At 42.3% G+C, this 144,179-nt stretch overlaps 3 long non-coding RNA genes across 4 annotated transcripts in view; 2 read left to right on the forward strand and 1 right to left on the reverse strand.

Annotated features, from left to right (window-relative positions):
- Positions 1 to 4,181: 4,181 nt before the first annotated feature.
- On the reverse strand, positions 4,182 to 91,628 carry LOC138739086 (uncharacterized). Its single transcript, XR_011341990.1, has 6 exons — positions 91,512 to 91,628; positions 51,659 to 51,704; positions 32,662 to 32,933; positions 25,622 to 25,736; positions 8,650 to 8,797; positions 4,182 to 5,033 (listed from the first exon to the last, which is right to left on the reverse strand). It is a non-coding gene; the product is annotated as an uncharacterized lncRNA (long non-coding RNA).
- LOC138739085 (uncharacterized) lies at positions 88,526 to 116,580 on the forward strand. The gene is made up of 2 exons (XR_011341989.1): positions 88,526 to 88,645; positions 116,421 to 116,580. It is a non-coding gene; the product is annotated as an uncharacterized lncRNA (long non-coding RNA).
- A 19,652-nt stretch (positions 116,581 to 136,232) lies between these two features.
- LOC138739890 (uncharacterized) overlaps positions 136,233 to 144,179 on the forward strand; it is a 17,022-nt gene continuing 9,075 nt past the window's right edge. For both annotated transcript variants that reach the window (XR_011342524.1, XR_011342523.1), the window contains exons 1-2: positions 136,233 to 136,446; positions 138,434 to 140,259. This is a non-coding gene — a long non-coding RNA (uncharacterized lncRNA). The remainder of the gene's footprint in view (positions 136,447 to 138,433; positions 140,260 to 144,179) is intronic.

A 144,179-nucleotide genomic window follows, 5' to 3' on the forward strand; every position in this document is an offset into this window, starting at 1 on the left:
TAAGATTCTGAATAGCAATGTGATCATCCTTATTAGATAGGATGAGGAAAAAGTCTGATGTCTCAAGGAAAAAGTAAATCATGCACAGTGAAAAGTAAACAAAAGAAACACTTGGTTGCAGAAATTAGAATTTTGTCAGTAATGGGTGGCATGGTTAGCGCAATGCTGTTACAGTGCCAGTGATCGGGACCAGGGTTCAAATCTCGCTGTTTCTGTGAGAAGTTTGTACATTCTCCCCATGTCTGCATGGGTATTCCCTGGGGACTCCAGTTTTCTCCCCCCCTTCAAAATATTTTGGGGGTTGTAGTGTCATGGTTGTGTACTTACCTGCATTGGGAGTGGTGCTGGTCGATGTATCCAAGGTGATGCACTGAAGTAATCGAGTACATGGGCATGTTTGTTAAGAAGGTTGCTTATGTGGGATGGATCTTGGACTTCATCTTACAATTGGACATACTGCACATCCTGCGACATTGATGCCTTACATACAACTACTGTCATCGATTTCACTGACATGGCTCGTGCACAGCACACCGATCCCGATCTCACTGAATCAACTCTGGTCTTCATCTACAACATGTCCCTGGATGAATTGGGTGAATAGTCTGTGATTTTTCTCCACAGGAAGACCTAGGACTTTTGTGCCGGAGGCAATGAGGCAGGAGATTTTTGAGTCTCTTCATAATCTATCTGATCCTGGTAAAAGAGCATCAATCAAACTAGTTATGGAATGCTTTCCCTGGCCTCCTATTAAATGGGATGTTGGATTATGGGCAAGACTCGCTTGCTTTGTCAACACTCTAAAATCTTTAGATGCATGAAACCCAAGCTGGGAGATTTTGTTGTTCTCGATTCCTGACTCGATCACGTGCACCTGGGCTTGATAGGCCCACTTCCGCTATCCTGGGGATATAGTTATCTGCTCACTTGTGAGGACTGGACTAGCAGGTGGCAGAAGGCCATTTCTGTCACTGACCTCTGCGGAGACAATCGCTCAGTCTTTTGTGGATCGATGGATTCCATCTTTTGGTGCTCTGGGCACTATTACAACTGACCGAGGGTGTCTGTTCAAGTTGGCATTGATCTGAGCTCTCACTGAATTTTTGGGCACTACATGTATTTTGGATTATAGCTGACCATCTGCAGGCCAGTAGCCTCGTTGAACATTTCTACCACCATTTGAAAGTAGCATTGACAGCAAGTGGTGATGCATCTAGGTAGAGTGAACTTTTGCCCATTGTTCTCCTTGGCATGCGTATTGCTATAAAGGCAGATCTTGGATGTCCAATGTCAGAGATGGTATATGGCATCATGCTGTCTTTGCCCAGAAAATTTGTGAATCTGAGTCCAGGGGCAGCACTCTATGATCCAGCAAGTGTTGGCAATCGTCTTCAGGAAGACGTGAGATTAGTCCGACCTACCCCTACGTGACATGCATCCCCTGCAGGGTATATGCCAGATGATTTACAATGCTATATGCATGTGTTCCTTCACATTGATGCTGTTCACAACCACTTCAGCCCATCTTCAGTGGTCCTTTTGAGGCCTTACATTGCCACCCGAAGACTTCTGTGATTGGCAGGTTGAAGCCAGCATATATTTATGATCCATGTTCTGTTTCGGGGCCAGAGTCATAGGACCAGTCATACCCCTGCCATTTGGAGCGCACATTGGCTGGCTTGCAATATCATACCCTCCAGACTGTTATACAGTGGGACAGATCCATTCAGTCACCTCCTTGATTGGCTCGGCGGGGGGGGGGGTGTCCGTCACAGTCATGTACTTACCTGCATCGGGAGCAGCGTCTGTCACCACTCACGATGTATCCGAGTCAATGCGTGGGAATAATAGCGTGTATGTGCGGGTTAGTTCAGAAGGCTGCAAACGTGTGATGGATCTCGGAGACAGGAGGAGGAGAGCGTGAGCATCAAGATCACCCATGGGGCAGTGAGCCAATGAAAATGTCAATGGGATTTGGCTGGGTGGGTGGTGTTTAGGGAGATGAAGAACTCAGTGTTGTGTTTCAAGGGAATAAAGAGAGTTGGCTCGATTTTGTGCTGGAAGAAACAAATTAATATATTCTTTAATTGTGTGCAAACCGGGTAAATTATTGCTGGTACAGTAGGTCAATTGGGTTTAATTGTACCGTGGTGTATAACTAAATTTAATACAAATAATAAAAAGGCTATAATGCCGGAAAAGGTTTTGATTGCAAAGTTTGGTAAATGGAAAAGGTAGGGATGAAATGCATTTCAGTGAAGAATATTCCTGCAAATGATACGTGGTGTTTCACTTGTTATCATGAAAATTGGCTTTGAAAAGACACATTTCCCAAAGAATCAATTGTGTTGCAAAAATCTGTAAGTCAATTATTCATAAATTGAGGAAACACTGAAAAAACATTGGCATCATCAACATTTTTTAGGGGAATATTAAGCAAAAAGTAAGGAATCCTCTGCCTCTATACATTTCATTTTTTTTCCATCATTGGATCTATTCTCTCTGTAGTTATTCTTGCAGTTCATGTATTTGTATGTTCGAAGCTACACGTTAAGAAACTTCACAGCGTACAAATATAAAAGCCAAGTAGGGTATTCAAACACCATCCCTGAAAGTATTAATGTTGAAGCTGGTTTTCATTTACTGCTCATTGATTCCAAACTCTCATGCCAAGTTTCACTGGATTTCATGCATTCCTCGACTTCAAGCATACAGCCAAGCTACAAGTCACACTGACCCTCACAGCTCCTTCTTGTACATTGAACAAAAGTAGCATAAAGATGAGAACTTGCTAACAGCTATGTTGATGTAATTTTGTCCCATTTTGGGAAAAGCTGTATAACATTTTGAGATTTTTCCATTCTCCACTTTTCACGAGACATGATGTGTGTACACTGACAATAATCCTGAAATCTGAAAAAGAATACCAGCTCTCTCAAGGTGCTAACAAATAATGCATATGCTTCAAATGATGATGAAGGGCAAAGTGGAAACATTTTGTTTTGTTTCTAAGTAAGTTAATACCCCACTTCAAAGATTCAGTATTTTCTGAGTAGATTGGGGTTGTGATTTACTGTGGAAACTTTGCCTTCTGGCTGATTGTTTAACCAAAACTCTACCTACCCACCCAGGAAGATTCAAACGATCTCACATGACCATTCAAGATAGTCCTACCAGTGTATCAACCAATATATATCACTCTACTATCACCATTAAAACAGATGTTATCATCATTTATCTAACTACCATTCCTAATTTTAACTTTGGACCAATTAGATGTTTTTTCTCCATCCACTACCATAGCACTTCATTATGATGTGCTTTGCAACACACTTAAGATGTGAGTGGTATTTTATAATTGCAAATTCTTTCTTCCTGTCAAGTCTTCCTCTATCTTGATTGGATGAAGTAAAAAGGGCTGTCAATCAAGTGTCCCATTAATTTGTGCTTACTCACTTCATAATGAAGCAATTCGACCACAATATATGGACAAAATCAGATTAACTTTGCACTGCATATTGCAGAAACAGTCATGGATCATCCTGATCAGTAGGCACTGCAAGTTAACTGAATACAGCAATGAACTGCATTCAATAATGGTTTTACTCAATTCAGGTAGATAAACTAAAAAAAAATTGGAAAATTACCAGGAATAATAATCTAAATTTTAAATTAAATTTAAACATACAGCACGGTAACAGGCCATTTTGTCCCACGAGCCATGCTACCCAATTAACTTACAACTTTCGCTACGTTTCGAATAGCAGGAGGAAATTGGAGCCCCCAAGAAAAACCCACGGAGACATAGGGAAGAACGGACAAACTCCTGACAGACAGTGTGGAATTCGAACCCAAATCCCAAACCACTACAGCTTAGGCACAATTCTGGAAAGTCATTTTAAACTGTAGTCTTAGAAATCTACTGTCAAAATGCATACTTTTAAAACTAATACACAGAAGTAATCACAAAGGAGGTGGGAGAGACTGAGTGACTAGACTACTGAAGACTCACAACTCCTCGTCGAGTTTCTTCCAGAGAAATATCCATTCGCATGAACGTTTGTCACAACTCACCTTTCCCTTGTGTAGGGGAAATGAAACAGTGACTTCCATGATGCTTCCAAAACCCAGGTATGGGTTGTGGTGTGCTGTTAGACAGAATCAGACACACACAAGGTAAAGACTGTACAACAGGCTTTAATCCACAAAAACCTCCACAGAGCCAGGCTGGCTGTGGCTGCAGCAACTCAGTGTGAGGCCTCAGGAGGCCAGCGCAGGCTTATATCTCGGAGGGTGATTGACACCCGACCGAGTGGGGCTTGATCCATTTAAGGTGACGGATTGGCAGCTGGCCAGGTGTTGTCCTGTCCCCTTACACTCCTGCAGGTACAAAGGTTGCCCCCTGCAGTAGGCCGATGGTGTACCACCACATTCACCCCTTTCTTTAAAATTGTCCCGGGGGGGCAGTAACAAGGAATTACACCCACTATGTACATACAATATTTACAGGTTGAGACAATTCGGTGGCTTCCGGGGTCTCTGTGACCGTCATAGGAATGGCTCCTGGTCACTGGTCAGAGGGGAAGTGGGGGGAGCTGGCGGCAGGGGTGTGTGTGGCTGGTGTGGTGCCACGTGTAGGGGTGGCCAGGGGGGCTCGGGTCGACACATGCGGGTCGTACTGGATGGGTGGGGGGGGCGGGTTAGTCTCCTAAGGCTGAAGCGGGCCTCTGGTGGTCAAGGAAGCCCTACGTGCCTCATAGCTGCGTGGGGACGGGGATGTATGCCCGGTTAGCGTCGTCCTGGGTTGGAGAGTGGCGTGGTGTGATAGGTGTTCCTGCTGGTGCCTAGTCCCTAGTTGAGATGGTGTCCTCCCTGACACTGCCGAACCTAACATAAGCGTAGATATGGTTTGCATGAAGGAGGAAAACCTGCTCCACCAGGGCTTCGCCTTGTGTGTCCTTGTATGCTTATGCAGAAGCATTGGTCCCGGGGACGTGAGCCATGCTGGGAGTGACATTCCAGTCACCGAGCTCCTGGGGAATAAGAACAGACATTCGTGAGGGGTCTCGTTGGTAGCCGTGCACAGCAATGACCGAATGACATGGAGCGCCTCGGGCAGGGCATCCTGTCAGAACTCAACGGCCCACCCTTTTGATCTGAGAGTCAGGAGGATTGCCTACCAAACCACCCCATTCTCGCGTTCCACTTGCCCATTGCCTCTTGGGTTATAGCTTGTCGAGCTACTGGTCGTGATACCCCTCGCCTTCAGGTACTGGCACAGCTCGTCACTCATGAAACTAGACTCCTGGTCACTGTGGATGAAGGCGGGGTAGCCAAACATAGAGAAAATCTGCCCCAAGGCCCTGATGACGGTGGCCGTGGAGGTGTCTGGACAAGGGATGGCAAAGGGGAAGCGTGAGTGCTCGTCCACTACCGTGAGGAAGTAGACATTTTGGTCGTGGAAGGCAGGGGCCCTTTGAAGTCCACGCTGAGATGCTCGAAAGGCCGAGTAGCCTTCACAACGTGGGCCAGTGGGGGGGGGGGGGGGCGCAGAAGAAACAGGGTTTACACTCCGCACAGACCTGGCAGGCCTTGTTCATGTCCCTGACGTCCCTGATGGTGTACGGCATATTTCAGGACTTAATGAAATGGTCCAACCTGGTGACGCCCGGATGGCAGAAGGACTCATGCAATGCCTGCAACCTGTCGTCATGCGTAGACGTGCAAGTATGAGACAGGGCATCAGGGGAGTTGTTAAACTTCCTGGGGCGGTACTGGATGTCGTAGCTGTAGGTTGCCAGCTCGACTCTCCAGCGCAGGATCTTGTCATTCTTTATCTTGCTCTTGTGGGTAGTGTTAAAAATGAACACAACAGCCCGCTGGTCCATGAGGAGCGTGAATCTCCTGCTGGTCAGGTAGTGGCGCCAGTGGCGGACCACTTTCACAATCGCCTGGGCCTCCTTTTCAATGGTGGAGTGCCCTAGCTCAGAGCCATGGAGGGAACTGGAGAAGGTGACAGGGTGCCCCCCCTTGGTTGAGGGTAGCAGCGAGGACCACCTTGGAGGCATCGCTCTCCACCTGGAAGGGGGAGTCCTCATCTACAGCCTGCATCATGGAGTCTGCGATGTTTTGCCTGATGCGGGTGAAGGCTGCCTGCACCTCAGATGGGAGGGGAAAAGTTGTGGCTTGGGCCAGTGGGCGGACCTTGTCCGAGAAGTGAGGGACCCACTGCGAGTAATAAGAGAACAGGCCCAGGCACCGGCAGAGGGCCTTTAGCGTGGGGGGGAGGGGTAACTCCATTAATGGGCTCATCCTTTCTGGATCTGGGCCGACTATGCCATGGGCCACGATGTACCCCAGGATGGTGAGGCGGGTGGTGCTGAACACACACTTCTCCTTGCAAGTGAGGTTCAGCTCCGCAGCCATCTGGAGGAATTTTTCCAGGTTAGCATCGTGGTCCTGCTGGTCATGGCTGCAGAAGTGATGTTATTCAGATATGGGAACGTCGCCTTCAGCTTGTGCCAGTCTACCATGTGATCCATCTCCCGCTGGAAGACGGACACCCAGTTTGTGACCCCAAAGGGAACCCGGTGGAACTGGTACAGGCACCCCTCTGCCTCAAAGGCGGTGTAGGGCTTGTCCTTTTGGTGGATAGGGATTTAGTGATACGCCAAATTCAGGTCAATCGTGGAGAAAACCTGGTAGTGGGCAATCTCATTGACCATGTTAGCGATTCTCAGCAGGAGGTAGACATCCAGCTGGTTGTACCAATTAATAGTCTGGATGTAATCCACAACCATCCTCAGCTTACTTCCTTCTTTGACCACCAGGACTTGGGCTCTCCAAGGGCTGTTACTAGGCTCTATAACGCCTTCTGCCAGGAGTCGCTGCACCTCCGCCTTGACTTCTGGTGGCGATCGGCTTCCAGCCTAGCGCAAGATGTGGAAAGAGCGCCAGCGAAGTGATGCGCAGTGTGGAGAGGCCGCAGGTTGGCCGGGGCTGGTAGGTTGGGATGCTGTGCAATGTGAGTGGAGGTTGGGACCCCCCCCCTCCCCAAGGCAAGGGTGACACTCTGCAGGTGGCACTGGAAATCCAGGCCCAGGCGGAGTGGCGCGCAGAGTTTGGGCATGACCGGGAGCCTGAATCCTGTGTGTCTCCCCTCCCACCGTTCTATCCACCGAGCAGTGCCCGAGGGTACAAACAGTCTTATCCTTGGTGGCGAGGATGATTGAGCAGGTGGTGGGGTGGACCTTCAACCTTAGGGAGTGGGACACGCTTGGGTGAATGAAGCTCTCGGTGTTGCCACTGTTCAACAGGCACTTTGTTACCTGCCCGTTGACTCGCACGTCCATCATCAAGCGCCCGAGATCGTGGGGAATGTCCCTGGTCAGCGTGGTGGCGGCCAGGACCATCTCAGAGTCGTCGCTATCCAGAGGGATGGGGAGCGTCGATAAGGCAGGATCCTGTTATTCTTTATCTTGCTCTTGTGGGTAGTGTTAAAAATGAACGCCATGGTCATCGCCCATGTTGACCACATTGACATCAGTCATGAGGTGCAGCATGTGGTAGCCGATGGTCTCCGGAGGCATGGGTAGTGTCGGTAGGACAGCCTGGTCATCGCCCATGTTGACCACGTCGTTCTCAACGTCGTCGGGGGTGTCAGGCACTGCCTGGCCCAAGATGGTGGCGGCACGTGGTGAGCCGCTGCATGGCTGACCTCCTCCCCCAGCCGTGTCTGCTGTGCTGGGGGAAGTGACATCATCACGTCCGGTGGCAGTGAAGTCGTTACGTCAGCCGGAAGTGGCGTCATGCCATGAGCCGGAAGTGACATCACTGTAGCTCTCAGCGAGCGGTGAGGGCTGGTGCAGATGCTCGGAGCACACGCTGCGACGGTTGCTGGCGGGGCTGGATGTTGAGCGGTCAAAGTTAGGGAAGGCGGAAGTCGTCACGGGGACAATGGTGCGTCCCGGCACGTCCATGTGTGGGGATCTGTGGGGGAGGTAGGGAGGTCATAGAGGGCCGCTGAGCTGGCAGCAGGTTTAGAGAGGCACACTTTTGCAAAGTGGCCTTTCTTGCCGCATCAGGAACAATACTGGTTCCTAGCCGGGCAGTTTTGGCGCGATCATCGATCTGACCCACACCAGGACCCACAGTATAGGGGTGCCGGCCGCAGTGACGTTCACCTCCCCAGCTCAGCCTGGGGCTGCAGATGCAGTGTAAGAGGGCCATGAGGGAGCCTGGGGGAACCTGGAATCGAAGGCTTCGATGTGCAGGGCTCCTGCTTCCAGGGTTTGGACCACTTCCACAGTCCTGGTTAGGGCATAGATGTTGTCTTCCAGCAGCTTCTGCTGGATGGCCCTTGAACTTAGCCCTCAGATGAAGGCATCCCCAATCAGCCTCTTGACCTCCTCTACACCTACCCCGGATTCAGCCAGACACAGTCGGGCCAACTCTCGCAAGTGTCCCAGGTAAGACTCAGCTGTCTCCCCAGGTTGCTGGGTTCGGGTGTTGAGGAGGTACCTTGTATAGACCACATTCATGGGGGGCTTGTACAAGTTCTCGAGAGTGTCCATTGCGCTCTTGTACATGGAGCAGCCTATGGTTATCTGGAAGATGCGGGGACCCAGCTTTGACCAGAGTAAGACAAACCTCGTCCGATCGGAGTCCAGGATGTCACCCTCGTGTGCCTCGATGATTGCCTCGACTGCGTGCTGCCAGATCTCGAAGCGTGTCTGGGCTTCCGGGTGGCATGGGTCAACCTCAAGGCTCCCTGCTCACAGGAGTTTTTCCATGGCAGCTGTGGGAAAATTTTGTGAATTAAATTGTGGTGCGCTGTTAGACAGAATCAGGTACACACAAGGTAAAGACTGTTCAACAGGCATTAATCCACAAAGACTTCCACAGAGCTAGGCTGGTTGTGGCTGCAGCAACTCAGTGTGAAGCCTCGGGAGGCTGGCGCAGGCTTATATTCCGGAGGGTGATTGACACCCAACCTGGTGGGGCTTGATCCATTCAGGCCAACTGATTGGCAGCCGGCTGGGTGTTGTCCTGTGTCCTTATACTCCTGCAGGTACAGAGGTTTCCCCCTGCAGTAGGCCTGTGGTGTACCACCACACGGGTCAATCAAAGTAGCCTTTCCTTTGGTCACAGTGGGGATTCAATAATTCCCCTGACAGGGAGAATCAGCCGAATTTTCCATTATCACACTCCTGCTCAGTTCAATGAAATGGCCACTGGTCATAAAAGTGCAATTCCTTCAATGTGCCACACACAGGATTCTCTCACCATTTGTGTCCCTGGAAAGAAGCACCCAATGTCCTTTCTCCTCTCCAAAGTAGCAAATTTGGGTACAGCCTGTACTAGCTGATGCCACCCAGTCTCTCCAAAGCTGTGAGTGGTTGCACCATGTACCAGCCCTTAAAGTGATACTCACACTAAATGAAACAGGAGCTCATAATAGAAGTAAATTGGTTCCCAATTATAAAGTGATTGAAAGCAGAATACAGCAAGTTTGGGTTGTGAACACCAGGAAGGTGACACAAAGACAGCAGATGCCGACCAAAATGCTGGAAGTACTCAATGGGTAAGGCAGCATCAGTGGGGGAAAAGGAATTGTTGAAGATTCACGTCAGCATCATGACTGGGAGTGGAATGGTAAGATAGCCAGCTTAAAGAGGAGAGGGTTGAGACTTGGGTGGATAGGTGGATTGAGGAACGTTGAAGGATTACTTTTTTTTGGCTTCCACCTATTGTGCCCCTCCCTGTCTCCTAACTCCACCCCTTCCACTGCGGCACCTGGCTCCATCTGTCTGTCATCTTTGGCCCTCCTGTCATCTACTGGCCCATCTCACCTTTACCCCTCTCCTCTTTATGCACATTATCTTCCCCCTCCACCCTCAGTCCTGTTGTATGGTCTCCACCTGAAATGCTGGCAACTCATTTCTTTCCATAGATGCTGCTGAGTTCCTCCAACCATTTGATTTTTTTGACCTGGATGGTCACCCACATATATGTGTCCCGCTCTCATCCAGACAGGCTCATTCAGACAATTTACAGGAAATGATGCTTTACAATGAATTTATCAGTTCACATTGACATTTTAATGATGATCCTCAGACAAGTAAAAGCAACATTGGTGTTTAATGATATTATTTGATGACAATTTATTGAAACATCACTGAACATTTGATAACAAGAATGCTGTAGTCTAGCGGGACCAATAAATCTTGAATGGAAGTTACAACGCAGATCATCAGTCATTTCACAGAGCAACACTTGTTGATGTTCTCAGGATACATGGGCACCAGATCTTATTCATGTATCCAAGGTCTCATGACCAACATCAGTAAATTCTTCAAATCTGTAAGGCTTTGAATATCGTCAAATAGGCCAAAATAATTGAAAAGCAAAAAAAGAAAATGTCAATGCTGTAAATCAGACATGAAACAGAAAATGGTGCAAAATCAACAGCAGGTCAATTAGCTTCTGTGGAGACAGAAACAAACCTTTCATTGTGGAATGAATAGTCACGAGTGAAATGACCTACACCATTTCACAATTGCATGTAACATGAAAAAGGAATTTCTGTTTCATCATCTCCAAAGGAGTTATTAGCTTTCAGCGTGAATGAACCACACTTTTCATTATTAAAACCACAGAAAGTCACTTTATGCCACAAAAAAAGGTAAAAAGAACTTTGAAAATATTTTACAATCTTCCATCGAAAGCTCTTTCATCCAAAATATTTTCTGCTGCAGGGCTAGAAAACTGCATTTCAGATTTAAAATTAAATACTTCTGTAGCAGGCAGAAACTCTGCAATAACATAATCTTCTCATGAGCTTTAAAAGGTCAAAATATGTCTGAGCATTTGACTTCATTGCTGTCTGTCTGGAGAATGCAATGAGAAAAATGTAGGTACTTTCTCCACCCATTTGGAGCCAGTACATACTGATCAAACAGCTCAAGTCCCTTCCCTGCTGCTCTTTTAGTCATTACTCAGCGTTTCATACAAATACTACCTCCTCATAAAGTTGCATTTGGCTCAGATGATGCTCTTCTGACGAGGCTAACAATCTTCCAAAAGATTCAAAAGTTTGTATTCTGGATATCGGGGAATCAGAAATGACTTTCTCAGTCACCTAAGATGTGATGGCTCGGACACATTTTTATCTCCCAGCCACTTGAAAAAAGAAATAAAATTCCATAAATGCCAAAACTCTTACCTCGCTAAGTTTCAATACTTTTAATCAGAAACCCCTGGTATCTGGAATTCAAGCAACTGGCAAAAAAAATTGAGGAAAGTAAATTTTAAAATGTATAAAAATAAAATAATGGGTAAAAAAATACATTGTTTGAAATTGTAACAGTAAATTCTCTCTGAAGTAACACATAAACCTTTGGTGAAGATGGGATCAAATTTTCAGTCAGCGGAGTGCTTGCTCATGATTTGCTCATAGCAGCTGACTGAATAAAGTTGTGTTTGAATAAAATGGTGTTGCCCAAGTTGAAGGGCTGGTTTGTTGCCACTGACCATTGGGGTAACTCTCTAGAGCACACATGTCAAACTCTGGTCCACAGGCCAAATTTGGCCCGCGATATAATTATATTTGGCCCGCAAGATCATATCAAAAATGTATTAGAGGTGGCCCGCTGGTCGCTGCGCCAGTATAGCGCATGCACAGTAACCGCTGTATCCCAGGGTGAGAGAGAGAGAGAGAGAGAGAAAAATACTGGTCCTTGAAAAGTAGTGGTGGGTGATTTTATAAACACGCTGTCGTGTCCCCCCGCCCACCCCCACCACTGCAGCGCGGCCTGGCTGGTGTCAGGGGAAGCCAAGGCCGCTTCCCAGTGCCCGTAACCCCAGTGGCACAGCGTTTCTTGGAGCTGCAGATGGAGTCGGGATGCCGGAGGGAAGATTGGGGCTCCCCGCCGGGCGATGGGGGCACCGGCCGCCGACCGCCCTGCGCCTTCCCACCGGACCAGCGGCGGGTGCCCAGAGTACACGTGGAGAGCGAGGCTGGTCGGGCAGGCAGGGTGGAACCCCCCGCCAATCTCGGGAGTGGCGTGGGCTGGATCGGGATTAGCCGTGCTCACCTGCTCCTCCACCGCTGACTGGGATCCCAGCGCGGTCCTGAGCGCGGAGACTGCCCTGGAAAGGTCCTGGGACACCGGCATGGAAAGAAGAGCAGGGTCCATAGAACATTACAGATCAGAAACAGGCCCTTCGGCCCTTTGACTCTACCTCGTGAAAACCCAACACTGGAGAAACTCAGCGGGTTAAACCGTATCCTTTATCCAGCAGAGAGGTACCTGACAATGTTTGGCCCTTGATCCCCCTCATCAATGTATGAGCGAAAGTCTGTGGTTTTCGTAAAAACACCAGAAGGGAGAAACTCAGCAGGTCAAAGGGGGTCCAGGAGAAACTCAGCAGGTCAAGGGGGGTCCAGCAGAAACTCAGCAGGTCAAGGGGGGTCTGGAAGAAACTCAGCAGGTCAAGGGGGGTCCGGCAGAAACTCAGGGGGGGCCTGACCTCGCCAGGACCATTGCCCACTCCCCCTCCCTGCTGCAGGCTGACCCGCAACTCACGGTGACGGGGCCGCTGATCCGCCGAGATGCCGCCCTGCAGCGAGAGCCAATCCCCCCGCACTGTCGTTGTCCAACCCGATCGCCCGAAAACCCTGCCTTCCCACAAACCCTGCCTTCCCGCACACAGGCCTGAGTAAGTATTATGAACTTTAATCTCAGGATAAAATGATCTTCCAATAGTTTCATGTCACAGTGATAAATATATTCCTGGTTAAAAATGGTCCTGCACCTGGATACAAGCTCATTAGGCATAAAACTTGAAAAGTGTGTAAATCAAAGGATATCTGTACCAATGGAAAAAGGGCATGGCAAATAACCCTGCTAGAGTTCATGCCCACAGTCAGTCACCCATTTGATTGTTTCAGGAATCATGTTATTCTCCCACATTCTCAATAGCCCTCAGATTTTACTATTCGACAGCACACTAGCAACATTTGACAAATCCTCTATAGAGAAATATTATTTATTGAATATTTTATTTCTCATTTGTTAATGCTTCTGGAAAGAGTTTATCCAAAACTATTATTAAACATTTATTTTAATAAGAAAAAGTTTAACATTACATATGTTGAAAGAAGAGAAAACATGCAGATGTTGTTGAAAATTTTCAATAAATATTTAGTTCGGCCCTCGACTTAGTCCAAGTTTTTAATTTTGGCCTCCGTGAATTTGAGTTTGACACCCCTGCTCTAGAGGTTTTATCTGTAAACTTGGAGGAGGTTGGCGGGGGGGTGTTACTTATCTATAATGTTGTTGGTGGTTCCATGGAGGGGGAGGAACCTGCAGATGCAGCAATGGTTAAATGTTTTCAAAGAAAGTGACTGAAAGTAAACTTAAATGCTTTAATGTTTATATATTCATCCAAGTGAAGTTTGTTCAGTGTGAGTACAGTATAGTATAGACAGTATAGTACAGGCAGTATAGTATTTTTGTCTTTTAAACTGTGTATTCTTAATGCAGGTGCATTAGCAAGACATTGTAAGAGTAAGTCTCAAGCAACCGGAAAACACACTTATCCAGCATCTACCAATCCTCATAGATGCCAGATATTATGGAAAATATATCTTATCTGTATGCTATTCAGTATGTAACCTTATTTTGTATTCCTAAACACTTTTTACATTTACTTTGTATTATTTTATACCGTTAAACGTTTTGTATCTTTAAAACATTTACTCTTTATTTACTATTTATCCATATGTATTCAATCAGTATATCCAGTTTGTGTTGTTTGCAAATTAAATGTTATAATGAAGGATGAGCAAAAGATAAGAGTTGTGAGATGAAGCAAGATGAGATGAGGATGTAGGTAAAAAGGGGAGTAAAAGATAATGGCGGCAGGAAGGAAGGGAGCACATGGTTTAAGATCAGATCAGATGAACAACTAACAATAATGGTAACAAGTGAAAAACATAGCTTAAGATAAGGAGAATGGTAGACTGCCAAGAACCGACACACAGCTGAGATAAGGGACCGAAACGAGGTTGAAATTTAACATAAAAAGAGAGTGCCTGTTGTGTCTAGCAGAAAGTTAGGGATTTATTCTCTGACTGTCTCAGCCTTTACTTGCAAATAAAGGTTCTACTTCTTGAAGTATTCTCCGTGTTGCCTGACTCATTAATGAACATCGAAAAACCACACCAATCCCAGCGATTTTACCGTACATCCATGCCTTTAACCATTTAACCATTTAACATTGGTCAGCATGCATTCATCTGTCCGGACTCAGATAACCACGCATCTCTCCTCAACTCTTCAAAAGCAAGCAGCTGACCCAACTTCTTAAACACCTGTGCAAATTTCTCCTTTTGTAGTGTACTTAATGCTTGCACAAATAAGTTCCTATGAAGCTCCTTGGGTAATTTCACTGCACTGAAGTTTTCTATAATCTGCTTCAGCCCCAGCAACCTGAGGATTCTGCCACCTTGTAATTTAAACATCTTTGTTCGTTGTAAAAGTTACCCTTTGATAGGCAGCCAAAACTCAAAGCTTTGGACTTTTGTTATCTCTCTTTTTTTCTCTAGAATACTTTGAAAAGGAAGTCAATAAATTTTAAAAATGCAGATAATGGAACTGTGAAATAAAAACGGAAAATGGAAAAAACACAGCAGTTCAGGCAGCATCTGTGGAAAGAGAAACAATCAGACCTTGGTCACTCATTGCTCTTTGCACACACCTTAGAATTTAATTCAATGTGAAAAGGAGTTTTATGCTTCGTGAAAATGCCCTTCACCATGCAATGCTGGAGGAGTTTAGATTGCAATGATTATTGCAATGGAAGAGCAATGATTCGTGAGTGTAAGGTACCATTGTGAAGAAGTAGATTGAAATTGGGATGGATCCACTGTTCTAGCCTGTTAGTAGCAACTTCCAATCATATTAGAGGGGGGGGGGGGTCAACGTTGCACATCATTGGGAGACTTAGTAGAGGGGTCATCCTGAGAATTCCCAAGACGATATACATTGTTGAATGTAATGGCTCATCAGTGAGTTTGGTGAATTCTGCCGATTTCAGAAGCGCCCTGATGCAGAGTACAAGAAGGCAAATGGAGTAATTTTTCATGATGAGATTCTTGCTTCCCAAATGTAGCAATGGCCTAGTCTATTTGAACAACAGATGGTGTCTTTTACAACTTGACAATGGTAGGGAAATGTGTTGCGGTTCATTAAATGGAGATTAATATTAAGGGTGACATAAAATGCATGTTGTTTGTTAGAGGAAACTTTCCAGAGTCTTCTTTTCCCAGCTAACTAAATTCTAATCAATGTGGATAAAGCAGTGAGTTACCAAGAAAATGACATGCAAATGTTAAAGGAGGTCCTCGGGTCTGGCGGAGCACAGGAAATGGTTTCAAGGAGAAAGCAAGTGAAAACAGCTGGGAATATTCTGTAGTGGTTCAGTGCTCCTGAACACATTAAATGTTTTCACTGCTCCTTTTAGGCAACTACCATATGCTGATTTGAACTGATGTGGTAATCTGCCAAGGAACTTCATTCAAATTGTTCTCGTAATGCAATGTCCGTCAGAATGGTGCCAGCCAGATACATTTTGCAGCTTGAAGATTCTCATTAGAATGAAAATAACAAAATGTTGAAGAGCACAGATTTAAAGTAATTGGTCAATGGGAGAGGAAGTGGAGAATTGATTGTGGGTGAGTTACTAATGACTTGAAAAGCACTGGATAAATGGTGTTGGCTTGTAAGACAGCACATTTTATTGCAGCTTTTAAATAAAAATTTGAAATGAAACGAAAGGGAAAAGTTTCCACGATTGTGAGTAAAGGCCATGGACGGGCTATCTGATTATTTCAAAGGGCAGGCACATGCACTGGTCTGAATGGCCACAATGGGATTCTATGGGATTCTACATGTAACCTTTCATAAGGTAATGAGGAACTTTCTTTTCATATTGACACAGAGCATGGGCCTCACTGATAAACCATTTATTGATCATCATTATTGGTACTTGAGCTAAGAGCCATTCATTTCAAAGTGCAGGTTGCAGTGGAACTGAAATCACATACAGCAAGGCAAACGCTTTCCTGAAAAATCACTAGCGTATCAAGTTTGCAACAATGTAATCATTTCATGCACTCCAATACAATTTGGTTCCAGATTTCACTTTCAATCAATTGAATTTAAATGCACAACTTCTATCATGAGATTTGAACTCTTGTCTTTGAACTATTATTTAAGACCATTTGGTTTCAAGACCATGGCTGTAACATTATCACATCTTCAGTCAAAACTGTACTTCTATTTCAATAAATATATTCTGTTTGCTGGGATCCATCTGCCTGGTATGAGCATCTAAGTGGAGATGATACCTACCCCATTCCATAACTTTTACTCTTGGTATCCAACAACTCAAAACTGCCAAGTTGCATCAGGCAAGTCGTTTTAGTCTTGTCAAAGTTATAACACCACACATTAGCAGAATTATTTTCATGTATTCTTGTGAACTGGGCTATATAGTTTGGTGATTGGGATCCTCCTGACCATTAGAGGGCAACGGAGATTAATGTTCTTCCTTGGGTTAGATGCAAAATAGATGCCCTACAAGCTCGTGAATTGTTAATAAAATATAATTAATACAAAATAACTCAAATTTCTTTATTATAATAAAGGAAACATCAGATGGTACCATAAATATGTATCAGAAGGAGACATGGAAAGTGTGAAGCCTCCTGACACTGAATTGCACTGGGAATGTTGACCATGAGTGGTGGTTGTTCAAACAATGATTCATGCAGTATCTACAAGCCATTGTACTCTATAGCAAACCAGATGTACAGAGATTGCACCGCTACTTATTATGGCATGACCTCAAGCACTAGAGGTTTTCAACACATTTGTTTTTGACGAGACAGATGACCAGGGTAGTTTGACAAGGCTATCAAGATATTTGATGAACACTGCTCACCAAAGAAAAATGAAATGTTCAAGAGGTAGGTGTTCCACTTGTTCATGCAGCTGCAGGGAGAGAGCTTTGATACTTTTTTAATGGACTTGAAATTGAAAGCAAGAACATGCAATTTTGGATTGCTGTAAATTTCAATGATCCGCGATCAAATTGTGTTTAGAATTATTGACAAGAAAGTGAGAGAGAGGTTGCTATGAGAAATGGAGTTTACCTTAGCTGGAGTTGTAAATGATGTGACACTCAACATGCATCAAAACAATATCCAGCCCATGGAAAAGTCTTTAAAAAGCGCAAAGGGCAGAATCACTAGGGAAAGCAATGTTTTTCCAAAGGGAAACAAAACCGAAGTAAAAGTCTGCACACTGTAGAAGAAACTGCACTCAGTGATATATATTTTTCATGGGCATGTTGCGCAGGAAGGTTTCAAACCAACAGGCACTAAACAGCCAATCGTGAACAGAATTGGGCAGAACAAGTGGACAGTGCCATGGCATGCAAATGGAGCAGATATTCCTTTCAAACTGGACACAGGGGCAAAGGCCAAATTTGATCTGGGTGCCTGACATCAGGGCAACGAAGATAAAGACACACATCCATCCAAATTCTGTTCATCTCAAGGCCTACAATTGACACAAAAGATACATGTAGACTCAAGGTGAAAGTTAAAGGGAAAGAGCATCAGTTTATGTTTGCAGTAGTCCCAGATGGACATGACTCACTTGGTGACAAAGCATGTAAAAACTTAAGTCTAGTCAAGAGGGTGTACCACATTAACAACACCAATGCACAGAACAGCATAGAGGAAATACTGGATCAATTTCCAGACATCTTCAAGGGGTTTGGAGTTCTACCATTCACCTATAAGATACAGCTAACAGGGAATGCACAGCCAGTAGTGCATGCTCCAATTCCGATTCTAGTGCCACTAAAAGAAAAGCTCAAGGAGGAACTCAATCGAATGACATCACAAGGGGTCATAAATAAAGTGGAAGAGCCCACAGAATGGGTGAATTCAATGGTGTGTGTCATAAAGAAGAACGGTGACAAATGCATATGAAAACTTGAATGCCAATATGAAGAGAGAAGATTATCAGATTCCAACCAGGGATGAAATTACAAGCGAGATGGCCAGTGCAAAGTTTTTCACTAAATTGGATGAATCCCAGGGTTTCTGGCAAATAACACTTCATGATGATAGCACAGAATACTGTACTTTTAATACACCATTTGGCTGATACTCATGTTTAAGGATGCCTTTTCAAATTTCCTCAGCTCCTGAATTGTTCCATAGGACAACAGAGCACATCATAGAAGGTATAAATGGGGTATATGTGTACATAGGTGACATGATCCTACGGGAATCCACACTGGAGCAACACAACGCCAGGCTCATCCAAGTGCTATACTGCATCCAAAAGTATGGAGAAAAGCTAAAGAGAGGAAAATGTCAGTTTGGTGTGAGGGAAATCACCTTTCTGGGAGAAAAACTGTCAGAGGCAGGTGTGGAGCCAGAAAAGAGCAAGGTGAAAGCAATTCTAGAGATGCCCCAGACGCACTGTCAAAAAAGCTGTATTGAGAGTGCTGGGAATGATCAATTTCAAAGGTAAATTCATACCTGTCTTCCAAAACAACGTACCTAAGAAAGTTGTTCAGAACAAATGTGAATTCAAGTGGACAGACCACCATGAGGAAGAGTGGGGATGACTGAAGACCATTCTAACTACAGAACCGGTGCTTTTGACTTTCTTAGACGCATCCAGAAGGACAACGATATTTACAGATGCTTCAAAAGATGGGATAGGTGCTGTAGTACTTTAGACTGTGGGAGAAGGTGGGAGGTCAGTTGTGTACGCAAGTGGGAAGCACTGAACAGGGGACATTCCAAGCCAATGCTGCGAAGTTGTGGAGAATCCGCCTGCAGAAGAATGGAGCTTCAGCCATGGCCTAGAGCAGGAGGTCAAGTCACTTGTGCTGATTTGGCCTGGCGGCTTTTCAGACGCTTTGGGTCAACATCAGGAGTGTCCATTGCCAGAGGTCAGGAGGAGATAGTGGAATCCAGTTGTGATGAGAGCTGTAGAGTTGGGCCAGGTGCAGAGGCCTAGAGATGTGTTGCTTTGGGTCTCGAGTGAGTTTGGAGGTCCAGAAGATGCAATGTCCTGGGCCTCATGGCAGGTGGTGCGTGAGCTATTGGGAGCTCCATGAACAATGACTGTGATGTTGTTTGTTTCCCTAATGCTGGTGGACCTTTAACAACTTGTCCTCGAGAGGACTGCATGAGTAGGATTGAGGAAAGTTCTTCACTTGAACTGGTGGACACTTTTAACGTCTAGTTTGCAACCAGTCTTTACTTGTGCCATCGTCTAATCTCTGATTAATTAAATGTATGTAGTACTGTTTTAGTGAAGCAATTTTTGTAAAATCACTGTGGTCTCGAGTATGTTGTGTGGCACTTGGTGTTAAAGCAACAATAATGGCTAAATTACTGACTAATCAAGGTCGATGACCAGATCTGAATGTTGATATGCCAAGATAGAGAAAGAGTGCCTAGGTCTGGTCCATGGACTTGAGAAATTCCACAGCTATGTTTATGGTCTACTAACATTTGTGGCAGAGACAGACCACAAGCCATTAATAGCCATAATCAAGAAAAATCTCAGTGAGATGTCTCACGAATCCAAAGACTGATGATGAAGCTACAACATTATGAATTTGAATTGGGAAACTTATTGTTCTGGCTGATGCATTGTCCAGGGCAACGACATGGAATGAAGCATACAATGAGAGTTCCACAGACAGATGTGAATCGCCACTTGAACTTGATCACTGAATCTCTTCCTGTATCTGACTTGAAATCCAAGCAGATCACAGATGAAACAGAAAAGGACACAGTTCTACAGAAGGTCATCAAGAATCTGAATGAAGGGTGGCCCAGTAGTGAATGTCAGCCATATTACAACATCAGAGTTGAGCTGAGTGTTGTCAATGGGCTTCTACTCAGACTGAGCAGGATTATTGTTCCTCAATCACTGTTACAAAGATGCTGAAAAGGCTGCATGAGGGATACCTTGCGATGGAAAAATGCAAGAGGATGGCCAGAACTGCTGTTTATTCGCCAGGGATAAATGTTGAAATTGACAGGATGGTCTCGAGCTGTGAGACATGTCTGAAACATCACACAAAGCAGCCAAAGGAACTCATGACCATAACTAACTTACCAGAAGAGCCACGGCAGAAAGTTGGGATGATCTGTTCCACATAGATGGAAAGGATTACCTGATAGTTATTGACTATTTATCAAACTATCCGGAGATGCTGATGTTTCCCAACATGTCTGCTGCCTACATGATCAAATACATGGAGTCGATTTTTGCAAGACATGGAATTCCTCAAATCGTCTACAGTGACAATGGACCATGCTGCAGTTGCAGAGAATTCCAGAACTTTGCAGAAGAGTATGATGTGACTTCAAGTCCTCTGCACCCCTAGTCAAGTGGTGAAGCAGAGAAAGGAGTTCACATAGTTAAACAGCTGCTCAACAAAGCACAAGACAGTGGCTCAGATCCTTATCTAGCTCTGTTGAGTTAACGAGCTTCACCACTCGAACATGACATGAAACCTACTGAGCTTCTGATGGGACATAGACTATCACCACACTTCCCTACTCTGCGGGTCCAAACAAGAACAGAGATGTCAAACAGAAACCAGAGCATTTGCAAAGAAGACAAAAACAAACAAACTATGACAAGTCAGCAAGAAGTTTAGGGCCACTGGCGCCACTTGACACGGTGAAACTCAGAGATTCCAACACCTGGGACAAGAAGGCCACTGTTCTGGTGGAAGTAAATCCAAGATCCTACACTGTCAAAAGAGAGAATGGTCAAATACAAAGGAGCAATCAAAGGAACCCTCTGAAAACACAAGTGACGCTGCAAGAACTGACACATGCAGCCTGTACAGTAACAGAGGAAACACCACCAGTCCTAGTGGACTGCAGAGCTCGAGTTGAGAAGCATCATGCATGTTATTCAAGAACCCGACAGACTGAATCTCTAAAAGAAAAAGAACTGCGCACTTAAAAAGTCTGTGCTGCTGATGTTTGTGTTTACATTTATGCTGCAATTTAAATTGAAATTAATACTGTATTACTGTATAATGTTACTAGATTGAACATCGTAAGGGAAGGGGATATGGTGATTGGGAGTTGATGATCCTCCTGACCACTTTTGGGCATCAGAGATTAATGTTCCACCTTGGGTTAGATACAAAATGGATGCCCCACAAGGTCATGATTTGTTAATAAAATATAATTAAGACAAAAGAACCAAGACTGTTTTGATTTACCTGAGGATCAGATGGAAATCCGTCTTGATCCAGCCTCCAAGTAGTTGATCAGTTTACAGTATAACCCCAGGAATCTGGCATCCATGGGGATTGGTAGATGCCGGATTAGTGAATTTTTCCAGTTGTTTGAGTTTGCTTGGATTAACGAACTAACAGCAAGATGTGCCAATTTTAAACTTTTATATATTTTACCTATTTATTTTCATCAATTTTTGCCAGTTGCTTGAATTGCAAATAACAACGGTTTTAATGTATTTCATTTTTGACCCAACTTGTTATCATCTTGAGGATGTCCTTCTTATACCTGACTCTGGACAACCAGGCTGTGTTATCTGCACTGGTGGCTTGAACCTACTCTCCAGGTCCAACTGATGTGTCGTACATGCGCTGCATCCACGTGGTTGTCCTGACCTTTCACCTTCCTGAAAATCTGCTTGCTCTTTGATGAGCATCTTTCTAAATTTAGAGCACAGATTTTTTTTTTTTGCTAGTTTACTCGCATTTGTCTCTCAGGAGGGTTGTTTGACTGCTTCATCCTGTGGTTTTCTGGTCTCCAAACAATGAGTCCTATGAAATAGAATTTTCAATGTTTGTGTTTTTTCTTAAATCACTTTCTGCCTCATTGATGGTAGGTTATTCCAGAAGTGTTTTGCCTCCTTCTTCCAGCTTTAATTCAGCCACGCATTACGTCTAGCCTGCACAATCCATTTTCCTCAGGTCTTGTACTGCATTATGTCTAAATTCTTAGTATGAGTTCCAGTTGTTCATCTATATAAGGTAGCAGACATTGTTTAACAATTTTTCTTTGTCTTTGTGGTGGATATTAATAAATATTCATTCTTCAGCAAAGGTTGTTGTAGGGATATAGGAGATCCAGCCTTGGAAACCAATGGCTCAGGCAGCATTACAGGGGAAGAAACAGAATAAAAGATTCAAGCTGATGATATAGAGCAGAAGACAGGTAAGAGTGGCAAACTTCCTTCCTTATAAAATACATACTTAATATATTAAATAAATGTCATATAACATTAAAAATATGAAAATATAAATACATTAAATGAATGTTTGGCGGATTCTTATAAATTTTACTAATTTCAAATGTTATACCATTTTTAAACTAAATTCAAATATGCATCATGAGATTTGAACACATGACTAGTCCAAGACACCAATACTAGAAACTGCAATCTATCTAATTACAATTTTTGCCAAATACCAATCAGTACCAATGTTTAAAATCGGCTTTCCCCAACAAAAATTGAAATTGGTTAAAACCCATTTGAATGGCATTTGTGTGGATTACACTCAGAAACAAACACAAAAATGGAACATGTCTAACTTGCAATTGGATCGTGGACATTACCCCTCCGTTAATCTTCGTCCGCGAAGCCAAGCCAAAGGAAAGAAGAGGTTAATGTATTTCCGAGCATTTTGTTGCGCAAAAAGGGTGTAGATAGCCTTTATAAGTGAAGTTTCCATGGTAGCCAGACAACAGCAACACACCATGTGACTGATGTGGATTAAAGGATGTCCACAGTGGAATGGGAGATGAATCAAAGTTCAAGATTCGATTTTTTGTCATTGTAATAAGAGTGTCATATTACATGACATTGCTTTTGCCTGCTGTAACACAGACAGATTCGCCATCGGCAAAAATTGCCTGAAGTGCCACTTACAGTCAGAGTAAGGGAAGCAAAAGAGAGTGGTCCCCCCCCCCCCCACCCACCCCCCAGAGTCACTGAGTGTCAGTAGATTTGCCTCCTGTGCTTCTGCAGCCACACAGAGTCCACCCCAAACCACTGGCAAGCCGAGCTCAAGATATGAACCTCCAACATGGTCAGGTACCCTTCGGAGCCTTAGGCACCCCTTGCATCCCAGTGCCAATATCTGGTTCCCCTTCAGCTAATTTCAAGCCAGCTGTGGGTTCCTCGAATCACCAGCAGCCTGTCACATGTTTTGGCCTTTCAGCCACAGAGCCACCTCACTGGTCCGCCGCCTTGGTCACGCTCCCCGTGATTCATCTCTCTGCTTCTCCTTCTCAGATGGGGGTTGGCCTCCCCATTTTCTGGTGCCCCGCACTAGTCTTCTGCTCCCCTGGAGTCTGCAACCCCTTGTGCTTGCTGCCGATCAGAGGCGCCACCATCTTGGGCACAGACTCCACAGTTATGGGATTTTAAATAAAACTAACGTTGGCTCCTTTAACGGGCCTTTCAAAGCCCGTGCAGAGCTGACACCAGTCGATTGGGCAGTTGGACCCCGCGGGAGTGCTGTATTTCCGCTCCTCGCTCACCACATGTCCACACCAGTGGCAGCACCGTCATTTTTCTACATTCGCTCAAAGGTTTTGCTCAATAAAATGTTTGCTGGTACTTCCTTGTGTGTTAACGGAGATAAGAGATGCAAAAGGCTCACTGTAAGAAAACCCTAGCATGAGATAACTAATTGTCTCTTCCAGGAATGTGAATACCAATACAATGATGCACTGTATGTACGCAACAGAAATGTCAATTATGTGGAGAGAAACCATGCTATTGTTCATTATAATGAGCTTTAATGTTGCAGTCTGTATGTTATTATGGGTTTATATAGTACTCTGGGATGGATTTCCACATTAAAGCTAGAAAAAGGAAACGCATCAAATTATATACAAGTGGTATTTCTGCATCACAGCTCCAAGTACAGTACTTGGGTTTGATCCTGCTGTCTGTATGGAGAATACATTTTCTCCCCTTGCCTTCCTCAAGGTGCAGTGGTGTGTCTCCCATTCCAAAAACATGCAGGGTTGTCTAGGTGGCCAATGCAAATTGCCCTTTAACATGTGTAGTGAAGAATTTGTCTTTTGAGTTGCAAACTACGGAAGGGAATGCTGGAAGGGTTTTAAAGGTGAATTGTAACATTTTTACTGAATCTTGGAATTTGCTTAATGTTTATGCACCTAACGTGGACGATGAGTGTTTTATTTCGGATGCTTTTTTGTTATTAAATCAAGCTAATGAAAATATTTTAGTTGGGGGAGATTTTAATTGTGTCTTGGATCCTTTGTTGGATAGATCCCCAAAAAGTATAAAGAAATCAAAGATGGTGATACAAATTGGGGCCTTGATAAAGGATTTAAATTTGGTGGATATTTGGAGAAGGGTTAATCCTATAGAGAAGGATTTTCCTTTTTACCATTAGATCCCTCTATTTTTTTAATGGGTGATATGATTCCTTTAAGGGGATTAGGGTTGGATAAATTTCAAATTGAATTTATATATTTAGCATTGTCTGTAGCTTGAAAATGTGTAGCAAGTACATGGAAAGATAATATAGTGATTAATATAATGCGATGGCATAATGAACTGAAAGCCTGTATTGTTATGGAAAAAATTACATATAATCTACATGACAATTATTCTTTTTTGTTAATAAGTGGTTACAATATTTTTAATACATGGATTTAGATATATTTTGATTTATTATATGCTTTTACTTTCTGTTTGTATATTCTTAGCTCTCCTTAAGAGAGTTGGCTGATGGGGTGGAAAGGAGGGGTGGGGACATGATTTTCTTTTAAATTTTTATTTATTTATTTTATATATATATATATAATTTTCTTTATGGAATGTATTTTGTATTACTATTAATGATTCTTCAAATAAATAAAGTTTTTTAAAAAACATGTGTAGTGATAGAGTGCTACCACTAGGAGGAGCCGAAGATGATCTGTGGAATTGCGGCATCTTGGGTAGATTCAATATGGATGCCTCCATGTGGTCTTGTCTGAGTGAGTTCTGCTTTAGTTAAGTAGTTGTTTAAAAATAACCCAGGTTTATTTATTGCGATTTTAAAAAATCATATGGTACCAGGAGTGGAAAAAACAGTATCAGGACTGTGCTGTGTGCACAGGAGTGGAAGAAAGAGTACCAGGAGTGAAAAACAAACCCCACAGTCTGAAGATATTAGTTGATAGCAGTAGAGAAATGGAGAATGTAAAGATTCCTGACACTGTAAATTGGTCTGGAAGTGTCAACCATGAGAGGAGGCTGTTTAAACTAAGATTTATGCTGTTCACCAAAGAAAAATGAAACCTTCGAGATACATGTTTCACCCAGACATGCAGCTGCAGGGAGAGAGCTTTGATACTTTTTTTTTAAAAATAACAGACAAAAGTAAAAACAAGAACATGCAATTTCAGTCTGCTGCAAGATTTAATGATCCATGATCAATTTGTGTTCAGAATTAATTATAAGAAAATGAGAGAGAGGTTGCTGTGAGAAATTGAACTTACCTTAGCTGAAGCTGTGAAGATATGCCATGCCAGTGAATTAGCTCTGCAGCAGCAAAAAAGTTCGGTGAGAGTGCACAAGCCAGTGAAAACATAGCCATCATCGTAGCCACAGTGTCTGGACACAAACACAAACAAAATATGAGATAAAGGAAATAACAAAAAGGAGCGACATTCATTTGTAAATGATGTGGCACTCAACAGGCACCAAAACAATGCCCAGCCTATGGAAAAGTCTGTAACAGAGATGCAAAGAGCAGAATTACTATGCAAAGCAATGTTTTTCCAAAGGGGAACTAAGCAGAAATGAAACTATGCACATTATGGAAGAAACTGCCATTAGTGATACACTTTTTGTTGGCATGTTAGTGGCAGACAGATAATAAACCAACAGACACTGAACAGCCAAGCGTGAACAGAGTTGAGCACAACAAATGGACAGTGCCATTGCATACATATAAAACAAATATTTCCTTCAAGCTGGTCACAGGGGCAAAGGTCAATTTGATCTGTGAGTGCAACATCTGGGCAAGGAAGATAAAGCCATATATCCTTGAAAATCCTGTACAGCTCAAAGCCTACAATGGACAGAGCATCAACATGAAAGGTACATGTAAACTCAAAGTTAAAGATAAAGAGCACCACCTCATGTCTGTGTTGTCCCAGATGGGCATAAATCACCACTTGCTGGCAAAGCATGTGAAAACTTAAGCCTAGTCAAGAGGATGTACCACATTAACAGCGCCAATGCACAGAACAGCATAAGGGATATACTCGATCAATTTCTAGACATCTTCAAGGGGTTCGGAATTCTACCATTCATTTATAACACACAGCCAGTAGTGCATGGACTGAGGCGAGTTCCAGCCCCACTAAAAGAAAAGCTCAAGCAGGAACTTTACAGAATTATGTCACTTGGGATCAAAAAGAAAGTGGAGGAGCCCACAGAATGGATGAATTCAATGGAGTGTGTGAAAAAGAAGAACGGTGACAAATGCGTGTGCATGGACCCAAACAACTTGAATACCAATATAAAGAGGGAACATTATCAAATTCCAACCAGGGATGAAAGTACAAGTGAGATAGCCGGTGCAAAGTTTTTCACTAAATTGGATGCATCTCACGGATTCTGGAAAATAAAAACTGCATGAAGATAGCACAAAATACTGTACATTTAATACACCGTTTGGCCGATATTCCTGTCTGAGGATGCCTTTTGGAATTTCCTCAGCTCCAGGAGTGCTCCACAGGACAATAGAGCACATCATAGAAGGCATAAATGGGGTACGTGTGTACATGGATGACATGATTCTATGGGGATCCACACAAGGACAACACAATAACAGGCTCATCAAAGTGCTACAAAGCATCCATAATTATGGATTAAAGTTAAACAGAGAAAAATGTCAGTTTGGTGTGAAGTAAATCACCTTTTTTGGAGGCAGGTGTGGAGCCAGACAAGTGCAAGGTGAAAGCAATTTTAGAGAATCCCAGACCCACTGACAAAAAAGGTGTTCTGAGAGTACTGGGAATCATCAATTTCATTGGTAAATTCAAACCTATCTTCCAAAACAATGTACCTAAGGAAGTTGTTACAGGAGAAATGTGAATTCAAGTGGACAGCCAACCATGAGGAAGAGTGGGGATGACTGAAGACCATTCTAACTACAGAACCGGTGCTTTTGACTTTCTTAGACGCATCCAGAAGGACAACGATATTTACAGATGCTTCAAAAGATGGAGTAGGTGCTGTACTACTTCAGGCTGTGGGAGAAGATGAGAGGGCAGTAGCATCACATCAAGGACGATGACCACATCTGAATGTTGAAGTGCACAGATCGAGAAAGAGTGTCTAGGTCTGCTCTATGGACTCGAGAAATTCCACAATTATGTGTATGGTCTTCCAAGATTCATGGCAGAGCCAGACCACAAGCTATAATCAAGAAAAATCTCAGTGAAACATCACTGAGAATCCAAAGACTGATGATGAAGTTACAGCATTATAACTTTGAATTGGTGTACACACCAGGGAAACTTATTGTTTTAGCTGGTGCGTTATCCAGGGGAACGCCGCAGAGTGAAGCACACAATGAGAGTTCCACAGAGACAGATGTGAATCTCCACATGAATCTGATCACTGAATTTCTTCCTGTATCTGACATGATATCCAAGCAGATCGCAGCTGAAACAGAAAAGGACACAATTCTACAAAGTGTCAACTAAATTCTGAATGAAGGATTGCCTAGAGGTGAATGTCAGTCATACTACAGCATCAGAACTGAGCTGAGTGTTGTCAATGGGCTTCTACTCAGGTAGAGCAGAATTATCATTCCTCAATTACTGTGACAAGAGGTGCTGAAAAGGGTGCATGAGGGGCACCTTGGAATGGGAAAATGCAAGAGACACTACAGGAAAAGACAGATACAGAAGATCCTGCCTGCACAGCAATAGAGGTAACACCACTAGTGCTGAACCACCAAAGCTGACACAAACACCTGTGTTAAGAAGATCCACACGAGTTGTCAAAGCACCCGACAGTCTGAATCTCTAAAAAAAGAACTGCACACTTAAAAGGATTGTGCTGTTAATGTTCATGTTACATTTGTGTTGAACTTTAAATTGAAAAAAAAAAATACTGTATTAGTGTGTTATGTAGATTAAATATCTCAAGGAAAGGGGATGTAGTGATAGAGTACTACCACTAGGAGGTGTCAGAGATGAGTTTGTAGAATTGTGGCATCTTGGGTAGAATGAAAATGGATGCCTCCATGAGGTCTTGTCTGAGTGAATTCTGCTTTAGTTAATAAATATAGTTGTTTAAAAACCCAGGTTTTTTATTGTAATAAAAGAAACATCATAACATGAATGAATGGCAAAAGAATCAAAACAGCCAGTGTGAGAAAGAATGTATTTTAGTGCACAAGGAGAATGAGATAGAGGGCAAAATTAGATGGATGCCATTATTCTGCTGGGAGCTGCCATGAACTCAATATGTCAAATTGAATCTTTCTGAGGCGCAATAAGCAGATCACTAATGATTCAATTGTTTATTGTCATGTGTATAAAGTGAAAAACATCATTTTTGTGCTATCCAGGCAAGTCATCCCATATTTAAACAGGTAGTGTAATAATAAAACTACAAAAAATGCAGAATGCAGTGTTATAGTAAGTTAAAGAGAGCAAGGTATTGAGTTATAGATAAAGTGCAAGGTACAGAAAATAAATACAGTAAAAACAGTTGTAAGATCACCACCTTTTAAGGACCTGATGTGACAGAGTATTGACAGGTGGTTTGGGAAGATTTGTTAGAGCAGCTTGCACACACACATTTTAAAACAGAATATTTGCAGGACTTTTGCAGAATGCTTTTTGCAGGAGGCAACAAAGTATCGGCAACAGTTTGCCTTGGAGAGCATGTGATCTTTGCAGGCAGAGGAGAACTGTTTTGTTCTCAGAGAGGGAGGTTGCGAAACAGAAAGAGAGAGGACATAGAAATCAGTTTCTGAAGGACAAGCTGGCAAACTTTGGAAAACTGCCTGGTCAACGGAGAAGACTGGCAGTCTGAAAGGTGACCTGAAAGAAAAAGGATCATCTGGAGAACCCTGAAGGGGGCACATTTCGTCAACAAGACTGATTGGAAAAGAATCAGTTGCAGATGTCCTGGAAAAGGAATCTCTCTCTGAAAACCAGCAAGAACCCTCCTGAGTGATAACCATTTGCCTGTTAAGCACCAAAGACTGGTGAACTTTGTTAATGCTAACTCTGTGCACAGTACAAGAATTGCCTGCAACCAGTGAGATCTCCAAAGAATTTTTCTAATCTTAAATATACATTACACACCACTGTGCTTCGTATTAGTGGGGGGGGAGGGGGGGATTAAGTAGTTAGGTAGGTTAAGTAATAAGTTAAAGTTTAATTCTGTTTCCTTGTTCAATTATAATTAAAAACTACTTTTGTTTAAGTCATATCTATTGGTTTTTGGGGTCCTCTGGACTCTGTAACACTGACAACAGCAGGAAAGAAGCTGATCTTGAATCTGAAAATTCATGAATCTTCTGCCCAAAGGAAGAAAAATTCATGAATCTTCTGCCCAAAGGGAGAAAAAAATGTATGTAAAGTATGCTTCAATATGTTGACAGCTCTCTGTAGACAGCATGAAGTATAGACAGAGTGATAGTAGCCAGTTAATAATAATTATTGAAACAATCTGAATTGTTGCCATTATTAAGTGTGGTTTTCTATTGACAGTATTTGGAAATGTGTGTATTGCCGAGATAAAAAAACTGATGAAAATTTGTCATCTCCTATAAATAAGACACCTCAGTGTCTCTGAAACTAGGAAAAACAGATAAATAATGTATGTAAAGCAGCCAAAGAATTAGGCCTCTAAAAATCAGGTCACAGCCACATGAATTTCAGGACAACTCATTCAGTCTCGTAAAACTGTTGGCTTCAGAACTAACCTGATTAACATTAACTTGGTGTGGAATCATAAATACCAGCATGAAATGTTTAGGCTAAATGTTTCGGCCATTCAGCTGAGGGCGCAGTGCAAGCGGTGGGTTGCTGGCGACTTGAGGCGAGGAACCCGTGGACTGCTGGAGACAGGCTTGAACTGCCTGGAGAGATACCAGATATCGGAACCAGGATGCGAGGAGGTGCCGAGGGTGCTAAAGTGTTCCTGACCGTGTCGGAGGTTTGGATCTGGAGATCAGGTGGTTTAGATGGGATGTGGGGGCTGCAGAGTGCTGGAGGCAAATCTACAGACACTTGGTGATTCTGGGGGGACTCTCTTTTGCTTCTCTTTTTCTGACTATAAGAGGTGCTTAGGCAATCCCTGCCAGTGGTGAATCTGACTGCCTTGCAGCAGGCAAAAAAGTCATATGATACTGTCTCATTACTATGATAATAAATCACAGATTTGGAGAAAACTCTGCTCAGCATCTCCGCTCCATGCGCAACCACGGCGCATCATCTGCTGGAATTTCTGGCACTTAATACAGGGATCCCACTACCAGACACATTTTTCCCTCTCAGCATTCTGCAGGGACCCACTCCCTCCATGATTCCCTTGTACACTCATCCCTCCCATCCACCCACCGCATCTTCCCCTGTGCCCGCAGGAGGTGTAACACTTGTGCCCACATCCCTTCCCTCACCACAGTCCAGGGCCCCTAATAGGCCTTTCAAGTGAAGCAACACTTCACTTGTATATCCAGAGGACTTATTTACTGCATCTTGTGCACCCTTTGTGGCCTTCTCTACATTGGAGAGACCGGTCACAGATTGAGAGATCGCTTCACTCAGCATCTCTGCTTTGTTCACAACCACAGTGACCTTCCAGTGGCCAACCATTTCAATTCTGGGTCGTGCTTCCATGCTCACATATCTGTCCATGGACTTATGTACTGTCCCATTCTGACCACCCACAGATTGGAGGAACAACACCTTATTTTCCATCTGGGCACCCTCTAGCCACATGGCATGGTCATTGACTTTACTGTTTTCCATTAAACCTGTTCGCCTTTTCTTCCCTGCCCCCCTCTCCTGTCCTTCCAGTTCTTTCACCCTAAAAGCCCTACCATTTCCCCCCTCCCACTCATTACTGCTGCCCCCTCCCTCCTTCCTCCACCTATCATCTCATGCCTTGCCAACCCTCACCCCTATCATTTTGTTCAGATGTTTGCCGACATTTTCTCATACTTTGATGAAAGGCTCAAGCACAAAACATTGGTTCTGTATCTTTACTTTTGCTACATAAAGGACACAGTTTGATCTGCTGAGCTTCTCAGTATTTTATGTTTTTACCTCAACCACATTGTCTGCAGAAATTTATGATTTACTTTTGATAATAAATTGAATCTTGACCTTGTTTTTGGCCTCTACTTCCAATGTCAATTTGTCACAGGAGCGCACAAACAATTTGGGCTTGGAGGGCTTTTTGCAGTTCAGTCCAAATATATGGGCTGAAATTCTTTACGGTTCTCCAGAGTGTGAAGGGCACTGACTATGTGCGATGACATTAAATGTGGTTTTAAGTTTGCATAAAATCATCATTCTTGAGAAAGGATCCCAACCTGAAAAGTTGATTGCTATTTCTCTTCATGGATGCTGTCTAACCCACCGAGTTCCTCTAACTTCTCATTAGTTACTCAAGTTTCCAGCATCTACTCTTTCTTGTGTCTTGAGCAAGGGTTCAGCCTCCTTTGGGTTTGGTTAAAAGGTTCTATCTTACATGGGTTGTTGGCCATGTCTCAAAGTAGATGATTTTTCCATCTTCCATCATTACTGATCACTCACAGGGCACCTCTTGCTGTCAGTCATCAGCCACCTTTTGTAAAGCTGCCCTCCATTCCATGAGCATCATCATGTTTCACAAGACAGGACCTTCCAAACCATCCAATCCAAGTGACCCTCTCTCAAACAATTTGCTCTTTTACTCCATCTCCTCACCACTTCCATCAATTCTTACCTCATTTGTATTGGACCATGTGTGATCCTTTCTGAGTCCTTCCTACCATGCACTGCCCTCTCCTCGAGGCCTCTGCCACCATGGAATCCTCTTTTTGCAATTCCTTTCCCTGTGAAATCTTTTTCAATACTTGATCCAGCTCGGCAAGATCTTAATTACTCTATCGTTAGCCCCCATCCCACAATGTTTAATCCTTTCTCTTATCCCCACTGCCTACCTGATCATCTCCCAGCTCATTTCTTCCATGATATCCACAATGTTGGGATTTCATAAAGAATAAACCTGCCCTGAGGGATATAGTTTGCATGTCCCTGTTTAGGCTCATATAGGAGATTGTGATGTTGTTCATCCACCAGATGGGTTGTCAAATGGCATATTCAGTAACAAAAGTAAGTGACAACTAAAACACTGTGCATGGTTCCTTTCAAACTGCTGTGTAAAATGGGGTTAACCGGGCAATTTGCACAGTTAGCGCCCCAGTTTGAAAGGGTCCAACACGGTAAATCCCGACAAAACCCAACCGGAGCCCTGACCTACCTCAGAAGTAGTCAGGGAACCCAGTAAAACTTACCTAGGCTTCGTCCATGGCCGATTTGAAAATGAAAATGGCCGACACGCTTATTCCAGTGACATCAACGCTTGCATGCATGCTTCACTGGGTAGCAAGCATCTTAACATCGGCAGTACTTCTGGTGAGTGTATGAGGCATCATTCACTGTTTCATTGCGACGGCGGGATCCCCCTTAAGTCACCGGGTTGGCAATTTAATGTGTAGATTCCCCCTGCGATTTGAAAGGTGCTTCCAGCATCTTTGCCCCAGTAATTGCACTCGGGTCCCAGGTGCTGCAATAGAAAACACAAGAACCATTCAGCAGGTCAGCCAGCCGCTGTGGAGGAACAGTTAACACTTTACACCAAGAACTTTACAACAGAACCCTAAAAGACAGTTCTGATGAAAGCTCATCATCTTTAAACACCAATATATGTATTCGATTTCCGGTATCTCGCTACAGATAATGTCTGTTGAGCTGAGTATCTTCAGCATTTTCTTTCTTTAATTCAATTAAAACATTTTCTAACTGTATCCTGGCAAAGGATCCTTCAAGCTTTCTTGTTCAGAATGGGTGAAAATTCATTAGGTACTTTTGAACTGCAGCACCTGGGTAGTCCTCCTGGGACTCATGTGCGATTAGTGGGGCAAAGGTGCTTCCAGCACCTTTTAAGCCGAGGGGGGGGGGGGGAATCAACTCAGTAAATTGCTAAACCTGGCGATTTAAGGGGGAATCCCACCCCCGCAATGATGTGATAAGTGACTTGTCAGGCAAACTAGTCTCCCCATTTCTCCCCCCCCCCACCAGCTGTCAGTCTCCCCCGCACCAGCCATCAGTCTCCCCCCAACCCTTGGCAGCCGACCCCTCTCCTCTCTTCCCAGTGGCAGCCGACCCCTCTTCTCTCTCCCCCGCGGCAGCCGACCCTTCTGCCCTCTCCACAACATCGACCTCTCCCCCCCCCATAGCAGCGACCTTTCACCCCCCCACTTCTCCACCCCGGGCCCTGGCAGCGACCCCTTTCTCCCCCCCGATCACAGCAGACACTTTTCAGCCGGGGCTTCCTTGTGACTTTGGATGATGCTGACTGGGTCAAACCCTTTCAAGCTGCCTTGTGAGTGGGGCACTAACCGGGTAAATTTTACAAGGCAGTTTGAAAGCACCTAATGTTACTCAAATAAGAACAATGAATGTTTGATGTTATGTAACTGTATCTAAACATCTGTATATGAAATGCTCCATTGATTGTTAAGTGTTGATTGTACATCACAAAAAGATGAATGTTCACTTCTGAACAACCAGCATGTAGCTTGCCTTTAAAGAATGGTTGCAATTATCTTCTTCATTCTTATCTTAGCCAACAAAATTAATTGGAGCACTTCCATTTTAGCAGAATTTCAAGTAAAGAATATTTGTCGGGAGGGTAAATTGTGCTTCAAGAGAAAAGATTCGCCTTAGTGTAACAGTTAACTTCCTACTAAATAATTTTAGATAAAAACCACAATTTGTTTTGTGCTCAGATTGTACAAGTTGCCAAACACTGGAAAATTACCTTCAGACTGAAGTAATTGAACACGCAACTTCTAAAATATTTTTTCAAAGCCATCTTTCAGATTTACCAAACAGTTCAATGCACTAGATTAGAACATTGTTTAATATTCCTGGTCCTTATGAGGAGATCGGATTCTGAATATGATCCCGACCCAGTTTCTCAAGGCTAAAAGGTCACAAATGAAGGCATTTCTTGGTTTGAAATTGTCTGTATGTTTACAACACAGATCTAATGAATTTGAAGTATAATTTGCTGCATTTAAAATATGATAGACAGCATAGTGAATTGTAGAGAGCACAGTTATACAAGAAAATGTGCAGATGTTGGAGGTCAATTGGACTACACAAACATGCTGGAGATACTCAGCAGGTCACTCAGCATCCATAGGATGTAAAGAGTAACCAATGTTATGGGCCTGAGCCTTTCATGTTTCTCCAGTATGTTTGTGTACATATTGTAGAGAGCACAGATCACTAATCAATTACCTATTCCCTCAGCCTGTGCTAATGTGACAGAGTATTTAGAGGTGTTTTGGGAAGGAATTGTTAGAGCAGCTTGCACCACAAACATTTTAAAACACAGAATTTTTGCAGGACTTTTGCAGAGTGCTTTTTGCAGAAAGCAACAAGGTATCAACATACTGTTTGCCTTGGAATATGTGATCTTTGCAAGCTGGGAAGAACGGTTTTGCTCTCAGAGAGGGAGGGTGTAAAAAACAGAGAGAGAGGAGACAGAAATCAGTTCCAGAAGGACAAAGCTAGCAAACGTTTGGAAGACTGTCTGGTCAAAGGAGAAGGCTGTCTGTCTGAAAGGTGACCTGAAAGAAAAAGGATCATCTGGAGAACCATGAAGTGGGCAAGTTTCTTCAGCAAGGCTGATTGAAAAAGAATCAGTTGCAGATGTCCTGGAAAAGGAATCTCTCTCTCTGAAGACCAACAAGAACCCCACCCCCCCCCCACCCCTCCTGAGTGGTAACCATTTGCCTGTTGAGCTCCAAAGACTGGTGAACTTTGTTAATGCTAACTTCTGTGCACAGTACAAGAATTCCCTGCAACCAGTGAGATTGGTCTGTGATCCAAAGAACTTTTCTAATCTTAAATATACATTGCACACACCTGCGCTTAGTATTAGAGGGGGGGTTAAGTAGTTAGGTAGGTTAAGTAATAAGTTAAAGTTTAATTCTGTTTTCTTGTTCAAATATAATTAAAAACAACTTTTGTTTAAGTAACCCTGTGTTCTGGACTCCGTAACACTATTAATATAGATTCAAAGATTTGCTGAAGCTTGATTTGGTGATGCCTTAAGTGTAACCAATGTGCTAATGAACAATAGACTGGGTAAATCCAGGGGAACAGGGGCTGCCGGTCTCCCAGAAAGAATAAGCAAGCAGGTGATGGGTGAGCAAGTAGGGTTTCCCTGCTTAGCAGAAAAAAATTCCTTCGTAGAATTACATTGAATTGCACTGAATATACAGCACAAAAAAACAGGTAGTTGGGTCCAAGCCATCTATGCTGGCATTTATGCTTCCTTTAAATAACCATCCATCTGATCAAATAACATCATTTCCCGTCCCTCTTATTTATTTGGATCTCTCCTAAAATCACTTGAAACGGTGTTTCTCGACATGTGGTCTCTGGACTTGTTATTGGTGACTCCTGGGGATGTGGCAAAGAAAAGTATTCCTGAAACAATAAATATGTAATAAGGTTGTAAATTTGACCAAAAAAATAAAAGAAAAATCACAAAAGATGTTCCACCAAAACAATAATCCCTTTGATGATCTTGGAAGAGACTTGAATTTGCCATCGGTCTCAAGGAGATTCATGGGTTTCTTATAGGGGTCCACAGTCAAGAAGGGAAAGCACAAGGCATTCTGCGGGTGAAAGAAGATTGAGACCACTGAGCTAAACCATTTGCCCAGCCCTTCCCTCTGTAGCAAGCTCCTCATTGCTACCATTATCCAAGAAAGGGGCTTCTGGATTATCCAAGAAAGGGGCTTCTGGATTTTCCAATTACAATTTTATAATAGTCATCTCGCTTTGCTATTTCCTAAAATTGTTAACAGTCCCTGTGCCCATTTTAGAGCCTTGTTTAAAAGGTTAAAGATCCCCGCAATGTCACTTTCCATTTTGAAGTGTAAAGAGGCTCAGCACTCGGTGAAAAAAAAATCCCTGCAAAGACAACACTCTTCGTCCTGCTCCTTCTACCTCTGATTTTTATAATGAGGTGACCAAATTTGGATGCAGCTCTCCCTGTGGTGAAAGCGAGATTTGAGACACCCTAGATTAACTTATCTCCTTTTCAAATGTATCCCTCTCAAAAAAAAACACTAAGTGCTTTGTTTGTCCTAATATGGGCATATTATAGTACATTGTTACATTTAGTGATTAATGTATTTGTTCCACAAGATTTTTTTTTAAACACTCTACCATGTTTAGATTTCTAGGTTTGTGACTGCAATTGCTTTACCAGAATTTAATACTACACATTTTTCTGGTGCTATTTTTCCATTTGCTAATAACACACCCATTTATATTCATGTATTGTAATGCCACGCAATTCTTACAGTGTTTACAATGATCTCTAATTCATATTCTTGTCTAATTTAAATAGTGTAGATTTTCCTACAAATTCTAAATTGCTAAACCGTGGGGTTGCGTGGTTAGCGTAGCCGTTAGTGCAATGCTGTTACAGCACCAGCGACCCAGGTTCGAATCTGGCGCTTCTGTAAGGAGCTTGTATGCTCTTCCCATGTCTATGTGGGTTTCTTCTGGGTGCTCTGGCTTCCTCCCACCCTTTAAAATGCACGTGGATTGTAGGTCAATTGGGTGTAATTGGATGGCATGGGCAGGAAGGGCCTGCTACTGTGCTGTAGTTCTAAACTAAATGAAATCTGCTTGATTTCATTTCCTGAATCCACAAGTGAATACTTCCTTGTTGGATTTCAGGGGTTCTGGGCTTGGAAGCAGTCCTATTAATTTTGCAGGAACCCCATTTCTGATCTCTTCTGCCATCCCTTCTCGCCAATTAATTACAAGCCTATGCCATGATTATTATTCTATGCTATTTGTTAATTTCCCAAATTAGTTAATTTCTTTAATCCTCTACTTCATGCTGCTAAATAATCTGTAGATTAGTCTTATTCATATATTTGATGCTTTATTTCCCACAATATAGTTTATGGCTCTATTCTACAGACAGCTCATTTTTTAAAGATATCTTCATGAATAAACATGAAACTCCTCCAACAATTCATTTTCTCTCTCCCTGTTATGTCTAAATATGTCTTATTCAATTCTCAGTCGTGGTCTTTCAGTCGTAACATCTATCTTAATATCTCACAGCATATCTTTTTGTTTGCAGTGTCCTTTTGTCAAATATATAAAGGGATCTTGAAACAAACACTTGTTGGTATATTACGAGCAAAAGGATAGTAAGGGACAAATTGGTCATCTTGAAGATCAGAGTGGTCGGCTTTGTATGGAACCAGTAGAGATGGGGGAGATCTTAAATGTTTTTTTTCCCCAATCAGTATTCACTCAGGAAACAGGCACAGAGTCTTGGAATGTAAAGAAAACATGTAGTGAAGTCATGGAATTTATACAAATTAAAGAGGAGAAAGTGCTTGTTGTCTGAAAGCGAATCAGAGTGGATAAATCCCCTCCCCCCACCCCGGGCCTGACAACATATTACTTCAGGCCTTAGGGCAACTAGTGTAGAAATTACAGGGGCTTCATTTTTCACCCGAAATAGCAGAAATATTTAAAATGTCCTTAGCCACAGGTGTGAAGATTGGAGGGTCACTCACATTGTTTTGTCATTTCAAAAAAAGGAACCAAAAGTAACCCTGGAAATTATAGGGCATTGATCCGACGTCAGCAGTAGGTAAATTATTGGAAGGTATTCCAAGAGATCAAATATAAAATTATTTGAATGGCCAGGAACTGATTAGGGATAGTCAACATGGCTTTGAGAGGCTCTGATGGCTTAGTGATTGGAGTGCTGGTCTTGTAAATGAGATTACCAGGAAAGTTGATGAAGTGGATGTTGTCTACGTAGACTTTAGTAAGGCCTTTGACCACGTCCCACATGGGAGGTTAGTAAGGAAGGTTCAGATACTAGATATTCATGGTGAAGTAATGAACTGGATTCAACAATATCTGTATGGAAAGAAGCCAGAGTAGTGGTTGATGGCTGCTTCTCAGACTGGAGGCCTCTTGCTAGTGGTGTGCCTCAGGGATCAGTGCTGAAATCATTGTTGTTTGTCATCAATATTAATGATCTGGATGATAATGTGGTAAATTGAATTAGCAAGTTTGCAGAGGACACTAAGATTGGAGGCGTGAGAGGTCACTTGACGCAGGGAGAGTAGGAGGAAGTGATATCCTAGCGTTCCCAAGATTGTTAAGAATAAATAGGGTAAAAACCTCAACTGAAAGGCCAAAATAATTTAAAAAAGGATGTGGGAAGAAGCCTACAACAGACAATGACTAAAAAGAGTAAATCTACAAATTAGAATATGAGAGAATCTCCATCGAAGTGAGAGACCCGACCAGAGGTGCCTTGTGGCGGGCAAAATGGTGGGGCCGCCCCAAGGCCTGAGGAGGAAGCTGCATCTTCAACTGCACGTTCCTCCCAGCAGAGAGGACGAGACTTGGGTGAGGACAGTGCTGCCGCCGGCAAGTACTCCAAGAAAGTCCCTCAGAAGCCCCTGGCATTGGGGAGAAGCTGGGGACCTTCTTCCCACAATGAGAATTCCAGGTCATGCACCCTCGCAGTATACACAGGGCTTGCGATGAAGTCGGCATCTGTGGCGGTTGCGGGACAGTGATCCTGAAGAGCACGGGGAGCAGGCTGACCTGAACAGATAAGAGACTGCGGAGAACCGATGTTGACCCAGTATCGAGGGGAAGGTCAGTATTTACCTCGGCTCTAGTGGCTTGTCAGCAGCCAAGCTGCATGGTGCGGCTGGCGGCACGACAGCGAATGGCATTGGGTCAATCGTGGCAACCTGAGGTGGCGGCCTAAAAGCAAGCAGTGTCGGGTTTAACGCAATGCTGCAACCAGTATATCTAGCAATGGACGGGAGGTGGCAGCGAACACCGACAGTAGCAACGGTGGGTCCAGGAGCTCTGAGGACGATGGCAGTAGCGGAGAAAGACTTCGTCAGGCTGGGATACTTAAAAAAGGACACTGTTAAAACAAAGCAAGCAGAGGGGTCAGAGCCATCCCTGCGTGATGTAATGGACATGCTGGGCCAAATGGAAGACAGGCTATTCCAGGGTGTCATAAGGAGAGCCCAAGACATGCGAAGAAAGCTGGATAAGGTCCAGAGTAACCTATCTGTATTGATGGGCAGGGTGGCCGAAGTGGAGGAGATGGCAGGCAAAAATGAAGACACAATACATGGTTATGGGCAATAAATTAGAGATGCTGCTGAATGAGAAGGAGAACATTTGGAGGAAATTAGACAACCTTGAGAACCACAGCAGGCAAAACAATATTAAAGTAGTGGGGCTAAGGGAAGGGATCAAAGGGCAAAACCCAATGAGTTTTTTTCAGACCTGGATCCCCGAGGTGCTGGGCAAGGATATATTGGATGAGAAGATTGAAATAGAAAGAGCTCATGGGTCCCTTCTCCCAAGACTAGGACCCGGCAGAGTCCGCATTCTGACCTGATAAGATTGCTGCGCTATCAGGACAGGGAGAGAATATTAGGAGCAGAGGTAACAGGTGCAAAGAAGAGAGGGTCCCCCTTAGAGGTAAAGAGAAATAAAGTCTTCTTCTACTCGGATATTAGCGCAGCACTCTTGAAAACCAGAAAGGCATATGAACCAGCCAAGAGGCTGCTCAAACAAAAAGGGTGTAAATGTGTACTGAGGCATCCAACCACCCTGAAGGTGGTAATGCTGGAAGGAGAAAGGAAATTTATTGCAGATTCAGATAAGGCAAGGTATTTCGCCAAAGGTTTGCCCACACTGGGGAGTGCAAAGAGGAAGCTAAACCTAACTGAAAATTAACCTTTAAGAGTTCTTACTATATTGTGAATTTAACCCACAGAGATGAACTATGAACAGTAAAATAGTTTGGCATCTGAATTGGAAAAAAAAGGTCTGAAACGAGGTTATGACAAGAGGGCAAGGAATTATGTTTACAGTTTTTCTTGGGGAACTCGAGAGACCGAGAGAGGAGCAGATGGGGTGGTGTCAACCAAAGGAAGTTGCCAGTGGGGTGGGGTGAATGTAGCAAGAAGAAAAGTGTATGTTGGAGGGTAATAGGAGGTTAAGGAATGTATGGCTGTGAATGGCCCTTGCGTCTTCTTTTATTCTCTCTTGGTTAGTAATTTGAGATTTTGTTTCCGTCTTGATTCCCACCCTTGTCCCTTACCTAGTTATTTTAGTTTTAGTTTTTGTTCTTTAGAGTCCAGCATGGTGCATGCAGATGGCTGATGGTGAGAGGCTGGCTGAGGTGGGGCCTTCGAGCCACTGAGATACATAGTCAATTTGGTTATGACAACCTCTGGAGCAATGAATAAGAGTGTAAGGTTTACAAGCTTTAATTTTAATGGTCTGAATGGAACAATTAAGAGAAAAAAATCTTAGCACACATTAAGAAAATGGGAGTGGACCTAGCCTTCCTTCAGGAAACTAACTTAGCTGAGTTTGAATACCAAAAGTTAGGAACGGGTGAGTAGGCCAGGTATTGGCCTCCTCGATTGGTTTGAAAGTAAAGGGAATGGGTTACAATTTTGATCGGAAAGAATGTTTCAGTGAGAGTGCAGAGTGTGTCGATGGATAGATCCGGTAGATTCATAATGGAGCACTCTCAAATATATTCATAATCCTGGACCCGAATCAATTTGTATGCCCCCAAAAATTCATACAAGATACTTTCCTGAGATTGGAAGAAGCAAAAGAGAATGTTCTAATTAAGGGAGATTTCAATTTTTGTCTGGATCCTGTCTTGGCAAGTCAACAAAAAGAATAAGGAGAACAAAGACAGCACATACCACTACTGATGGAATGAAAGAGCTGAATTTGATAGATGTATGGAGACAGAAGCATCTGAGAGAGAGGAACTATTCCTTCTACTCAAGGCAACATGACTCCTACTCTAGAATAGATATTTTTCCTGGCTTCAGCCCATTTAGAGGGTAGAATCATGGAAGCTGAGTACAAGGCGAGGCTACTCTCGGATCATTCACCTTTGGTAGTCAAGATTGAAATGCCGGATAAGCAGGAAACAGTATATAGGTGGTGTCTTAATGTATTGCTGTTAAAGAAGCCAGTTTTGTAACTTTATAAGAGCATAGATAGATCTGTTCTGTGAGGCCAACTGTGCATCCACTCCAGAAAATTTCCTTTTATGGGACATCCTCAATTATCTGAGGGGTCAAATAATTGGATATATGAAAACAATTAAAAAAAATGAGAGGGAGGTGGGCAAATTGGAACAAGAAATTGCTCATTTAGAAAAGGACTTTCAAAAAAAATCTGGGCTCAAAGATAAAAACAGAGTCCTAATGAACAAAAATATGAAGTATAATGCGCTCCAAACATATTGTATTGAAAAGACCATATTGTGGTCTAGGCAAAAATATTATGAATTGGGGAGAGAGTCCATAAGGTCCTGGTATGGCAGCTGAGAACAGAACAAGCCTCAAGAACAATCAATGCAATACAAAGGGGAGATGGCAGGATCTCTTACAATCCAAAAGAAACCAACAAGTCTCCAGGGGAGGATGGGTTTCCATCTGAGTTCTATAGGGAATTTAAAGATTTGTTAATACCTCTCTATATAGAGGTGATAGACCAGGCAATGGAGACTCATAGACTCCTGGACTATTTCTGAACAACAATCATTATGATAATTTTGAAAAAAAGACAAGAGGGCATTAAAGTCACCCTCTTATAGACCTATTTCGCTATTAAACATGGACTACAAGATAATCAGTAAAGCCCTGCCAAATAGATTGGCAGACCATTTGCCAGAACTAATTAACAAAGATCAAGTGGGCTTTGTACCAAAAAGTTAGGCGACAGATAATGTGGGCAGACTACTAAGCATAATACACCTGGTACAAACTAGAAATGAGGAGGGTCTCGCTGTGGCTCTCGATGGAGAAAAGGCTTTTGATAGATTAGAGTGGGACTTTTTATTTAAAGTTCTGGTGAAAATTGGGCTAGGGTCAACTTTAATTAATTGGATAAGAGCGCTATATCATGTGCCCAAGGTGAAAGTTGTGACCAACGGGCAAATTTATTCAGCCTTCCCACTCACAAGATCAAGCAGACAGGATGCCCATTATCTCCAGCTATGTTCATACTGGCAATGGAGTTGCTGACTGAGGTAATTTGTCAGGATTCGGACATTAAAGGATTTAAAGTAGGCCAGGAGGAACATAAGATCAGTTTATTTGGTGATGACGTATTGGTATATTTGATGGATCCAGTAAATTTGTTGCCCAAGCTGACTATGGGGAGGTTTCCAGGTACAAAATAAATTGGGACAAAAGCAAAATTATGCCACTCACAGGAGGGGACTATAGCCAATGCAAAAAAATAGTTATCTAAAGTGGCCCCAAAATGGGATTAAGTACCTAGGAGTCAAAATTGATAATGAGTTGAATAACTTATACAAGTTAAAATATATCCCCTTGCTGGGAAAGATCACGGAAAACTAAACTAGATGGATGTCTCTGCCCATAACACTGGTGGGCAGGGTCAACTGTGTGAAAATTAATGTGCCAAGACTTCAGTATCTCTTTCAGACCTTGCCTATGGCATTGCCCAGGATTTTTTTTCAACCTTTGTCCTCACGATTAAGAAAATTCCTATGGAATGGGAAGGTGGCCAGGGTCTCTATGAAAAAATTGACCTGGGACAATAGTCTGGGCAGATTATGGTTGCCAGACTTTCTAAAAATATTATTGGGCAGCCGAGTCGAGGTACATCTCACCATATTTTGAGGGGGGAGAGGTATCGTTCTGGGTACAAATTGGACTGCGCCTGGTGGGCGAGAGGGTAGCAGAGAGTCGGATGCCAAATTATGCTTTGGAAATACAGACAGCCCTATTTTAAGACAAATTATTCACATTAGAGTGATATTAACCAATATTTAGGAATAAAATTGGGGCTGTCTCCAAAAACATCCCTGACTCTGAACTGTTTAATACCTTTGACTGCAGGTAACAAGATCGTATACACCTGGCACAGGAATGGTATCAGGTCTATAAAGGACAGTTACGAGCAGCGATAACTAATGTCATTCAAGTAGCTCAAACAGAGGTATAATTTGTCAAATAAATCATTCCACTGCTACTTTCAGATAAGATCTTTTCTCCAGGACAAACCAGGTCCAACCATGACTCTGCCAAAGTGCAGTGACACAGAGACCAGGATTTGAAGGCGAACACACAAAAATTCATTTCAGCAATGTATTTCCTGCTCCAAGTGGAAGGACCTAAATGGGACCTAGGCGGGAGTTGGATCTGGGAAAATGATTGATGAGCGGTGCTGGTCCAACTTCTGTCAGATCAGCATGATCACAGTCATCAATGCAAGGCTGGTGCAATACAACTTCCTGCATCAGCTGTATCTAACACTGCAAAGGAGTAACAGGTCCAACTGCCGGACCAGTGTTTAAGATGCGGCATTGAGACAGGAACCTTTGTGCTCATGACCTGGACATGTACTAAGGGAGGCCCTTCTGGGTAGAGCTAGGTGAAGTCCTAGGGAAAATCATAGGTAAAGAATTCCCACAGGATCCTGAGTTCTTCCTGCTGGGTAACATGATGGACGTAAGACTTACAACGAAGCTGTCCAAATTCCGAATTCAATTTGTAATGATCACATTGGCGGTGTCCAGGAAGTGCATAGAGGTTACCTGGAAATCTGACTCTTACCTGAGGATTGCACAATGGAACAAGGAGATCCAAGTCTTTGTTCCCCTGTAGAAGATAACCTATAACCTGAGGGGAAGGTGCGGCACCTTTCAAAATATCTGGCAGCTGTACCTGAACCACATAGAGGTGCGGCTGTGAAAAGTATAATCTTGCCTTGGGGCCCGACTCACCCTAAATGAGGGGCCTGCCTTAGCCCAGCCAGGAAAAGTCAGGGAGCAAAGATAAACTGGCCTGGTTCCTCCCTACTGCACTAGACCTGACCCATAACTCCCCGATATGATTTATCCCTATATTTTGGATGTTTCGTTGTTTAAACATCTTTTTTAGTTACCCACTTCTCTGTGTGTTGAGTGTTTGAGTTTTAGAGAATGGGGTGGAGTGGAGGGGGAAATTGAGGATAAGAGGTATTAGGTTTGGATGTTTGTAAATTTGTATAGATATGACATGGACAAGTGGGAATTGATGTAAACTTGTAATGACTATAGCTGACCAACTATAATTTACCATGTCCAAACCTGAAAAACTATAAACAAAATATTTTTAAAAAGATTGGAGGTGTAAAGGCCAAGGAACAATGTTTTCAAAGCTTGCAGTGGGATCTGGACCAGCTGGAAAAATGGGCTGACAAATGGCAGAAGGAATTTAATGCAGACAAGTGTGAAGTGTTGCACATTGGAAGGACAAACCAAGAAAGGACATACACAGTAAATGGAAGGGCACTGAGGAGTGTGGTAGAAAGAGGTATCTGGGAATACAGAAACATAATTCCCTGAAAGTGGCATCACAGGTGGATAGGGTTGTAAAAAGAGCTTTTGGCATATTGGCCATAAATCAAAGTATTGAGTATTGGAGCTGGGATGTTATGATAAAGTTGTACAAGACATTGGTGAGACCAAATCTGGAGTATTGTGTGAAGTTATGGTCACTCAACTACAGGAAAGGTATCAATAAGATAGAAAGAGTGCAGAGAAGATGTACTAGGCTGTTGACCAATCTTCAGGAACTGAGTTACATAGAAAGGTTAAACGGGTTAGGACTTTATTCCCTGGAGTGTAAAAGAATGAATGGATATTTTATAGAGGCATTTAAAATGATAAGGGTGATAGAGTAAATGTAGATAGGCTTTTTCCACTGAGGGTAGGTGAGATACAAACCAGAGGATATGGATTAAGAGTGAAAGGGGAGAAGTTTAGGGGAACTTCTTCACACAGAGAGTGGTGGGAATGTGGAACGAGCTGCCAGCTGAAGTAGTGAATGTGGGCTCAGTTTTAACATGCAAGAAGAATTTGGATAGGTACATGGATGGGAGAGGTACGGAGGGCAATGGACTGGATGCAGTGGGACTAGACAAAAAAATGGTTCAGCACCATCAAGAAGGACCAAAGGGACCTGTTTCCGTGCTGTACTTTTCTATGCTTCTCGTTCTAACTGTTTATTTCCTAATCTTTGGTTCAATTCACATTTCATTTGTGAGTCTCAACATGGACAAGACAGAGGAGATGATCACAGATTTTAGGAGAATCTGGAATGACCAGCCTCCACTACACATCAATAATTCAGAGGTGGAGAGAGTAGAGAGCCCCAAGTCCCTTGAAGTCTACTTGACAAGCGACCTATCGTGAACACACAAAATTTCCTCACTTGCCCATAAGGTGCAACAGCACTTCTTGAGAAGATGGAAGTGGGCAAGGCCACCGTCATCTCAACCTTCTACAGGATCTCAATTGATAAATGTCCTGGCCAGTTGCATCGCCATATGGTATGGGTTGCTGTTGAGAACTGGATCAAAGGTCAATCGACATGACCATAGGAATGGCAGAGAGGTTCACTAGGTTCTCCCTCCGCCCACCCCCCCCCCCATCAACTTGATCCACTGGGGTCGTTATCTGAAGAGTGGGCGCAAAATCGTTGAGGAACCCTACCACCCTGCACTTTCAACTACTCCTATTAGAAAAGAAATACAGGAGTATTAGAGCCACACCACCAGGCTGAGAAAGAGCTTCTTCCCATGGGTAGTGGGAATGACCAAAAGAACTAACCATCAAGTCTCTAATGATATTTATTTATCAATTTTTATAGATATATACTTGTCCTATCTATGTATTATTTGTATGCACGTTATAACTGGTTTTGTGTCTGCATGTTTTGCATCGAGACCAGTGAATCCTGTTCCTTCAGGTTGTCAGATGAGAATAAACTTGAATTTGTCCATGGCTCTTATTTCTTTGGTTGTGATTTGTATCTACTTCCTCTTTTGTATTTCTCTTCCATTACTCCCTGGTTTAAAACCTTTGCTATTTCAGTTTTATTCTCAAGATTCTCACTGATGAGACTGACATTTATTCCCTTGATACTAACGTGGCAAATCACCTACCCTGTACTCAAAATTTGATTAGTGAAGGTAGATAATTATTTCAAAATATTCATGTATATTAATTTTATATTATGCTTACATGTGATTAATATGTGTTGTGCGCATATGTATGGTCCAGAGGAAGACTGTTTTGTCCGGTTGAATATGTTCAGTCAGATGATGATAAACTTGAAATACTGATAGGTAGTGAATACCACCGCCAGTGGGCTGATCTCGCCTCCAACCGTGCATCTTGGCGCCTCACAGTTCGGCGGGCAGCATCCTCCTTTGAAGAAGACCGCAGAGCCCACCTCACTGACAAAAGACAAAGGAGGAAAAACCCAACACCAACCAACCAATTTTCCCTTGCATCCGCTGCAACCGTGCCTGCCTGACCCTCGCTCTTCAAATTTTACTGTGTGATTTTAAAGTTCACCTGAGAGAGCAGCAAGACCCAATTTCAATATTTCCCTACAATGATCTTACCTCCACCAGTGCCTCGTGATACACTCTATCAATGACTCCAAAGACTGAGTGAGGAACGATAGACTTTAATACACATGAGATTTCAGCTGGTCCAGCTCCATGTGCTTGTATGAATGGAAGGGGGCAGGGAGGTCAACCTTTATGGCCAGGTCACAGGGGGAGGGGTTACATGGGGTTGAGTCATCAGTCGATGGGCCAGCCACTTATGTACAATGCAGCAACAGTATATACATATCATCACATCTTGGTACTGCACAGTAGCATTAACCTAGATTTTCTGGGGATTTGAGCACATAAAATTCTGCCTCAGCCGTGATGATGCTTGCACAAAGCCACAATGACACTTTTGCAGTGCCTGCCTTCACATGTTTTGATGGAAAGGTTTTGGGGAATCAGGAACCGAACCGTGTTTAATCAGAAAACTTGGTCGTTGATCTACTCCAGGAATCAAGACTATTATAATGAAGGTCTATGTCAGGAGTGACGAAACTTGCTTAATGCAAGAGCCACATACAATAAACTTCAGATGTTTGAAAACTGCAATTATGTGATTGCAAGTCAGCCAACTAAAACTACCATTATGAGAACTGACCGGCTCATATGATTCCTGTCTCAGCCAATATATTTCCGTGAGCCACACATTACATGTCAAAGAGCCGCTTGTGGCTCACAAGCCATAGTTTAGCCACACCTGGTCTATGTCAATATCTGATCAAAGCTTGGGTGGAAAGTCATTATTGACTTGTCTAAAAACAAATTATTGGTTATCCATTTCAGTGCAGTTTTCTTTTAAATTCTCAAATGAAGGGATCGGTTTTCCCATTGAGTATTTCTTGATATGGGAGAAAGCATTTGAAGCATTCTTCATGCATTCCAAATTCACCACGGAGCCCTGACCATTACTGAGAAATTTCTGACAGAAACTTGCACGTAGTGGTTATGAAAGCTGGAAGCATGATTGATGCATATTGAAAATTTCTAATGCAGAAAGTCAAGTCTCAATGCATGGAAAATATGATGAATATTTTCATCTGAAATGAATTCCCAGCATTACTAAGCCTTTTTTTATGCTTTGCAAATGGTTATTAACAAAAGTAAAAAATAGCTAAGTTGGATGTACCCATTTGACACAGGTTGGAAATTGGTTCAGAGGTATGAGATAAAGAATATTTAATCTTTCCTTTCTAATTCAAAAAATATGATAAGTAGTAACTACACAGTGTTCCACACTGGAGGTTCAAATTTTTTTCACCATTGCTGCCTAGATTTTGGATGAGAATCAAGGAAGTGCTATAATCTATTATTTGGGATCATTGTAAAATGACATCCATAAAACCGTGATATGACTGGATAGAGTCAATACAAAGTTATGAAGAGAAATCATGGAAAAGAATTTTATTCTTGGCTGCTGCCATTGTATATGTAGCCTGGAAGCCAAGATATATTGTACTTTGCTCTGGAATTCAGTTCCATAGATTCCAATAACACTGAGTTTCAGAAACAGAAATTATTAGTTACAATTAGGGTCCCGAGATTGGATCGTATTATATCAGCATGGAATGAGGATCGGCTAAAGTATGCAAAACAAAACTAGGACAAAATAGTTCAGTTTCTGATCAGCAGTTACTCGGATAATACAAGGCCCAATGCTTGTTCCTCAGCTCTTTAGAACGTACACAACTGACTTGGGGTGGCGGGGGGGAGGGCATTGAGAATAAAGTGTCCTGATGATTCTAAGCTTGATGTTAAAGTGTGGAGTGGGGAGGGCACAAGGCCCCAGCAAAAGAATATATATAGTTTAAGTTATATCAATAACACATGTAATGTAAAAGAAATGCTGTCCATTTAGATAAGAATTTTTTTTAATGTGAGAAATTGTTGAATTAATTGAAATGGTTGAAGTTCAGAGGAGCTTGAGTGTGTCTGAATCACAAAGTTAACACAAGTTCAGTGGGCAATTAGGAAAAGAAATTTATTACAGGCAGAATATCAAGACAGAAATTCATTCTTGGTTATTTGCAGTAAACAGGTGATATGGTAGCACCCTCACATTGACTAACTTCCAGAATTCAGGCTTGTTAAACCGAATTTTAGAAACAGTGAAATGTGCAGATGCTCTTACAGATGGACATGAATAACAGCAAAATTCTTGCTGAGATTGGAGTATTATGGATGACTTCAGACCTTTTATCTAAAGAAGGAGATCAAAGCCTAACAGAGAGTAAAGCAATGATTAAATTGATTGAAGTCACAGAGTGATAGAGGTGCGTGGCACAGAAACTGCATCTCTGTGTCCAAGATGCTTATTGAGATTAATCCCACCAGCCTGAATTAATTCTATGCCTTGGCCTTGCATTTCCTGGATTCTGAAGTTAAAAGGAAGAATTGATAAGACTGAACTACAATTGTCAAGAGTTTGGAAAGAATGAAATATGTAAATAACTTTTAAGAAGCTTAAATTTTAGGCTCTTTCTGGTGGACAGAATCTTTGGCTTGGCTTCGCGGACGAAGATTTATGGAGGGGGTAAAAAGTCCACGTCAGCTGCAGGCTCGTTTGTGGCTGACAAGTCCGATGCGGGACAGGCAGACACGGTTGCAGCGGTTGCAGGGGAAAATTGGTTGGTTGGGGTTGGGTGTTGGGTTTTTCCTCCTTTGCCTTTTGTCAGTGAGGTGGGCTCTGCGGTCTTCTTCAAAGGAGGTTGCTGCCCGCCAAACTGTGAGGCGCCAAGATGCACGGTTTGAGGCGTTATCAGCCCACTGGCAGTGGTCAATGTGGCAGGCACCAAGAGATTTCTTTAGGCAGTCCTTGTACCTTTTCTTTGGTGCACCTCTGTCACGGTGGCCAGTGGAGAGCTCGCCATATAACACGATCTTGGGAAGGCGATGGTCCTCCATTCTGGAGACGTGACCCACCCAGCGCAGCTGGATCTTCAGCAGCGTGGACTCGATGCTGTCGACCTCTGCCATCTCGAGTACTTCGACGTTAGGGATGAAAGCGCTCCAATGGATGTTGAGGATGGAGCGGAGACAACGCTGGTGGAAGTGTTCTAGGAGCCGTAGGTGGTGCCGGTAGAGGACCCATGATTCGGAGCCGAACAGGAGTGTGGGTATGACAACGGCTCTGTATACGCTTATCTTTGTGAGGTTTTTCAGTTGGTTGTTTTTCCAGACTCTTTTGTGTAGTCTTCCAAAGGCGCTATTTGCCTTGGCGAGTCTGTTGTTTATCTCATTGTCGATCCTTGCATCTGATGAAATGGTGCAGCCGAGATAGGTAAACTGGTTGACCGTTTTGAGTTTTGTGTGCCCGATGGAGATGTGGGGGGGCTGGTAGTCATGGTGGGGAGCTGGCTGATGGAGGACCTCAGTTTTCTTCAGGCTGACTTCCAGGCCAAACATTTTGGCAGTTTCCGCAAAGCTGGACGTCAAGCTTATGTAAATAACTTTTAAGAAGCTTAAATTTTAGGCACTTTCTGGTGGACAGAATACCCTCACGTAAAGCTGCATATTCTACCCCTATGCGGCTCTTGGGGTACCCATCTGAAAGAGAAGGAGGCGCCTGTGAGCCGTACTTTATAACCTTCCTCTGGGAGGGATAATCACCGGAGCACTGAAGTCCCCCTAGGCATCTGAATGCAGTGGGAGTTCAGGAGCCAGAATGCCCTCCGAGGTGCGTCCCGTGCAGCGGTCCCTTTCAGATGGACAGCGCAGCGCTTTCAGGGTTGCCACCTGAATGACGACTCCAAAGCTCTGCATCCATTTCTGCAGGCGCATTCTTGGCGGAGAATGCATCTGAAAGCGGCTATTGGGAAGTCTGGAACAACGGGCTGCACATTCTGAAAGGCCTTTCAATAGGATATGAAGTCAGGTAGCAGAGTTGAAGTAATAAATCAGCAATGATCTTCTTGAATAATGAAGCAGCAATTGAAGGGTCAAATGGCCTGCTTCCATTTCTAATCCTGTTCTCTTCAAAGTCTGACGCAGGAATGACATAAAGTAACCAAAAAAATGGATGAAAGAATGGATCATAACATTTTTATTCAAAGAGAGAAAGTCAAAGCGACAGAGAGCTTTAAAAACCATGAGCACAGGTGATCACATACCGAAAACAATCTGTTGAAGCAACTTAAAAGAATTGCTAAATGTTTCCGGTTGAAATCCTTCACCAAGATTATTCAAATAATTTTGTTTTGCTCCAAATTATAACATCCCCTGCCATCCAGATAACATCAAACACTGTTCACAGGAGATCAAATGACTTCACAAAGTTTTCTGAAGAAAATCTGGGCACAGGCACCAATAGGCATCTGCTGTCTCTCTGATGAAGACATGGCAGCTAATAAAGCAATGTTGAAAAATGGGGACATTGAAGAACTGGAGGGGTCCAGAGATCTTGAAGGCTTGTAGAATTGAGAAGGTAATGGAACAAAGGACTGTCACAGAAATTACTCTGCTTTCCTGATCCTGAATAATTATTTACTGAACTTGCTGCTTTTGGATGATAGCAGATACAAGATTGACCAGATATCATTGTGCCTGAAGAACTACTCTTGGACACATCCTGAATAACAATTACTGGAAAGACCCAGGCAGCAAAATACAGTGTTCAAGAGAAAAGATAACATTGGCAAATGCAATAACTAAGGTAAAAAATCAAATGCTCTTCAAGAAAAGCTTTTGTTCTAAAGGGAATTAATTAAAAATCTGCAAGAGCAAAGCACAACTCACCCGGTTCTCATTATATTCCACATCATTCCTGGGGAATCATCGCTATCTGTCAAAGAGAGAAAAAAAAAATCAAAGATTTGTTTTTTCATTCATCAGTCATCAGATGTGTGACTTACTCCATTGTCAAAAACATTATTGACTCACAAATTTCATGCTACAAATCTGAGTTGTAATGAAGCTTCACCAAATCTGCATTATGAATGCCAGATTAGCAGAGATTACATTAATTGACTCGATTGGCTTCATTGCTGCAAGGAGTGGATCAAATCATTCATTATACTCATTAGAGAATGATTCAGGATGCATGTTTGACTTAATATTTTAGAGAAAATTATTTTTTATAACTAGGTACTCAAACATATTTATTATTTATCAAAGTACTTGTTTCCTATATTTTATTCTGAGGTTTATATTTTCTCTCATAAAAATTCAGATTTTCCCTGCAGCACAAATGCAAAAGTGGAACTTCAGGTGCTTTGGCACTAAATTATATTGCCATGGACAGCTAGTTCAGTCTATGGGTTCTTGTCCATTCATCCCTCACCTGCCTGGCCCACTAACCCCACCATAACCTTATCTTGATCAATGCACAATCCCTTCCTGAATCAAACCATCTTCTTTGATTCAGGATAAGGGGATAAATTTGAACACTAACTCCCTACAAACTGAATTATACCAATAAAATATAGTAACTCACTGATGTGCATTTAGTCAAGGCACTGAATGCATCTTGCAAATGGAAAGATAACAAGGAGGGTGGCCCAGAGTAAGAGGAGGGTGACCAGTTCAGTGGCGATGTTTTACAGGCCCTTTCTCTCTCCCCCACACTAATACTGCACAATTCATAAGTCTTGGAGCAGGTGGTGAGGAAGATCAGTGGCTTGATCAGATTGGGAATGTGCAGTAAGTGGAGTGAAGGCTTTGTTGTAGAAAAGGGAAGGGACTGGCCACCCAAAATGGGTTATCTGCAGGGTGATCAACATGCACTTGGTTGGGATGGCCAGTGGTGAAGGGGTGGATGATGAGTTGTATCAGTATAAAGAGAGGGGCTGATAGCCCAATGTTTGGGGCAATGGATGCTGGTCAGAACCTGGGGCAGGAGTTGATCATGGAAGAGTTACTGCAAGAGCAGGATGTAGTTGAGCAAGTTCACTTCAGTGAGACTTGCTGAAGCATGTGGTACTGAATTCCAGTACACTTATCTGGACTTTGTTATGGCACCAGTGCATCAGAGAATAGGGAAGGGTAATTGGTGACCATGTAACTCACACTCAGAGCCCAATTTTCCCTAACAATTAAAGCTTTGTGGAACTTAAGCCACACACCACACAAGAACAGGCCACTGTTGATCCAATTTTTAGGGAAGTGTCTATAAAGAGCTCAAGTTGTATCACAAAAAGTCAACAATTCTGATTTGATTGACAAGATTTGTGCCAATCACAAGGATGGCATTCAATCTATTTTCTCACCTTATCGATGGCGTAGTGATTGACTGGGCCATGCTCACTTCTAATCAATAGTCCTGTGAACTTGCTGGCAACTTTCTCCTCACTAGTCAGCTTGTCTTCAATGGTCATATCCATACATTGAAATCCAAAACTCAAAGGTGAGTGGTCGGATGCGAGTACATCTGGCCCCTGGATTTTGCACCCAGTCCAGTGCCCCAGCTTTATGTCAGCCAAAGGTCATACAAGCCACACAAGCTGCCCCCCCCCCACCCCCATTCATTTAATTGGGGTTGAAGTTCCTAAGTAAAATAGTAAGTATGGGTAGGTGGTTTTATTTCTCTTCGTTTTATTTTATTTTAATGTTGTTGATTAAATTTTCAGAGTTAAAAATTTGTTTTTACTTATTTAAGTTGAGCATGGTAGTTTATGTTTAAATAATTTTATAGAGTTTTTTGAGTAGGTTACCTGAAAAGTTGTTGAAGGAAAAGCCATGGATGTTGTCTACATGGGCATTAGCAAGGCCTTAGGTGAGGTCCTGCACGGGAAGGTAGTTAGGAAGGTTTAGTTGCTCGGTGTTCATGGTGACAAGGATTAGACATTGGCTTTAGAGGAGAAGCCAGAGAATGGTAGTGGATAATTGCCTCTCCACCAGTGACTAGTGGTGTAGCTCAAGGATTTGTGCTGGATCCACTGTTGTTTATCATCTACATCAACGATCTGGATGATAATGTGGTATATTGGATCAACAAGTCTGGAGATGGCACAACCATTAGAGGTGTGGACAGCCAGGAAGGCTTTCAAAACTTGTAGAAGGATCTGGACCAGCTGGAAAAATGGGCTGCAAAATGGCAGATGGAATTTAATGCAGACAAATATGAGGTGATGCACTTTAGAAGGGCAAACTAAGGTAGGACAAACACTGTATGGCATTGAGGAGCGCTGAAGGGCAGCAAGATCTGGGAATATAGATACACAATTCCCTCAAGGTGGCATCACAGGTAGAAAGGATCATAAAGACAGATATTGACAGAATAAAAATAGATAGAGTAAATGCAAGCAGGCTTTTTCCACTGATGTTAGGTGAGTTAATAACTAGAGGACATTGGTTAGGAGTGAAAGGGCAAAAGTTTAAAGTGAACTTTAGGGGGAACTTCTCCATGCAGAGAGTGTGGAATGAGCTGTCAGCAGAATCTGCAGATTCTGTGATTGTAGTAAAAATGCAAAAATACTGGATGTCATCTGCAGGTCACGCAGTGTCCATAATGAGACAAAGATATATAACCAAAGTTTCAGGCCTGAAACCTTCTTCAAGATATGAACAAAAACCAGGCAGACAATTAAATAAAAAGGCTGGGGGAGGAGTGAAGAAAGGGCAGTGGAAGAAGTACAGGTCAACAGGCAAATGGCTGTAAATGGACAGGTGAGAATTGATCAGGGGAGGGGTTGATTCTGAAGGCCCTTTCAAGTGGGCTGAACACCCCATTGTAAAGCCGCATATTCTCCCCCTGGGCGAGGGATAATTGGCGGAGTGCTGAGCACCGCCAAGGCACTGAATGAACAGCTGCTGTAAGCGGCTGCCTTGAGGTGGACTGATGACTCCATCAACTGGCGACCCAACTCCCCGCTGCCTGCCAGCCGTCCCCCCACTCCGCTTCCTGACAGACCCTACCCTACTGTGAAGAGGAGATCGGCGGGGACTGTCAGGGCAGGGGCAGCCAGCAGGGGATGTTGGGGGGGGGGGGGGGTGCGGCCCGTATGGTCTGTCACAGCCCGGCTGGCCACTCCTGCATCGGGGCAGTTCTCTGTAACTCAATATGCAGCAAAGTAATGGCAGTCTTCCCGACCCATAATCCCCCACGCAGCTGGAACTGTGTGGGAAACACAGAGCGGTTCCACTTGTGTGGGGAATTATGGGTAGGAAAGACGGCCATTGCTACGCAGCATATTTATAACGGGTGGTGCTGCAGCACCGGTCGCCCTACCTCCATCAGATCCGGAGGCGAACGAGGCACTTCTGGATATGAATAGGCCTCTTCAGGTGGGCCAGGGAACACTGCAGCAGCCTTTTAGGGCTGCCACCTGAAAGGTGAGTCTGCAAGTTAAGATCTGCTCCTACCGCCACCCTCAAGGCGGAGGATCCACGTGAAAGAGCCTTTAGTGTTTGCGGAGGTGAAGGAAAAGGAGACAGATAAAGGGAAAGAGGGAGTAGTTTCTTTCCAACAGCTGTCAGACTCTTGGATCTCCCCTTTTTACATGAATCACGGACGGCTCCATCACCACAATAGGACTGTCCCCAATGTTGCAAGGTCACTTTTTTCTTGCACTTGGATAACTATGAATAATTATTATCTTTTGCATTATTGACTCTTTTCAATTCTTGTCATTGTTTTAATTGTAAATTTTATGAAGTTCATGCTCAGTTGTAGCAAGCAAGAATTTTCGTACATATGTATATTGTACAATGTATATGACAATAAACTTGTTATTGTTTATCACAAAGAAAGATATGCACCAAGTGTATTGCATTTCTAGCACATATTTTTTTTAGGAATAAAGTACATTTTGGAAATTTTTAAAAATCCTAGTTCAGTTCTGGTCTCCAAATTATAGGAAGGATATAGATAAGGTGGAGAGGGTGTAGTGAAGATTTACAAGGATGTTGCCTGGCTTAAAATACCTAGAGTACAGAGAAAGATTAAAGAGGTTAGGACTTTATTCATTGAAGCATAGACGGTTGAGAGGGGATTTGATAGAAGTGTTTAAAATTATGAAGGGAATAGATAAACTAGATGTAAGTGGACTCTTCCCCCTGAGAGCAGGGGAGGTTGAAACAGGAGGACAGAAGTTGAGGGTAAGGGGGCAAAATTTTAGGAGAAACATTGGAGGATGTTTCTTCACGCAGAGAGTGGTGGCTGAATGGAATAATCTTCCGGAGGAAATAGTTGAGGCAGAGCCAATTCTTTCATTTAAGAGGAGGCTGGATGTATACATGGATAAGAGGGAGTTGGAGGGTTATGGGGGGAGAATAGGTGGGGGGATCTAGTGGAGTTGTTTGAGTGAACTGGCATGGACTTGAAGGGCCGAGATGGCCTGTTTCCATGCCATAAACTGTTATATGCCATGAGATAAATGGGTGTGCAATGCAAGGAACTGTATTCCCTGCCTATTCACAGTTTAAATTAGTCTGGGACATAAACAATACCCAATTATGCAATGGAAATGCGTATCAATTAACGAGAGTAAATCATTTCTTACAAATTGGGCTCCATCTGCCAAAACATTCTGATCTTTACACACTTTTTTTTTACCCTGAGCCTCTTTTTTAAAGAAATGAACAATTAGTAAACGTTTTGCAGCACCAATTTTTCACAACGATGGATAAGCCAAACCATCTGTATCGTTCAGGTCAAAAGTGTCAGATGAAACATATCTTTTTTTTTGTTGTCTTTTGGCAGTAATTTTTAATTCTGAAAGGAAACATTGCCACCACATTCCCAGGGGGTCAAAGTGGCATATTGCTTATGAGAGATCTTCCTGAGAAAACTCAAGTTATAACTCTCCAAATTCCTCTTTCCAAATGGGAGTTTCTTCCAAAGAAACCTAAGTACGAAGTTGTCGCCACACATAATTTTATAACCAATTAAGTTAATTGCTTAGCAATTTTTACTTGTCATGCTGCAATTCTAATGCTGGCTTTTGACAGGAGGAACTCCCTACTGAGAGTGCAATGTCAGATAGCTCATTATCTCACAGAGAAGCTGATGTCTTAAGAACGACAGCATTAAGGGAATGAGTACATGCTGAAAATGCACAGTAGACAGTCAAGGTCAACATGAAAAGATTGGTTAACATTTCAGTTCTACATTCTTTATAAATTAAGGAAATGAAACTACTTCAATGTGATTGGGGTATTTATAGATTTGAGCCACTGATAAATATATATATTCCAGATGGAAATAAGTGGGATTAATGTTATAATTTTGAGGCAGATGATGTAAATGGAATTTCTTACTGTTTTTCTCTCTTTCACTATATAAGATTTGGCCACATATCAAGGATGAAGGTGGCTTTCCTGGTGGTTTTTAGGTCCACTCTTGATAATAGTTCATGAAAAATTTACTGCCTGGACTTCCAACCATCTCCCAGTTTCTGATGTTCATTTTACATCAATGACAATAATGTCCCACACTACAATCCCAATTCTAACCCCACAGCTTCTTGTCACACTCTGCCCTCAAACAGACATCAGCGGCCCCTTCTCCTAATCCCAAACTCCTCACCAGCCCCAACTAATGTTAGGACTCCTATGCTGCTCAGACCAATCTGCCAAGGAGTATTAACAAGCGCTCGGACATATTCACTTGCTGTACCTAAAACGCATTGGTTGGACTAAAATTTCCACATAGCAACATCCTGTAATCAAGATAGGCCTTCCAATCCCATCCACTCCTCTATACAGTCCAACTTCCTAAATTTTAACTTATTTGATGACATAGCACTTGTTCTTTGAGCTGACCTTTTACCATGGTTAAGTTGGCTGGGAAGTTTCCATAGGGTACTTGGTCTTAAATGCCTCTTTAGGGTCTAAACAGGCCCCTCCTAATCCAATACTGAACTCAAATGTCTTTTGAAACATCAAGAGATTTAATTCCCTGCAAGCACCAATGGAGCAATTTCATTTAAAATAAACCAATTAATGAATTACTTAAAATAATCTAGCAAATGGATTCAAACAGTAGCCAAAAATAGAGAGAAAATAAATTAAACCATCATTTCAATAATCCATAACTGCTGTTCCACAGCAGGAGACTGCTACTAACATCACCAATTCCTTGAAGCATGACGGGTTGAGCCTGAATATAGAACTGCATGTCTTCAATAGTCAGTCATGCTGAGTCCAACAAAAATGACCCCAATTGATATGGAACATTTACTGCCACAGAGCATCATTAAATGCATTATCAAATACAAATTGAAGCTGAACAATTTCTATATCCTATTTCTATATTCAGGCAAATTAGAGGAAAGATAGAGGAAGAAAGGGTAAGGGATGGGATGGAGAGTTTTAAGAACTTGGAAACTGAAAGAGATGGAGTGTAGCGGGCTGAGCGACCACGCGGGTGAATAGGACGAATCACCGCAACAAACGGACATTCCAAGATGGCGCGGGCCTCCCTTCACTGCCGAGAAGAAGTCTGTGTTTAGCGCCACATGTGAACTAAGGAGCCTTCCACTTCCGCATAGCGGGGCTACCGACTGAGGAGTGGCACCGCGACGTGATGATGTCACTTCCAGATGCAGGCAGATACGTCATCGGAAGTGGGCATTTCCAACGGGGCAACGTGGCAAATTCAAACCAATAAAGTAATTCTTTAGTTCACCTTTACAGTGTGTGGACATCTCTTTACTCGGTAGCGCTGCTGCAGCAATCGCTACAGTGGTGACCCCAACGGTTTCCCTGTTTTGGAACCAGCATCGATCGCATAAGAATGCAGCAACTGGCTGAATTCACAGTTGCCACGCCTGCAACCAAAGCGGTGGACGTACGTCTCCCACCATTCTGGGCAAGCTAGCCCAGGAACTGGCTACAGCTGGCTGAGTCACAGTTCCATATCAAGGGAATTGTTTCAGAGGATCTCTCCAAGCTAATGCATGAGATTGTGGCCCTGGCAGACAGGCATAGACTGTTTCCTGTTCAAGGCCCTATTCCTTCAAAACTATCAGTGCATGTACCCTTGGTATGGATTTCAGCACCCCGCACATCATAGCCAAGGAGGCAGACAGATTGTTCCGTACGCCACAGCAGAGTTCCCTCCACGTGCAACCAGTCTACGCAATCGGCACTGCCACCCCATTCAGCCCACCAGAAACACCAGCGGTAGCCGTGGCACAGCAGCAACATGAAGGACGTGTGGAGTACTGTTTCTAACACTGTCGATGGGGCAGGAACACCCTGATGGTGCACCCCCTGTGCTCGTACTCCACTGCCAAAACCAACACAGAGGTGGGAAATGGGAAGGCCAGCTGCTGGTAGTGGCCTTGGCGGTTGGCACACAGAAAGGCCTACTCTACCTCAGAGACCAGAGGACCAAGAGGGATTTCGTCATCGACACAGGCACGGAGATTAGCCTTATCCCACCCACATACTTTTGAGGCGAGAAACAAAACCAAAAGCCTCCCCCTGCAAGAGGCAAACAAGTCCTCTATTCCCAGCTACAGGACCTGCCAGGTCACCATCCACTTGTCAGACACTGTTTTCCAGTGGGTGTGCACCATCGCGGGTGTGGGACAGGCACTACTTGGAGCAGATTTCCTCCGGGCTAATGAACTGCTGGTAAACTTGACAAGATGCCAGTTAGTAAACGCCACAACTTTCCAGTCATTTCCCCCTCACCCTACGACGACACTTCTTCCTTCCGTTGGGAATGCATGCCCTAGACTGAGACAATTACGCCTGTCTACAGCCAAATACCCGGCTCTATCGGCACTGAACTTTCATGACTCCAACCCATCACAAGGTGTGGAGCACCACATAGAGACCACCAGCATCTTCTGCCAGACAATCTCCAACAACCCAAGGCCAAGTTTGCCGCCATGGAGGAGTTGGCCATTCCAACAGCCCATGGACATCTCTATTCCACACGGTGCAGAAAAGCTCCAGCGGTTGACGTCTGCGACAACTACCGACGTCTAAACAAAGCGACAGTCCTGGACAGGTATCCCATCCCACACGTACAGGATTTTGCCACGAGGGTACAGGGCTGCAGGGTATTCTCCAAGGTGGACTTCATAAAGGAGTACCACCAAATCCCAGTAAACCCAGCGATATCCAGAAGACGGCCATCATCACACCCTTCGGCCTCTTCGAATGCCTTTCGGACTCAAAAACGCGGCCCAGATATTCCAATGGTTCATGAACGTGTCGGCAGGGACCTCAACTTCATCTTCATTTATCTAGACAACATCCTCTTTGCCAACCCTGATGTCAGTACCCACAGAACGCACCTCACCCCCCTGTTCGACAGGCTGCAGCAGTTTGGGCTCACAGTGAACCCGACCAAGTGCCAGTTCAGCCTGCAAACAATAGACTTCCTGGGGCATCACATCACCCCACAAGGCACCACACCACTACCCAACAAGGTGAAGGCCATTCAGAATTTCCTTAAGCCGTGAACAACCAAAGGACTACGGGTGTTCCTGGAGGTGTCAACTTTTGTTATCGCTTCCTCCCAGGAGCAGCCACCCTCATGCAGCCCGTGTTCAGCCTCGTCAAACTCAGTGACAAGTCACTGCAATGGACACTGGAGGCCATAGAGGCTTTCCAAACCCCCAAGTCAGCACTGGCAAGGGCCATGGTACTGGTACACCCAGATCCCACCAGCCCCCCTGGCCCTCATAACGGATGCTTCCGACAAAGTGGTGGGGATACTAGAGCAATGGGTCGACAAGCACCTCTTACCTCTGATCACCAGAGCTCAAATACAGTGTGTTTGACCACGAACTGCTGGCCCTTTACCTGGCGATACGGTACTTCCACTACATACTAGATGGGAGAGTGTTCACCACCAACACAGACCACAAACCATTGACTTAAGCTCTGAGCAAGATTTCAGACCCGTGGTTGGCAAGACAACAATGGCACCTCTCCTACATATCAGAGTATACCACGGATATCCGCCATGTCGCCGGTAAGGCCAACATGCTGTCCAAGCCCACGATCGCCACAACCTCCGGAGAACTCGACTTCGCCCAGCTTGCCAAGGACCAGAGGGAGACCGCAGATGTCCAGGCGTATCATACAATCATCACCAGCCTGAAGGTCAGATATTTCCGTCCTGCACCAGGAGAACTGACCCTGCTGTGCAACATTTCCATCAGGTCCCCAAAGCTGATCCTACCCATGACTTGGCAATGGCAGGTTTTCAACCAGATCCACTATTTGTCCCATCCCTCCATAAGGTCCACAGTCCGCCTGCTCTCGGGCAAGTTCATGTCGCATGGGCTCCACCGAGACATTATCCTGGGGCTCGAATCTGCAAGGTACATCAACGCACCAAAGCACCCCCAACAGACTTTCAAGCTGGCGCAATGCAGGTTTGAACATATCCACGTCAACATCATCGGCCCCCTCCCAGTGAGCCAAAGCATAAGATATCTGTTCACAACCATCGACAGATTCACCCGCTGGCCAGAGGCGATACCTATGGCTGTGTGCAACACAGAGACGTGCGCTTGGGCTTTCCTCACCACCTGGGTCGTGCGTTTCGGAGACCCTACCCACATCACATCGGACCAAGGAGCACAATTCACCTCCTGCCTCTGGCCCAACCTGGCAAAATTCTGTGGCAGCCAGGTCCACCATATGACGGCCTACTATCCCCAAGCAAACAGAATGGTTCCACCACCACCTGAAGGCCACATTGAAAGCCCGACTGACTGGGCCGAACTGGATGGATGAGCTCCCGTGGATACTGCTCGGAATCCACCTCTCTTCCACCTCTCCCGGCGCGACCGCATGGTCAACATGCGGGCTGCCATCTTACTGAAACAGCTCCCCCTCTGACAGTGATGGCAACCCAGCACTGAAAGCTTTATCCACCCAGACACTGTTCACAAACTCTCTCTCCCCATCAGACCGAGTGGCATGATATCAATGGCTGCAAAGGAGCAATCTGAATTTGCTAAAATCCGCGGGTATTGTATTGCATCATTAACAGTGCGGGGCCAACATTATGACAATTTCCATTTACTGTTAATGCCTCAGCTCTGTGCACTAATCGTTCTGGGGCTGGACTTCCAAAGCCAGTTCAGGAGTGTCATGATGGCATTCAGAGGGAGTGGGGCCCAACCACCCATCACTGTATACAACCCCCAGCTCACGAACCCCCCCACATGCAGCCCCTGCCTGAGGTCTCTCCACCCTCTACCATCGCTGTTTGTGAACCTGACCCCAGACTGTAAGCCCATAGCCACTATGAACAGACACTACAGCACTGAGGACAGGGCATTCATAAAATCTGAGGTGCAGCAACTCCTGGCAGAGGGGGTCATAGCACCCAGCTCCAGGCCGTAGAGAGCCCAAGTCGTGATGGTCAGGGGCGGAGGTAAACCCCATATGGTGATTATCTATAGCCAAACAATCAACTGCCTCATGCAACTGGACACATGCCCCCTTCCCCAGATCATTGACATGGTTAATAGGATCACCCAGTATAGGGTGTTCTCCACCATCAACCTGAGGTCGGCATACCACCAACCTCCCCTACACCCAGGAGACAACCAGTATACCGTGCTCAAAATGGATGGCAGCCTCTACCACTTCCTCCACGTACCCTTCAGAGTCACCAATGGTGTCTCTGTATTTCAGAGGGAAATGGATCGGATGGTGGAGAAGTGCAAACTGACAGCCACGTTCCCCAACCTAGATAATGTCACTATCTGTGGCCATGACCAGCAGGACTATGACACGAACCTTGCCAAATTTCTCCACACTGCTAAATACCTCGATCTGACCTACAATGTGTGTTTAGCACAACTTGTCTGGCCGTCTTCGGATGCGTCATGGCACATGGTGTCATTGCCCCAACCCCTATCACATGCATCCCCTTATGGAACTCCTGATCCTGCACAATCTCAAGGCACCTAAAAGATGCCTGCAGTTCTTTTCCTATTACATCCAATGGGTGCCCAACCATGCCGATAAAGCCTACCCCTGAGAAGATCCACAAACCTTCTCCTTATCAGCAGAAGCCCAGGCAGCCTTCACCCAGATCAAGGGAGACATTGCCAAAGCCACGATACATGCCATGGATGAATCCGTCCTGTTTCAGGTGGAAAGCGATACACCAATTTTGCGCTGGCCGCTACTCTCAACCAGACATGCAGGCCAGTAGTATTTTTTTCTCGTACCCTTCACGGTCCTGAGACACAGCACTCCTCTGTTGAGAAGTAGGCACAGGCCATCGTTGAGGCAGTACGCCACTGGCGTCATTACCTGACCAGGAAGAGATTTATCCTACCAACGGACAAATGTGCTGTTGCGTTCAAGTTCAATACCAAGATCAAAAACAACAAAATCCTGAGGTGAAGAATCAAGCTCTCCACCTACAATTACAACATCCTATACAGGCTGGGCAAACTCAATGACTCCCCCCCCCCCAAAGATGCCCTATCTCAGAGGACATGCGGCAGCAAGCATCTCAGCTGCCTCCAGTCCATCCACGATGGCCTTTACTATGAGATTGTTCCACTTCATGAAAGCCCGGAACCTTCCCTACTCCAATGAGGATGTCAGGTCATTGACCAGTTACTGTCAGGTCTTCTTTGGAATGCAGAACCACAGTTCTTCTGGCCAGACAAATCGCACATCATAAAGGCCTCACGCCTCTTTGAACGACTCAGCATCAATTGCAAGTGGCCCCTGCCCTCATCCAACAGTAACGTATACTTCCTGAAGGTCATTGACGAGTACTCCAGGTATTGCCATCCCCTGTCCTGACATGACTTCAGCCACCGTCATAAAGGTGCTCCTCAGCATATTTACCCTCTACGGGTACCTGAATTACATCCACAGTGATCGGAGATCCTCTTTTATGAGTGATGAACTGCGGCAGTTCCTGTTGGCTGGAGGCATTGCCACTAGTAGGACAAACAGTTCCAACCCCTGGGGGAATGGCCAGGTAGAGAGAGAAAATGCCACAGTTTGGAAAGCTGTCCTCCTGACTCTTAAATCAAAAGGTCTGGAAGTGTCCCATTGGCAGGAAGTACTGCTGGAAGCACTCCGTGCCATCCGATCTCTGTTATCCAACGCAACCCCAGGAGGACAGCGACCAGAACCACGCTACCACACTGTCCTCATCCCTGGGACCCGGCCTGCTGTGAAAACATGTGAGGGTTCGCAAGTCTGACTCATTGGTCGAAGAGGTGCAGCTCCTGCACACCAACCCTTTACCTGGTGTACCCCAATGTCCATGAGGACATGGTCCCTGTCCGGGACCTAGCACGTGCCAGAGACCCCTGCCCACTCCCCACCCCCTTCAACCTAGGTCCTACCTAGCATGTGCCAGAGACCCCTGCCCACTCCCCACCCCCTTCAACCTAGGTCCTACCTACACCCATACCACTCCCCACAGGGTCTCAGTGCAGGTCAGCGACCCACCATACACCCCAGATCCTGCTCCAGCTGCTCTGACCACCATGACTGTCCCCACATACAACCAAGCCCCACCTCCGACGGAGCCAGCCCTCCCTCCCCAGCCTCAGGACACACGACCAGCAATGGAACTAACCATTATACCACCAGTGGAACTGCGCCGGCCACAGAGGCAAAGGAGACCGCCCATTCGGCTGAGCCTCTAGGACTTTTAGCCTGGTGGGGTATTTGTTTTAAAAGAGGGGGTGAATGTGGTGATATAAATCTGCGAAAGTGTGACTGTCAATGGATAGCTGGTCCGTCCCCCACTGGTGACTCGCTCCCTGGTAACTCCTCCCCTTGTGACCCTGGAATAAAAGTTGACCTCCCTCTTCCGTCCTCAGTCGAGCACTTGGAATCGGGCCAGCTACAAGTCTAAAGTATAATAAAGCCTATCGTTCCTCACTCTATGGCTTTGGAGTTATTGATAGAGCCTATCAAGTCAATAAAAAAACTTTTCAAGACTGGTTATAATGTCATAGATCCACACAGCATTGAAAAAGCTCTTCTCCCCACCAAGTCCATGCCAACCACCACAAGCTCCCACAAAGAAATAGGTAACCTAACTATCTGTGTTCGCATTGTTCATTGCAAGATAAATAATGGCCAGAACCTCTCTGACGAAAATCTGTTTGAAGCTTCTTTGAAGTACTGTTCATTCTTTTTTGATAAGACAGATAGGACTTTGGAGTAAAACAGTGGTTCTCAACCTTTTTCTTTCCACCCACATACCACCTTAAGAAATTCCTTACTAATCACAGAGCACCTCTGGCATAGGGAATACTTAAAGTGGTATGTGAGTGGAAAGAAAAAGGTTGAGAACCATTGGCGTAATACCTCTTTCAAAAGACAGTGCATTGAACAGTTGAGGACTCCGTCGGAACCGTTGGCTGATAATTTGTTGATCATTTTTTTCTGGAGTTGGAACATGAACACACACCTTGGGGTTCAGAGACAAATGAGACACAGCTGAAATATGGCCTCCTTTCCATCAGAGAGAGTAGGCGCAGATTGGGAGATTGCTTTGCTAAGCACCTCGGCCGAATGCCACAATAGCGAGGATCTCCCACTGGCCACCCATTTCAATTCCCCGCCCCAATCCCTTGCTAACACATCTGTCCATGATCTCACATACTGCCAGACTGAGACCACCCACAAAATGGAGGAACAACCCCTCTTCTTCCATCTGGGCACCCACCCACCAACCAGATGGTATTAGCATCAACTTCTCCAGTTTCCATTAAACCCCCCCCCCCTTTCTTCCTGTGACACCTTTTCCCCAGCTCCATCTTTCTCTTCCATTTCCCATGGTCTCCTTTCACAGAGGCAAAATCAATTTTCACCTCTGCTCTTAACATAGTCAATTAACAGCTTTTGTTGGTCTGGACTCCTTCCCCTGCCAGTCTTCAGTCTTTATTCTGATGCCTTCCTGTTCTTTGTTTACTCCTTGAAGAGGAGCTCAAACCCAAAACATGGATAATACATCTTGACCTCCTATGGACAGTGAGAGACTCCTCCAGCATTCTGGGTGTTTTTACGACAATCACAGATTTTTGTGTTTCACTCAGCTAACATATGAAGCACATGTGATGCAGGAACATGTGATTGCCACACAGAAGGAGACTATTTTCCCCATTTAATTCATGCTAACTCCCAGAGGAGGAATCCTATTGTCTTATTTCCTTTTACCTCCGCACTATATTCCCTCACGCAAGCCCATCGATTCCTTTTTGATTCTTTTTGACATTAACCTGAGGTAATTTATGGCCAATTAATGAACCAACAACAATTGTGCTATGAAATAGGAGCACCTGAAGGAAATGCATACAGGCATGGTTAATCATGCAAATTCAGTGCAGACGAGACCAGACAGCACAATCTAGCTCAGGTCCGTGAGCTGTGAGACAGCAGCACAAACTCCTGTGCTGTCGTCCCACTGGGGGCTTTACTGCATCTGGAAATACCAAATGTTCTCAGAGGCTGAAACCACTCGGAGTATGAACATGGGGAATTCGTACTCAGCTTCTGGCAGCAATCAGCACAGCCGGAGTCTGGCAGCACTAAGGAGAATGTTGATGGCTGGAAGGGAATGAGAGTCTGCTTTTTTGAAGGAAATGAGGGCTTGGCCAAACTGAGAAACTTCACATTCGACAGCTTTGGTTTGGAGCAGGGACCAGCAGAGATTGGCTCAAGTGGAAAAATCCTGAACTCCAAGCCTGTCCATGTCAGAAATGTGCCATAGAAGAGTTCATTTGAAGTGCAAACTTTTTCTTATTGATGTGGCTGATATCAATATGCTAATTCTGCAACAAACCAATTGTGACTAAGTAAAATGCTTGCAGTTGGGTAAAAGAGGATAAGAAATGAGATCAATGGAAAAGAGATTGGAACACAATTTGGGTTTGAACCCAAATCTTTTAAAAATTTAATTTTTCTGTATTTTTAGAAAACCATGGAACATAAGCTTTACGTCATTAATAAAGATGCTTTTTGGAGGCACAATTACATTTCTGCACTTTTTTCAGCCGCTAGAAATACTGTCGCCTTTCTCTATTGATCTTTTTCTCTGTGGTTATCCCTCACCCTCTCCCTTGCCCTAAGAAGCTAACATGATCTTTCTCTGGTTGGAAAAATATTTGATTAAAAGATCAATTTAGCAGGAATTTAGCAGTTTAAAAAAATCTCATTGTGGTTTTTGAACCATTTAATGTCACGAGGAAACGTGGAAAAGGTATTGATGTTCAAGTGATAAAGCCCATGCATAGAAATTTCAATTGTTTTAGATTTTGTACTGTCCAAAATATGGTTCTGTTAAAAAACTTCCTTTAACTGTTTTGAGTTGATACATGTCAGGTTTGGTGCCAGAACAAATATGAGAGAGGGGCATTAGTGTATTAGAGGGGACCTCGTTCAGTGGGGTGGGTGGGGGGGGGGGGGGATGCTAGCCAGGACCTACCGGTTGACCTAGGGGGTGGGGGGGGTGCTATTGGCTGCCGGGATCTGCCTGTCATTAACACCATCTGCCCTTCCAATGTAGGAGACGAGGGCACTCCTTTTATTGCGTCAAGCGTCACTAAATGCAAGTGACATGGGAGGGGGTGGGGGTGGGTCTGACAGCCAGCGATGGCTGCGACTGTATGGGGGGGGCAATGCCATGGATGCCCCCCCTTGGTGCAAACCCTGATACAAGTCCAAACCTGACCTTGCTGAGGATGGGAATTGATGTGTGGTGTAGTGGGGTGAGGGTCAGGTAATCAGTGCTTTGGAGGGTGGGGGGCTGAATTATTAGTGTGTGGAAGTCATGTGGTTGATGGGAAATTTGGTGGTTTAATGGGTCGCTGGAAGTCAATTGGACTGATTGGTATTTGTGGCAGTGGAAAGGGCTCAGGATGTCATGACAAGGGGTCAGTACGATTTGAGGGTTCCCATGTTGGAGGCTGGAAAGAAGGCTAGTAAATAACTATTAGAGAATAGATCTGAATTGGGGTTTCCACTGCAGGACTTTAACCTGTTCAGGAAGGAATCCTTTTACCTCATGCAGAAGCAGGCCACAGAAAGCTGAGAGAAAGTCCTTTCCTACTGTACTAGACCAGCAGCAATAGAAATTCACCAAAACATTGGTATCTTCAAAACAATAATTATAAGTATAATATAATACTTCTTACTTAACTCTAAACTTAACCTGCTATGCGCAAATGTGTATACAGTATGTGTGTTTGTGTGTGTGGCAAAACCCAAATCATTACAGTTTAAGCTTAATTGTGAAGAGATGATTTTAAAGTTCAGTCTCAGAAAGCTCTTGTGTTGAAACTCAAAGTCTTTACTGCTGTTCAAACGCAATTAAGTGTGAGGCATCAAATTTCTCAAAACTCACAAATTTCTTGTAGGATTGTTTTCAACTAATTGTTTCTTCAAACAAATTATTTTCCTCTCGCACGGAAATTTCAGAACTTATTTTTCTTCCACAATGATTTCACTAACCCAGGCAAGGGTTTCACGAAGTGGCCATGTAAAAATGGTCACGATGAACCTGTCCTCTTTTCAAAGAGGTAGCTGAAGTGGCTAAAATCTTCAAAACCACTCTTTTGGGTTTCCTCCTTTCCACAAGGACACAAGTAGCCTTCCTTCTTCTAAGATTTCTTACTGGATTTCAAGATTTTGTGACACACAGAATGGTTAAGTGCCTTCTTCTGGTATCAAAATGTCTCTGTTTCCGTAATATATTCCCTGAAAATTTCTTTAATCTTGTGACATGACATCATTGCTGTCTTTGAAGATTCATCTCTTCCAAAGGTATGGTGGATATGACTCCAAATTGTCTTCTGAGTCCAGCCAGCAGAATGGAAGTGCCTGTACACAGCTGCTTCTGAGCAAACACCTATTGTTTTGAGTTTTCAATAGAGAACAGTTATAAGACTTTTATGATTGTTTACAGTTTTGAATTAGCAGTCACACTGTCTCTTTAAGCAAACAGGCTTCCAGCAGAACTATGAATAAGCAGACAAATGGTCTATGTGATCTACCAGCTACCATTTTGAAGGACTCTCTGAGTTTAATTATGTGTGTCTGCCTTTCCCTGTTTCCAAACTCACAAAATAACTTAACTAAAAATATATAATATTATATACCTAAGATTAATATTAACACAAAGCCATCACACATATGCGTAGAATATGGACATTACTGACCACAACATTCAAGTGAAACCACCAGAAATGGCATTAAGGCCTGTGCTGCAGGAATTTTTTTGTGTTTTAATATAATTTTAATGTTCTTTTATATTTGCATGGCAATTCTTTCCGAGTTAAGCAATAAAGGCCATAGACCCTGTGGTTGCATGCAATACACAGATGTGCTGGAGAAACTCAGCACATCACACAGCATCCATAGGAAGTAAAGGGTAACCAACATTTCAGCTTGGACCCTTCATCGGGTATTTCTTATACCCAGGACCAAAACATTAGTTACCCTTTACTTCCTTTGGCTGCTGCAAGACCTGCTGAGTTTCTCCAACATACTTGTGTTTTGCAATTCTTTACTGACGTTTGAATAACATGTAGAGAAAAGTGGCAGGAATAAATCAATCTAAATCTACAGTCACTGCCAAATGTCTGGAAAAGATCCCACTATGTGGAAGAAGAGCAAAGCAGTTCTTCATGGTGTTTGGTGCAATATTAACCTCTCTCAATATCACTAAAATAGATAAATGCTGGAAATGCTCAGCAAGTCCGCACCATTGGTGAGGCAGTTAGCGCAACGCCGTTACAGCGCCAGCAATCTGTACCGGGCTTTGAATCCCGTGCTGCCTGTGAGGAGTTTGTATGTTCGCCCTGTTCCCCGGAGGCTCCAGTTTCATCCCACCATTCGAAACGTACGGGAATGTAGGTTAATTGGGTGTAAATTTGGGCGGCACGGACTCATGGGCTGAAATGGCCTGTGACTTTGCTGTTTGTCTAAATTCTAAAAATTCTAAATAAGTGTCAGGTAGCATCAATGGTAGGAGAGACAGGGTTAACACTTCAGGTCAATGTTAACTGGCAAGGTGAGTGATTAAGTTAGGGTTAAGTTGAAGAGAGCGTGAGATAGATAGGGAAAAAGAAGAATATATGTGATAGGATGAGGCCAACTGTTGAAGCCATATGGTTGATAGATTAATGAAGGCAGTTGGAGGGAAAATATTAGCAAAGGATGTGTAAAAGCTAGGAACTTCATGCGTTGAAATGGAATATTTGGCGATTAAGATTGTTTGCAAGGGCTTGCTATGCACAAATTAACCATCATAGTGGCTACATTACAACTATGATCACATTTGTCATATTTCATTCAGCGGCAAGTAGTTTGCAACATCTATAAAAGATTGGTAGGGCAATGGCTGTACCATTCAGAAAATTAACTAGAATGTATTCCTGATAGAACTTTTTATGATCAGGAATAATTAAGTCAAATTCACAGAGATCAAATGCAAACAGTAGGAATTTCTAATGGAAATCCGTGTTCATGTACTCCCTCATTAAATGGTATTACTGCAGATTTTTAAACCGGTAAAACAGATGCTGCTGCTATTATTTATGTATGATACCAGATTGTTATAACTTTCTGCCTCCATCACTCCCCTTTCCCAATCTCGTTCTGATCACCTGCAATATATTCCAAATGTGAATGCCAATCAGGATAATCTATGGAACGACTTTGAGCATTTCTAGATAATATTTTATATTAAAGATACTCTGTTTCATCGTCCAGCATCAATTAGTATATGCATTCAATCTGAACAGGAATAACTCTAATGGCGAGAAACAGCAATTCAAAAATATTTCAAACCATTTGGTGGCAAGCCATTCAAGGAGATCTGAAGCTTAATCAGAGAAACATGGGGCAGAGGGGGGCTAAATGCACAGAGAGGTATAACAAAGGAAATCCAGAACTTAGAACGTCAGTGTTTGACATATTTGTGCCAGTGGAAGGGGTAATATATTTTTGAATTTATAAGAAATCAGAATTATAAAGAGTATGGATGGTACAAGGGAGGAGGATGTTGCAGGAACAGGGACGGAAAGAACCATGGAAAGGTTTGAAAATAAATGTGAACGTTATAAAATTCCCAGTTCCTTTGAGTTCTGCATCATTAGGTATCTAATGTGAGTGGAAAAGAAAGCAAATACCACATTTAGAAAATGAGGCTATTCCACGACATCTTACCATTTAGCTTTGAAACATGATGAGTGGAATTTATTTCCAGTTTCATAAAAAATACTGAGTAATGTATTTTTACAAATATAATGCATGTGATATATGCGATTTTTACTAATCGGGTAACCCACCATGCTTTATATGCTTGTGTGCGCTGTACAAGAAGTTTTTTTACACATTGAATGTAAAAGTGAACTTAATTGAGTAGCTCCGAGCCGAGCATCATGAAGGCTGTCGGGAGCGAGGGTGCTTTAAAAATGCTCATTAGAGTTGAGTAGGGCAGTTTGACTTTGTGGTGCAAGGGTAGCACATCTGACTCCAGAGTTGAGTAGGGCAATCGGTCTTAACTCAACTCCAATGACTGGAGAGTTTAGTTCATCACTAAATGACTACAGTATTCTTTATAACGCAAATGTGATTGCTACATTACAATATTCCAGTGGTAAATAAGCAGCAAAAAAAGCAAAAAATTAAACCAATTATAAAGCTAATCAATAAATTGTCCCTTTTTTCTTGACAACTTTATATAAAATCGGAACTTGAAACTTTATTGTGATATTTTTATAAGGAATGGTTAGTTTAAATGCCATTGAATAGAAAAGCAAAATGGCTCATGGTAACCTGAGTCTGTCAGGTGAACAAACATACTTCCAAATAGAGCCAGAGCAGGGGAAAGTGGTCAAAATGAAAAGTTGAAGGTTCTTGACCTGAAATTATACAGCGTTCAATACAAAATGAATGAGACATGCAGAACAATATGGGGTGATTTAATAGCCTTACAGAGGTGCAGTTGTGGAGTGATTAACATTAGGAATTAAGTATTCCAAAACACTTAACTTTGGGAAAAGATGGGCAAAATGGAAAAGGTAGCTCTGATGTTAAAGCATGGGATGAAGGCAGCATACATAAGGATCTCAGCTCCGAAAAAAATGTGACAGAATTAATATGTGTGCAATGGTCAGAAAATATTGGTAGAAGTTGTATATAGGTCCTCCCCCTGATAATAGCAATAAAGTCCAGCGCAGAATCACTGAGGAAATTAAAGATATGTGTAACAAGTTATACAATAATTATGGATCATCTACATATAGGCTCAGTAGTAGTGAAAAGAAGAAATTTGGGAAGAGTATAAGAGGTAATTATACACATCAATATGTTGAGGAATCAATGAGGAGATGGAATCTTTTAGATCTAGTATTGTATGATGAGAAAGCATGACTTGACAATCTGGTAGTTAAGGGAACTGTGATCATGACATGAGAGGCCTTTCTATAATGAATGAAAGTGATGCAGTTTGATCTGATACAAGGGTCTTAAAATGGAATTAAGCTAACTACCAAGGCGTGAGGTCTGTTGGTTATTGTCAAATGGGGGAATCAGATTAAAAGTTACAAAAATAAACAATGCCCAACTTTGAAAATATTAGTACTCACATAAAAAATAATACAGAATTAAGGCAAAAAAACAGGGCAAGTGATCCAATCAAGAGATATTAAAGATAGCATTAGATTTTTTAAAAGCATAACTTTGTCCAAAAAATGTAGGAAGCCTGAGGATTGGAAGGATATCATAGTTCAGCAAAGGAAGATTAAGGTATCGAGAAGGAAACAGGAAGAAGCATGCTAAAGTGGACAAGCAGGAAGTGTAAAAGCAGGCCATAAAAGCTCTTGTAGATGTGCAAGGAGCTACAAGTTCATCGGGTCCCTTACAGACCGAGAAGAGGGAAAATGCAGCAAAGAAATATGGAAACGGCTGAGAAATTAAACAATCTGCACAGAAAACCTCGAAATCCTCCAATAAATCATGGAGAGCTACTGGTTTAGTGTGAAAGAAATCAAAGAAAATAACATGGGTGAAAAAAGGAGAAATTGATGAGGTTGAAAGACAATAACCCCCAAGATCTAATGAACTGCATCTGGTAGCCTTGAAGCTGTTTGCTGTGAAGATAATAATGCATTATCAGTAATGGGAAAATGCTGGAATTTAAATTTAATAGAATTGGAAATTTTTGACATGGAATTATGGAAGGGAAATCATGTTTGACAAATCTGTTAAGAGTGTTTGAGGTTAGAACTAACAGAATAGGCGAGAGTAAACACATGTAAAAGTTCGGAACGTTCAGAAAGCTTTGAGAAAGTTCCATACATGAGATTCTTCCACAAAATTAAAGCATAGAGTATTGGGACTTAAGTTTCTCTGGGCAGCAAACAGTTAGCAGACACGACACAGTATACATTTTTGTTAGGAGACTGTGGCTAGTGAAGTATTGTACAGGGCACCTGATGTCACCAACCAATATCAATGATTTGCATGAGGAGTGGAAGAGGAATGCGTTAACATTGGTTGATAAACAAAGCTAGGTGACTGTGTGGGCTGTTAGGGGAATTCAGAGAGGCTTCTGGACTGTATATGCAATTAGATGAATAGGGCAGATTCAGATTTCAGATTTATTGTCAGACAACCTTGAGATTCTTCTTTCTGCAGCCATGGCAGAATTACCTCTGATTGGTAGTGCAAAAAAACCATACATAGCGGATTCATATAAACAAATAAAGAAAACTGTAACCAGATAACGTATAGAAGCGAACTGTGTAGTACAGAGAGAATTTAAAAATCAATAAAGTGCTCAAATAAGAGTGCTCACCACAGATCTGTAGAAATTTGCCAGTGTTTCTGGTGTCATAATAAACCTCTGCACACTCCTCAGGGAGTAAAGGCGCTGATGTGCTTTTTTCACACTGCATTAGTGTGTTGGGTTCATGAAAGATCCTCCGAGATAGTGACTCCCAAGAAATAAAATTTGTTTCCCCTCCCCACTTCTGATCCCCTATTGATCACTGGATTGTATACCTCTGGTTTTCATTTCCTAAAGCTCCTTAATTTTGGTGACATTGAGTTCAAGGTTGTTGTTGGTGCACCATTCAGCCAAGTTTTATGGTCCAGGTGTTACAGGACTTTGTGTAGAGCCAGTGAGATGGCATCTGCCGTAGACTTGTTGCTACGATTTGCGAATTGAAACGTATTCATGTCATTGCTCAGACAGGAGCTGATATGCTTCTACACCAGCCTTTCAAAACACTTAATCACTCTTGGTGTAAGTGCTACTGGTCGATAGTCATTAAGGCAGGTTACTACACTCTTCTTGGGCACCGGTATGATTAATGCCTTTTTGAGTGAATACCACACCATGGTGGAGTGGGATATTGAAGATATCTGTGAGCACATTGGTAATTTGGTCAGCAAAGATTTTACATACCCAGCCAGGTTCTCCATCCAGGCTGGATGCTTTCCTCGGACTCATTCTCGTGCAGGCAGAAACAGGATGGAATCATTGGGGAAGTGGGGATGAGGGGTGGTTCTTTGTTATTACTATGGTCAGATAGGACGTAGAAGGTATTGTTCCGCTGAGAGCGAAGCTTTGACGACTGCTACTGCATCAGATTTGATTTTGTAGCAGGTTATGGCATTTAGGCCCTGCCACAGCTGGGTGTTCCATGTGTGGCAGGCTGCGCCAAAGGAAAACACAGGCACAATACTGTTTGGGGCAACACAGCTTTATTCCACTCACATAAAGATCTAGTTGGCTGCTAGCTGTGCTTGCAGTGGTCCTGGGGGGGTGGAGGGGGGGGGGGAGAGAGAGAGAGAGAGAGAGAGAGAGAGAGAGAGAGAGAGAGAGAGAGAGAGAGAGAGAGCACATGGTCGGGACCTCAGCTTTATACCATGGGCCCGCCTGGTGGTCAGATGTCATTAGGCCAGGTGCCATGTCTCTAGGCCACCTGTTGGCCAAGTGATAGAAGTAAGATGGCATAGAAGTAAGATGTGTATTCCACCTTTCCCCAGCTGGATTACTAAATACCCAGTTTTAAAAAACATAAAAGTGGTTAAAAATAATATTTACAGTTGTTTAAATAACAGTGATTTATTATGGCAACTAATGTGAAAAAATCTAAAACTCAACTTCAGAAAAAATTACCATACAAAAGTGTGGAAGAACTGAGGCCTACTTGTATAGCTGAATCCATGGAATCATTGTTGGGAGCCTCCAAGCCTCAGAGGACTCCAGCCCCTTCGAGTCTGACCTCGGCGCCGATCCTGCCTCCGCAAGATGGTGCCGATACTTTGGTGAGTTCAGACATTGCCAACCTGCGTTCATGTGAAGCTGTGCGCTTGGGAGGCACGTCCGACAAGGGGACCCGCAAACCTGCGACCTTGCTGGGTGGCCCGGGGACGCGCAATGTAGTGTCAGAGGATGCTCCTGCGCGTCCGGCGGCTTTGCCTGGCTTCCATGGGGCATTCCGGGACCAAGAGTTGCTGGACAAAGTGTGGGCTGTGGGGGGAGATCGAACGACGGCGTCCAAAGAGGTAGGGGTGCCGGTATCGGGTGTCCAGACCCACAGCCATTCAGCTAAAGGATTTACAATGACTGAGGAAGAAGAGGAACTTACCTTAATGGAACTTGCCCAGGAGGAGGAGACTGTAGTTAAAGGTAGACCTCAAAAAGTGGTTGTGGGAATGGATTCAGTGTTCACTGTTTTGAAAGGGATTGCTTGTCAAATGGACAATATGTCAAAACAAATATCAATTCAGATGAACCAAGGATTTATGGAGATGAAAATAAAAATGAATACTTTGTATGATGAAATAGGAAATGACTGTAGTTAAGAGTGATATTAATAGATGTATAAAATCAGTTGATACTGTGCAAGATAATTTTAAGAAAATTGAAACAGCCTTTTCCGAGTGTCAAAATCAGGTGGAATGTAATAGAGAAAAAATGGAAAAAGTGGAAGGTTCTTTTGTAGATTGGGAGATTCAAAGAAGAGACTTATTGAAGAAGATTGATTCGTTGGAAAATCAAAGCCTACTGTGACCACCATCGAGCTGTCCTGATCTCCAGAGCCTCTTTTTAGGCTCTGTCTGTATGAAGGCAGAAGGAGCACAGCCAGGTGATCCAACTTGCCAAAATGTGGTCTCGGGAAAGAACGGTAGGTGTTCCTTATATGGCATTGATCATGACAGGATGTGACAGATAAAATATATTTTGACAAAATCTGAGATTATTCTCTTTGGTAGAAACGATAAAAGCACCAGTACTTTTAAGAGGTTGAAATGTGATATGAGAAAGTTAAGTGTCATTGATTATCTGAATAACTGAAAGTTAGCATACAGACAGAAGGAGCAAGGCATTAGGAAAGCAAGAATATTTGCTTCTTTTGTAAGAGAATTTATGAACATCTTGCTCCAATTATATAAAGCCCTGCCGAGACAGCAGCTGGAACATTGTGCACAGGTCTGATCGCCTGGAAGGATAAACTTGCAACTGAGAGAATGCACTAATCATTCACCAGATTCTTAGGATGAGGGATTGCCAAAAGAGGAGCATTAAGCAAAATAGGTTTATATATTTTTACAAGAGACCACATTGAAATATTCATAATCTTTACTGGGTTTTACAAGATAGATGTAGAGTTGAAGTTTCCCATGGCTGGAGTATCTTGAAACACCATCTCTAAATATAAATTTTTAAATTCAGACATACAGCACAGCAACAGGCCATTTCAGCCTAAAAGTCCATGCCACCCAATTTACACCCCATTAACCTACAGGGCTGGTTATTTAGAAAAAAGCAAGAAGAAATTTCTTCAAATGCAGGGTGATAAATCTTTTGGATTCTCTGAATTGTGAAGGCTTGCACACTGATTAAAAGATCCCAGAAAGTGATCAGAGCTTCCTTTAAGAAGTGTCACTACTGTTAGAAGTGTAGTACATCGATTGGTTTGGTCACTCGATTGTCGAAGTCTGTAGAAGGCATCAAACATGGTCGGGTCCAGCGCGGGCTATGACCATTGCAGACATTATAAAGGACCCACATCACCCTGGCCACAACCTCTTCTTACTGCTACCTTCAGGCAGAAATTACAGAAGCTTGAATTCTAGCACCTCTCATTTCAAGGACAGTTTCTTTCCAATGGCTATAAGGTTTTTGAACTTCCCCTTATTATACTATTCTGCTGAGACATCACAAAAGACTGCCTACATGACTGTAATGTGACTTTTTATTGTACAAAGATTGACTGTGAATATCTATTTTCTCTCTATCCTTTGTATTTATTATTTCTTTTTAATATCATGCATACTATTGTAGTTTATTTCATAAAGTGGCTGTTGAGCTACAGCAAGTAAGGATTTTGGTGCATGTGCACATTTTACATGAAAATAAATTCATTATAATTGTTATCTTTGTAACTTCCAAGGTACCTTTTGCTAATGACCACTCAGGGAAAAGAAGGTGCCTTCCCAGTGGCATTGAGAACCTCAAGGCAATACACAGAACACAGATGCCTTGCTAAAGCAGCCCAGGAAATAGGAATAAGTGTAGGCCATCTCGCCCACTCAGCATGCTCTGCCATTCAATAAGTTTTAAGTTTAAACGTAAACATGCAGCAAGATAATAGGCCCTTTCGGCCCACAAGTCTGTGTCACCTAATTACACCCAATTGACCTACAACCCCCACTACATTTTGAAGAGTGGGAGAAACCGGAGTTCCCAGGGAAAACCCATGCAGACAGGGGAAGAACGTACAAACTCCTTATAGACAGTGTGAGATTCGAACCCTGGTCCCACTCACTGGCATTGTAACAGCGCTGAACTAGCCTCTATGCTAACTGTACCACCCTAACCATGGTTAACTTGGCCATGGACTCAGCTTCACTAACCTGCCTTTATCCCATAAGAATTTCCCTACTATGTAAAAATGTATGTCTTAAATATATATGTAATGAAGTAGCTTCCACTTCTTCCTTGGACAGAATTCCACAGATTCAGTATTCTCCGTAAAAAACAGTTCCTTCTCATCTCCACCCCAAACTTACTCCCTGAATCCAGAGACTAGATCTGTTCTTGCCTTCAAGTAGGAACAACCTTCCTGCTTCTACCTGATGGATCCCTTTCATAATTTGATTGAGAGAGATAAAATCTGGATCCGAGACCTCAAGTTTGAGGGTTCACCGCTTAACCACATCCGGTGGGGGTTACAGAGGTTATGGGGTTGCCAAAGGCGGCCACATCGGAGTAGGCAATTAGATTCTCGGCCACATAAAGCGCACATAATAGAGCCACATAAAGCTTTCACAAAAAAGAACAGATCTCCTCTTGTCTTATCAAGTATTGATGTCAAGGCAAGCTGATTAGTATTGGGTCTTCAGTCACATCAAACCCTGCATTGTGTGTTGGATCCACAGTCCAAGGACAGGCAAAATGCTGGCTACCTGTGAGCACAGGATGACAGGAGAGTGTCACATCTCCCTGTGATCTGTCAAAAAAAATTTCCCAGAGAAGGAAAATCATTTGGAAACTGATATGAAACAAGAAGATTGGTTTCATTTCTCATCAGAACACAACAAAAACCATTACTTAGAAAATGCTTCCTCCACTGAAAGCTATCTAGTAGAAATGTAGAGAATTCTGCTCTTTTGGATTAACTGGGTGATCATTCTTTTTACTTTTCCCTCAAGAAGGCCTCAGTCCTAACTAGAAACAGAAACATAATTAACAAACACTGTTAACAGACAAGCAAAAAAAAATACACTGAAATAGAGAGATTGCCAATCCTGGGAATATAGAGCAAAAAAACAACCATTGGAGGAATTTACCAAGTCAGGCAGCATCCTTGAAAGGACATGAAAAGTTTGGGTCGCAACCCTGCTTCACGACTGTTTCAGACCCTGAAGGGCAACTTTTTCATTCAGAGCAGTTTGCATCTAGGACAAGCTGCAAAAGAAAGCTATAGAAGTGAACAAAATGTTGATATTTGGACAAATATATGAATAGGATGGCTTTAGAAGGATCTGGACTAAAGGCAGGCGCATGAAACTAGCCCAGAATGGCAACTTGGTCAGCTATGTGACTCCATGATCCTCAGAGATCCTCCAGTAGCACCTCCAGTGTTCCTCCAGCAGTTGGCTTTTTGCAACAAAATATGCATGGTCCTCAAGGTCGTGGTATCTAACTTAGAAGGCAGTGGTTTGAGCAACAAGGCTCAGAGGGGCTTGAGAAGGATTATTTTTTCATTCGGAGGGGGACTTGAATCTGAAGCACATTGCCTGAGTTAATGTTGGAGGCAGATACTCTCATAAGATGTCTGTGGACGAGCACTTGAATCACCAATTCCTAGAAGGAACAAGTGTGGATGAATAGGTTTAGTATAGATGGGTTCTTATTGGTTAGCAAAAACATGGTGGGCCAATGGGTCTTTTTTTTGTGCTGCAGGTTCCCTAATGGAACAATTTAGTTCACAGAACTAAAACTTTGCATTATTACATTTGAATGCTGAGTTAATTTTATCTGGTCTGTAAAATAACAGCCTGAAACGTCATTAAAGATATACGAGCAATACTAAACAGTAAGACAGAAAGAAAATCGATGAAATGTTGTCCAGTGTTTGATGATACATTACGACATAAAAAAACCAATAAATTGCAGTTAGTTATTTTTTCCAAGAATTATTTGATTTTACTAACAGATTATTGGATAATAGTTTAGTCAATTCATTGATCTGATCCTCTCAAAATAAATTATTTATATTTCTGTAAATGAAAAAGAAAAATTCAGTCATTATTCACCATTTAAGTAAAGTGACCTCCCTCCTGGACTAGAAATGTACTCCGACTTCAAAAAGTTGTTTGCTCTTTGTATTTTATTTGCTTCACGCATACAAGCAGGATACTGGGAGACAAACACAACAGCAAAATTGTTTGGAGTCTGAGTATAATTGTCATTGGCAAAAATTAATTCACCATGTTACTGTTGTGTTTCAATACAAGAATGCTGAACACTTTGAAAATCTCCTCATGATCCATCTTTCAAGGCAGTTTCATATATAAATTCTACCAATTATTTTATAAAGGAGTCTTGCATCAAATTATAACAGTAAGGTACATGTGCTCAAATACCATTGACTCAGCCTAATATAAGAAATAGGAGCAGGAGTCGGCCATCCGGCCCGTCGAGCCTGCTCCCCCAATCATTAAGATCATGGCTGATCTGATCATTGACTCAGCTCCACCCACCTGCCTTTTCCCCATATCCCTGAATTCCTTTTTTATGTAAAAATCTATCTAACTGAAAAGTAAATATGTTCAATGAAATAGTCTCAACTGTTTCCCTAGGCAGAGAATTCCACAGATTCACTACACATTCATGGGCGCTAACTGTTACAATCCCATGCAACATTTCCAATATGTAACCCATGTGCTACTAAATCTTCCACAGTATAAGAAAGAAGTGAATTTTCTGATGAAGGCCCCTTACATTGAACTCATGTAAGGAACCTGAAGTGGGATGAATCAGATCAGATTACTCTTGAAAATCTCCCTGTAAACACTTCCTAGAAGAGTGATTATTATGAAACACTTTCCAGTATTCAAGGGATCTCCAAAGAAGTTGATGTCTGGCTCTTTATATTTCTAAATGATTTTCAGTATAACGACCGTCTCTTGGGATCAAGGGTGGGTTGTGTCCCCTCCGGTTCCTGTGTGGCATTAGGCTAACAAATGGGCCAGGCAGTATCATGCAGGACAGGCAGGTGGGTGTTTTGAGAGGTAGGCTGCCACTAATATTGAACATCAATGTGCTCCCAATGTATGAGCACGATGCCCCACTTCCACTCTGAATGGACATGGGTCACGGATTCGCAGTCAGTAAGAATGTTACAGTTTTTAAGGATATATTTTGTTTTCATTGAGATCTCCAAATGGTGCCTCACCTTGCATCCAGCAGGTGGAGGTGATTCAAAAGGATTTTGTGATCAGGTCAAGAGAAAGGAAAATGAATTGGGCAACAGAAAAGCAGTACATACAAGTCAACCGTCGCAGATTTTTTGGGAACAAAGAAATAAACTTATTTACTGGAACAAATAGATAAAAGAAGTACAATGGGAAGAAGGAGAAACCCCAAAGGAGGCAAATTGTTGTGGAGAAAGAATTTCACATAAATTTCCAATTTTAGAGGAAGCTGAAATAGTCAAAGGATTTATTGGCAGAGAAGAAGATAAAATCATATGTCATATTTATGAATCAGATCTGGCACTAGGTGATCGTATAAACTCAATTCTGCAATTCTCAAATGTAAAATCCCAATAATGGGCTATCTGGCCAATATGTCTGAGGAGAAACTCCCATGAGTATGAGGGCTTAAAAAAAATAGGTACCCTAGCTTGAAATATTGGCAGAGACCAAAATGACACAATTCAAAGATCCATGAAAAATAAACACAGCAAACCTGCAACTGACCTTTTAAGCTCCTGATCCAAAATGAATATTTCCACCATTGATTAAACACCTGAATGCATTGGAACAAACAGTAATCACAATATTTGTTGATTGTCTTTGATTAACTCCATGTTGTTCCACAAAGTAACTCAAAGGGTAGTTTAATATTTGGATGATCAACAACCCTAACTGGGGAAATCATGCACTTATACTCTGTATTTGCTACATCCAAAATTATAAAAATAGGGAGATATGTAAATAATTGGCTTTTGGAGATATTAATGCACACACTGAAGTAATAGAAGAAAAAAACATTAATAACAGTTGCCAATATGCTGAAATTCACAAATTAGGTTCTCCTCCCCTCCCCCACCCCGCCCAAATTAACAGAACAGGTCAGACAGCACATGTAGAAAGAGAAACAGAATTAATATTTCACGTCAAAAACCCATGATCAGAACTGGTGAAAAGTCTTTCTCAAAAGATTGTAATTACATTCTTTTTAAAGATATATATCAACAGATTTTTGTTTTTGCTACTTCCAGCAAATAATTTCACAGCAAAGCAGGGCCTAAAGGATGACTGACTGATTCATATTCCATAGTTCATATATTCAAAGCTGTTCAGTAGGTTCCTTAAAACCTTAGTTGGGCATGAGTGCAGGGCCGTCCCAAATCCATTCACCTACCTAAAATGTTGCTGCAAAGCATCAGCAGTGAAATGGATGTGTCCGCATGGCTATGAACCATATTTTAGGAGACAATCTTGATTGCCCAAAGGTCATCTTGAAAGCTGCCTCTTCAAGTCAAATGTTTGTGAACAGGTTCTGAGGAAAGGTAATTGACCCAAAACCCAAAACATTAATTATGTTTTTCATTGTCATATAAATGTAGAGTATTTCCAGCTATTTTTGTTTTCATTTTGGCAGACAATTAGTTTTGCTTTGGAATGAATGTATGGGAGATCATCTCAATGAAAAAATATGGGAGGCAGGTGTTGACTTCTGTAGCAAGTGTTAATTATTTAAACCAAGCAGAACATTTAAATAGTAAGAGCTTTGTCTATTCATGGACCATTGGAAGATCCCTGGAGTAACCTAAAAATATAAAATTCCACCAATGGCTCCTGGGAAATTTAACTTCAAGTTGTGGTCAGTGTGCTGTGTATCAAACAAAAGAAAAATACACATAGAAGCTGTGAGTGAGCTGAACCAACCAACTGACTTTACTGGAACTGTCCAAGAGCTTATCAGCACCACTCCCATGATCCTTTGTGTTCCCCCCACCCCTCCCCCCCAAAAAAACCAAGGACCATTGTGATGTCAGTCCAGTGCGAGCCTGGTTCGCTTGCAGATCGGTGCAGCCCTCTACAAAGTAATGATATAACGTGTACAATTGGCACACCTCCATTATAGTGCCAGCAACCCATGTTCAAATCCGTCGCTGTCTATAAGGAGTTTGTATGATCTCCCTGTGTCTACAAGGGTTTTCCTCCCATGTTCCTCCCGGGGTTGTTGGGGAATTGGGTGACACCACTCTTATGGGTTGGAAGGGCATTCTACCATGCTGTATTGTGTGTAAAAAAAAAAACAAAGAAGGACTTTGGGGTGTGTCTACAGCTCTCTGAAAGTGACAACATGTAGATGGGAAGTGATGTGTATAATCAGATATATACTACTATCAGGTGATTTAATGGTTAGATATACAATTAAACCCACAGTTTAGAGGTTTGCTGTGTGCAGCCTCTAAATTTGTGGGTATGTTTATAATATCTAAGCATTATATCACCATTCTCACAGTCTTGAGTTTATACACAATATATAACTTCCAAACTGTGAGTACGGTAGTATGAAGGTGAAATAACTAAACTATCAACTGCATGAAATAAGTTCAAACGACAGCTGGGGAATTTAACCAAGTCATTAAGTGAAGGGGCATTGGGATGCATGTCCAGTGCTTACTGAAAGTAGTGATATGGTTGGATAGAGTACTACTAAAAACCATTTTGTGAGCTTGCCTTCAAAGGTTGAGGCATTAATGGTTGGGATGCCATGTGGTAACTGTAAAGAACACTGACTAGGGATTATTGTGTACAGTTTCAGTCACCACATCACAGGCAGGATGTGTAGAGTGTGCAGCATAAATTCACCAAGATATCACTGGGAGTGGAGGGCTGTAGTTATAATGAGAGATTTGTCAGTTTAGATTTATTCACAGCAGAACCTCGGAGGCTGATGGGTGATTTTTTTTAGAGGTCTGTAAGGTTTTGAGGGGCATAAATAGGATAGATATTCAGAGTCTTTTTCACAGGGGAACTTTAGGACTATAAGACAAAGGATTAAGGTGTGGGAAGAAAGAAAATTAAAGTAGATCTATGAGGCAAGTTTTTAAATACAAAAGTCGTTGGATATCTGCCAAATGAGGTTGCAGTGGCAGGTACAATAACAATGATTAAAAGGCAAATGGACAGGTAATTAGATAGGTAAGGCATGGAGGGATATGGGTTCAGTGTGGGATTAGCATAGATGGTAAGCATGGACAAGGTGAGCCACATGTGCCCTTTTCGGTGTTGCACCACTCGAAGGCTCTTTGAAATCTGGGGTTAAAATTCTTCACGTTATCAGTAACTATGAAATTACCACATTATTGCAAACACTCATCTGATTCCCTAGTGTCCTACAAAAGGAGGAATCTGCAAACATCACCCAGTCTGGACTATGTCATATCCAGCCATGTGGTTGACTTTTTACCATAATTTGGATGTCATGTCTGGCACAGACACATGGGATGAAGGGCCTTTCCTCCATTGTCGTGTTCTATTGTTATGAGCCCAGAGGGCCCCAAAACCCAGCAGCAATAGATATTCACCAAGACAAATGGTTACTTAAACAAAAGTTCATTTTAATTATCTTTAAACATGAAAACAGAATCAAATTTAACTTATTACTATTGACTTAACTAATCTAATTTAACCCCCTTCTAATTCTAAGCGCACGTGTGTATAATGTGTGTGTAAGTTCAGAAAAGTTTTTTGGTTCACAGTCCAATCTCACTTCTCATTCCTCCAAGTTTACTAGTTGCAGGAAATTCTTATACTGTGCACAGAATTTAGCATTTATAAAGTTTACCAGGCTTTGGTGCTCGAAAGGTAAATGATTACCGCTCAGGAAGGTTCTTGTCAGTTTTCAGATTTGTTGTTCCAGGACATCCACAACTGATTCCTTTTTAATCAGCCACTTCAGTGTCTTGCTGACGAAACTTGCCCCCTCAGGGTTCTCCAGATAATAACCTCTTTCTTTCAGGTCACCACAGAGTTCTTTTTTGTTTCTCTTATTTCAAGTGAAACATTAGACAGCCAGTCCTCTCCTCTTGCACAAACCACAAGGGCTTTGACTAGGCTGAACTAAGGGATTTTCCAATTGGGATTTTCCACAAGCTTTCCAGCTTGTCCTGTTCCAGTCCCAGTTGCTGCTGCTGGTTGTAAAACTGATCTCTGAGTCTCTCTCTCTCTCACACACACACACACACAGAAAAAAGCCTGTTTGACTCTCTCTGCTTGCAAAACTACATGACCCACTTAGAACAGCAAGTACCCCTCCAGACTGTCTGTTGCTCCAGCAAGCTCTTTCATCTGTTGCTTTTTTGTAAACAACAATCCATTATCGAAGTCTCCTGGGCACTCTCCAAAGATATTGCAAAAGCTTTGAGGCCCCAACATGTCTAGCATTAGCAGAGCTCTAGAATTTTAAATAAGATCTGTTTTAAAGTGTTTGTATGTGACCTACTCTAACAAACTTTGCCCCAATTTATCTCCCAAAAATATATCTATATTCTGTCACACTCTGTTCTATAGTTCAGAGATAACTAAGAATGGTCAATACATGTCAACAGAGGCAGAGACATCCACGTCCTGCAAATGAATAAATTTTCAAGAGTGTAAAACACAGAATGCTGGAGAAACTCAGCAGGTCAGAGTGTCCTTTATGTAGCAAAGGCAGAGATGCATAACTGACGTTTCGGGCTTGAGCCTGTTTCATCTTGTATTCATAGTGTGAGTTCTTAAGACAACACATGATGAAGGAAAAGGTTCTTTACTTAAAAATTGATATGAACAGCACCATGAGGCTGCAAGTCTCCATGATAGATCTGCATACTGTGTGTCTCCTGCTCTGTGTCAGCCCCTGGTGGCAGCCAAGTCTAATCAATGAGTAAGGCATTGCTAGTTTCCTTGCATGATCACAATTATTATAGAGGACTTCATCAGATTACCACTCAGCTTAGTTTTACTTCAACAGTAAATTTCTAACATATGCGGAAAAGGAATTTGCTTGGTTATTTAAATAAGGCATTGTTAAATCATAATATAGTAAAACTACATCAAGAACTGGTGGTACCAAACTAGAAGATTTTCTGGACTGTTATTTTGTTTCTACTCCAACACACTTCTAAACCATGTTTTTTTTTAAAGATGTTTCATAGACACAAGTCAGGTAAGTTTAAAGGGAGGACAGCAAACAGAATCAGGCAAGCTCAAAAGGAGCATCAGAAATGAACTGATGGAGAGAGTGGGCACCAGACTCACTGCCAAGTTGATGGGGAATGTGGAAACTTGAGCCCTGGTGAGTTGATGGAGACCATAGCAAACATCACCTGGTGAGCCAGATGCCAAATCATCAGTATTTCTAAACTTCGGTGCAGAGTAATGTGGTGATCCATCTTCCAGCAGCAGATGTTAAGGGTGACTTTCCCATACCCAAATAATGTCACCATCTGTGGCCACAACCAGCAGGACCACGATGCAAACCTGGAGAAATTTATCCGACGGCCGAGGAGCTGAACCTCACTTACAATAAAGAGAAGTGCACGTTCAGCACCACCAGCCTCACCATCCTGGGGTACGGTGTCAACGGGCCGGATCCAGAACGGATGCGCCCATTAATGGAGCTGCCCCTTCTCCACACACTCAAGGCCCCCCACAGAAGCCTTGGCCTTTTCTCCTATTACTCACAGTGGGTTCCTCACTTCTCGGACAAGGTCCGCCCACTGGCCCAGGCCACAACATTTCCTCTTCCACCCGAGGCGCAGGCAGGATTCATGCGCATCAGGCAGGATATCGCAAATGCCACGATGCATGTGTGGATGAAGACTCCCCCTTCCAGGTGGAGAGCGATGCCTCCAACATGGCCCTCGCTGCTACCCTTAACCAGAAGGGATGACCCGTCGCCTTCTTCTCCAGGACACTCCACAGTTCCAAGCTAGGGCACTCGGCCATTGAAAAGGAGGCCCAGGCAATCGTGGAAGCTGTCCGCTACTGGCACCACTACCACTGGCAGAAGATTCACCCTCCTCACCGACCAGTGTGCAGTGGCCTTCATGTTCAACACCACCCACAAAGGCAAGATCAAGAACGATAAGATCTTGTGCTGGAGAGTCGAGCTGGCAATGTACAGCTCTGACATCGAATACCGACTGGGTAAGTTTAACAACTCCCCCGACACCCTCTCCCAGACTTGCACGTCACTCCACGATGAACAGCTGCAGGCCCTGCACGAGTCCCTCTGCCACCTGGATGTCACCCGTTTATGCCACTTTATCAAGTCCCGAAACCTCCCGTACACCATAAGGGATGACAGGATCATGACTGAGGCATGTTTGGTCTGTGCGGAATGCAAACTCCACTTCTTCTGCTCACCCCAGACCCACGTAGTAAATGCCACTTGGCCCCTTGAGCACCTCAGCATAGACTTCAAGGGCCCCCTGCCTTCCACGAATCAGAATGTCTATTTCCTCGTGGTCATAGATGAGTACTTCCGCTTCCCTTTCACCATCCCATACCCAGACACCTCCACAGCCACCGTCATCAGGGCACTGACGCAGATGGTCACCATGTTCGGCTATCCCGCATTCATCCACAGTGACAGGGGTTTAGTTTCATGAGTGAGGAATTGCACCAGTACCTGACAGCAAGAGTGGAGCATGAAAACAAGGTAATCTGGAAGGCAGTCCTTCTGGCCCTTAAGTCTAAGGAGTAGTCCATAGAGTATTGGCAGGACACCCTCCCCGAGGTGCTCCATGTCATCAGGTCAATCCTGTGCACAGCTACCAATGAGACCCCTCACGAATGCCTGTTTCTATTCCCCAGAAAATCAGTGGCAGGAACATCACTCCCAGCATGGTTCGCGTACCCGGGACCAGTGCTCCTGCATAGACACGTGCAGGCTCACAAAGCCGAACCCCTGGTCAAACAGGTTTTCCTGTTACACACAAACCATAACTATGCCTACATTATGTTCAGCAGTGGCACGGAGGACACCGTCTCAACCAGGGACCTGGCATCAGTACCCATCCAACGCCTCACACAAACTTCAACTCTGGCTACCCCAGCCACCCAACCACACTGCACCATGCCAGCTGCTCCAGCCCCCACCCCCACCCGCCCGACTAGCCCCCACACAACCTTTGACCAGGAACCAACCCTGCGATGATCGCAGAGATTCCGATGGCCGCCGGACCATCTAAACTTGTAAGTAATGTACATATGTTTGGGGCTTTGTGGAACCTAGAATGTAACCTCCCCACCCCCCCCCACCCCCCCACCCCCCCCCACCCCTGGGACAATTTTAAAGATGTGGGTGAATGTGGTGATACACCACTAGCCTACTTGCAGGGGTCAACCTGTGTACCTGCAGGAAGAGCACAGGAGGACAAGGCAACACCTGGCCAGCTGTCAATCAGCTAACCTGAATGGACCAAGCCCCACCTGGTCGGCTGCCAATCACCCTCTGGGATATAAGCTACATCCGGCCCCTCGAGGTCAGCCTCAGAGCCAGCACAGCCACTCTCACAGCCACTGTGAAAGTTTGGTGGAATAAAGCCTGTTGAACAGACTTTATATTTTGTGTCTGCTTTTCTGCTTGATGGTGCATCACAAGTATTGTTGGGGTCTATGGTAAAATCCCCATTATCTGGCACCTAAAGGATCACGGGTGTAGGATATGAAGATTTTCTGGTTGACTGACACTTACTCTTCCGATGCCTAATTAAGAAACCCGCATTAAGAATACGCCATTTAAAAGACAAAGACAGTGCAAAGTGTAAAGTAATTGGAAAAAAATAGAATTATAGTCTTTAATTATGTAAAGTTCACTTTAATCAGCTAATCCTTGTAATTCATGAAATTTAAATTTGAACCGGGTCACGCTGGTTGCGCTAGCCGCCACGCTAACTGTGCCGTCATCATAATTAACCCCCCTCCCCTCGTGCTGACAACCCGGCTGATCTCCACAACCAGTGTCCCGGTCAGACCTTTGGTGCTACCTGACTCACCTCCATTCAAGTGTTCTGGTCAGGCCCTCAGTGCAACCCGATTCGCCACCATGCCATTGTCCAGGTTAGCCCTCGGCACTCCTTCCTGCTCTGACAACCCAACTCACCTCCACGCAGTGTCCCAGTCAGGCACTCAGCACACCTTCCTTTAAATTCGAACCCCAGTCACAGGCACTGTAACAGTGTGGAACTGTGCCGCCATCATAATTAACCTCCCCCCTGTTGTGAATGAGGACACTGGTTTGGTAGGTCTCAAAGGCAAGGACTCTGGACACACAAATTTGGTAGGGAAGGGTTTTATTTACAGAAGGCAACTGTGGGAAATGGAAACAGATACAGCGTGAGCACACACAGCTTACAGCAGCCATGGGAAAGTAATAGCGGACAATTAATAACGAATGTAGGGAAAATAGCATGGTAACAAAATACATGCGTGCGCACACACACAATGAACTGGAACATACAATGATTAAGGAAAACTCACTACGATGCCCCATCCCCCCTTGACTCGGTGTGGGCCTGGCTCTATGCTACAAGGGATATGAATTAAATGCTCCCACCTCTTTAACAGTGCACACCTTACCAACAGCTTCTCCAGCGCCCATGCACATTTCTAGGGAATGAAGCAAGGTGGCCCCAAGCTGTCAAAGAGAGATAACAAAGAACACATGGCACCTTTATCATGACCATTATCCAGCCCAGGTCATTAGCAGGAAAGGTTAATCCAATTACAACAGCCAATGGCTCAAGGCCAAGAACAGGCAGGCTGGAGAGTCCAGTCTAGGCAATTTACATCGTACCAACAAGCAAGGTGCGCACTAATGGGTGGGGCGAAACCAAACCTTGATTGGCAGCTGGTGTATTCTCCAACTAGGTGGTGGCAGTGCTGTCACATGACAGCCAGAACCCTTCCCAATATAGCCACTTCCCCAAATTCTGCAGATAAAGCCATAGCAATGTACTAAATAATATAAATATATCTATATATATATATATACTTATTAGGCAAGGATAGGGAGACATTTTGGCAGAGCCACCCCATTGGTGAGCAGTACTGGTCAGCTCTTCATCCTGGGCACTGCCCTTTTATTGAAACTTTGCTCAAACAGTTGCTGTGGGCAGGGCACGACTGGGGAGCTCACTGCCTGAATGTTTGCTCCCCAACTTCACCAAGGGCTTGTGTATTGCTTCGGAGAACCTTTACTTTTACAATGTTAAACTTTTATTTGAAATTTTATTTATTTTTAAATGTATTTATTTATTAATTTTCTCCACATTTTTGGCAGTTGATTGAGTGCCAGATAATGGGGATTTTTATTGTATATCTCTGTGTGGATGCTTGAGTTATGATGTTGATGTTCCATTGATCATTTGGTCCAAAACCAAGTGAATCAAGAACTGTCATTTACAATTGGTGATAAAAATTGAAAGACATTTTTTTAACCATAACCATATAACCACTTACAGCACAGAACAGGCCAGTTCGGCCCTACTAGTCCATGCCGTAACAAATTCCCACCCTCCTAGTCCCACTGACCAGCACCCGGTCCATACCCCTCTAGTCCCCTCCTATCCATGTAATGATCCAATCTATCCTTAAATGTAACCAATGATCCCGCCTCAACCACGTCTGCCGGAAGCTCATTCCACATCCCCACCACCCTCTGCGTAAAGAAATTTCCCCTCATGTTCCCCTTATAATTTTCCCCCTTCAATCTTAAACCATGCCCTCTAGTTTGAATCTCCCCCACTCTTAATTGAAAAAGCCTATCCCAATTTACTCTGTCTGTCCCTTTTAAAATCTTAAACACCTCTCTCAAGTCCCCTCTCAATCTTCTACGCTCCAGAGAAAAAAGCCCTAGTCTGCACAACCTTTCCCTGTAACTCAAACCTTAGGGTCTTAAATGATAAATTCTCAAGGATCTTAATAGGTTTACATTTTAATTTGCATACACAGCACAGTAACATGAGCTCACGTCACCTAGATACACCCACATGACTAACTAACCCATGAATTTGGAATGCAGAGGGAGGCCGGGGAACCTCTCATGGACGTGGGGAGGACGTACAGACAGAGGCAGATTTGGACCTGGGATGCTGATGCTGTATCTGCTACGTCAATTTATTGAATATTATAGTCTGGAAAAACAACCAACTGAAAAACCTCACAAAGATAAGCGTATACAGAGCCGTTGTCATACCCACACTCCTGTTCGGCTCCGAATCATGGGTCCTCTACCGGCACCACCTACGGCTCCTAGAACGCTTCCACCAGCGTTGTCTCCGCTCCATCCTCAACATCCATTGGAGCGCTCACACCCCTAACGTCGAGGTACTCGAGATGGCAGAGGTCGACAGCATCGAGTCCACGCTGCTGAAGATCCAGCTGCGCTGGATGGGTCACGTCTCCAGAATGGAGGACCATCGCCTTCCCAAGATCGTATTATATGGCGAGCTCTCCACTGGCCACCGTGACAGAGGTGCACCAAAGAAAAGGTACAAGGACTGCCTAAAGAAATCTCTTGGTGCCTGCCACATTGACCACCGCCAGTGGGCTGATAACGCCTCAAACCGTGCATCTTGGCGCCTCACAGTTTGGCGGGCAGCAGCCTCCTTTGAAGAAGACTGCAGAGCCCACCTCACTGACAAAAGGCAAAGGAGGAAAAACCCAACACCCAACCCCAACCAACCAATTTTCCCTTGCAACCGCTGCAATCGTGTCTGCCTGTCCCGCATCGGACTGGTCAGCCACAAACGAGCCTGCAGCTGACGTGGACTTTTTACCCCCTCCATAAATCTTCGTCCGCGAAGCCAAGCCAAAGAAGAAAAAAATAGTTTGCATTTAAATAGGAAATGCATTGCAGTAAAAAAATACATCAGCTATTAAGAATCAATGGACAAAAAAGTTGACAATCGAATTGCATACCAACCATTCCTGCTGACTGCCTCCCTGAGCTTCTTTGCTGACTGAAGGTGACTTAAAATAGATGCCAGTATGTTGATTTGATTGCACAATTGATGTGAAGTCACAATATTTCATGCTCCAAAATCCTCTGCGAGAAAAAAAATCGGTCATAGCATTTGCTTTAAAAATGGGAAGCAAGTCAGTGAGCCAGAGAGCCGCGCTGCATTATTTATAAATCATTGGCCGTGATTGGTTGTTTTACTAACTTCATTCACATCGTAGAAACATTATCAAAGATCTACCTGGCAATTCAATACCATTGTTGCTGGTCAGGCAACAGTTGTGGAAAGAGAAACAGAGTTAATATTTCAGGTAGGATGTTGGTGATCCATCAATCTCAGAAGATGCAGGGATTATTATTTGACATGCTTAAAATATTAGACGGATTTTATTCAGTATTTCAAGAGAAGTGTTTTCTCAGAGGAATGGTATCCAGAATAGAGCCAATTTCTAGCTTCTGGAGTTTATTAATTTTCAATTTAGTGCCGTTGGTGATGGTGGAAATATCAGTTCATTAAAATACAAGTCTTCCTTTACACCAAAGCTACTGACCAGAAGGCCAAAAGTAAACGAGATTACAGCTAAGAAAACAGATGTAGCAGCAACGGGAGAGATGAAGAGAGGTGAGAGAGAGAGATGGCCTTACATCAGGAACCATGATCCTGGCAGCGCAACTTTATGATATGCAAGATATTTGTTTTGTGCGCAACATAGGTTTCCACAGAAGCAACACCAAATGAATATCTGGAACAATAATAAATGCAGCCAGCGTAAGAGGCAGAAAACCCTTTCCCATATAATTATTATCGTTCACTTGAGTGTTCACATCATCTTAATCTTAAAATTGGCCGAATTCACTAGAAACACGTCAAGGATTGAATTATACGGTCAGGCCGCTTACACTTGGTTTGTGATTCCATTGAGATCAAAGGTTGCAGGTATTATTTATGACATGCTTAAAACAATAGAGATATTTAGCAGTTCCAGTGAAGTATTAAACACAGAGACAATTAGTTTAATTTTCATAGAATATATTTTATGATGTATTTCCTTATGGCATAAAAGGTGGCCGTTTGGTCTTTTGTATCTATGTTGATCCACAGAGAAATCCCATTTCCAACTAATTCCTCTTGCATTAGTTCTGGTTTCCTCTGTCTATTTGCTGAATATTTCTAGTATTTTCTACTTTTATTTTCAATTGTTAGCAGGCTCAGAATTTTGCTTGAGCACCAAGGAGCCCATACTTCTAGATTTATTTGCATCATGGATATTGATGCAGTGAAGTCATTGTTAGAATTCAATTCTTTAGATATTTGCAAGTCCAGCATTTTCTTGAATCACAAGTTTCTAATTACCCAAGAGAGTCAGAACCAAATTTTTTAAATGAGTATTTTTTTTTAGCTTAATGCCTTCTCATAAAGTTTTAATATATATTATTTACAAGAAATGTTTATGCTTAAATCAGACTTCATTAGTTATAATCAAAAATGCTTGGGAAAAGAATTTAAATCTGACTATATCAGCTATGGATTTGGATACGATTCTTGTTGGTTAATAGTTCTTTGTTACATACTCAACATTGTCTATTATAATTCAAAGTGGTTCATACAGCACATTTGTCTAAGGCTAAATTGTCTCGCTTTTATTCCAATATGACTCCCTGGTGTGACAGATGTAAGGGTGGAGAAGCGTCATTAACTCCTATGTTCTGGAGTTGTCCTAGTCTAGAAAAATACTTTATCAAAAATTTTCAATATAGATTTAACACTGAATCCTTTGGTGGCCCTCTTCGGCACAATGGGAGAGAATGATTCTTTATCTCTGGTTCAGAGTCACACTATTTCTATTGCCTCTTTTGCCGAGCGTACGATTTTACTTAAATGGAAGGATGCTGCCCCACCTACTCATGATCAGTGGTTGTGTGACCTCATGTCCCATTTGAATAAGGAAAAGATTCATTATTCAATTAATAATTCAAAAACAGGTTTCCAGAAGTTATGGGGGTCATTTATGACTCATTATCTTACTTTATAATTTTAACTCCAATATAATTAAATTGTTTGACTTGTATTTTTTCCACATTCCTTATATTATTTTTTTTTAAAACCTTGATTTTTCTTTTAATATCAGTAATATATATTATATGGTAATGCGGTTAGGTAAGGGGTTTGAGTTTTTCTCCTTTACTATTTTCTGGGTTTTTTTTGTATTATTAGAGGGTTTTTTTAATGTATATACTATTCAGAATATGAATTATGGATATGATTTACAATTTATATATGTTAGTGATATACAGAATATTTTAATTAGTTTATGTAACTGTCCATACTATCTTATTGAATTGCTCCCTTTTTGTTTGTATAAGTTCTTTATTAAAATCAATTAAAACATTTTTTAAAAGAAAGAACTGATTTACCTTGCAAAGTCAATCATATGCTGTTTATACTTTGAAGGTATATCAAATTTATGGTACGAATGTACACAAAGAACAGCTGTAATGCATGCACTTGTTGCTTCAGAGAATGACATAAGTTTGGTCACAAGATAAAAGAGGAAGGAAGAGTGTATCAAAGAATAGCTTGGCAATAACTTAAGTTCCTCATTTTTACTGTGGTGAAACTTTTAAAATTAACTTTCAAGTCGAAGTTCCAGTCATATTATTTGAAATTCCTTTTAATTCAATTTATTAACCTGCTGTCTCATAATCTATCTACCATTACCTTTTTTAAATTTATTGAGACTTTGTTAAAATGATAATGTCCTTATCAATTTTAGCATGAATTCCAACAGTATAATTATGACAAGATTGAAAAAGGTACATGCATTTTGTTGTTCATTGTAAATTCCAGGAAAGTGTTGTTAAATTAAATATTTGTGATATTCTGAAAATACAATAATATGATTGCCAATGCCCCCATTTTTGTATGGAATGTATATTGATGATTTAGATTATGGATTGAATGCTTTTGTGGCTAAATTTGCAGATGACACCAATTGTATTGGGAAGGGTTGTGGCTGTCATGTGACAGCACTGTCCCCTACCTAATCAGAGGGCACACCAGCTTCCAATCAAGGGTTGGTTCTGCCCCACCCATTAGTGCATACCTTGCTGTTGTCTCCTGGAATGGACTCTCTAGCCTGCCTGCGCTTGGCCCCATTGACTGTTGCAATTAGATTAACCCTCGTGGCCCTGAGCCATTGATCCAGTGCTAATGACCTGGGCTGGACCTTCTAGCACTATAAAGGTGCCGTGTGTTTTTCGATCTCTCTCTTTGCCAGCTTGGGAGTCACTCCAGGCCTAGAAATGTGGAAGGGTGCTGGAGGAACTGTTGATAAGATGTGCACTGTTAAAAGGATTGGGAGTGTTTAATTAGTGTCCTTTGTAGCACAGAGCCGTGCCTGCACTGAGTCAAGGGGTGTTGGGGCATTGTAGTGATTTTCCCTTGATCATTGTATGCACCAGTTCAGTGTGTATGTGTGTTTTATTCCCACATTTGTTATTAATTGTCCACTTTTACTTTCCCACACTTATCTTTCTACAAAAACTGTGTTCAGAGCCCTTGTCCTTGAGATCTACCAAACCTGTTTCTTCACTCACAACACCAAGATAGGTGGTGAAGTAGGAAGTGTTGAAGAAAGTGAAAGGTTGCAGAGAGCAGGCAAAGAAATGGTAGATGAGAAGCAATGCTGAGAAATGTACATTTTGGAACAGGAAATAAACAGGCTGATTATTATTTGATGGGGAGAAAATTCAAAATTCAAAAGTGCAAAGGGACTTGGGGGTCCTCATACAAGGTAACCTAAAGGTTAACCACCAGGTTGGATCGGCAGTAAAGAAAGCAAATGCTATGTTGGCATTCATTTCAAGACAAATAGTGCACAAGAGTAAAGAGGTGTCTATGGGGCACTGAGACTTCATTTGGAGTACTGTGTGCAGATATGAGCCCCTTATCTTAGATGGGATGTAATGATGTTGGAGAGAATACAGAGATGATTTATGAGAATGATTCCTGGAATGCAAGAGCTAGCATATGAGGTGTGTTTATCAGCTCTTGGACTGAACTAATTAGAATATCGAAGAATGAGAGAGGATCTCATAGAAACATTTCAAATCCTGCAAGGATTGGAGAGAGTAGATGTGAATAAGATGTTTCCCTTGGTGGGTGAATCGGGTACAGAATTAGAATTAGAGGGCACCCATTTAAAACCGAGATGAGGAGAAATTTCTTTAGCCAGAGTGCTGTGGATTTGTGGAATTTGTTGCCACATACAGATGTGGAGGCCCAATCATTTGGGAGTTTGAGGAAAATGATAGGCATCTAAATTGTCAGGGTAGTAAGGGATATGGGGAAAAGGCTGGAATTTGGAACTAGATGTAAGAACGGTTTAGCTCGGTGGATTTACGGACCAGACTCGATGGGCCAAATGGCCTACTTCTATTCCTTTATCTTGTGAAATTACTTTTCAAAGTCTTTCTGATCTGAATGATCCCTTTGCAGAGTGCCATCATTTATGATGCCACAATTGTGAATAATAGCTTGTTTAACGCAGCTTTTATGTTTGCCCCGATACTTCAAAAGATGATCAGGCAATTGAAATACTATTAAGCACCTATTTTGCATTTTGCAATACTTTACAAATGAATTTTAAATTTAAATTTAGACCATTTCAGCACATGTGTCAATGCCATCCAATTTATATCCAGTTAACCGGCACTGTTTCAAACAGTGGGAGAAAACTGGAGCCCCCGGGGAAAACCCAAGCAGCCTTGGGGAGAATGTACAAACTCCATGCAGACAGCGTGGGATTCGAACTGTGGTCCCAATTTCTGGCACTGTGAAGGTGTTGGAATTAACAAATTATTGCAACCTTCATACTTAAAATAAGTAAACACGAAATTAAATGAATTGTTATAATATTGGTGAATTATTATAATAATATAATTGGAGTATGGTTATTCTAAATCATCAGAATGAAATTAACAGTACAATATAGTTCTATCTTCTTTGGCTTGGCTTCACGGACGAAGATTTATGGAGGGGGTAAAAGTCCACGTCAGCTGCAGGCTCGTTTGTGGCTGACAAGTCCGATGCGGGACAGGCAGACACGGTTGCAGCGGCTGCAGGGGAAAATTGGTTGGTTGGGGTTGGGTGTTGGGTTTTTCCTCCTTTGCCTTTTGTCAGTGAGGTGGGCTCTGCGGTCTTCTTCAAAGGAGGTTGCTGCCCGCCAAACTGTGAGGCGCCAAGATGCACGGTTTGAGGCGATATCAGCCCACTGGTGGTGGTCAATGTGGCAGGCACCAAGAGATTTCTTTAGGCAGTCCTTGTACCTTTTCTTTGGTGCACCTCTGTCACGGTGGCCAGTGGAGAGCTCGCCATATAACACGATCTTGGGAAGGCGATGGTCCTCCATTCTGGAGACGTGACCCACCCAGCGCAGCTGGATCTTCAGCAGTGTGGACTCGATGCTGTCGACCTCTGCCATCTCGAGTACTTCGACGTTAGGGATGAAAGCGCTCCAATAGATGTTGAGGTTGGAGCGGAGACAACGCTGGTGGAAGTGTTCTAGGAGCTGTAGGTGATGCCGGTAGAGGACCCATGATTCGGAGCCGAACAGGAGTGTGGGTATGACAACGGCTCTGTATACGCTTATCTTTGTGAGGTTTTTCAGTTGGTTGTTTTTCCAAACTCTTTTGTGTAGTCTTCCAAAGGCGCTATTTGCCTTGGCGAGTCTGTTGTCTATCTCATTGTCGATCCTTGCATCTGATGAAATGATGCAGCCGAGATAGGTAAACTGGTTGACCGTTTTGAGTTTTGTGTGCCCGATGGAGATGTGGGGGGGGCTGGTAGTCATGGTGGGGAGCTGGCTGATGGAGGACCTCAGTTTTCTTCAGGCTGACTTCCAGGCCAAACATTTTGGCAGTTTCCGCAAAGCAGGACGTCAAGCGCTGAAGAGCTGGCTCTGAATGGGCAACTAAAGCGGCATCGTCTGCAAAGAGTAGTTCACGGACAAGTTTCTCTTGTGTCTTGGTGTGAGCTTGCAGGCGCCTCAGATTGAAGAGACTGCCATCCGTGCGGTACCGGATGTAAACAGCGTCTTCATTGTTGGGGTCTTTCATGGCTTGGTTCAGCATCATGCTGAAGAAGATTGAAAAGAGGGTTGGCGCGAGAACACAGCCTTGCTTCACGCCATTGTTAATGGAGAAGGGTTCAGAGAGCTCATTGCTGTATCTGACCCGACCTTGTTGGTTTTCGTGCAGTTGGATAATCATATTGAGGAACTTTGGGGGACATCGTTGTAGCACAACTGCTTTTTCTGCTCCAGATGAAGAAAGCCATTAGCTGCTTTTCTCCGATTCTCAAAAGTAGCTGCAATGCTAAATCCTTAGAAGAGATGGTTAAAATGTATTATTCAGCTTTTGCCAACAGCACAGGCCTAAATAAAACTATTTCAAGCAGCAACCATTTCTGGGGCGATTTGAAATTCACACTATTTTTTCCAGATGAAACTAAAAGTCAGCTCAAAATTCTTTATTCTCTGTTCACGAGTAAACCATCGCTGAAGTGGTTTTAGATCCAACATTCGCCCAATTAGTCACCTCAAGAACCCATAAAACCAAAATGAAAGTAAGTCATCCTTAAGGCCTGTCGTAGAAAGAGATAAAGATTTTAGTAAAGTATCAAGGTTGTACATCCAAGACTAGTGGCTTGAAACTATGTGCTAACTTGGAACAATTAGTTGACATGTTGAAAGGCCAACAAGAAAATAAGAATTCTCAAAGGTCACCTGCAATGGGTCAATTTAAATTGTCTCAGAACTAGATCAGGCTTAGTCACACATTTTTTTTTACAGCACTGAAACAGGCCCTTTGGCTGATGTTGTCTATGCTAACCATAGAACGCAACAGAGTAACAGGCCACTTCGGCCCTTCTAGTCTGTGCCGAACTACTTGCACCCAGTCCATGGCCCTCCTGACCTCTCCCATTCATGTCCCTGTCTAAATTCTTTTTAAATGTTAAAATGGAGCCTGCATTCACCACTTCAGCTGGCAGCTTATTCCACACTCCCACCACTCTCTGAATGAAGAAGCCCCCTCTAAACTTTTCCCCTTTCACCCTTAACCCATGTCCTCTGGTTTGTATCTCACCTACCTTCAGTGGACATTTACTCTGTCTATCCCCCTCATAATTTTAAATACCTCTATCAATTCTCCCTTCATTCTTCTATACTACAGGGTATAAAGTCCTAACCAGTTTTCCCTGTAATCCAGTTCCTGAAGTCCAGGCAACATCCTAATAAATCTTCTCTGCACTCTTTATCTTATTGATATCTTTCCTGTAGTTAGGTGACCAAAACTGGACACTATACTCCAAATTTGGCCTCATCAATGTCTTATACAATTTTACCCAACTCCTATACTCAATACTTTGATTTATGAAGGTCAATAAGCCAAAAGGTCTTTTCGCAATCCTATCCACCTATGTCGCCAATTTCAGGGAATTATGTATCTCTATATCCAGATCCTTGTATTTTATCACACTCCTCAGTGCCTTATCATTTACCATGAATGTCCTTTCTTGGTTTATCTTTCCAAACTGCAAAACCTCATACTTATCTGCATTAAATTCTATCTGCCATTTTCCAGCCCATTTTTTCAACTGGTCCAGATCCCTCTGCAAGCTTTGAAAACCTTCCTGGTTGCCCACAATGCCTCCAATCTAACCAAGTTGTTTATCCCAGCCTGTTTTGTTTTCCTGCATTTGGCCCATATCCCTCTTAACATTTTTATCCATTAGCCGGTCTAAATATATTTTGAACATTACAATTGTATCCTCGTCTACCAATTCCTTTGGCATCTCATTCCATGTACTCACTGCCCACTTATGTGGCTTTAAATTTTTCCCCTCTTACTTTTAATCTATGACCACCACCTTTAGATTCTCCGACCTTGCCAAAAAGACAATGACTATTTACATTATCTAAGGCTCCTACGTAGCCCCCTGCACTCCAGGAAGAACAAGAGTCATGATCACCATGAATATGTGTCATAAAATTGGTTATTTTGTTGCAATGGTATTGCAAAATTACTATAAATTACTATTCTGTAAATACAAGTTTAAAAAAAACAAATTAGTGAGGTAATCTGATGGTGGAGGAGAAGAAGTTGTTTTTGTAATGTTGAGCATGTATCTTCTGGCTCCTATTACCTCCTTCCTGATGGCAGCAGTGATAAAAGTACATGGCCTGGGTAGTGAGGGTCCCTGATGATAAATATTGCGTTCTTGGAATACTGCCTCTTAACGATGTCCTTGATGGAGTGAAGACTAAAGCCCATTATGGTGCTGGCCAAGTTTACAAACCTCTGTCACCTGTTCCTGTCCATACCAGACAGACCTGGTCAGATCACTCTCTACAGTACACTTGTAGAAATTGGCAAGAGTCTTTAGTGACGAGCCAAATCTCCTGAAAAGTCTCAGCCTATCCAGTTTCTCCTTATAATTCAAGCATACCAGTCCTGGTCACATTCTGGTGAATCTTTTCTGCACCCTTTACAGTTTCTGACATCCTTCAATAGCTGGTGACCAGAACTGCACAATCAAGAATGATGACATGCAGATTTGATCTAAACTCATTAGTAAAAGTAGAAACACAAGGAAAACATTCTTATCTACCAATCAAAGTGTTTATTCTTCATTCCCACGCTGTACCTCCAACTACCCAATCAATTTTTAGCCCAGCAGAAATCTCTAAAGTTTTATTAATAATCCTTTGTGATGAATCTTACATAGTGCTTGTTAGTGGTATATCCAGATTTCACTGTAACATGAAGTGAAACCTTTAGTACTCGCCTTTATCAAAAATGTCGTCAACAACTTTTGGCAATCATATAAGCCCAGAAAACTTTGAATATACATGAAAGACGACATCTGAAGTATTAAATCAATCCATCAATAAATTAAAAACCCAGCAAATTCTTTCATCAACTTCCCAAAGTTTTCCATAAATGTTAAGGAATTGTGAAATCTTCTTTCAAAGGTTAAAGGTGACAATTGCAATGTATTATCATGAAATAAACATGAAATAGGTTTTGGTTATTTTGAAAATCAGTCTCCTACTAAGCTGAGATGTATTGTCCCTACCAGCTTTAAAGCTTTTGTTCGAGAGAATTCCAAAGGACTTCATCCATTACATGTCTGAAATCAGTCTCCCGATCTAAATGTGTGAATTGTTTGTCATGTGGAGAAACAAAAAAGTTGTGTTGTAAATATTCCAAGCATTTCATTGCTCAGTCTGGAGACATTCAAAGCACCCTTGACCCCATTTATTAATCATTCCCAGGCAATCTTTACTGTTTCACCATGAAACCCTAGAAACTGCTGTTACCATTCAGCAACTGATGCAAGTGATTTATGAAATGGCAAGACCATGATATCACGAGAACAGCTTGAGAAAATTTGTCTCTTCAAGTGTGATACGATGAGATTTCATTGTAACAGATGGTGGTGAATGAACTTCCAAATCTCTGAGATCAAACCTGAAACCCACTTACTCACCATGATTGATTAAAGTTGATGAAAGACAGGTAGTCTAAACATGCCTAAAATATGTTCACAAATGAAATGGAAACTAGTTGGATGCTCCTTTGAGACTTTGACCTTAAAAGTTTAAAAGTCATAACTACTTGGTCACATTAATTATTTTCTGCACATGTTTTTTATTTGTATGTTCCTTCTGTCATCATTAAATGGAGCAAAGAGCATAGTTAAAATTAGTAAAGTTAATTTCTGCATCCCGTCCATCGATGAGTTATGCCAGCACATTTGTGACAGGAATTGCACAGCAGAAATGAAAAGTCCTTCAAATTTCCAAATGCTTTAAGAACAATAAAATTAAATATCAATACATATGGCCTTAAGGTTTTCTGGCTATTTCCCTGCAAAAATATTGTGCCCTCTTGAATATCTTGTAAGATCTTTTATTTTTGTTTTACACACTTAGTAGGGTGGCATAGTTGGTGTAGCATCTTTACAGCGCCAGAGATTGGGACCGTGGTTCGAAACCCACGCTTTCTGAAGGGAGATTTTTTAAATTATTTTTTTTATTTTTTTTTCCAAATATACATAACAGAATCTTCAATACACAATATATTAATTTTTTCTTACAAACAACAACAAACCAAAACAAAACCTTCCCTCCCTCCACCTTCTATACATACAGATCCACACACCATCAGAGCTTACATATCTTTTAAGTATATATAGAATACAGTTGGGGAAATCACTTTTGGGTATGTATAATATTAGCACTTGTGACGCAATTAATCCTTCCTACTAAAGTAATTGGTAAAGCTCTCCATTTCTTCAGGTCTTTTTCTATCTTCCCCAAAAGAGGAATCTAGTTTATACATATTCTGTAGATTATTGTCAGTTGCTTTTCCAAGATATTTTATTCGATCTGTCTTCCATTTAAATTTATTCATTTTTGTTGCCTTTTGCCTTCTAAATGTGTCAATGGCATTATCTCACTTTTGACCATATTTATTTTATAGCCAGATATTCTTCCATATTTTTCTAATGTACCTTTTAATTTTTCAAAATACTTAACTGGGTCTGATAGGTACAATAGCACATCATCGGCAATAGACTAATTTTGTGTTCTTCTTGTCTAACTTTGAAGCCCTTTATATCTGGAACCCCTCTTATTCTCTCTGCTAGCGGTTCAATCACTAGTATAAAATGTGCTGGGGATAGAGGACATCCCTATCTACTCAATCTACTCAATCTACTCAAGGGAAACGCCACTGACATCTCGGTATTGTTTATAATCTTAGCTTGTGGTTTATGATATTGTTTTTAATCCAGTTTATAAATGTTGTGCCTATGCCAATTTTTTCCAGTGTTTTAAATAGAAAGGACCATTCCAAATGATTGAATGCTTTTTCTGTGTCCAGGGAGTCTGTAATACTTGCATTCCATTTGAATTTTGCATGTATTATATTAAGTGATCTTCCTAGACTATTTGAGGAATGACTTCCTTTAACAAATCCTACCTGGTCTGTATGTAACAGTTTTGGTAGGTATTGTCCTAATCTATTAGCCAGTGCTTTCACTAGTATCTTATAATAAAATTGGTCTATATGATGAAGTTTTTAAATGGATCCTATTTTTTTGGTAGTACTATAATAATAGCATTTTAGAATGATCCCAAGAGGGTCTGTGTCTCCACTGCTTGATCCAGGACACCCATTAATAGAGGCATTAGTAATTCTTTGAATTATCTGTAAAGCTTGGGAGGGAATCCTTTCTCCCCCAGTGATTTATTAGCCTGTAGGGTACCCAGGGCTTTTTCAATTTCTTCTCTTGTAAAGGGAGTGTCTAGTTCTATCTTTTCTCTCTCTTAGTTTTGGAAATTCAGCATTCGACAGAAATTGTTCCATTTCATTCTCGTCTCCTAATAATTTTGATTTGTATAATTTCATGTAATATGGTCTAAAGATATCATTAATTTCCTTTTGTTTACATGTTAGAGTATATGTCTCTGTTTTTATAGCGTTTATTATTGACGACTCCTCTGTTTTAACTTGCTAAGATGAGACTTTATGTGTCTGTTTGCCTAACATTGTAGCGGTAGCTAAACGGAGTCAGGAAGAATCAGACCAGTAGCCAGTGTGCTCATTTGCACTCCGATTGTTTATTGAAACTTCCCACGTTGCGCCTTTAAGGTCACGGGTAAGTCCCGCCCTTACAGCAGAAATGTCGTCATGACCTTTACGCCATGTGCACGTGGACCCAACCTGGCTGGTGGAAAAGGTTTCCCTGATGGCACCATCTTGACGCAGCTGCTCCGCTGCCACGACCGTAACATGCGGAGCCAGTTTGCCTGCCAGCAGTGATGTGCGCTGCCACAACATAATATTTTTGTCTAGTTTTTAATATAGCTTTTTCTATTTTATATGTTTGTAATGTATTGCATCTTAGCTTTTTATTCTACAGTAGTCTGTATTCTTCTTGTACTCCTGTTATTTCTTTTTTTTTGCTAATTCTGTAATATCTTTCTCCAAACTGTTTACTTCTGCCATACATTCTCTTAAAGATGTGTTTGTACAAGATATAATTTGTCCCCTCAAATATACTTTGAACATGTCCCATATCAAAAAGTTATTATTGGTAGTCAGTTGATTTGTTTCACAAAATATTTCTACCTGTCTCTTAATAAACTTGTATAAGTCTTTTGAGCAACATGGCATTGAGACACCATCTGTATACATTTTATTGCTTTTCCATTATTGCAATAGTTAATGTTAGTGGTAAGTGGTCTGATAAAAGCTTCACTAGATATGCTGTTTTTAGCTGGGCAGACATTAAAAATAAATCAATCCTTGTATATGAATTGTGTACCTTTAAGTAAAAAGAATAGTCTCTCTCTGTGGGATTTAATTGCCTCCATATATCAATAAGATTTAGATCTTTCCTTTATGAAATTGTGGTTTTTGCCGCTTTTGCCTTTGTTACTGTTCTTGCAGATTTATCTAATATTGGGTGCAAGCAAAAGTTAAAATTTCTTCCAACCAACATATTTTGTCTTCCCTCTGCTGTTTTTAAGAAGATATCCTTCCTAAAGGCTTCATCATAATTTGGGGTATAGAAATCATAAGTGTCTATGCTACTCCATAAATTTTACAATATGCCATTACATATCTTCTGGTCCATTCAAACAATGTGCCTTCTATTAATACTGGTGTAATTTTATTAATTAGAATCACTACTCATTTGCCTTTGAACCAAAAGAAGATGATATTATTTGTCCTACCCATCCTCTTTTCAATTTATCATGTTCCAATTTAGTAAAATGCTTTTCCTGCAGAAAGATTAAATCTACTTTTAATTTCTTTAAGTATACCAAGACCCTTTTCCTTTTCACCGTCCTGTTTAATGCATTAATATTAAGACTAATAAACTTTAATGTTTTATCTATACCATTTTTCATACTATCTTTCTGACTTTTTAAAATAATACTGCAGCATTTCCCTTTTAAGCAACATTACCCTTTTAAGGAACATACACATTTCCCCTTTAAAAAACACACACACATCACTAGTTCTGACCGCGATGTAAGCAGTAAAGCCTGGAAGCCCACGAGAAAGGCCTGTGGAATTTTCCAAAGAAGAGCCCTTCCCTTTAGCACCATTTTTTAAAAATAAAATCGCTCCTCTCCTGGCGCCATTTTCCCCTTAGATTGGAGTCCCCATCCTGCCACTTTCCTTTCTCTCCAGTGCACTCCATGTATAATAGTGATTTTTTTTTTTCTTTTAGCAGTAAAAATAAGATGGTTCACTACCACAAGGTTGAAAAAGATACATATTTTAGTTAGTCCTTTTTAAAACTGTCTTTTCAATCTTCTAATCTGACATCTTTAATCTTTTCACAGCTTTCACTTCTTCCTTATTCTTGAAAATTTTTCAACCCTCAGCATTGCTGGGTAAATCATTGAGTATGTTAAGTTTTTGGGTCGTAGTTGTCTCTTTTCCTCGTCAAATTATTTTCTTTGTTTGACCAAGGTAGGGCTAAAGTCCTGGAGAAACACTACATCTTCATTGTCCACCATTAATGGGCCATTGTTATTTTTTTTTAATATTCATATGCTGCTCCCAAGGTCGCATCTCACTCCTGGTAACTTAAAAGTCTTACCAGAACTAGACGTGGTCGTCGATCGCTGGTACTTCTGGGTCCGAAGTTCCGGTGAGCCCTTTCAATTTGCAGCTTTGCATTTAGCTTGTTTTGGCCCAGCATCTGTGGGAGCCAGTTTCAAAAAAGCTCACCGGGTCTTTCCCCTCGATTTCCTTCTCATTCCAATAATTCTTAATGATTTTGTTTGCTGAAATTTTCCATATGGTCAATCTTGTCCATCAGTCCTTTTCTGTCTGTGTTCCATGTTTTTGCATTTTCTTCCAGAGTCTTCATCTGTCTATTGTTTTGTCCAGCTCAGCATCCGCTTGCGTTATTCATTCCGTTAAGTCTTCCACACTTTCTTTAATTACCAATATGTCTCTTATCACTGATTCAGTGCTTGTAAAGCGAGTGCACAAAGTTTCCATCTTGTTCAAGATACCCCTCCAGTTCTGCTGGGTTCAGCTGGTCCCCAAGGCTTTAGTTTCCTCCCTCCATTTGAAATGCACTGGGGGTGTAGGTTAATTGGGTTTAAATTGGGCAGCACAGACTCGTGGGCCAAAATGGCCTGTTACCCTGCTGTATGTATAAATTTAAAATGGGCATAAGTTTCTAGCCAGTTTTGCCAAACATTTGTCTCAAAATAGATCTGAATAACTATTGTATCTCTCGTCCCTACAAAGCCAACATACTCTGGTCCACCAAGACCACCAAGCTCTACAAACAATTGTGTTATGCACTCCAGGGCTGCCTGTAAAAATAAATCATTATGCCCCTCATATGCAACTACTTGGCATAACTGCATTGTCCTGTAACTGGAGGATGAGAATTTATTGTCATATGCACAAATACAATGTACAAATGCACTAAAATTCTTACTTGTTGCAGCCACACAACTTTACTACAATAACTCATGAAAAGAATGTTGAATTCATTACCATAGAACACTACAGCATAGAAAACAGGCCATTCAGCCATTCTAGTCTGTGCCGACCATTATTCAGCTAATCCCAATAACCTGCTCCCATTCCATAACCCTCCAGTCCTCTCCCACCCATGTACTTATCCAATTTATTCTTAAAACTCGAGTCCGCACCCACCACATCAGATAGCAGCTCATTCCACACTCCCACCACTCTGAGTGAAGAGGTTCCCCTTAATGTTGCCCCGAAACCTTTCTCCTTCCACTCTAAAGTTATGACCTCTCATATTTCCAGAGCCTATTCATTTACTCTGTCTATATCCCTCATAATTTTGTAAACCTCTATCAAATCTCCCCTTATTCCTTCTTTGTTCCAAGGAATAAACTCCTAACCTGTTTAATCTTTCCCTGTAACTCAACTCCTGAAGACCTGGCAACATCTGAGTAAATCTTCTCTGCACCATTGCAATCTTATTGATATCCTTCCTATTGCTAGATGACCAGAACTGCACACAATATTCCAAATTTGGCCTCACCAATGTCTTAAATAACTTCAACATAATATCCCAACTCCTATATTCACTACTTTGATTTTTAAAAGCTAAGATGCCAAAACTCTGTCCACCTGCAATGGGACCTTCATGGAACAATGTACTTGTATCTCCAGGTCTCTCTGCTCCTCCACACTCTTCAGTGCCCTATCATTTACTGTGTGTATGTACATCCTTGATTTGCTCTTCCAAAATGCAACACCTCACATTTGTCTGCATTAAACTCCACCATCCATTTATTGGCCAATTCTCCCAGTTGGTCCAGATCCCTCTGCTAGCTTTGAAAATCTTCCTCAGTGTCCACTACGCCTCCTATCTCTGCGTTATCAGCAAACTCGCTGATCCAATTTACCACATTCTCATCCAGATCATTGATACAGACAACAAACAACAATGGTCCCAACACAGATCCCCAAGGCCTACCACTGGTCATAGGCCTCCAGTCTGAGACACAGCCATCCACCACCACTCGGTTTCCTCCCACACAGCCAATTTTTAATCCAGTTCACAACCACTCTCCGGATACAGAGTGTCTTAACCTTCTGAACTAACCTTTCATGTGGGACCTTGTCAAAGGCCTTACTAAAATCCATGTAGACTCAACCTTTCCTTCATCTGTCTTCTTGGTAACTTCCTCAAAAAACTCTACAAGATTAACTGCAACCTATCACATACAAAGCCATGCTGACTGTCCTTAATCTGCCCATGGCTGTCGAAATACTTATATATCCTATCTCTCAGAACTCCTTCCAATAATTTACCTACTACTGACGTCAGGCTCACTAGTTACCTAGTTTACTTCTGGAGCCTTTCTTAAACAGCACGACAACATGAGCTACTCTCCAATCCTCCAGTAAAATTCTTCTTTCACAAAATATTTAACACAGGAATTGGAACCCACAAGAACACAGCTTTGATCTGCTGCCTTCCTTCCACATCGAATATTATTCGACCCTTTAGCCCGGGCTTCAGGATGCTATTGGAAGGCAGACATTTGTCTCAAAGTTGAGTGTCTCTGGGTCACCACCCACATCCACATGAAGGCTTATTTTTCATCCCTCCCTCACTAGATTTGTTCAGAGTCTATCTTCTTTTGCCTACCATCTTAATAATTTTAAACCATTTTACTTGGTGTAACCATCTGTTTACTTTAGGGAGTAGATTTGCAATAGAAAGTCAGATCTGAGTGTGGTGATATGTAATTACACCACTAGTATATAATGTCATAGTTAAATGTAGATACTGAGATTAATAGTTACACATGTTTGTCCATTTATTTGATTCCAACGTAATGCTCAAACATTGACCCCAAATGTTAATACTGTATTTCAATAGAAGCTTTCCTCATTGTCTTGGACTTCAATATCTCTTCATTGCTGAGTACCCAGTGAGCATAGCAATGTCAGAATAACTTATAGCAAACAGGAGCCTCTTTCAGTTCGATGGCTCAAAACTATTTAAAAAAAACTTGGATGCTGACATCTAAATATACCATCAGTGCTATTTAAGTACTGTACTTTGAAGGGAAATTTGTAGATTTCCAGTTGATAGAAACAAATAAAAAATGTTCAAATATTGGAAACACTCAGCGGGTCAGGAAGCATCTATTAAAAGAGAAACAGAGTGACCATTTCAGGTTGAGGACATTTAGCCATTCCTCTCATGAGGGCAAGATCAGCAAATGGGCATGAACCCCGACATGCCTGTTGCTGATCAGCATGGCTGATGGATGCTAATTGGTGAATGTGATAGAGGGGGAGGGGCAGACCCTAGTATGTCAGAGAGTGAGAACAGCACCAAGCTCTAGAGGTGGGGAGCAAGAAGGCCAGCTCAATGATGTGCCGATGGATTTGTGGGAGGCTGCGCACAAGGTTGCTAATTAATACTGATGGGTGGAGAACCCAAGGAGTTAGATTTGCAATAAATGGTGTTAATAAGTGAGGCTGGAGAACATGGGCAGTAATTTGACTTTGAGCTCTTTGGGGGCTGGGCTGGGCATGTGGAGACATAATGCAACATTTAATGAAAGGGTTTGGATTGAGCACCAGCTGGTGTCTGAGGGACCAGCAGTGCATTAAGGGTGGGACTGGTACAGTAAATTGGAGGGAAAAGTGTGTGGTGTAATGCATTGAAAAGTTGGAGAGGTCCAAGGATGTAGGTGAGGGTTGTGCATAACTGGCATACCGCCTAGATCTAAATAGGATCACATACTCCCACAAATGCCACAACAATGGGCTCTCCAAACCACAGTGTGCTCCAACCACACCTGCAACACTCAAGAGTTTTGCAGAAGGGACGACAGATCTTGTGTGATGCCCTGTTTCAATCAGAATAGTGAGGGGACTAGAAATCTCAATTCAATTTGGTTGGCCCTACCAGCTTATCCCAAACATGATTTTACTGGTGGTTAAAATTAACATTTAATCATGTAATGGGGAGAAAACACAGACATTCAAAAACATTCAAGCTTTAACAACTGGCAAGCCCTTGGCAGAACTCGATTGGCTGATGAAACAATCCTAAGGGTGGAGTCTGCCCTTTCCCATCAGTCAGCTTCATGACAGAAAGGTGTGCCTAAGAGAGCCACTCCAGCTAAAAACAGGCTTCAAGGTTGGGCAACCATGTGTATGTAATCCACTGAATAAAAGAAAATGCTCTATAACCTCTCAGTATCAGGTGTTGAAAAATGCTAGCTCTAAACCAGTGGTTCTCAACCTTTTTCTTTCCACTTACATCCCACTTTAAGTATTCCCTATGCAATAGGTGCTCTGTGATTAGTAAGGGATTGCTTAAGGTGGGATATGAGTGGAAAGAAGAAGTTTGAAAAACACTGTTTTAATCATCCCTAATTGACTTGTTATGTGCGTGGTTTCATAACTCCAAAGGAAATGGGCCAATGATCATTTTTCTCAAGCAAAATATTTCAGTAACAATTGGGTCTCACTCACTCACATCCTGCCTTAAGCAATCCCTTACTAATCACAGAGCATTGGTGGCATAGGGATTACTTAAAGTGGTGTGTGAGTGGAAAGAAAAAGGTTGAGAACCACTGCTCTAAACAAAATTGCTTTAAGATTTTGTCTCGAGGGATGTTATAAAAATTCTTTGAAAAGTAAATTTTAAATTTCACTTCCTATCCCTGAACACCTCTTTCCATCTACATACGCACATTCTTATCAACATACTTCAGTTCATCTTTACATCTGTCCTCTAATAATAGCATCAGTCGCTCTGAAGAAATGAAAATGAAGTAGCATGCAGTGAGATAATGACTTCTTTGGATTGCCACCGTTAAGATAAGAATAATCCAATTTTAAGCATGATAAAGACATGTTAGTAGAATATGCTAAAGTACTGACCCTAAGTAAGTTTTGGCCAAGTTGTCCTGTTACAGCTGAAATTGCTCCAAAACTTCAAATTGTAAAGAGGTCAGTGCTCTACTCTTGTGAGCTTTTTTAAAATAATTTTCTGAATGAGACACAATTTTTAAATGGTAATTTTGGAGGAATTTTCCCTGTCTTGGCTAAAAATCTGCACTCTTGCTTCAGATCAAAATTGTCAGTGTGATAGTACAGATTCTATCACCAATGTGTATATGTACATATTGTAGTGTAGGATGACTGTGATTGGCTGAGAGCGTAGCCATGGCTACTGGCAGGCCTTAAAGGATTGCTCCTAGCCGGACCAGGTCATTCTGGACTGGTCGACCTACTTGTGATATGCTCCAGTCTTCTAGTTAATAAAAGCCTTGGTTTGGATCAACAAGTCTTTGGTTCTTTCGACGCGCTCCACCTACTGGCAGGTCTTAAAGGATTGCTCCTAGCCAGACCAGGTCATTCTGGACTGGTCAACCTACATGTGATATGCTCCAGTCTTCTAGTTAATAAAAGCCTTGATTTGGATTAACAAGTCTTTGGTTCTTTCGATGCGCTCCACCTATTGGCAGGTCTTAAAGGATTGCTCCTAGCCAGACCAGGTCATTCTGGACTGGTCAACCTACATGTGATATGCTCCAGTCTTCTAGTTAATAAAAGCCTTGATTTGGATTAACAAATCTTTGGTTCTTTCGATGCGCTCCACCTACTGGCAGGTCTTAAAGGATTGCTCCTAGCCAGACCAGGTCATTCTGGACTGGTCAACCTACATGTGATATATTCCAGTCTTTTAGTTAATAAAAGCTTAGGTTTGGATCAACAAGTCTTTGGTTCTTACGACGCACTCTACAGTCATGTATGTTTTATTTCCTCCTCTACAACAACTTATACTTCACTTGTATGAAGTGACAAAAAAAATTCCAACATTATTCCCATATTACATTGTTCTACCGTTTTACAGTGCTCTGGGTTAAATTGTCAGTTTGCACCAAGCTTCTTATAAAGATCATTTTGAACCAAACATTTTAAAGGAAAAATATTTTTGATGTTATCTATCTTGTTACCACTGGAAACTTATGCTAACAGTTAAAAGGTTAACTTTTCCACAATAATGACCAAATCCTGAAAGTTTGTCTATCATTCCTTCTCTGTAACTGCCTCTTACAAACTTATGGCTCTCATAGTAGACATAACAGTGACTTGTCATTGAAGTTGTCAGCACAGAACATGCAATTAAACTTGCCTAAAATAACTGCAACATGTGGTCATTGGAAGTTGGTGATCCTCCTGACCTCTAGAAGGTATCAGAGACAGAATGTCACACCTGAGGTTAGGTGCACAAAATGCATGTGTCCCATGAAGTCATGAGTTGCAAATAAAATGTAAGGAAAACAAAAGAATCTGTTTCTTTATCACAATAGGTGAAATATTTCATGGTACCAGGAGTGGATATCAACAGGCAACATGGAAAGTGTGAAGCCTCCTGTCACTGTGAATTGGACTGGAAATGTTGACCATGAATGATGGTTGTTCAAACAACGGTTCATGCTGTATCTGCAAGCCATTGGACTCTATAACAAATTGGATGCACAGGACCTCAAGCACTAGAGGTTTCCAACATGTTTATTTTTGCTGAAGTAGATGACCAAGACAAGTTCAACAAGGTTATTGAGATATTTGATGAACACTGTTCATCAAAGAAAAATGAAATGTTTGAGAGGTAGGTGTTCCACTTGTGCATGCAGCTGCAGGGAGAGAGCTTTGATACTATTTTTAAAAACTGATTTAAAACTAAAAGCAAGAACATGCAATATTGGATTGCTGGAAATTTCAATGATCTGTGATCAAATTGCATTTGTAATTATTGAGAAGAAAATGAGAGAGAGGTTGCTACGAGAAACAGAGCTTACCTTAGCTGGAGCTGTGAAGGTATGCCACACCAGGGAATTAGCTCTGCTGCAGTGAAAAAGTTTGGTGAGAGTGCAAGGGCCGGTGAAAGCGAAAGTACAGCCGTAGATAGTGTGTAGATACACTCATAAACAGAGAATGAGACTTAGGAAACAGCAAAAAGATGGAGAGACATTCATTTGTAAATGATGTGACACTCAACATGCACCAAAATAATGTCCAGCCCATGGAAAAGTCTGTAAAAGGAGCAAAGGGCAGAATCACTAGGGAAAACAATGTTTTTCCAAAGGGAAACAAAACCGAAGTAAAAGTCTGCACACTGTAGAAGAAACTGCACTCAGTGATATATATTTTTTGTGGGCATGTTGCGCAGGAAGGTTTCAAACCAACAGGAACTGAACAGCCAATCGTGAACAGAATTGAGCAGAACAAGTGGACGGTGCCATGGCATGCAAATATTCTTTTCAAGCTGGACACAGGGGCAAAAGCCAATTTGATCTGGGCACACGACATCAGGGCAATGAAGATAAAGACACACATCCATCCAAATTCTGTTCATCTCAAGGCCTACAATTGACACAAAAGGTACATGTAACTCAAGGTGAAAGTTAAAGGGAAAGAGCAGCAGTTCATGTTTGCAGTAGTCCCAGATGGACATGACTCACTGCTTGGTGACAAAACATGTAAAAACTTAAGCCTAGTCAAGAGGGTGTACCACATTAACAACACCAATGCACAGAACAGCGTAGAGGAAATACTAGATCAATTTCCAGACATCTTCAAGGGGTTTGGAGTTCTACCATTCACTTACAAGATGCAGTTAACAGGGGATGCACAGCCAGTAGTGCATGCTCCAATTCTGATTCTAGTGTCACTAAAATAAAAGCTCAAGCAGGAATTCAATTGAATGACATCACAAGGGGTCATAAAGAAAGTGGAGGAGCCCACAGAATGGGTGAATTCAATGGTGTGTGTCAAATAGAAGAACGATGACCTACGCGTGTACATGGACCCAAATGACTTGAATGCCAATATAAAGAGAGAAGATTATCAGATTCCAACCAGGGGTGAAATTACAAGTGAGATGGCCGATGCAAAGTTTTTCACTAAATTGGATGCACCCCATGGCTTCTGGCAAATAACACTTCATGATGATAACACAGAATAATGTACATTTAATACACCATTTGGCTGATACTCGTGTTTAAGGATGCCTTTTCGAATTTCCTCAACTCCTGAATTGTTCCATAGGACAACAGAGCACATCATAGAAGGTATAAATGGGGTACATGAGTACATAGGTGACATGATCCTATGGGAATCCACATTGGAGCAACACAACAACAGGCTCATCCAAGTGCTATACTGCATCCAGAAGTATGGAGTAAAGCTTAACAGAGAAAATTGTCAGTTTGGTGTGAGGGAAATCACCCTTCTGGGAGATAAACTGTCAGAGGCAGGTCTGGAGCCAGACAAGAGCAAGGTGAAAGCAATTCTAGAGATGCCCAGACCCACCAACAAAAAAAGGTGTATTGAGAGTCCTGGGAACAATCAATTTCATTGGTAAATTCATACCAAACCGGTCTTCCAAAACAATGTACGTAAGGAAGTTGTTACAGAATAAATGTGAATGCAGGTGAACAGACAACCACAAGGAAGAGTGGGGATGACTGAAGACCATTCTAACTACAGAACTGATGGTTTTGAAATTCTTTGGTCCATCCAGAAGGATGAAAATATCTGCGGACGCTTCAAAAGATGGAATAGGTGCCGTACTGCCTCATGCTGTGGGGGAAGATTGGAGACAAGTTAAATTTGCATCAAGGATGATGACCACATCTGAAAGTCAATATGCAATAGATAGAGATTTGAGAAGTTCTACAGGTATATGTATGATCTACTGATATTCATGGCAGAGACAGATCACAAGTCATTAATAGCGATAATCAAGTAAAACCTCAGTGAGATGTCACATGAATCCAAAGACTGACGATGAAGCTGCAATGTTATGACTTTGGATTGGTGTACCCACCTGGGAAACTTATTGTGCTGGCTGATGCGACAATACAGAGTGAAGCACACAATGAGAGTTCCACCGAGACAGATGCGAATCTCCATGTGAATCTGATCACTGAATCTCTTAAATCCAAGTAGATCACAGCTGAAACAGAAAAGGACACAGTTCAACAGAAGGTCATCAAGAATCTGAATGAAAGGAGGCCCAGAGGTGAATGTCAACATCAGTGGGCTTCTACTCAGAGCAGAATTATCATTCCTCAATCACTGAGACAAAAGATGCTGAAAAGGCTGCATGAGGGGCACCTTAGGCTAGAAAATTCGCAAGAGGATGGCCAGAACTGCTCTTTATTGGCCAAGATAAATACTGACATTGACAAGATGGTCTCGAGCTGTGAGACATGTCTGAAACATCACACTAAGCAGCCAAAGGAATGCATGACCATAACTAACTTACAAGAAGAGCCATGGCAGAAAGTTGGGATGATCTGTTCCATATGGGTGGAAAGGATTACCTGATGGTTATTGACTATTTATCGAACTATCCTGAGATGGCACTGCTTCCCAACATGTCTGCTGCCTGCATGATCAGATACATGGAGTCGATCTTTGCAAGACATTGAATTCCTCAAATTGTCTACAGTGATAATGGACCATGCTACAGCTGTAGAGAATTCCAGAACTTTGCTGAAGAGTATGATTTGACATGTGACTCCAAGTCCTCTGTATCCACAGTCAAACATCAAAGCAGGGAAAGGATTTCACATAATTTAACAGTTGCTCAAGAAAGCACTAGACTGTGGCTCAGATCCTTAACTAGCTCTGATGAGGTACAGAGCTTCACCACTTGAACAAGGCGTGTCACCCGCTGAGCTTCTGATGGGTCAAAGACTACACACCACACTTCCCTACTCTGCAGACCCAAACAAGAGATGTCAAAGATGTCAAACAGAAACAAAAGCATCTGCAAAGTAGGCAAAAAGCAAACTATGACAAGTCAGCAAGAAGCTTCAGGCCACTGGCAACACATGCCACAATGAGACACAGATTCTAACACCTGGGACAAGACCATTGTTCAGGAGGAAGTAAATCCAAGATCCTACAGTGACGGAATAGAATGCGGTCAAATACTAAGGAGGGATCGAAAGAGTCTGCTGAAAATGCAAGTGACATTGCAGGAACAGACAAATGCAGAAGATCCAGCCTGCATAGCAACAGAGGAAACATCGCCAGGGCTAGACAGTAGTGGATCAGTAGAGCTGACACATGTACCTGTGTTGAGAATATCTACACACATAATACTCGATACAGGCTGGTGCAGTATAATTTTCTACACCAGTTGTCCTATATGCCACTGAAACTGAACAAGGCTAAGCCAGGAATTTCAGATTAATGTTTTAGGTGCGGTATAGATACAGGAACCTTTGTGCACTCAACCTGGTGAGACCCTTTGGATAGAGCTTGGCCAAGTCCTAGAAAAAAAATCATAGGTAAAGAATTCCCACAGGACCCAGAGTTGTTCTGGTTGTGAAACATCATGAACATAAGGCTTACGATGAAGCTGTCCAAATTTCAAATCCAATTTGTGTTGACTGCTTTGGCGGTGGCCAGGAAATGCACAGCAGTTGGTTGGAAGCCAAACCCTCATCTAGGCATTGTGTGCTGGAATGCGGAAATGCAGAGCTGTGTTCCCTGGAGAAAATTACCTACAACTTAAGGGGGAAACACGACACCTTCCTTAAAATTTGGCAACTGTACATGCGTTATATGGGGGAAAATATATAGTTGCTCCGTCTGATCCAGTCTATCTTCTCCTTTGGTGGTGGGGGGGTGGGGGTGGAAGGGGTGGAGAATCAATCCGTCTTAATTAGGCTGAGTCACAAAAATTTAAAGACCTGGAGGCCAGTGGTGGGGCCCCGATGAATCTTGTGATTACTGTTCTCTCATAGAGTTTGTTTTTACTTTTCATAAGAATTTTTTATTGTGTAATTGTTTTGTTTTAATTTTCGGTCCTGATGTCCCTAATATGTCTGGAAGGTAAAGGGGCCCTGTAAAATGCTACAGGAATAGAGGATCAGGGCTAACTTTTTATTGCTGTTTTTCTTTTAGGGTAATTGTCTATTTAAGTTTGTCTCTGGATATATTAGTTGGGATAAGAGAGGGAGGATGAGAGGGGGAAGAATTGGACTCAATGGTGAAGCTTGTATATAATTGGAAAGTGTAGTGTGTTTTTATTATCGTGGGTTATTGACGCAGATTGAGTTTCAAAAAGTTATAAATAAAATATTCAAAAAAGGTCAACGTGCATTATCAAAGTACTTGACAGGCTGAATCTCCTAAAAGAAAAAGAACTGCACACTTAAAGTTTGTGCTGTTGATGTTTGTGTTTAACTTTACATGGTCATACAGTACTAATTTCAATTTCAATTTTGCTAGATTGAACCTCTTAAGGATATGGTGATTGGGAGTTGGTGATCCTCCTGACCGCTAGAGGACGTCAGAGGTAGAGTGTCCCACCTCGGGTTAGATGCACAAAATGGATGTGTCCCATGAGGTCATACGTTGATAATAAAGAAACTAGGGTTCTTTTACATTACTTATATTTTAATCAAAATAGAAGAAACATAACATACAAGTGCTCCAATGGATACAAATGTTAATATTTTGCAATTGCTTAAAATACCACCAAACTCTCTGAAACAAAATACAATTGTTGTGACTTCCAATTTCAAGTTGAACTAAAATGGAATTGAACTTGGCAGAATAATGGTTAACTGCCTCTTTTATGGAGGCTGTGACATCATCTAGCCTCGCCTGGCAACGAAAGTTTCCAATAATAAAAGAAAAATTAGGACAATAGCTTTACAATCACACTCACCAAAGATTTTATGATAACAGACAGGTATTATTGGAATACTGACACTGCCTGCAAGCAATATTGTCAACAAAGAAACCTCACAAAGAAATATAATTTAATGCCCACTCTCTACAGAACCTACCAGGAAATCTTACACATCACACAGGAAACCACAGACATTTCCCAGACCACTTTCAAGATTCCTTTCTTTTTGCCTGCTTATTCTGGTTGCTCTTCACCAGTGATTACCCAAGTGCACTCAAATGGGGAAATCCTCAGGGAACGCAACTACAAAATGCAAATTTGGGGCAATTCCCCAGCACAGGCAAGGGTTAGGTTAATTGAGATGGTGCCTTTACAGCGGCAACTCTTTGCGAGCAGCTCTGATGGGAATTATCAAATATTTCCATTCAGAACTACAAAAACTCAAACACAAGCCTAGAAATGTAAAATCAAACTCACCCAATAGTATGGACATCCTAAGACATTGGCAGAACTCTGAATTGGCAGTCACCATCAGGCTTCAGGCCCTTGAAACAGTCAGTGCTTGGGCAAGTACAACTCCATGTGAGTTTTAAACTGCCAGCGATTGGGCCATTTAAACCTCGCGTGAGTCGCAACGTTCAGGACATTCAAACATTGCGAGTAATTTAAAGGGACAGCACATGGGCCATTTAAACATCAAAGACCTATGGGCCAGGTAAAGGAGACCCAACCATGAGGATGCGGGGGTTGGAGTGTTGGGGTGCTACAGGTCATACTGAGACTCTGGGTCCTGAGGCTTCCGCTCCCTACCATCCTCCTGGCCAATTTTACAATCCTTGGAGAACAAACTTGATGAACTCGAAGCCACACTTCAACATCAGAGAGTCATCAGGGAGTGCTGTGTGATGTGCTTTACAGAAACATGGCTAAATGTGGACATTCTGGACACAGCTCTGCACCCTCCATCACGCTGACTGAACACCGGCACGTGGGAAAACCAGGGGAGGCAGTGTTTATGTCATCGTCAATTCAATGGGGTGCACAGATGTGACAGTCATGTCCCAGTCCTGCTCCCATGACATGGAGCATCTGGCGATCAAGTGTCACCCATTCTTCCTGTCGAGGGAGTTCACCACCATCATCCTGGTCAGAGTGTACATTGCACCCAAGGCTAGCGTCAGGCTGGCACTGGAGGGACTGAGCACTGTGATAAACAGCCATGAGACAGCAGATCTGGATGCCTTCCCCATCATTATGGGAAACTTCAATCAGGCCAACCTGAAGAATTCTCTGACAAACTACCATCAACACGGCATATGCGAGATCAGAGGAACCAATATGCTCAACCACTGCCACACCACCATAAGGAATGCCTACTGAACCATACCACAACTGCACTTTGGCAAACCGAATCACCTGGCTATACTTCTACACCCAGCATGCTTCTACTCCCGGAGTTGTGGACGGTAAAAGAAAGGAGGTGGAAGAGGGTCTGCGGGTCTGTTTTGAATCGGTGGATTAGAACATATTCAAGACCTGCATGGATGAATATGTTCCACAACCAGAAGCCCTGGATTAATCAGAGAATTTTCAACCTGCTGAGGGCAAGAAGAAGGGTGTTTAAGGCTGGGGATCGAGAGCTTTACTAGAAGTCCAGGTATGACATACAGAAGGCCATCTCTGAAGCAAAATGGCAATTCCGGAGGAAGCTAAAGATAGAGACCAATATGGCAGGGAGTGCAGACCATTACAGCCCACAAAACAAGGGTGAACACTATAGATGGTTGTGATGCTCCATTACCTGGTGAGCTGAACACCTATGCCCGCTTTGAGAAGAAGAACCAAACAGTGCCAACTAGAATCTCTGAAAAGTCCAAGGACCCTGTGATCTCGGACTCTGAGGGCAACTTCAGAACATCATTCAAGAGGGTGATCCCTCGCAAGGTGTCACCCCCTGACAGTGTACCTGGCAGAGTACTGAAAATCTGCACCAACCAAGAAGCCGGAGCGTTCACAGGTGTTTTCAGCCTCTCACTGCTGCAGTCAAAGGTTCCCACCTGCTTCAAAAGGGCATCAGTCATCCCGGTACCCAAGAAGAGTAGAGGGAGCTGCCTCAACGACTACTGCCCAGTAGCACTAACTTCTATTGTGATGAAATGCTTTGAGAGGCTGGTCTTGGCCAGAATTAACATGTACCCAAGCAAAGATCTGGGCCCGCTACAATTCTCTTATCATCACAATCGCTTCACAGCAGATGCAATATCACTGGCTCTCCATTCCGCTCTGGATCACCTCGAAAACATCAATTTATACAGACGGCTGCTCTTCAACGACCACAGCTTGGCCTTCAACACCATTATTCCCTCAGTTCTGATCAAGAAGCTACAAACTCTTGGCCTCTGTACCCTACTCTGCAACTGGACCCTTGACTTTCTCATTGGAAGATCACAATCAGCATGAATTGGAAACAACGTCTCCTCCTCACTGATCATCAACACGGGCATCCCAAGGATGTGTGCTTAGCCCTCACTATACACTCATGGCTGTGTGGCCAGGCACAATTCCAATGCCATCTAAAACTCTGCCAATGACACCACAGTTGTCATCAGAATCACAAGAGGGAATGAGTAAGTGTACAGGAGGGAGATAAATCATCTTGTAATGACATCACCTTTGCACTTTCAGCCTCAGGAGAACAAAGGAGATGATTGTGGATTTCAGGAGGGAGTCAGGGGAACATGACCCAGACCTCATCGATGGCTCAGTCATGGAGAGGAAAAAGAACTTCAAATTCCTGGGTGTCAACATCTCGGAGGATCTGTCCTGGAGATTCCACGTTGATGCAATCACGAAGAAGGTTCGCCAGCAGCTATACTCTGTGAGGTGTGTGAGGAGATTCAGTATTGCCATGTATTTGAGCTTTAGAAATACAAGGAGATGTGATGCTTCATTCTTTGTTCAATACAAATCTAAAATTGTTTTCCACTGCACAAAGTGACGACATCATTAAGCTCAGCATAATGACATCATGCACTCACAAACCTATATACATAACAGGTATGTCACCGAGAACTCTCAAAAACTTCTACAGGTGTATCGTGGAGAGCATTCAGGCTGGTTGCTCCAAAGCTCTTGCAAAGGCTGTGAGGCCCCGACATGTCTAGCATTCTCAGAGCTCCAGTATTTCAACTAAGATCTGTTTTAAGGTGTTTGTATGTGACCTACTCTAACAAACTTTTCCCAATTTATCTCCCAAAAACATTTCTATATTCTCTGCCACAGTATTTAAATATTTTTGAACACTGCTGATTGCCAGGTATGTTCAAATTCTTTCAGGGCTGCTAAAATTTTGGGCCTCACCATTAGAGTGGAGACAATGGTGAAGGGTAGCAAGAATCAAAAGGATTATACAGTTGATCTCAGAATGTGCAGTGATATTGACCACATTCAGCCTTCCCACTCTTCACAAGAGAAGCCCAGGATGAAGCTGACAAGCGTGTTATATTTGTGAAAAGTTTGGATAAATTGGATCCAAGTTAATTTTCTGCTGTGTACAAAATTTAACAAGCTCCCATTAGCAGTTCTCCTGGGGCTCAGGAAATAAATCTAAAATGCTCGTCTCTCAGTAAAGTCATTCATCCTGTGAAGCAACTTGTGTCAACTCTGAAACACTTCAGGAAGCGGTGCTTGAAATCCTTCATAAAAAGATAACAACTTCAATCTATTGAAAAGCATTAGTGTAAATTATCCTCTACTATTGGCAAGACTCAGAGTATTCTGCAGAAAATGATTGTGAATTATACAGGAAATTACATCAGTGCGCAGTCAGAGTGTGCAGATTCCAAGAAATTCATTTTTATTCGGCATTACACAAGAGAAAATAGCTATTTTTTTCTTCTGGAGTGAGCAAAATAATAACTACACCTGTCAGAAAATTAGCCTGGACATATTCTAGTGTTGGTTGGCTTGCAATTTAAAATGCACAGGAGATACAAATATACATATATATGCATTGGAAACATTGCACCTAATCTCAGATCCAAGTTGCCAATCACAAAGTGCCAAGCTTTACTCAGCAAAATAGCAAGTGTTCATTTCTCCAATCTCACCACCAATTCTTCTACTGATCTGATAAATTTCCAGTCCTCTCCAAGTTCTACCATCGACTCTATTTCTTGACACTTATGGGAAAAGTTTCCATCTGTTCTGTCTGTCCCCTTCATTGTTTTATATTCTCTGTCAGGTTTCCCCTCAGACTCCATGGAAAACTGTTCCATCTCTGGCAACATCAGGTGAATCTCCTCTGCATCCCATTCCAGTGCAATCACATCTTTCCACTCATGTGGTGACCAGAACTGCACAGAGTTCTCCAGCTAAGTCCCAACTAATCATTTATAAAAAATTGACAAGACCACCTTTTTAATTCTATGATCTAGTTGCTGAAAGTTATTTCTCCACACACTTTCTTCACCATTTTATCCACCTGTGCTGACACCTTCAATGCAGTCCCTCTATTCTTTAATACTGTACTCCCACAAACAGTACAGTTCCTTTTATATGTTCAACCCTTGTTTGTTCTAAAGGACAAATCAGGACTGATCAGGATTAAAATCTCTCTGACAGTACTCTTGTCATTTTCCCAAGTGATGAACTTCTTCCTGAAACCAAAGCTCGGCTTCTTCCTGATCAACACCACCACCAATTTATGTGTTAAAGGCAAACTTATTAATCATACTTCCTCTATTCACATCCAGATTGTCTCAGTACTGATCCCTGTGACACACCTCTGCTCACAGAATTCCAATCACAGAAATTACCTTCCACTACATCGATCAGAAAACCAATTTTGGATCCAAATTGCCAACTTGCTTTGGATCCTATGTGCTCTAAGTTTTCAGACCATCTCTGGTGTCAAAGGCCTTAATGGAACAAAAGGTAGTAAAGGAAAAAAAATGCAGCTATTAAGAATGTATTGTCGTATCTAGTCCATGAGCTTTCCCTTTAAGGAATAGTAGAATAAATAATTGGTTCAAAATATTCAATGATCATTAAAACATAATTTAGGGAAGGCCTGGTGTGATAATATACAGATAGTTCCACGACATTAAAAGTCATGAACATAAAGAGTAACAAAGGCTTTTGGGCTTGATTTTGTTATGAATGTGTTCTATTTTAAGTGCATAGCAGGAGAAATTCAAAGTTCAAAGGCTGTAAAAAATATCTGACTTAAAACAATGCAAGTCTTGAATCTTCATAGATTAGATAATGATCGTCTGAACTCGCAGGAATAGAACTATTTTGCAAAATATGCAACAACAGTCTGCTTTTCATTTTCAACTAATATTGTTATGTACTCTTTGTCCAATTTTTCCTGTAAGAAAAACACTGTAAGATCCTGAAATTTCCTGGTGATCAGACACTGTTAACTGGAGACCCATTTGTAAAGAAAGCCATCTGATCTTTATTATAAACTTGGTACTTACATCATCCTGGATATACCTAAAATGGTAAGATTGCTTTATTTTGTTTGAAACTTAGGCAGCTGAAATAATAAGGGGAGACAGAAAGCAGAAATCCCATCTCCTTCTCAAAATATTTTCACACATTTCCATGTTTAAGATTTTCCACATTGAAATTAACTTAATGTTGACTTTCTCCCAGTCCATCCTTCTTTTACTCCTTTCTTTATTCCAAAAACATCAGCAAAGATCTCATAATGAACTATGTTTCTTTTGCTAAACTGTGTCATGCTTTAGCATTAAAAATACTGAGCTTAATCGTCTAACTGACTGACCCACAGTTATTGCCCAAACTCTCAGCCTTCACAGCAACTGGCCACCAAGCATCCAGTCATAGAAGGGAAACTAGAAAATCTGCAGTTGCCGGGGTCCAGTGCAATGCATAAACATGCTGGAGAAACTGGTGCGCTGAGGTAGCAATAAGCAAGCACAAAACTCAAAAGACTGTACAACAGGCTGAACACCAGTTCAAGCTTCAGTGGCTCCCTGTGTGACTGGCTCAGGAGGGGCCAGCTCAGGTCTATATTCAGGTTGGCTGATTGACAGCTGGCCAAGTGGATTCAGCCCCTTAAGTGGTCTTCCTGCAGGCACAGAGCTCACCCTCTTCAGAAGGCTGGTGGAAACTCAGGAGGTCATTCAGCATCCATAGCGGTAGCAAAAGGAGCATGACACTTCAGGCCTGAAACCTTCCTCGGGAGGGCCGAAAGTCAGGCAGATGCCGGGATAAAAAGGCAGGGAAAGGGAAGCAGGAGGAACACAGACTTAACAGGTAATAAGAGGTTACAGGCAGAGTAGAAGAATCTGAGTAGGGGGGAAGAGGGCTAAGAAAGACGGCTTTCTGATTGAAGGAAGGGAATGTGGTGAGGAGCTGGAAGAAGGGAGTCAGAGGAATGAGGAAAAGAGAGACGGTGGGGGGGAAGGGCTAATGGAAATTTACTTCCCATCACTGTGCGCGCCTTTAAAGTTGGCGTCATCTGAGCTTCCATGGAGCTAGAATGTTCTGTTGCCCTGCTGCCATAAAGAATACTGACTGACTGGGATCATGGAAAGTATAGGGGTGTCAGGCTTACCCTGGGTGAAATAGATTCAGTGCAGGAAGATAAGTACATTTAAATTGATGCCAACTCCAAGGACTTTACCCTAAAAACATGAATGGACAGAGATAAAATAAATTATTGAATGGAATAATTAGGATATCAGAACCTGACACATCTGGTTCCAGGTGACTATTCATATAATAAAATGTAATCAGACATCAACAATGCCTTAGAGTGAACATATAACACTCCGAGCAGTTTCGATGACCACCTATATCTGGCCTGTATAATGTAATCAATTATAAAGTGGGAAAAATGATTGAATTGATATGAAACTTTAACTCTATTTTGCTGGCAAGAAAATGAGATGTTCCAGTCGAAGAGACAGATAATGAACCAAGTGACATTTCAGATTTTTTTTTTGTTTCCAGTGATTTTTTTTTGAGGTAAAGTATAAACAACAGTTTCCAATATTCAATGTTGTTTAGTTTTAGCAAAATGTCTTTCTTCAATCGTAATGATAGTCTTGTGGTATTTCTTCATTCCATTAAGTCTCAGTATTGACAAGGACAGCAATCTACACATCAGACATCTTGAACAGAACCATATGGAGACCATATCACCTATTTAATAATTTACCAAGTCTTTGCAGATTATCTTTTGCTTTTTATTTTCAATCCTGAGATTTCCTTACCATGTATACCAACTTTGTTTGTCCAATTTAACTTGTTTTCAGCATATAAAATAAATTTTCATACAAAAATTACCTATAAAGGGATCTTTAGCAATCTATGCTATTTCCCTTTAATATATTATTGCTATTACATTTTGATATTTCAGATGATCAACTCCCTTGGGTAAAAATGGAACTGAGTTCTAAAATTTTTTTTTAGCTATGTTGGCAGTTTTCCTTACCCTTTCCCTTTCAAAATGTACAGAATCCGATAATAGGACACAGACTGAGAATATGGGCACAATTTAGGAATTTTTTTTGGCTATCTTAATCTTTCTCTTGCTTTTATAACATTTTTCCACATAATGTTAAAGAGATCAAAGTTGAATTTTACAAGATATAGGGCCCATAAATTATCATAATTTGATTACTTAGGTAGAGGTACACTGGGGGGTTTTCTATCCGATGTTTGAGAGCCGATACTAGATTCTTTACAATTTATTTGTTAGTGACCGTGTTTAGTGGGAGGGGTTAGATTAGTATGGGTTTTTTTTTCTTTTATTCTTATTTTTGCTTTTTTTTAAATAACCAGAAGAGATTGGTCTATTTAGATAATCACAATGTATATCTCAGTATTAGAGTACGAGGTGAAATTCTCGAGGTTATTTCACTTTTTGAGAATTATAAGACAATGTATAATTGTATGTGACTCATATTTGGATGCAGGTTTTAGGGAATGGGTTGGACTGGCAATAAAAAGTTTTAAGAATCTATATATTTTAAGGCAATTTCACTTCATTTGAACAATTAACAGTTAAAGTCAACCTTCCCAATAGGCACTTTTTTAGATATCTACAAATTAGGCATTTTGCCAGTCTAAATTCTCTAATTTTCCTCAAATTTCTCATACCAATGTTCTTAATTTATTTTTTGATTTAAAGTTTTCCCATGGTGGATCAATAGCAATTATTTATGGTAATTTGATGGACCTAAGAATATGTTCAGGGACAGGAATCAAGAATGAATGGGAACAAGACTTGAACACATCAATTTCAGATGAAAATTGGGATAACACACTTGATCTGATTAATAATACTTCATTGTGTGCATGACATTGTTTAATACAATTTAAAGTTGTACATAGAATTGTGGTGGTATACCACCAGCCTACTGCAGGGGTCGACCTCTATACCTGCAGAAGAGCACGAGGGACAAGGCAAAACCTGGCTAGCTGTCGATCAGCCGACCTGAATGGTCCAAGCTCCACCCAGTCAGCTGTCAATCACCCTCCGGGATGTAAGCCAGATCAGGCCCTTCGAAGACTGTCTCAGAGCTTGCAACAACATTCCCACAGCCAGCTCTGTGGAAGTTTATGTTGAATAAAGCCTGTAGAACAGACTTTATGTTTTATGTATTTGCTTCTATACGATAGCACACCACAAGAATACACATGTCCAAAGTTAGATTATCTAATTTTTATCCAAATGTTGATCCACCATGTGACAAATGTAATATTTTTGAGGCCTCTCTGATTCGTATGTTTGGGAGTGTCCAGAAGTGCAAGAAGATTGGGAACAATTCTTTAAAACTCTATCATAGATTCTTAGGGTTAAATTAGAACTGGGTCCTTTCATGGCTTTGTTTGGTTATTCTCTAGAAGAGAGGATTTCCTTGAATTCAACTAAAATAAAAATAGCTTTTACTTCATTAAAAGCCAGATGAGCAATTTTGCTAAGATGGAAAAACAGCAAAGCACCAACATGGTTACACGATGTTATGTCTTGCTTAAATTGGAGAAAAATTAGATATAATGTTAAAGAGATCAAAGTTGAATTTTACAAGATATGGGGCCCATAATTAACATAATTTGATTACTTAGGTGGAGGTACTCTGGGGGTTTTCTATCTGATATCCGAGAGCTGATATTAGATTCTTTACAATTTATTTGTTAGTGACCGTGTTTAGTGGGAGGGGTTTTTTTTCTTTTATTCTTATTTTTGTTTTTTTATATATAACCAGAAGAGATTGGTCTATTGAGATAATCACAATGTATATCTCAGTATTAGAGTATGAGGTGAAATTCTCAAGGTTATTTCACTTTTTGAGAATTATAAGACAATGTATAATTGTATGTGACTCATTCTGTATTGCATTATATAAACACTATAATTAATTTAACATCTAAACAATAAATACATGTAATATTTCTCTCTATCAAATTAATAAAAATGTTTTAAAAAGGGCAAAGTGATGTGTTTGTTTCAGTGAAATGTAGACTGTCAGAATACTACAATTGATTCTACAGTATACCGTAACCATTAACTCTGCAACAGCAAAAATGTGAAATGAAAAATCTCCAATGAGCTGAACATGGTCTTGTCACAAAGCCATGAGGTCTTTGCCATTTAGGGCCAGTGAGGTAGAGTGCTGAAGGCTGTTGAGAGTGTTCCATTATCTATGGGATTTCGACAGGCATATTGTGCCATGTCTTTAACAGCAGAAAAAAACTTCAGCAAGCTACCAATGAAATCAAAACTTGAAAATCCCAAAACTGCAGATGTTGGAAATCTGAACATTCGGCAGGGCAGGCAGTGTTTGTGGAAAGTGAAAGTAAGTTACATTTCAGGTCTAAACCCCTTCCTGTGCCAGGAAGTCCTGCTTATGAAGGGTTTTCAATGTAAAATATTAACCTTGTCTGTATTTTTACAGATGTTGTTGGATCTGCTGGATGTTCCTAGAACTATTTGCTTTTATGTCATTAAGATCACAGATTTGTCTTTCAGTGAATCCACCAGAGGACGTTAGTACAAGTTGATAGTCTTTTATCCGAAATTCTGAAAACCAAAACGTCCAAAAACCGAACATTTTTTCCATGGATGTTGTCTGCACACCAAAGCTCATGTTTGGCACCAAACACATCCCAACATTACCCACTCTCATCCAATGCAGGGTATGAGGGCTCCTACCAGTCAGATGCCCGAGGTCCCCACTCCTGCCTGGGAGCCCAACAGCTGCTGGTCCCTGACAACTCCCAACCACCGCCACTCATCCCTGCTCCTGCCCAGGATCCTGATGGCACTGGAAGAAGTCTTTAAAAATACTCCAACTTATAAATGTAAGATATAGGTTGGTTCAATAGAATTTTTTACATCAATTGTATTTAACTCCTCAAAAATTAAAGAAATTTGAATTAAGTTCTTCAGATTTACAATTTAGGTGTAGACGAGAAATAGGTACTTTATTTTTCCATTCGACTTGGACTTGCTCTAAGGTTAAGAATTTTTGGTTACAAGTTAAATTGTTTTTGGAGCGAGTATTAAAAGTAAGTTTACCGTTTGATCCAATGTTGTTTTGATTAGGGGATATTAAGTCAACTGCTTTAGGATTGAGATTGACTATGTACTAAATTGAATTTTTACAATTGGCTTTGGCTGTTTCTAAAAAAATGTATGGCTATTACTTGGAAATCTGATTTAGTTTTAGGAATGCAAAGATGGCAGACTGAAATGAAATCCTGTATTCCTTTAGGATAAATATCATTTTTTTGTAAAAGTATGGAGCCCATATTTAAAAACTCTTTAGTATGAAGATTTAACCTCTCGGTCGCTCCAGTGGGTGTCTCCGTCTCCGCGGCTAAAGAGTTGATTATGACTATTTTTAGTGATGATCTCCTTTCTTTTCTTTGTAGGTGGGTAGGGGAGGAGGGAGGGTGTTAGTGGGGTGGACAAGTGAGGTTGGGGGTGTTCATTTAATTATACAATGTTTGTATCGATATATAACTATAATGTCATATGATTTTAAATTGTAAATAAAATATTTTTAAAATTGACTCCAACCTGAAGACAATAGTCACCATATTTTCAGGTGTTTGGCTTAGTTTGAGCCAGTTGTTTGGTTTTACTTTATGTTTTACTTCAAAAATAAAAAGTATGCTTGTAATTTTATGGTCTATTTTTTTATCTCACTTCATTTACTACTCCAACCCCCCCCCCTCCTAAATCATCCAGTGTGGCTGCAACCCACCCAGTGACCCCCAACCACTGTCCAGAGACCCTTCTAGTTGAAGTGTGCACGAATCTGAAATCAACACAAATACTTAACGTACCCCCATTACTATAACACTATTATCTGAAAAATCCCGAATTCCGAAAAGTGTCAGGTCTCAATGGCTTTAGATAAAGGATTATGTACCTGTAGTGAAGAATCAGTACAGCATCATTCACATTGAAAACTCTTGGAACAACAAAATAAACTTCCATTGATGAATATAGCAAAGAGGGCCTGGAGACCCTTCACGTAAGTTTAGATTATATTATTTGAGGGATAAATAAGCCTCAGGAGTCATTTCACTGTTCTTCAGAAAAGTGCCATGTTATTTTATTTAGAAAACCGAGAAACTTGGTAGAACAACAGGAATTCTAAGCTTATCATGAGCCTGTAGAGCATTGCCCACTATATTGTTACAGGCAAAAAAAAATACAGCAACCATTCCTGGAACAGGGGTCAAATCTTTACATGTTCCGAGGAGGGCCCAAACTTTATTTGAGATTCTCCTTTACACAATTTGCTACCTAAGACTATTTTATCAACAGCATTCTAAGCAGTCCATTGAGGAACTGGTAGAGGTTGCAATCAACAAGGTGTTTAAACTACACTTACATGAATATGGTTCAGCAGGGCTCAGCATTCAATTGCCACTGGTTGTCCACATCGTCCCACTTGCAACTTCAACCCATCACCAATCTGTATTGCTACCCCATGGATCTCAACAGCAGCTCCCTTTTCCAATTTTATCCCTCTCCTGATACACAAAATTGTTACAGCTGGAGACTGCACAGGAGATATACAGTCCAATATTTAAGTTCCATTTTTTTTTGGTGAGCTACCACGAGGCACAAAAACAAAGCCAACACACCAATCACCAAGCGTTGTATCAATTGCAAGTATTCACACTTTCCTCTATATTTCCAAATAGGTATACAAAATTATAAGGTGTAAAGATGGAGTAAATGAAAGTAGACTTTTTCAATTGAGGTTGGGTGAGGCCAAGAATCAGAAGACATTGATTAAGGGTAAAAGGTGAAATGTTTAAAGGGAATATTAGGGGAACTTCATTCAGAGAGCAGTGAGAGTGTGGATTGAGCTGTCAGCTGAAGTGGTTAATGCGGTCTCAATTTTGAGGGGAATATGGAGGGCTATGATCCAGGTACAGATCAATGGGACCAGGGAGAATTATAGTTTGGCACACAGTAGAATGGGCCAAAGGGACGTTTTTGGTGCTGCAATGTTCTATAAAAAAGATTTTGGACTTCAAAACCAACTGACAGGGAAAACCAGTTTTGCTCAGAAATTGAGAGGAGTAAAACATGAAAGACTGAAGACACTGTAATTGAAGTAAAAGCACAATGCTGGAGAAACTCAGCAGGTTAAAAACGGTTTAATTTATGTAGCAAAGATAAAGATACATAACCGTTTTGAGCTTGAGCCCTTCATCAAGGTATGAACAAAATGTGCGCAGGCGATATTTACTCAATATTGACAGTTTTTCCTTGCCAATGTTTGATGAGATGTTGAGTATTTACAGAATCTCCGCTTCCTCCCTTTCTGAATGTCCCTGCAACCATCCACCATCTGTTCTCCTTTGTAACTGATTCCAAACCTTCAATCGTGAATGAAAACTCAATATCAAGACCTCTTAAAAGCCCATAAAAATCTACATCATGCACAATCTTCATCAACCTTCTCTGCTTTTTCATTAAAGGATTTAATCAAGTAAATCATCTCTTCTCCTTGTAGAAAGAATTCCAAATGGTTCACAAGCTGTTGCATAAAAAGGATGGAGGTTATTCAGTCCATGAAGCTCATTGCTTTCACAATATATAATCAAGCACATCATGACTCTTCCGTTTTTAATAAATTATTTTGATCATGCTTTTTCAGCATAATTTGATTGAAAATCATTCTTTCCATGTAAAGATGCAAGATAAATATTATTTCCAGGCTGTTTGGCAATGCAGATAATTTGACTGGCTATTCCTTTTCGTGAAGCACCTTTGTAATCATTTCTACATCTAAGCTACATAAGATTAATCTCAGAAGCTAAGCAGGCTCAGGCCTGGTCATATCTGGAAAGGAGTTCCCCAAGAACACCAGGTGCTGTGGGTTTCTGTGAGGGACGCTGGACAAAGTGGCGACTGTCCGCAAAAGTTAAAGAATTTCATGCATGTTACATTCTAAATGTAGTATTATGTGACAATAATTGAACGTTTAAATAATTCCTATTGGACCACTGAAGGGGAATGAGGACCACATCCATTCAGGCATGCCTGGCATATTGCACTTAATAGATAACTCTGGTTTTACAAGTGAATCCTAACCTGGATAGCCGAGACAGCTACCGATATTTCTGGAACCTCTCACCACTAGCCCTACCCTGAGAATCCATCCTCCTTTGTAGAGGAGCTGCTAAACCATCAATCCTTCACTTTCCTACACCCACCCTTGCCACACCCACAAGAAAAGTCCCAGATTGCTTTGGCTTCTCAGCCAAGTGCCAGGATGTCCTGATCCAATCCAACAGCCGTCCATTGGTGTCCAACCTCAAGAGAGCAGCACTCAGCAAAGTGCCTTTGAATTCAAAAGTATGCAATGACCAACCTTGTCACTAATGCAGTGGAACAAGGATCTAAACAGGTGTCGTGGCTACATTAAACGTATATCATTTCTGCATACACATTAAGATGCACAGGAATTGCAAGGCACTTACTTTTAAATCTTGAGTAACAATCCCTCCAGGGCTCACTCCAGAATGACTAAACATTCCCATCAAACTGTTGTTTGCACTTTGATCCCAGAAGGCTTTAATCGAATCATAAAATTGATACAGCACAGAAAGAGGCCATTCAGCCCATTGAGTCTGTCCCACCCTCAGGTAGAGCATTTACCTCAGAACTGTACTCCAGCTTTTGTTGTCCTGCAAATTAATACCCAACTCCTTTCTAAGATAATGATTGATTGTTTTCACCTCCCGGAAGGGTACTCTGCATCAATGAGCATTTAATTTTGTTTTTCTGTAATAAACCTCAATAAAATCATTAATTCTTGGCAAATTTTCTGAAAGAATTGATCATCATAACTAGGAAATAAGAGACATAAAAAGGAATGGCAGGGCAGTGCAGCCAGTGGAATGGTTTCCTTCCAATTCCAGGTACCCAGGTTCAAGCTTGATCTCCGGTATTGTCTGTGTAGTTTGCACATTCTTCCTATGGCAGCATGACTTTCCTCAAGGTGCTCCTGTTCCCTCCCACATCCCAAAGATGTATAGGTCAGTAGGCAAGTAAAAGATTCTGGGTTGAGTTGATTGGGATGTGGGGGCCGGACTCAGTGGGCTGAAGAGCTGAAAGGAAGGAATTTACAAAGCTGCGAGGAAAGGTAAGGTTCCATTATTGTCACATAACACTCCACTTAGAATGCAACATAGATTAAATTCTTTGACTTTTCTCTATCGTAAGGCAGACAGAGAGTCTCCACTTTGTCCAGCGCCCCTTCCAGAAACCAACTGGTGTTCCTACGTGGTCTCCCCTCCAAGAACTGACCAGTCCTGAGCCCTGCTCAGCTTCCGAGATCAGATAATCCCAGGCGTATTCAGGCTATTAGGTGCTATTAGAATATTAGTCAAAAGGGACAATGATCTGAATAGGTGCCTTTTATACTTCATGATTCGATGGTTGTTTGCTTTTGATACATTAAATAACTGCATTTTATCTATAGCAATATCGGACTATTTGAAAAGAAAAATAAATTCCCTTCATTCTTTAACTACCATATAAGATGGCCCTTTAAGCACCCAAAAAACATGCCAAAAACAAGGATCGTCTTATGGGCTCGATACAAAAACATAACCTTAAAATTTTGGCTGGAGTAGTGGACCGGTCCCGACCACCTCTCCACCGCTGGCATAACCCACCCAGACATTTTACAGTTGTAGAGCCCGAGATCCATACTCATGCTTGAGAGCCCGAGGTTCCTGACCGGGAACTGGCTCCCCCCTCAAGCCAACTCTGAGACATGAACAGAAAATTGATGGGCTGTCTTATACATCCAAAATATGAAAAATCATTAAATTCAGGCTGAAAATGGGGACCCGTCTTATCTGAAGGTCATCTGATATGCCAAAATAAACAGTAACTTCACCAACTGATTGTGGTAATATGAATATGTAACTGCTGAAGGATAGCTGGCCTGTCCCCCACTGGTGACTCACTCCCTGGTAACTCCTCCCCTTGTGACCCTGGAATTAAGGTCGACCTCCCTCTCCCTGTCCTGATTCGAGCACTTGGAATCGGGCCAGCTACAAGTCTAAAGTATAATAAAGCCTATCGTTCCTCACTTTGGAATTATTGATAGAGCCTATCAATTTATTATACTTTAGGTTTTCCACATGGGATGGACAAACTGCTGCGACTCAATAGACTAGACTTCGACCCACAGACACCCAGAGCCACAGAGATGTACGAGCAGTGGATCAAGTGCTTCACAGACTTCCTGGGAGTTTCTGAAGACCTCATGGACTCTGACGCGAAGAAACTCGAGTTACTGCGAGTGAGGGTCGGCCGTACTTGCTGATCAGGGACTGCACCACTTACTCCTCAGCCATGACCGAGCTCCGCAACCTCTACAGACCGCGGGTAAATGAAATCTACTCATAGTACTTCCTGGCCTCGAGAAAACAACAACCCAGTGAGACTCTGGACGATTTCCTTTGGACCCTGCATGATCTGGGGTGAGAATGTAGGGGCAATATCCCTGCACTGGTATTGGCAGACCAGTATGTGGAAGAGCTGATCCGGGACACCTGCTTGGCTGGGGTGAGGTCCAACTACATCCACCAGTGACTGCTAGAGGAAGACAGGCTGCCGTTGCAGAGAGCACTCCTGCTCGCTGACTTTAGATTCAGCCCACCACAACGCTGAATTCATTGCTGCCAGCAACAGGCCCTCCATATGCACGCCGCGGGGAGCCATTTTGAAACATGACATCACAGACCATCTCCATACAGGGAGGCCCGGACCCCACTGCCACATCCGAGCACCTGAAGGGCTACTTTTGCAGTTAGCAGAAGCATCCCCGGCGACGCTGCCCAGCGAGAGAAGCCACCTGTTTGGGATGCGGGGAGAAAGTACACTGCAAGAGAGTGTGAAAGTCGAAGCCTTCCCTATCGAGCAGCGCCGGGTGCACCCCTGGGATTCGGCCATTGAACTCGGCTCCACTTCCTCCCGGAGTGACGACATCATTTCCGTCTCGAAAGGTTCAACCGCATGCACAACCCGAGTATCACCATCTTACTGACTCCACTTCTGCTGTCGTGGGTAATGTCACTTCTGCCTCCTTCATCCACCTCTCTCAGTGCAACCGCATGGTCAGTATAAAGGCTGCCATCTTACTGAACTGGCTCACCCTCCGACAGCAATGGCGACCCAGTACTAGCAGCCATCATCTTAGATCAAGGCAGCCCTCACCCGATCATCCTCTCGATGATGGAGATTGAGGTAAATAGGAAATGAACTAACTGCCTGTTCAACAGTGGAACCACTGAAAGCTTCATCCACCCTGACACTGCTCACAAACTCTCTCTCCCCGTCAGACAACGGGCAGCACAATATCAATTGATGCAAGGGAACAACCAGGCTCTATCACTTCCTCCAGGTACCCTTTGGAGTTACCAATGGTATTTCTGTATTTCAGAGGGAAATGGATCAGATGGTGGACAAGCACAAACTGATGGCCATGTTTCCCTACCTAGAAAATGTCACTATCTGTGGCCATGACCAGCAGGATTATGACACGAACCTTGCCAAATTTTTCGATACTGCTAAATTCCTCAATCTGGCCTACAAGTGTGTGTTTAGCATAACTCGCCTGGCCCTCCTGAGATGCGTCATGGCACTTGGTGTCATTCCCCCTAATCCTGACTCCATGTGTCCCCTTATGGCACTCATGATCCCACACAACCTCAAGGTGCTAAAAATGTGCCTGGGGTTCTTTTCCTATTATGTCCAATGGGAGCCCAACCATGCCGAAAAAGCCTACCCCTGGGAAGATCCACAACCTTCCCCTTATCAGCAGAAGCCCAGGCAGCCTTCACCCAGATCAAGGGAGACATTGCAAAAGCCATGATCCATGCTGTGGATGAATCCGTCCTATTTCAGATGGAAAATGATGCCTCCAATTTTGCGCTGGCTACTACTCTCAACCAGGCAGGCAGGCTAGTAGCCTTTTTTTCCCCCGTACCCTTCATGGTCCTGGTACACGACACTCCTCTGTCGAGAAGGAGGCACAGTCCATCATTGAGGCAATACGCCACTAGCGTCATTACCTGGTCAGGAAGAGATTTACCCTGCTAATGTACCAATGAGCCGTTGCATTCATGTTCAATACCAAATTGCGGGATAAGATCAAAAACGACAAAATCCTGAGGTGGAGAAACGAGCTCTCCACCTACAACTATGGCATCTTATACAGGCTGGGCAAGCTCAACAAACTCCCAGACACCCTATCCCGGGGGATGTGCACCAGCATGCATCTCGGCCACCTCCAGTCCCTCCAAGATTACCTTTGCCACCCCGGAGTCATGAGGTTGTCCACTTCGTGAAAGCTCGGATCCTTCCCTAACACTGTTGGGTCTATGCGGAATGCAAACCACAGTTCTTCCGGCCCGACAAGATGCACCTCAGAAAGGCTGAGGTAGCCACGACCTGTTTAGATCCTTGTTCCCTTTAAACAACTCAGCATCGATTTCAAGGAGACCCTGCCCTCGTCCAACAGGAATGTACACTTCCTTAACGTCATTAACGAATACTCCAGGTTTCCTTTTACCATCCCCTGTCTCGACATGACCTCAGCCATCGTCATAAAGGTGGTCCACAGCATACTTACCCTCTACGGGTACCCGAATTACATCCACAGTGAACGGAGGTCCTTTTTTATGAGTGATGAACTGTAGCAGTACCTGTTGGCTTGAGTCATTGCCACTAGTAGGATGACCAGTTACAACCCCTGGGGGAATGACCAGGTAGAGAGAGAAAATACCATAGTCTGGAAAGCTGTCCTCCTGGCTCTTAAATCAAAAGGCCTGGCAGTGTCCCATTGGCAGGAAGTCCTGCCGGAAGCATTCCATCCAATTCAATCTCTGTTATGCACCGCTACCAACACAACCCCACATGAACGCATATTTTCCATCCGCAGGAAGTCAGCAACTGGGACCACATTGCCACTCTGGCTCTCATCCCCAGGAACTGTCGTCCTGCAGAAACATGCGAGGGGTCACAAGTCCAACCCGTTAGTCAAAGAAGTGGAACTCCTTCACACCAACCCTCAGTATGCCTACATGGTGTACCTGGATGGCCTTGAGGACACAGTCCCTGTTTGGGATCTGGCATGTGCCGGAGACCCCTGCCCACTTCCCATCCCCTTCAACGCAGGTCCTACCTACACCCACAATGCCCCCGTCAGGAGTGGTGCAGGTCAGCGACCCATCCCCACCCACCACGCCATACACCCTGGATCCTGCTCCAGCTGCTCCGACTGCCCTCACATACAGCCAGGCCCCACCTCCTAGAGAGCCAGTCCTCCCTCCCTCCCCAGCCTCAAGGCACACGACCGGCAATAGAGCTGACCATTGTCTTTGGCTTGGCTTCGCGGACAAAGATTTATGGAGGGGTAATGTCCACGTCAACTGCAGGCTCGTTTGTGGCTGACAAGTCCGATGCGGGACAGGCAGACACGGTTGCAGCGGTTGCAGGGGAAGATTGGTTGGTTGGGGTTGGGTGTTGGGTTTTTCCTCCTTTGTCACACCAGTCACAGAGGCAAAAGAGACCACTCGACCGGCTGAGCCTTTAGGACTTTTAACCCAGCGGGGTTTTGTTTTAAACGAGGGGGTGAAGGTGATGATACAAATATGTAATTGCCGAAGGATAGTTGGCCCGTCCCCCACTGGTGACTCGCTCCCTGGTAACTCCTCCTCTTGTGACCCTGGAATAAAGTTCGACCTCCCTCTCTCTGTCCTCATTTGAGCACATGGAATTGGGCCATCTACTTCTAAAGTATAATAAAGCCTATTGTTCCTCATTCTACGGCTTTGAAGTCATTGATAGAACCTATCTCTGAATCTAAATTGCCACTTGTTATTTATAACTTATGTATTTTAATTACATACCAGATTACTGCTGACCCCATCGATATAAAAATTCAGGTCATGATGAATTTGCGACGTGGTTAGCACAGTGCCACTGACCTGGGTTTGAATCTGCTGTGTGTCTGTTCTCCCTGTGACTTGTGTGGATTTTCTCCAGGGGCTTCAGTTTCCTCCCACTCATCTAAACATACTGGGTCGGTAAGTTAATTCGGTGTAACTGCACATTATGTGACACGTCAACCACATTTTGAACTATTTCATAAATCCAATTTCCGGCTTTTCCAGGCAACTTTCCAATTGGTGAAGCTAATTCTTTGCACTACATTAGCCAATATAGTTTATGGTAACTAGACTGAAATCTGCTTGGACTAAAGTTGGGCTCAGAGTTAATAAATAAACCAGACAATTGTTGGCAGCTGTGTAATTATATCAATTCAACATCTTCAGGTGAGAAAGATTTTGTTTTAATGAGACCTCTTCATTCTCTATATGTAAAGCAATATATGAACTATTCAGTGAAGATTCCTTAGTGCTTGTGGGTAATTATTTCAGGCTCTTTATGTGATAGAAATCTAGATAGCCATTTGTGCATACAACTTTCTACTGTATAAAAAAAAAATTGTGCGAGAAAGAATAATGTTCTTGAATATAGAGGGGCCAGACTTCAGGCTCCTGCACCATTTGCCTGAAGTTTGCAGTGAGAAGAGATTCTGTCCAGGAAGATGGGAACCTTTATGATGTTGACTGTCTTCTTGAGGTAGTACCTCATGCTTCCATAGGGAATGTTGGTTCCCTTTGGTTGGACTTCACTAGGATTGCATCTTTCTGCTTTCCTGGGCATTTGATTTTTCAAACCAGGCTCTGATGCAACCAATCAGTATACTGTGCAACTTCAGCATCGACATGAAAATGAACATCAACCAATAAATTTGTGAATATCATTGTACAAGGATCACCTTGGTATAGCTTAAGGGAATTAAGGGATATTTCTGAATGCACTAGAGTTAATTTATTTTTCTCCCATAACAGTGAAATGGCATTGGTATTAATGTAACTCCAAGACTCAACTTTAAGGTGATCATTGTTTCCTATGGTATTTCTTCTCCAATCAGATATATGCAGATCAGTAAATTTGCTGAAATGCAATGGTCACCTTAGATTTAGGTACGCCACATGATCTCACTGACATTTTGAAGTGTAGTTCACAGCTAGGAGCTCCCAGGTTGACCTCCACTCCATCTGAGAAACCAGATGCTTTTAATCCCTCGAGCTGCGGGAAAGAGATGCAATTAGAAACATGATGCTGAGGAACAGGTTGGAACCTTTGTGTGAGCTCCGGATCAATGCTTAAGCCAGCGGAGGAAAACAAAAATTTTAATCCCTGCATACACATCTGTTTCAAATATGAGGTATTAAAAGTTATATCTCACAGAGCCCCAAAAGAAATAACTTTGGTGACACCCTCACCAATAAAAGAAGAATTTTCTTACAATGCACCCCGTTATAATTATTTTTGAGATTTGCCATAGTCCATGCAGCAAATATTCCAAGTTACCTCTAGTTTTTTTTTAATTAATGTCACAATATTTCTTAACTGATCTGCTTAGTGTCCCATACTGGACCATAGACCATATCCTGCACAATTTAGAAACTTGCTCAAGGGTGCATCTGAGTTAATAGTGGCAAATAAGCAGTTAAGAGCAGTCCTTTCATTTGTTCTGACATTTTTTGAGACCACAAAACAAATATTAATGCTGTATAACTTTTGAAAAGTGCACAATTATTTAAAGGCACACAGTAAAAGGGGCCATTTGACTCTTAGAGTCAAGCCAGCCTTCCATCTAAACCACTCCCCAACAACACATTCTCTCTTACATCACCTTCAACTAATTCTCCTGCCACCCTCAATTTACAATAGCCTATTAACCTACCAGAACATCTTAGAGAGGTATGAAGAAACAAATGGGGTCACAGGGACAACGTATAAACCTTGCACAGATGATACAATGATCAAACCAAGGACACTGGGCATTTGCAGACGTGGCATCTTTTCTGAATCCCTCTGATGTCCTGTAAACAGCAAAGAATCACTTAAAACACAGTTTGTGGAATTAGATATATTGGATTTATACTGCACATCTAATATGTATTTGTTCATGTATATCTGTTTGTTTGTCTGTTCTAGAAATGTCCAAGGAGGTTCAGTTAAGAAAACATTCCATGCTGAATGCCATGACCACATCGAATTAAGGTCAAATGAAATTCAAAAGCATTTTTTGACCAGTTTGCACTGACTTGCATTACTGTTTACTATATTTGTGGTAACATTTGACGCTGAATATCATGAACACTTTAAATTTAACCTTTCAGGTCATATGAAGTTCAAAAAAAAATTAAACTTGCACCAGGGACACTTCAATTAGTTACTGTGCATCAATGTACATTTAGAATAATAACAAGCAGCCAAACCCAGTTCAATATGAGACCAAAAGAGCGAAGCAACGAAAGCAGAAGCTCTTCACAAGCTCGTAGAGTTAGACAAAGGAGACAGGAGTGGGACAGCAGTCTCGCCTCACTGTTGATGATTCCCTGGTGTTGCTGTTCTGTTTCCTGCTGCCTATCCCAGGAAACAGAAAAGCAGTGATAGCCTGTCTCAGTGCTCAGGCCTCCAGACAAACGGAGCAGGCAGCAGGAAACTGAGGGACAACGCCAAGCCCACTTCAGTGCTGATGCCGCCAGGCATTCTATGAGCAGACAACGAGAGTCTGCTGAGAAAGAACAAGTAATGTGAACAAAGGCCACCAGCCGAAGAGCAGCACCATTTACTGTTACAAAGAATATAAATGTTGTGTTTGAAAAAATATATTTACGCAGAATTACCATGAAATATTTTGGATATTTTGTTTTGACCATGTAGTCAACAACTGAGTGTTTTATTTCCCAGGCAACGCTGGGTATCCTGCTAGCAACCAGTAAAAGCAATTAATATATATAAAATAGAAGTTTAAACCCAGTTTGTTCTGCGGACCATTACCCTTTAACACAACAGTGCTATTGTTCAATACAGTAAAAGCCCCCGTAACCAGCACCTACGGGAATTGGCAGATGCTGGATAAGTTAATTTGCTGGTTGCTTGAGGTTATGTGTTGCGTGCATGGCGAACTGACCACTAGGGGAGCCAAATTTTAAACTTTATTTTTTACCTATTCATTGTCCATGTTTTTTGGCCAGTTACTTGAATTCTGGATAATGGGAATTAAAGCTCAAGTCAGCTGGATAAGAAATATTTAACAAATTTAAATGTAATTTTTTCAGGGAAACTGAGTAGCTGAAATGGAAAAGTGATATGAATGGGAGAATTTCAGAGAATGGTCTTGGTCTTATGGAAAATAAACCACATGAAATATGTACTATTTAATTATGTATTCATTAATCCATTACCATGTAACAATTTACAATGTACTATATTGACTATGTATTCATTATTATATTTACTACACTGTACACTCTATGCTACAGTGTATGTGACAAAAGTAACAATCTATTATGTATCTACTGCACTATGCCACAGTGAATAAGTAAAAGATAAGGCAGGATATGATGAAACACGTGGTTCAAACATGATTAGATTAATGGGTGGAAAATAATTGTGGCAAACCAAGAGATGACATCCTGCTAAGATATGTGGTTATGAATGATTGGGCACAGAAATATAATTAAGTCAGGACTATAATATTTTTTAAAAAGGAAATATGCTGCGTTGGGTGGGCAGTCAGTGATTAGTTCTTTGATTGCTACAGCTTTTGTTTGCAAATAAAAGCTTAAAACTTCTGAAGAATCTTCTGTGTCTCCTGGTCATTCTTGGTGTTCAACAAACCACAGCAAATTTGGCACCGCAAGCAGGGTCAGAACGAGACTAACAAAAAAGGGAACAGTGGGTTGAGGACGCTCCCTGGTCTCCCAGGGACCCTCACAAGACTAACAGGATTAAGGGTGCACCCAGAAAAAAAGGTAAGGGCTTTTGCTAAAAACTTGAACTGAAAATTCTGTTGGTTTTGCGAGGTCTCGGGGACACAGAAGCATGAAATAACTGCCGAAGGGTCTCTCTGACCCAAAGAATCTGACAAAATTGTAGTTAAAGGAGACTCAAAGGATTGATCAGGAAAAAATGAAGTGGGGGTGAGTATGCTTAAGATAACATAAAATAAATAAAGAGAAATTCCACGTGGTGTTAGTAAATCACTGTGGATACTGGTTTGCGAGTTACGAAGGTCTGAACGGACAGGGCAAAGTCCTCGTGGATACCACGAGCAGAGAATGAGGGTCTGAATAGACAAGGTATAAAAAAAAAAGTTCTGCAGATACCGCCCCAGGTAAGGGTGTGTACGGGCAGAATAAAGTAGCAGATAAGAATAATTCAATAAATAATTTAAGCGCTGGCAAGTTAAACTATAAGGATAGACATAGAAATAGTGTAAGAAAAGCAGAAATACCAATAAAAGTATAAATAAGTAAGTTGTGAAATTCTGAGGAACATCTTACCAAAGAGCAACATGAAAGAAAAAGAAACAGCAGTAGAAATACGGAGTAAAAAGTTTCCAGTAAGCCAAAATGAGATCACAAAGATTTCAGAGTAAGGGGAAAAGAGAACCAAAAATCTAGTCACAAAATAGCCAAAAGAAGGAACTTTTGATGTAACTTTGTGATAAGATTGAGGGACTAACATCGATGTCCCACCAAGAGTTCAGGGATCACCTAATCCATGCAGTCGGGAAATATCGAAAAGACAAAGAAAGACTGGTTGAACAGCAGGAAGAGGTGCAAATTGACACAAATGCAGCTCCAGGAACTTAAAAAGAAAGAGAGAAAGGCAAGAAAATGTTGCCAGTAACAAATGATCTGATTGTAATCACTGAAATGAGCGAAGCATCTTTCGGAGGGGCCTGTTATACTGCCGGACAAAGGCCAGAAAACCCCATGCCAATAATAAAAGTTTTTGGGGGAGCATTTCTGCAAATGCTCTATAAGGGACAAAACAAATTTAGACAACAGCCCAGACAGAACTGGAGCTCACAAGGAGGAGGACAGAAAGGTTATGGGCAAAAAGGGCCATTAAAGAAACAGGTGGAAAGAAAGACAGAGATTGTGTTGGGGATGTAACTAGCCAGGGCACATTAGAAGAGACTGCCTACACAAACCATGGCCTGTCACATTTCAACAGGAACCAATGGGTAGAGAGCAACAGTTTTATCAAGGACCAGCCCCAGCAGGCCCAACCAGACCCGTGAACCCCTATGCAAGGTAGTAGGGGTGCCCAGAGAACCCGAATGGGAAAGGACATTACCCAATGATAATGTGGGAGGCGGAAGAGGAACCCATTATAAGGGCAATTGACACCAATGTTGATAGATACTAGAGCCACATATGCATGTGTACATCCACAATACACCTTCCACCTTTCCACTAATTAAAACCATAGGGTTCTCTGGAAAAAATAGTTAATACACAGCTCCAGCACATTTAAAGATGAGCAACAAAGAAACAGACCTGCCAATACTAGTGTCCAAAGGAACCCCGATTAATTTACTAGGCAGAGGTGCCCTGTTAAAACCAGAATGTATCAGTGATGGTTTAAGTGTGGAAAAAATGAGCGCTCAATTAATAATGCAGTAAGCTAGGAAAAAAGCCAGTGTGTTTTGTATAGGAGACATAGAAGATCAAATCTTGAAAATGTGGAAAATGTGGAAAGAGGACGTGCTGGCCATATTACCTCAAGCTAAACTGCCCAGGACTGAGTTACATTGTACATTGATCTTTGATGAAACTCAGAGGAAGGTATTAGGGGGGCAGTGGTGCATAGGGCCATGCACCCGGCAACACCTAAAAGGAGAGGCTATAGTAATTGGAAAGCAGGGGGGCAGCCTTGCAAATTAAATGGAAGCTCTTCCTGAAAAAGTGACAGGGTACCAGAAGCTTCATCCCATGCAGCGTTGCTTGTTAATGAGGGACACCAGTCCAAAGTCTTGGGACCTCTGGTGAAGCACTAATTGGAAAAGGTTACACCAAAGGTATAGATATCTAGAAACAAGGACTACATCAAAGTAATGATCAACATAGACCTGGTAGGAACATCAAAGGAGGTCAAGGTAACTCCCCAACGCCACATGCTATTGCTAGAAAAAGGAAGCTTGCAGAAGAAAAAAAGGTTAGATTTGCTGCTGTCATCATTTCTATGGTCACAACATGATAAAGATGTAGGGAGAGTAAAATCAGCAAGCCCAGTAGAAATAAAATTGAAGCAGGAAGCAATTCCACCATCCACTAAAACCAGAAGAAGAAGAGGGCATAGCACCAACAACACTCCTGCTTGAAGAAGGAGTGCTTAGAGAGACAGATAGCCCTTCTAATAACCCGCTGTTAAAAGCAGATAAGTCTAAATAGAGACTGGTACATGACTTACAAGCAGAGAATGAGGTGATGAGAAATTGGCCAGCAGTAGTCCCCAGCCCACCTACGCTGCTGATCAATGTTCCAGCAGAAGCAACTTGTTTTTCAGTAACTGATCTGTGCTTGGCGTTTTTTGGTATTCCCTTGGCAGACTAGTGTCAGTAATTGTTTGCTTTTACTTACAGAGGTAACCAGCAATAGCTACACTAGGATGCCGCAGGGATTTAAATGCTCGCCGCATGTTTTCAATCAGGTGTTGAAGGCAGGCTTAGAGGGCATACCGTTGGAAAGTACACTGATACAATATGTAGATGATCTGTTCATCTGCTCCTAAAGTTAGAAACCATACGAACAAGATACCCTAGCCCTTTTGGAAAAGTTGACATATGGAGGTCATAAAGTATCTAGAAAGAGGCTGCAATTTTGCAAACAGCAGGTAGAATATTTTGGTAGATTAATATCTAAGGGAGCAAAGGCAATAGCGCTGGATCAAATTGAAGTGATAACTAAAGCTCCTCAACCTCAGACAGTAGGGCGGATGATGACATTTGTGGAGAATGGCAGGATATAGTTCAGACTGGATTGGAGAATATGCTGAAATTGTGATGCCATTAAGGAAAGTAATGAAGGAAGCGGGACATCCAAGCATGAGAAATGCTTTTCAGTGGAGTGATGAGGCAGAAACAATCTTTAACACTATTAAGTAGGAATTGCAGTCAGCCCCAGCATTAGCCTTGCCTAACTATGAGAAGGTCTTTCATCTGTATGTATCTAACATACAGTACTGATGTAGGAAAGGGCATAGGGAAAGCAAAACAGCCAATAGCATAGTGTGAGATTGGATGAGGTGAGTCAGGGGTACCCACCTTGCTACCAGGGACTGGCAGCATTGCACTATGCATATGAAAAAGCATCATCTGTGATTAAGAGCGGATTTACAGTCAGAACCATTGGATGATGAAGAATAAAAGGCTTTGCTTGTGGATGGCTCTTGCCGCAGGAACCACATTGGAAATCAAGCAGGGTTCGTGGGAGTGCAGCTGGATCAGTCAAGCTTTAAGGCCATTAAATTGGAAGCTTGTCCGCCACCCTATTCAGCCCAGTTAGTGGAAATTAAGGCTCTGACAGCAGCACGTAAGATGATAGAAGGTGAGAAAGTTGATTTCTATACAAATTCGGCATATACTTATGGGGGTTTTTCATTTTGTTTGGGGCTGTATGGAAACAAAGAGGTTTTAAGAAAAGCACTGACAACAAATTTCAGATTTAATAAAAGCATTAACGAAACCTTGAGCGCTGGCTGTTGTAAAGTGCCAGGCACATAAGAAGAAAAATGACATGGCAACAAAGGGAAATGAGGCTGTGGACGAAGCAGATAGGAAAGCTTCTGGATGTGGTTTGGCTGTCATCACACCTCCAGTAAGCCTGAATCCGGAGCCGATGATTGAAATACAAGATAAGGCAACTTTAGCAGAACAAACAAC

This window comes from Narcine bancroftii, chromosome 7 (assembly GCF_036971445.1).
Source record: "Narcine bancroftii isolate sNarBan1 chromosome 7, sNarBan1.hap1, whole genome shotgun sequence".
Lineage (NCBI taxonomy): Eukaryota > Metazoa > Chordata > Chondrichthyes > Torpediniformes > Narcinidae > Narcine > Narcine bancroftii.